We start from the raw sequence: 112,891 nt of genomic DNA on the forward strand, positions 1-112,891 counted from the left end.
TTGGACAGTTGGTTATGCTTAAGTGGGTAAGACATAGGAGTAGCTCTCTTCCATCCTCTCTTGTTAACTAGGGGTGAGCGGTTCCGGGTACCTTGTATTTTCCGAGGGAACCGGAACCGTACAGTACAGGTTCCCAAAAAAAGGAACCGGAACCAAAACTGTACAATGCAGGTTCTTCAATTCAAGGAACCGGAACCTAAAATGTAGGTTCCGGTTCCTTTCCCGGTACCCTGTAAAAAATCAATTACCCCCTATTAGTTTAAAAAATAACAAAAATACCTTAAAAGTTTACAAATACACCCCTAACAAATTTTGATTATTCATTCATTTGTGTTCAATGTAACTCATAACATGTAATCTCTAAGCAACACTTGAATTCAATCAATTCATCACAATTCACATAAAATTTGTCAATCAAAACCAAAACACAAACAATTATTCATCACAATTCACATCAAATAACTTCACCAAAATCATTCAATTTGAGAATGGAGAAGAACTAGAAAAGTAGACAACACAGAGAAGAAGACGGCAGAGTCGCAGAGAGAATGGAGAAGGAGAGAATTTGTCAATTTGAGATACCCTAATCGAATTGGGTATTTTGCTTTGATTGTAAATGTAAAATTACAAGATATCACATTATTTATACTAATTTCTAACATTGCCAGGCGACTATTTGATAAATTAATAAATTATTAATGTTTATAAATTTTATTAATTTAATGTTATAATTGGCCAATTGGGTATTTATAATATACTAAATATAATTTAATAAATTTAATATTATAAATTAGAAATGTTTATAATGTAATATAATAATGTGGTAATTAATTAAATGATCATACTATAATGTAATATTATAAATACTTATAATTATTTAAGTAGTTATTTAACAATAATGTAATGTTATAATCAATTAAATTTCTAATAATTTAATTAATTACTTATGTTTAATGTTTATAATGTAATGTCATAATTAATTAAGTAAATAAGTAATCATTTAATTGTGTAATGTTATAATTAATTAAGTGATCATACTACAATGTAAATTGTAATGTTATAATTAATTAAGTAATATACTATTTAATTATAATATAATATTATAATTAATTAAATTGTTAATCATTTAATTACGTATTGTAATATTGTTTATAATATAATGTTATAATTAATTAAGTAATCATACCATAAGTTTATAAGATAATGTTATAATTAATAAAATTCTAATCATTTAATTAAGTATTGTGTAAATTAGTAAATTACTAATGTTTATAATATAATATCATAATCAATTAAGTAATCATTTAATTATATAATGTTATATTAATTATATGATCATATTATAATAATATAATGTAATGTTATAATGAATTAAGTAATCGTACTATAAAGTTTTAATTTAATATTATAATTAATTAAATTTCTAATTATTTAATTAATATACTAATGTTTATAATAGAATGTTATAATTGATTAAGTAATCATATTATAAATATATAAGGTAATGTTATGATTAATTAAATTTTTAATCGTTTAATTAAGTAATGTAATAATATAGTAAATTACTAATGTTTATAATGTAATATTATAAATTCATAACTAATTATGTAATCATTTGATTATGTAATATTATAATTAATTAAGTAATCATAATATAATGTAAAAATAATAATATTATAATTTAATTGAATACTTATTTAACTAGAATATAATGCTTAATTAATGTTTATAATAAAATGTTAATAAGGTAATGTTATAATTAATTAAATTTCTAATCATTTAATTAAGTATTGTGCTAATGTTTATGTAGTAAATTAGTAATTACTAATGTTTAAAATATAATATCATAACTTATAATCAATTAAGTAATTATTTAATTATGTAATATTATAATTAATTATGTAATTAACTAATCATACTATAATGAAATATTAAAATGTTACAATGAATTAAGTAATCATACTATAAGTCATTAATATAATATTATAATTAATTAAGTAATCATTTAATTATAATATAATGTTACAATTAACCCTAGTTAGTAAAAACGCGTATTATACGCGAATTGTACGGACAGCCGTATAATTCGCGTATAAAACGCCCGTATACGTATTTTCCAAAATCTGCCGAATTATACGCGTATTTTAAGCCCTCCCGAATTATTCGCGAATTATTGAAAAAAAAAAACAAAAAGGTCACCCCCAAAACGACGTCGTTTTGTGGGTTTTTTTACTAAAAATTAAAGCAGATCTCGGTCTTCAGTTCTTCACTTCTTCTTCGTTCTTCCTTACTTCAGCTCTTCTTCCTCAAATCTTCACGTTTTCAGCTTTTCTTCTCCTCTTGTTCTCTTTCCAAGCTTCAACTTCAAGTTCGGGACTTCAAGGTACACACTTAACACTTGTTCTCTTCTCTTTGGTGGATTGATGGATTTGTTATGGTAATGGATTGCTGGATTTGTTTGAAATGTGGTTCTTCTTGTTGAGGAGTATTGGTGTTTGATATTTCTGTTATTTTTTAACTGAACTTTTTCTATTTGGATTGTTTCCTTTACTGGGTAGTTAACCGTTTTTTGGGTATTGTATTTCTGGTATGATATGTTTTGCCGTTTGATGATTTGCTTATAATCCTACATATTTTTTTGGGTATTGTATTTCTTGTATGATTCTGAATTCATAAATACAAGTCTTTGGGATTTTGTCTTCTCTGTTTTGCTCTGTTTGTAAGTAACCATCAGTTGTGAGAGGTTTTGTTTCTGCGTATTGGTTTTTGTCATGAATTCTGCACTATTTGAGTGATTCCTTTGTTGGGGATCTTCCAAAGATTATTGGGTATAAGTTACTGAACCGTGGAGAACAAGTGTGCAATCAAGAAAGATGTTACTGAACCAAGTTATAAAATTTAGAGAAAAATATTTCATTCTATATAGCAGAGTACCCTGGAAAATTTGGGAAGTTATATTGTTAAAAAAGAAGTGACTGATAATTAATGCTATACTGGAAATTGTATCCCATCAGAAAAAGTAGTCCCAACAGTTCATTTGATTTTGGCTGTATAAAGAAAGAGTTCTGAAAGATTTTCCGGACATATATATCTAATCTGATCCTTGAAAATGCTTTAGTTCCTTGAGAAAAAAGATTATTAGATTGCAGAAAAGCCAGTGTTTGAGATATGCTATTGCAGACCATATGGTAAATGAGATCTTAAACGCAGTGCATTTGATCTAATGTTGTAGCAAAAATAATGATAAGTTGCATCTGTATACAAGACTGTAAACTCTTCTGATTCATCTTCACTTGCTGTTTTTGATTAAGCATAGAATTGGATTATTTCTTCAAGAAAATCTGATAGCCACATTATTCATGTTTGCATTTTCGCAGCCTTGTTTTGAGAGAATAGAAGAATCAAAATTTTAGTTTTTATTTTTAGTAATATAATATATAGGAATATTGAAGTGTGTTGGGTTTCAAACTTTCATGTAGTGCATAATTGGATATATGGCTGGAAAAGCAAGAATATATCAGTACCAAACATCAAGTGGGGTCTGCCTCATAATTATTCAAAGTAGAGAAATTAAGATGATTAGATGGAAAAGCAAGAATATATCAGTACCCTCTGTATTATTCATGTTATGTAGACATTGTCGATACATAAACCCTTGCCCCTCTCATTTTTTTCTGATTGCCTCATCTGCCTTATTTGTAAAAATCCATTAAAATCAAGAAGACTTGGAATCAATTAAGCAACTTTATTTATGTGAAGGGGACTATTTTTGTTTGTTCATGCATGTGAGAGGAAAAAATCGCTTAGCACTTTGTTTTTCTTTCACTCATAACAGCATCCTTATCTTTCCCATAAATTCTATCACTTATAGATGAATGGCTAGCTGGTGAATATTGTATTGGGAGAAATAATTGCAACCATCACAAGCTGTATGATCAGATAATGCTCATTAATTTGTAGTGTGGGGATAGAGCTAAGGTCACTAGAAGTTGAAATTTTTATGCGCCTTTAGATGAGAAAGATATTGCGGATATAGCTGTATGTTTTTACTTATTTTTGTCTCTTATGCGCATGAACCAAATCATACTTTGTGGAAAATGTAATAGCTTTTATTGCAAATTATTCTGAATAATGATATATTGAAAGTTGATTCTAATTTCTAAATTAAGATGATTATTCTAAATACAATCATAGGAAATAAAAAGATTACATGCTATATGTGTAGGAAAGAAAAAAGATTATATGCTAACTTTTTTTCTTTGTATTTGATGATGTTCTCTTTTTGTTCTTGTAAATACAGACCAAATCAATATGGTACGAAAAAAAGATAAAATTTGGGACATGTTGAGGAGCTCCAAGGGAATAAATGGAAAGTAAATTTTGTCAAAAAGTATTTGTGGTGGGGCTTGTAGAATTAAAGCACACTTGTCGGGAATTACTGGCCATGATGTTGAGATTTTGTAGTAAAGTCAATCATGACACAAGCATGTGCATTCTTAGCTATGTCTGGAAGTGGAAGTAACAAAAAATTAAAAAGTTCAGCCGGTTTTTCTACTGCTTTAAACTCTAATGATCATGAGGAGGAAACATTCACCATTTTCACTACTTTCTAAGGGTAGCCAAAGACGTCAAAGTCAAGCATCTTTACTAGAAATGAATAAGAAAAAAGACAAGGAGTTTGTTGATAAAATGCTTGCTAAGTGTTTTGTGGTGAACAATATTGCTTTTATGTTGTTCAAACTGGTGCTTTTGGAGAATTTGTCAAGGCAGTGGCTGAATATGGTGCAAGATACAAGCTTCCATCTTATTCAACTCTTCGAACTAAGTTAATTCCAGAATCTAGAAAAGGTGTTGATGAGTATGTTGCTATGGTGAAGCATTCTTGGGACACATCTGGATCTGGTTGCACTATAATGTTTGAATAATGGACTGATATAAGGCATCGATCTTTTATTAATCTTGGGCATATTCACCTGGTGGTGCAGTGTTTATAAATCATTGGATGTTTCTCGAGAAAGAAAAACTGGGATTTATCTAAAGAAATTGTTGTTTCTGTTATTGAATCAATTGGACAAGATCTTTTGTGCAATTCATAACTGATATGGTAGCAATTTCACATCTGCTGGTGACATGCTCATTGGATTGTATCCTCGAATGTATAAGACGAGGTGTGCTGCTCATGGAATTCAGCTTCTTTTGAAAACATATATGAAGAAGTTAATTGGGTAAAAGTTGCCACAGATGAAGCAAGAATAATAGTTATGTTCATGACACGGTACACAGTTCTTCATGCAGCAATGAAAGAGTTCACCAAAGATAGACATTGAGACAACCTTGTGCCACAAGATTTGCTTCAAATTTTTTAATGCTTCAATCTGTGTTGGATTTGGAGAATGAACTTCGACTCTTTGTTGCTCATCTGAATGGAGGGGTTTTGATTATTGTAAGACCATCAGGTAAAGGGTCACTGAAATTGTTCAGAGTGATTTTTGGGCTAGAGGAAGGGAGGTTATAAAAACCATTGAGCCTTGGTTCGAGTTCTTCGTTTGGTTGATGGTGATGGATCTACTGCTGGTTACTTATATGAAGCAATGACGAGGGCAAAAGTTCAATCAAAGAAAGATGTAATAGTGAGGCAAGCAAGTATGAGAATTTGGGAATTGTTTGAGAATCATCGGGTCAACAACATCATTCATCCTATACATGCTGCAGCTGCCTTTCTCAATCCAGCTTACTTTTGCTCACAAAATTTTAGAGAGGATAGGGAGATGAAAGATGGCATCATATTCATTCATGAAAACCTGCTTCTAAGAGAAGAAAAGCATCCATTTATGAGAGAGGTTAGTTTATCGTAGTAGCCAGCACCTTATTTACTGCAACGGCAAAAACGATGTTACAAACAAGTCATCCTCGTAAGTGTTTTAAAAAATTTCAATATCTTTTATGTACATTGATTTTCTCTTTATATCAAGAAAGTTTTTATGTCATTTTCAGGAATATGGTGGGATTACAATGGGAATGATCTTCCTTGGCTCAAGAAGTATGCCATTCGAATTCTGAGTCAACCTTGTAGCGCTTCACATGCGAGAGAAATTGGAGTGCCTTTGAAGCTGCTCAAACAAAAAAAAGGAATAGGTTGTCACATGAAAGTCTAGACACACTTGTGTATGTGAGGATGAACACGATGATGATGGATAAATTCACTTCCACGATGAGTCGTGACTTGGAACCTATAGATCTTGAGAAATTGGGAGAGCTTCCAGACTATGAATATGAAGAAATTCATATGGACGAAGATGCTAATTCCACAACAGTTGAGGGTTACATGGATGACTTAATGGATAATGAGACATTGCTTGGTTGGACGATGCCCTTTTGAGTTGTTATTGACTTATTGTTGTTATGTACTTTGTGAGTTTTGTTACAAACTATAATTTGAATCTTTGTTGTATTATTTGTGTATTTTATTTGTTTGGAGCTCTTATTTGACTTTGAATTTGATTTTGTTATGACTTATGTGTTTATTTGAACTATAGTTGAATCTTGGCTAAATATGTGTTTGAGTCTGGAGACTATAATTTGAATTCAGTTATGTATTATGATTTTGTGTTATTGGTTAATTGAATACTTTGCATTTGAAATGTTATGTTGATTTAACAGGTTCCAAAAAGTGTTAAAACTAAGATTGATATTGCCGTATTTTTCAAAACGTATTATTGACATGCACCTTATTAAACCCGTATATACCCGTACCGTATTTTTCCCGTATCCGAATTTTATGGCCGAATTTTTATAACGTATTTTTACGTTTGCCGTATATACCCGTATAATTCCCGTACCGTTTTTTTGCCGTACCCGTATTTACTACTAGGCAATTAACTACGTAATCGTACTATAAATTTATAATGTAATATTGTGATTAGTTAATTCTAATCATTTAATTAAGTAATATGCTAATGTTTATGTAGTAAATTAGTATTACTAATATTTATAATATAATGTCATAATCAATTAAGTAATCATTTAATTATGTAATGTTATAATTAATTATGTAATCATACTATAATGTAATATTATGTGAATTAACTATTAACTAATCGTACTATAAATCTTTAATGTAATATTATATTAATTAATTTTTAATCATTTAATTAAGTTTGTACTAATGTTTATAATGAAATGTTATAATTGATTAAGTAATTATATTATAAATCTATATTAATACTATAATAATTAAATTTCTGATTATTTAATTAGTAATATACAATGTTATAACTTATAAGTCAATTAATTAAGTAGTAATCAATTAATGTAATGTTACAATTAATTTATCTATAAATCATTTAGTAATGCTATAAAATTATAATTAATTAAGTAATCATTTAACTATAATGTAATGTTATAATTGATTAAGTTGAAGATTTTAACTAGTAATTAAATTTATTAATGTTTATCAATTTATCATATATAATTAATTAATTACTAATTTATTATAGATATACTTAGAACTTGATAATTGAAATAAATAACTAAATGTATTATTATTCAATCAAATATACTATTTTATTCAAAAATAATTCTTTTAACAACATTAAAAATGTAAAACACTTTTAATTGGATCATGATTCTAATTATTCACTTAATTAATCAAAACTTTAATATTAATGTATTATAATATATTGAAGTTTTTAATATGTTGTAATTTATATGTAATAAATATAATTGTATTAATATATTTATTTAATTAGATTATTCTAAAAATTTAAGTTTTTTCTATTTTAAATTTTTTTATATGTAAAATAATAGAAACCTCCCATTATTAACATTTCACAAATATTTCATTGCAGTCCAGGTTCCAAAATAAGTTCCAAAACAGGTTCCAAAACAGGTTTCAAAACAGGTTCCAAACAAGTTCCAAAAATCGGTTCCAAACTGGGTACCCCCTACAGGTTCCAAACTGGATACCCTTTTTATAGGTTCCGGTTCCGGTTCTGGTTCTGGTTCTGGTTCCTCCACACACAAGAATCAGAACCGCACAGTGTCGGTTCCAAAAAATTGGAACCGGAACCTAGCCGCACAGTGCCGGTTCCGGGTAGGTTTCGGTTCCGGTTCCGGTTCTTACCCCAGGTTCTGGTACTATCCGCTACCCGTGCTCACACCTATTGTTAACCTTTGCAAACTCGGCAAATCTCTAAGATTGAGGTTCTCCAAACACGGGAATCTTCTCATCATTACACCATCTTGAAGACTACGGTCAATGTAAAACACATGAGTCATCCCAATTATTTCAAGATATCCAAGGCATGGAAGTTGCCCTAAGAGTGGAAGTTGACAATAGTTCCTACACCTTGTAAGGTCAATAGAAACAACATTTCTAAGAATTTGCTCTCATCCAAAGAGGAAATTTTTGTTAGAACTAGGATAGTAACTACCAACTTCAAGGCGTGTATCAATGCCACTTTACTAAAGGAAATTTCGCCCTTTTATAATGCAAATAGGATTAGCAAATTTCTTTAGGATATAATAAAGAACTTGCTTATGTTATACACAAAACAGAAACAAACTTGATAGAGTTTTGATTATACTAGAATTATAATCTTATTTGTTGTGTACTTTTACAGAAAATCTTACTTTTATATATGATTGTTGGTACATTTTAAAGAGAATGTACCTTTTGGAAAACACTTTGAGATATGGGCACAACCTTTTAAGGTTACATAATCTTTTGAAGGTACATGACCTTTTGATAATAGACATGCCCAATTAGAAAAATGTCTCACAATCCCCCGCCATTTTTCTAGTTTGGTAATACATGCTAGATCCAACAACAATTCTATAAGTAATATGTATAAGCAATGGTGTTTTGCAATTTGAACCATTACATAGTGAAAGTTTATTACAACAACTCTGAATAATATGGTAGACAAGCTTTGAACCATACATTCTTGTTTACAAGTTGTATAAAAGTTCACACATATCACTTTGATACCAAAACAACTCAATTGTGGTTGACACGTAAAAGGCCATGTGTCCATATCATTCGTGAGAGATTTTAGAGCCAAGCCTTTGAGCTCCTAAAAGCGGCTCCACTTCACTCTCATATCAGTAGACTATATCAGAAGGGCCCCTGCTATTTTAGCACTTCAATGAAAAACCATCAATACGTCTATAAAAAGTAAATACTCAACCTTCCTTTTACGACTACGGGAACCAAATACTATTCTTTGCTTTGGGATGTTAGAGAAAATTTATAGTACTTCTAACCACACTAATAATGTACTTTGACTCATTGAACCCAAGACTTGACATTGTATCAAGCGCTAAGTTGAGTTTTCATTATTGGTGATTATATTCAATAGGCTTGAGACCCATCCCCGTTGATGTTTTATTTATTAAGTCTCTTGCTAAACCCTTTGTTAAAGGATCGACTAAATTCTAACTTGACTTGACTTGATATAGTTAATTGTGATTGTTCTATTTGAGATTAATCACTTATAGTATCTCCAAATGACTCTTTATATGACCCAAACTCTTTATTATAAAGAGTTTATGTATAAAAACAAAAGTCCAACAGACTCTGTATCTTTAAAATATAAATTAGAGAGTAAGTTTTGCTCTCCATATTTAGAGAGTTAAATTTCACTCTCTATCTTAATTTTAATTAATAAATTACAAGTTTCTATGCATTTTATTTATTAATTCTCTCTCTCATTAAGTCTCTTTCTTAAAAATAAAGAGCATCTCCATTAAATTTAAAGAGTCTATTGGATTTGAATAAAAATTGTGTTATTTATATTTTAAAATTAATGAAGATTCTCTTTATTTATATGAAAGATACTCTTCAAAATAAAGAACACAATTGGAGATGCTCTTACATAACTATGTCTAAGTCTAATGTATCTTGATTTTACATTATATATATGATTATAAGCTCTTGACAACTTAGTTTCACTATCACAATGTATATAAATTGGTGCTGTTGATTTTGGCCACAATGGTACCTTAGTAATATTTTAACACCGTGCTAGTGTAAATTACTTGCATAACTGGTGTATGTACTTAGATTTTGTTCTTTTAATATGTGGTTCTAATCTAACCATGTCATGCAATCTTCTAAAATTCACATGTCCAAGTCTATAATGCTTGGAGACTTCAGGAGACAAAGATAAAAATGGTTGTGGGGCTTCACTGTTACCACTTTCTTGGAGAGTTGGGCTGTTGTGGGTTCGGTCTAAATGGAGATAGATGGGGAGCCAAGCGATTCTGTTGATGATTTGAACTTAGAGTTACTTTCTTCAACTGGTTGTGCAGAAGAGTGGTGTTGTGTCTGATGTTCAAGTGTCAATATTTTCTCAACCTCTCCGACTGCCGAGACGGTGGCTGCATTGTTTGTTTGAAAATCAGGGGTGTCACTCTATGCAAATAAAAATTTACACCAGTAAACCGACTCCCCTGTCCATCCTCTTTGGTGAAAGCTACAAGAGGCTTTTGTGTTTTGTCCCCTGTCCTCAACAGTTTGATTGAAAAAGAGCAAATATGAGCAGTGACCGTGATGGAAGCTCCGTCTGTCACCGTCACGCTCGTTACTATTCTAACAATTTTTATAGCTTTCTTTTCTAGTTTAAACGAAGATTAAATATAATTAGTCATGGAGATGAATAGTGAGCAAGCTCCGTCTGCAATGCTGGACTATGGACAAAAACTGGACTCATCTTGAGAAGGCCAACCCATTAATGAATTTGATATTGCAAATAAGACCTTGCTCTGTTGTTCATGAACAAAAGCGTCAGCCATTTTCAATATAATTACATCGACAATTTTTTCTTATAAACTTTCTTTCACAATTTTAATTGGGCAGCTCACAATTATTCTTTTGACATAGTAACTCATAATTGGTCAGTCGTGATTTATCAGATGGGTCTCATTACGAGTTGATCAATTACGAATTGTCACGTCGATGTTGTGAGAGAAAATTTGTAAGAAAATATTATAAGTGTAATATTACTCTTTTCAATTGCAAGTTTGAAAATCCAAAGCTCTGAGAAAGATTTCCAAAAGGATACTACATCTGGAGTTCATCCAAAGTCAATAAATTTGATTTAAAATTTGAATTTATATCCTTTTCTTTATGCAGTATAAGAATCTACAAACTTTTTCAGTATATTATTAAAACTGATTTCATATTATACTTAAAAACAGTTTAATATTTGTTTACAGTATTTGATCAAAATATATAACATTATTTTTTAGATTCCAAAAATATTTAAAGATTGTTTTACAAAAAAAAAATAATAATAATAATAAAAATTAGCATTTTCATTTTCTTGCTGAAAAATTTTAAATTACATGGAAATACTTGAGAAAGTTTTTAGAAAAAATAATTAATAAGTCCCTTTAAAAATATATGTATTCAAATATGTTTCCCTCAATATATATATATCTATATATATATATATATATATATATATATATAGAGAGAGAGAGAGAGAGAGAGAGAGAGAGAGAGTAGCGGATCCATAAATTTTTGTTAAGATGGACCAAAATGAAAACTAATTACATATTAATATTTTTGTTAGGGTGGGCCAAAATCCAGAAATTATATATATTAGTATTTTTTAAAATAAAATTGAGGGTGGACCAAAAGTATGCTAGATCCGCCCCTATATATATATATATATACTCAATGATTATTTAACAAAAATAAAAATAAAAACCCTAAAAGCATTATAGATAATCTTCAATAAATTGCATCGAATTTAATTTAAGTTGCCCAAGGTTTAAGGGTTGAACTGTCACCTTCTTTAATTGTTAAATTTAAATAACTCTTCCTTCAAAGCAAAGCCAACTCTAATATACCGGTCAAATTCCATAATATATTCGCAAACAATCAAACAAAACGTTAGATACAAATGAATACTAAAAACCAGAATGTAGCAATTTAGCCTTTTCATGGTTTTTGGTTTTATACTTCAAGCAGAAATATGCTGTATACATATACTATTACATGAAAGTTTCACATTAATTAATAATTATGCAATAAGCATCAACTAACAGTTCATACCTTCACGGCATTCCTGCAGCATCACTAGCTCTTCATACCTGCAATAAATCAAAATAAAATCTATGTTTATGGGGACAAAATGTTAATACCTAAGCAATTGAAGAAATTGAAAAGTGACACATGACATACCTCCCAACTTGATGCAACTAGTAATTATTTAGTGTAAGGTTTCTACACAATAACGTTTGGAACATGTGCTATCTTGTACCAGTCTTCTCCTGTTTCCTTCTCACATCTCTTCACCAGTTCAGGGCATTCGAAAATGAACAATTTTTGTAGATTGGTAAGGCTCTGGATGCTGGCAGGAAGAGATGACAACTTTGGGCATTCATAGATATGCAAAGACTGAAGAGATGTTAGGTCTCCCAGCCAGTGAGGCAATGATGCTAATTCGGGGTACCTATGTATGCTCAGTGTTTGCAATGCAGGGACATACCTTATGGACTCAGGCAAGACTGTCAACTTTGGACAATTACTGTCACAAAAATATAATGAGGGTTTGCCATATATGCCCAACTTCCAGAGGGAAGTAAGATATTTGATACCATTCGGAAAAGTCACTAGCTCTGGGCAGCCATTAAGATTCAAGATTTCAAGGGCGGAGAGATGACGTAAGCCCTCTGACAAATTTGAAAACTTTATGCACATTCCTACAGTCAACTCTTGAAGAGAGTTTAGGCCTTCCAGTACTTGCTCCGGAAAAGTCTCAAGCTCAGGGCATTGAGAAATTGTTAACGATTTAAGACCACTGAGACTAACTCGATCTGTGGCAAACCCTTTAAGCTTTTTGAAACTTTTAATAGACATTTCACGAAGAGAGGAGAGATTTTGCAAAATCCCATGAGGAAGGTAAACTAAATCGCAATTTGTATGAAGATGTAGGTAAGTAAGGCTTCTGAAATGTGAGATTGATTTTAGAAGTTCCCCATTGCAAGAATAAATCCGTAAACTTTTTGCTAAAGGAAGGCATGGCAGGGTTAATTCAGGACAGTCGTAAATTTCTAGCTTCGTAAGACATGGGAATAACTCGCTTCCATCCTGTATTGACAACCTCTGCAATCTCATACATATATGAATAATGAGTTCCTCCAAAGACGGGAATTTTCTCTCACTTTGGAAACTTGTATCAATGTACTCCAGGTTAATCAAATTTATAATTGTAAGATATCGAAGCCGAGGAAGTTGCCACAAGGGAGGTAGTTGTCGACAATTCTCACAGTGAGAGAACGTGATAGAAACAACATTACTCAGAATTTGATAATCCATCCAAACTGGAAATTTGGCACCTTTGTAACCTTTAACCATCAAAATTTCAAGGTTTGGGTGAGGCTGGAGGGCTTCAAATACTTTTTCAACCATTTCCCGGGATTCCAATTCACTATCAAGTTCCCAAGATAATTCCAAGCGACGTAGATTCGGTTTTTCGACCAAATTGGCTTTTGGGCATCCATCAGATTGCCCACTCTATTAAGATGTGTGACACATAATTCTTGTCCAAGATTTAAACCTTTCAATTCAGCCAAGTGGCAACCTCTCCTCTCACCCACGATGAAGAGAGTTAAAGTTTTTAAGCAACTGATCTGTCCAATATGTGGAGGCATTTGAGAGAACTTGTGACATTCATTCAGATAAAGATGTCGAAGATTTTTCAAGCATCTCATGCGCTTAGGTAGCTTCCGAAGTCGATAACATTTATTCAGATTCAAAGTCTGCAAATTAAACAAGCTACAAAGTGATTCAGGAAGCAATTCGATATAGGTGTGAGAAAAGTCTAGGTACCTTAGATGCTTTAAATAGCGAATTGAAGATGACAACGACACTCCAATGTCAGGCACACAGAGAACTCTCAACGAGATTAATCTTGAGATGTCACAAAAAGATCCCCAGACATTAGTTGTACAAAAAGCTGGAGCCATGATTATTGTCCTTAAGGTTTCAACTCCATACAAAGCTTCAGAACCTTTATATGATGATTGGAAAGAATCAACATCTATTCTGACATGAATAGTGCTTTTTGAGATATTATTTGAACCTTGGGCCTCCATGACAGCAAATTCATCCTTCACAATAAATTGTGCAAGATCATGGACAAGATCATGCATTTTAAATAATAAATTATTCCCAAACTCATCTTTTTTCGCATCTTGAAAAAAGGATCGCCAATACAGTTCATTGCATATCTCAATGCCAATATCTTTTGGCTCAAAATTTTGACTGCCCTGAATAAACCCATTGGCAATCCAAAGATGAATCAACTCTTGTCTCTCAATTTCGGAATCCTTTGGGAAGACAACACAAAAGGCAAAACATCTTTTTATTTCCGATGGCAAATGGGAGTAACTCAATCTTAAGGCTGGTAAGATGGAATTTTCATCTTGTGGCAAATTCCAGAGCTCACTTTCCTTGATAGAAAGCCACTCATTTTCCTCACTTTTATAACGCATCAAGCTTCCAAGAGACTTCACAGCCAGAGGCACACTGCTACACTTCTTCACTATCTCTTTCCCTATTAAAACAAGGTTTGGATGTTCTTCTTTCTCTTGTCCAAATGCCTGTTCTTTAAACAACAACCAGCATTCATCTTCTGATAATCCTGACAAATGATGCATGGGAAGCGTTCCCATAATGGATGCAACCTTTCTGCTTCGAGTAGTGTTGAGGATAAAAACCAGTAATCCTCCAAGAGAGTTCAACACAATCAAGATTATCAAGAAGAACACAGCAAAAACAGAGAAAAGGGGGGAACAACAAAGAAAAGAAGAATGCACACGGTGTTTACTTGGTTCGGATTTTAACTCAAGAATCCTACTCCAAGGCAGGGTTTGTAAGGCCCTAGTTCGTCCACTATATTGAAGTCAGATACAATCACTAATATGAGAATTACAATACTGAAAGCTTAACTCTCTCGTCTCTCTCTCTCTGTTTTTCGTTATATACAGAAGGTACAGTCCACCTTCTTTATACATGAGCCTAAGGGAAGGTTTAATGGTTATCACAGCCATGTGAGCTTAGAGAGGTTAGTTAGAAAATAACTAACGTAACAAACGCTAGCCATGCAGCTGAATAACCGTCTCATCCTCTTAACAAAATGAGAGGCATTATCCAACAATCTCCACCTTGACTCTTATTTTCCATGGTGAACGAAATAGGTACCCTGCATGCCCTTCCAAAACTACTAAGTTTTCTGAACTCCAAGGATTTCCAAAGCTGAGTGAAGCTTGCTGGTTGGAACTCCTTTCGTCAGTATGTCAGCTGGGTTTGTTAACGTAGAAATCTTTTTCATTTCTACCAGTCCTTTGTCAATTATGTCCCTGATAAAGTGCAGCTTGACGTCTATGTGTTTGGTCCTTTCGTGATACATGCTATTTTTGGTCAGGTGAATGGCACTTTGAGAATCGCAGTGAACCTGGATACATTCCTGTTGCAAGCCCAGTTCATTGATTATTCCTTTCAACCAGAGAGCTTCCTTCACTGCTTCTGTTATGGCTATATACTCAACTTCTATGGTAGAGAGAGTAACCACGCGCTGAAGAGAAGATTTCCAGCTCACCAGATTTCCTCCAATCGTGAACACATAGCTTGTTAGGGATCTTCTTTTGGTTAAGTCACCTACATAGTCTGAGTCACAATATCCTTCTACTTCAACCTTGGAGTAGTCTGACCCAGTGTACTTCAACCCAACGTCAATGGTACCCTTTGGATACCTTAGAATCCATTTAGTAGCTTCCCAGTGAGCCTTCTCTGGTTTGCTCATGAATCGACTCACCAAGCTTACTCCATATGCAATATCAGCTCTAGTACACACCAAAGAAGGTCCTTTTGAGATAGAGTTAGGACCTTCTTTGGTCTGTCCCTATTGATATCAATCCCAAGGATCCTGTTAGCTCTCCCTAGATCCTTCATTTCAAACTCAGATTTGAGCTTCTCTTTCAACACTTGGATCTCTGTTTTATCATGGCAGGCAATGAGCATATCGTCTACATACAAGAGGAGATAGATGTAGCTGTTGTCCTCTAACTTTTGGAAGTAAACACAGCAGTCATGGTAGCTTCGTTTGAACCTTTGCTTAAGCATGAATTCATCAAACCTTTTGTACCATTGGCGGGGACACTGCTTCAGACCATAGAGTGACCTCTTCAACAGACACACTTTGTTTTCTTCCCCTTTCTTGATGAAGCCTTCGGGTTGAGACATGAGAATTTTCTCCTCCAGATTCCCATGTAAGAAGGCAGTTTTTACGTCAAGTTGTTCAAGTTCCAGGTCCCTTATGGCAGTGATGGCAAGGATGATTCTTATTGAGGTGTGCTTAACAACCGGTGAGAACACATCATGGTAATCGACTCCTTCAACTTGGGAGTAACCTTTTGCCACGACTCTAGCTTTAAATCTGGCTTTCTCCCCCCCTGGAATTTCTGGTTTTCTCTTGAAAATCCATTTGCAGCCAATGACTTTCTGATTCTCTTCCTTTTCCACAAGAGTCCAAGTCTCATTTTTTGTGAGAGAGTTCATTTCCTCAACCATGGCTGCTTTCCAGTGTAGCCAATCTTTGCTCTTACTGGCTTCGAAAAAATTTCTTGGCTCTTCTATATCAAGGGAGTCAGCCACGTTCAAAGCGTAAGCTATTAGCTCTGCATGGCCAAAGGTATTTGGGGGGGCTATGGTTTGAGCATATCTAGCAGGTCTGATCACTTCCCTTCTTACTCGATCTCTGGCCAGCTGATAGTTCATAATGTCACTGTTTTCTGCTACAGCTCCACCTGCTTCTTCTGGTTAATGGATGTCACTCACGTCTGCTGATGTATCCTCTTCATTCCCTTCATTTTCAAGGTCATCTTCTCGTAAGGGTGTTTCGAATTCAGTCAGCTCCACCTCAATCTGAGTAGATGCTGTTGTATTTTCTTTTGATTCCTGCATGTTAGTCTTATACGGTACTAGCTCATTGAAAGTAACATCTCTGCTTATTATGGTTTTATTTTAAGAGATTATCCATACTTTATACCCTTTGACACCTTGAGGATATCCTAAGAAAATGCACCTTTTAGCTCTTGGATCTAACTTTCCTAGCTTAGAGTGAACAAAGGCAGTGCAACCAAATATTTTGAGGTGCTGGTAACTTGGGGATTTCCTAGACCATTTTCCTTCAGGGGTTGTGAAACCTATAACTGAACTAGGTGACCTATTAATCAGATAACAAGCAGTGTTTGCTGCTTCAGCCCAAAATCTTTTCGGCAAGCCAGAGTCAACTAACATGCATCTTACTTTGTCCAATATTGTCATGTTCATTCTCTCAGCAATACCATTTTGCTGAGGGGTATAGGTGCATGTCTTATGTCTAGTGATCCCATTAGCCACACACAAGTCATCAAATTCCTTATTGCAATATTCCAATCCATTATCAGTCCTTAATGTCTTAATTTTCTTTCCAGTTTCAGTTTCAACTAAATTTTTCCATTCAATGAATTTACTAAGGGCTTCACTTTTGTGTTTAAGAAAGTATATCCAGACTTTTCTAGTAAAGTCATCAATGAAGCTAATGAAGTATTGATTCCCAGATAAAGACAGAGGTATTTGGGGTGAACCCCACAAATCAGAGTGGACATATTCAAGCACATCACATGATTTATAAGAAGCATTAGGGAATTTGAGTCTATGGGCTTTACCAAACGTGCAGCTTTCACAGAAGCCAAGATCCTTTACTTTCACTGCTTTAATCAGACTTTGTTTGCACAATTCTTGAAGACCTTTTGAGCTGATATGTCCCATTCTCCTATGCCAGGTTGTCATCTCATCTTGTTCTATGGTGGTCACGGCAGCTTTCCCAGTTAGGACAGTCCCTTGCAGAATGTACAGACCCTGCTTCATAGTCCCCTTCATCACCATCTCTTTATCCTTGAAGACCTTGAGAGTACCTCCACCTGAAGCATACGTCAACCCCTTTGCATCAAGCAAACTCAAAGAGACCAGATTTCTTTTCAAGTCTGGAACATATCTCACTTCCTGGAGGTTCTTTAAACTGCCATCCCACATCCTGAACTGGATTGAACCGATACCAGAAACTTGACATGTCATGTCATTTCCCATAAGTACTTTACCTCCATTTAGGGACTTATACGTGTAGAACCAGTCCCTCCTAGGTGTCATGTGATAGGTACAGGCTGAATCCAGTATCCAGTCTTTTTTATCATCAATGGAGGACACCATTAGAGTAGTGGCAACCTCACTTTCTGCAACAGCAGCAATGACCTCTGAGTCTCCATTTTCTTTCAGTTTCTTGAGCCTTGATTTGCAAAATCTTCTGATATGACCTTCTTTGTTGCAAAAGTAACAGATCACTTTCTTGTTAGACTGCGATTCTTGCTTGGTTTTGTGACAGTGCTTGCCCTTCTTGTTATACTTCTTCTCTGATCTTGCGTTAACGTAGAGACCATCTCCATTCCCCTTTCTTTCAGTCCTTATCTCAAGATCTCTTATCCTGAGGGCAGCGATCACATCATCTAGAGATACATTTTCTCTGCCATATTTAATGGCATTCTTGACATCTTTGTAAGAATCGGGTAAGGAGTTTAACAAGAGAATAGCTTGAGTATTGTCACCCAGTTCTTCACCACTGTCAGTAAGATCAATTACCAGTTTTTGAAAATCATCAAGATTATCTTCCAAAGATTTTGCAGAGTTCATTCTAAAACCGAAGAGTTGTTCCTTTATATATGCAATTCCAGGAACCGATTGGGACATATATAAAGATTCAAGTTTAAGCCAGACCTTGGCAGCTGTGTCTTCGTTTCTGACTTTTCTCATCACGTTATCAGAGAGGTTTAAGATGATTGTACTGTACGCAAGTTCCATCATATCTTCCTTTTCCATTTTAGTCAAACTTGGAGGCATGTTCTTCTCTCCACCGAGGGCACGATGGCATTTCTGTTGCACAAGAATGGCCTTCATTTTCTGTCTCCAAAGGACAAAATCCATCTTCCCGTCAAATTTCTCAACTTCAACCTTTGTACCACCCATTTCTGAAATCTCTTCTTCCCTTTGCAGAACAACTCTTACTCTTCAGGAAGCAATCAACCTAAAGCTCTGATACCAATCTGTTGAGGATATAAACCAGAAATCCTCCAAGAGAGTTCAAACACGATCAAGATTATCAAGAAGAACACAGCAAAAACAGAGACAGGGAGGAATGACAAAGAAAGGAAGAATACACACGGTGTTTACTTGGTTCGGATTTTAACTCAAGAATCCTACTCCAAGGCAGGGTTTGTAAGGCCCTAGTTCGTCCACTATATTGAAGTCAGATACAAAAACTAATCTGAGAATTACAATTCTGAAAGCTTAACTCTCACGTCTTTCTCACTCTGTTTTTCGTTATTTCCAGAAGGTACAGTCCACCTTCTTTATACATGATCCTAAGAGAAGGTTTGACGGTTATCACAACCATGTGAGCTTAGAGAGGTTAGTTAGAAAATAACTAACGTAACAAACGCTAGCCATGCAGCTGAATAACCGTCTCATCCTCTTAACAAAATGAGAGGCATTATCCAACAAGTAGTGACAATAATCGAAGCACCTTTCGATCCACATGCCAACACACACTTTAATGTATCCCATTTCTCTTCATCTTCACTCCATACATCATCTAGCACAAGCAAATACCTTTTCCTGTTCAATATATCTTGAAGGCGTCTCTGCAAAGGGTCTAAGTCTAGATCTGCACAGGCAGTTCCAGTTGCAGATTCAATTATAGCTTTTATGATCTTCTTCACACTGAAGTCCTCTGAAATGCAAACCCAAATTCTTAGCTCAAAATGCATGCTCACTCTCTCATCATTGTAGACCACCTGAGCAAGCGTTGTCTTCCCAAGCCCCCCAATACCAACAATAGGGTAGACGGAAATGTCATCACAACAAGCTACATGATTCACCAAATTTTCAACAATTATTTCCTTGTCTTCATCTCTACCATATCTGTGAGATTGAGTAATGATGGAGCCAGTTTGGCGTTCTTCTCTGACTTCAGCTCCCCTATGTGAAACTATCTCATTCAAATGAAACTTTGTCCTCTCCTCTGCAATTTCATCTAACCTCTCTCTAATCTCTCTCATCCTAATGCCAATCTTGCGACAAAATAAAATAGTGTCTGGACGAAGTTTCTTTAAGAGAGAAGTGTTTACCTTGTTGATACATCTTGAATTTTGGTCTTTAGACTCTAATCGAGAGACTTCTGTTGCACAATCATCCAAGATGTCATCTAACTTATAAGCTGCTTCTTTTAGCTTCTGCAGCCAATTCTGAAGCGCCTTGTCTTGCACTTCCTTCTCCTCAGCATCTTCCAGCACAGCTTGAATAGTTGAGAGCAAGCTGGAAAGTTTTTTCATGTTTTTGTCAACACCCCAAAGCAACCCTACCTCCTTTCGGATGAGTGATTTCAAATTCTCCAGCAAAATTTGAACAAAAGCATCAGCCATTTGCAATTGCAAGTTGGAAAATCCAAAGCTCTGTGAGAGATTTGTTATGGGAAGCGGATAGAGGTGGCCTGCGTAGATGAGTAAATGGAAGTGGAAGGCTTGATGGTGTTTGGAAGTCAATATTTGTGGGTCCTGACTTGGAAATTTGAGTCATGTGGCATGCTACGCTTAAGATATTTACAGATTAATAATGAAGACAAAAGAAATAGAAGGCTTTTCGAAGGGCTACCTTTCTCTGTCTGTCTATGGAATTTTCAAGGAAGATGAAGATGGAAATGCAATTTATTCTCAGACTAAAAATATGTGTAGAATGATTAAATGATAAGATTGAAACAGTAATGGTGACAAATGCCTTACCGACAGAACTCACTAACTTCAGATTGATGATTGAGGAGAAAAATGAAACGAAAGCTTCTACAAAAACTTACTTTTTCTGTTATAGTGTGGCCCAGTCATACTCCTAGTTAGCCGGTCCCTAAAGATGATAAGATTACTGTTAATGGAATTTGATCAGCCATTAAGAATTCATCTTTAGTTAAAATCCACATTCATCACCATCTAAAGCAAAAGCAGCTTTGTCCATAAGCAAATAAGCCAACCTCAGAGGCTCCTCATCTTTGCAACGTCCCAAAAAGTGTTTAATGCTCCATTCCTTCTCACACTTGGGTCCCTTAACTCCAACAGTCTTTTCATAAAACCCCACCTTCACATTCACAACAATTGCCAATACCACCCCTGTCTTCCTCTTTTTCTTTTCTTTCTTCAAAATGATCGGATATACCCAGTTGCTCTTCTGTTCTTTCTTTATCCGTTTGAGAAGCCCATTTTTCAAACCCCAACCCATTAATGAATTTGATATTGCAAATAAGGCACGAAAGAATTACTATTTGCACTCCTTTTTACGGTCATTTCAACATGTTACCGCAGCATCATGTCAAGTTTTTAAATTATTCAGCGTGAATAATTTGATTTTATGCAGAAAAAGATTATGTAAACATGGTTATAATGGCTAATAGTAACTTTAGCTCTCTCTCTGGGTGATTAAATGATTTGATAGAAACTCTTGGGTGTATTATTAAATGGATCCTGAATTCGAGTCTTTCCTCAATTGTTAATAGGGTAAGAAATAACTACTTGAACTCTTATCCGATTGGTAGTTTTATCATCCAGAGAAATTAGTTAAAATACACGTAAACTAATCCGAATACATTTGATTAAAAAAAAAAAAAAAAAAGACTAATAATAACTTCAATAAACTTATGGAACTATACAATGTGAATCTTCAGACTTAAACCCATTGCAGAATCGCCTTCAGAACTTAATGAAAAGAGAAATGTTTTTGCTTGTGTTGGATGGATTATGTGTGGAATGAAGACGAAGAGAAACGGGATAGATAAAGGTGTGTGTAGCATGTGGGGCGAAAGGTGATTCAACATTGTAACCACTCGAAATAAAAAGGCTGCATCCATTATGGGAACGCTCCCGCCATATCACTTGTCATGTTTATCGAAGGATGAATGCTGGTCATTATTCAAAGAACGTGCATTTGGACAAGAAAAAGAATAACCTCCAAACCTTGTAGCGTTTGGGAAAGAGATAGTGAAGAAATGTAAAGGTGTGCCTCTAGCTGTGAATTCTCTAGGAAGGTTGATGCGCTATAAAACAAAGGAAAATCAGTGGCGTTCTGTTTAAAAAATAAGACCATATTCTGAAATTTGGGCAATGGCTTTATTTCAACAAGTGCAAATGCTGGGCTATCAACAAAAACTGGACTCATCTTGAGAAGCCCAACCCATTAATGAATTTGATATTGCAAATAAAAAACCCTGAATTGGCACGAGAGGACTACTATTTACCCTGAATTGGAAACACATAGGCAATGTTTGTAGAAGGGAAGACTCATAATTACAATTCGGCCCTTCGACTGGCACGATAAATTGACAGGAAGGAACAATCCCCCAACACTTGCACAGCATCAACTGTTCATCATCATATCTGCAGTTGTTGAAGACATGAGGTTTATGAGTGGATAATGTTAAATTTAAGCAGAATATGAACTTAAGAGTGCACATACCTCTCAAATTCATGCAACAATTAGTTGTTTGTGAAATCTATCTTGTCAAAATTGAGAGGACACAAGAAGTAATTGAATAGAGTCAGAGTATGTCTGAGAGATATCTTTGAGAGGACTTAAGAGACAATTGAAAAAAGTCGGAGGGTCAAAGTATATTCGAGAGATATCTTTAAGAGAGAAGATTGTACTCAATTGAATTGAATTATTTGTATTGAGTTGTTGTGAATACACAATCTATTTATACAAACATACAATAACTATGTAAAGAAACATAATATTATCTTAATAAGTAAAGAAATGAAATATCTCATAATAATGTTCGTAATCTTTCCGGGTAAAGAAATAGAATATCGATATTCTATATTTGCATATCAACACTCCCCTTAAACTTGTGGTTTGTATAAGTTATAAACTTCAAGATTGCATAGTAGATGAGAATGTTGTCTGTCATTAGATGTGGGATAAGTAGTACTCAAGGAGTGGTTATCTAACCCATGTGTCTATGTGTCTTGAGGCTGAAGTAGAATTTAAGCCTAAAGTGGGCTGATTAGCGGTAGCTTGATTAAGACGACGAAAACTTTGAAATAACTCAATAACCCAAGATAGTAGTAAGTGCTAAAAATGATTTAATATGCATTAGGAAAATTCCTAGGAAACATTGGAGGGTCATAAACGGTCCCACTTAAAACCCAACCTTCTTAGACATTTATCTTCTTGTTGGCAAAATTTTCCTAGACATGCATATAACCATATAAATAGCTATCCACGGTCATAATCTCATGTTATAAATAGCTACTCATTATCCTATTCCTAGGCTCTAATACAATGTCAGAATTATGAGCGGTGAAGATTTATCAGAACCTAGGATTAGGATAGTGAAAGATAGATAAAGGAGATTCAAAGAGATAATTTAGTGAATTCGATTATTATTGAATTATTTGCATTGAGTTGTTGTGAATTGTATGTGAATATACAACCTATTTATACAAAAGTACAATAACTATGTAAGGAAACATAATATTGCTACAATAAGTAAGGAACTAGAATATCTCATAATAGTGCTTGTAATGTTCCTGGGTAAGAAAACAGAATATCAACCTTCCATGTTTGCATGTCAACATCTTATTCCATTTTCAATTTAACATCAGAAATATGAGCTATATTATACCAATCCTCTTCTGTTTCCTTCTCACATCGCTTAACCAATACAAGGCAAACTGAAAATATACAAACTTTTTAGATTGCTAAGACTGTGAATGCTGGTGGGAAGAGATGACAAACTTTGTGTTGAAATCACAGTCAAACACACTCAATAAAATAAAATAGAAAAGTAAATAGAACACTTGATTTACTTTGATTCGTTCCAATTTATAAGGAATTATGTCCAACATTCAAAGAGAGGTTTTGTATTAAGTTTCGGAGCTCTACAGCAATTACAATCTATGGTGACGGTAGCTCACTCTCTCTATCTTTTTTCAACCTTGGTTTCTCACTATTACATCATAAATATCTAATAGAAAACCATACCCCCGGGATGCATCTATGTAGGGGTCTTCAAGCCCACGCAAAATATGAACCATATCCAACAAACTTAGGACAATATAAAATGTACAAAGACTGTAGAGATGTAAGGTCTCCCAACCGCTGAGGCAATGATGCTAGATCAGGGTAGCCGGATATACACAAAGGAGCAGGGATATGCCTTAAGGCCTCTGGCAAGATTGCCAACTTAGCCTGGGAACCTGCACTTGACTAAATTATGAATTTATTAAAGCTAGAGGGATTTGTTGGCAACAAATTTTTTATAATGTAACACCGGTGTCTTCACCAGATATGGTTAAATGCTGGAAGGAGCAAAGATGTTTAATACCATCTGGCAAAGCCACCAGCTCTGGCAATCAAAATGAATTAAACCCAGAGACTAGAAGGATGTGCTATTTTGTAACAATCCTCTGCTGTTTGTTTCTCGCATCGGTTCACCAGTTAAGGGCAATGAGAAATCCCCAATTTTTGTAGACTGCTGAGACTCTGAATGCTGACTAAAAGATACTAGCGGTGGAGTCACCATTACTATAGCCCTTTTGTCGATCAGTCAATTCAGTACAGGAGAAAATGCATTGCCATCTTCGGGACCAGGATAGCTCACTCCTGGAATGTGATTGCCCAACCATATAAAACAAGACAACCCTTCAAGGGCTCTTATTACTTCTATTTGTTTTCTGAGTCGGTTTATAATTTTCTTAGCCGGCAATCGGAATTCTAGATAACTACAAGCATAAGAAGTCAAATTTCCAAGTCTTTTTTTATGTCCTAGATCTTATTTTCATCGACTTCTAAGAACACAAAAGGCCAGTTCTATCTTTTTGCAATTACAAAATTCTCTCATAGCGTTGGATTTCCATATTGAAAGTGAAAATGATTGACGCTGTCATTCAAATGTTGCTGGAGAATTTGAATTCACTCATCCGAAAGGAGGTTGGGTTGCTCTGGGGTGTTAATAACGAAATGAAAAAACTTTCCAGCTTGCTCTCAACTATTCAAGCTGTGCTTGAAGATGCTGAGGACGTGCAACTAAAAGGTAAGGCAGTTCAGAATTGGCTGCGGAAGCTCAAAGAAGCAGCTTATAAGGTAGATGACATCTTGGGTGATTGCGCAACGGAAGCTTCCTGGTTAAAGTCTAAGGCCAAAATTCAAGGTTCATCAGCAAGGTAACCCACTACTATTTTATTTTGTCACGAGATTGGCAATAGAATGAGAGAGATTATTGAGAGGTTAGATGAAACTGTTGAAGAAAGGATTAAGTTTTATTTAAGTGAGTGTAGACGGTAAAAGCTATAGTTACAGAATGGATTGATCCTGTAAAGTTGAGGTCATTGACGATCTGTTGGACCTGCATACACAAAGAAAATAAGCGAGAAGCTCACGGGTGACACCAGTGTGATGTCTACTGTAAGCACTCTGACACTCAAGTCAATAATGCTGAAATAGGTATTTAGTGAGAGCTTAGGAGAGGAAAGGTTACCGGAGTCTTGTCAGAGACTAGAATTATGGCAAAAGCGACGGTAGTTGTTAGGAGCAAAAACTTTAGGAGCTAGTAAGTGGTATTGAATATTGAATACCACGTAGGCAAGCTGAAGTCACAGAGGGACGCCAAACTGGCTCTATCAATACTCAGTCTCACATATACGGTAGAGATGAAGATAAGGACATAATTGTTGAAAATTTGGTGAAGCATGTAGCCTGTTGGGATGACATTTCTGTCTACCCTATTGTTGGGATTGGGGGAGTAGGGAAAACGACTCTTGCTCAAGTGGTCTACAGTGATGAGAGAGTGAGAAGGCATTTTGAGCTAAGAATTTGGGTTTGCATTTCTCAGGAATTCAGTGTAAATAGGACAATAAAAGCTATAATAGAATCTGCAACTTGAACAACATGTGTATCTTTAGACTTAGACCCGTTGCATAATCGCCTTCAGAACTTAATAAAAAGAAAAAGGTTTTTGCTTTGTTTCAGAGGATTCTGAAATTTGACCAATGGCTTTATTTCAATAAGTGGAAATTCGAAGACAGAAGATATTGGTAATGACATGACCTTGTTCATGAACAAAAGCGTCGGCCATTTTCAATTGTAAGTTTGAAATTCCAAAGATCTGATAAAGATTTCTAAACGATACTGCATGTGGAATTCATCCAACGTGAATAAATTTGAAATTCTTTTAATTATAAGAATCTGCAAAACTTTTAGGTATACTGTATTATTAAAACTTATTTCACATTGTAATTACAAACGGTTAAATATTTGTTTACAACTTTTGATCAAAATATATAAGATATATTTTTTTAAATTCCAAAAATATTTTAAGAATTTAAAAAAAAAAAATTAGCATTTTTTTACTGAAAATTTTGTATATTACATTGAAATACTTGAGAAAGTTTTTGAAAAATAATTAATAATCCCTTTAAAAATATAAGTATTAAATATGTTTCCCTAATATATATATAATATATATATAATTATATATATATATATATATATATATATATATATACACATACCAGTCACCTCTGTTATACCAGTCAAATTCCATAAGAATTCGCAAATAATCAACAAAAATTTAAATACAAATGAATACTAAAACCAGTATGTAGCAATTTAGTATCATTCTCCCCACAAGGAAAAAGCATAAACAATTGAAATTGGTAACAGAGCCTTTTCATCGTTTTTGGTTATATACTTCAAGCATAAACAAAGTTTCACATTAATTAATAATTATGCTAAGCATCAACTAACGTCCATACCTTCGCGGCATTCCAGCAGTATCACTAGTTCTTCATACCTGCAATAAATCAAAATAAATCTCTGTTTCGGGGACAAAATGTTAATCTAAGCAATTGAAGAAATTGAAACGGGCACATTGATTGACATACCTCCCAACTTGACGCAACTATAATTATTCGTTTAAGGTTTCTTCACAATAACGTCCTGAATATGTGCTATCTTGTACCAATCTTCTCCTGTTTCCTTCTCACATCGCTTCACCAGTTCAGGGCATTCGGAATGTACAAATATTGTAGATTGGTGAGGCTCTGGATGCTGGCTGGAAGAGATGACAACTTTGGGCATTCATGAATATGCAAAGACTGAAGAGATGTTAGGTCTCCCAGCCAATGAGGCAATGACGCTAGTTCAGGGATCGACATATGGTCAATGTTTGCAATGCAGGGACTACCTTAGGACTCAGGCAAGACTGTCAACGTTGGACAATTTTCAAGGAAAAACAGTTATAATTCTCATTGATTTTTCTGTCACCAAAAAATCCTGCGGGTTTGCCACATATGGTCAACTCCCGAGGAACCAAGGTATTTGATACCATTCGGAAAAGTCACCAGCTCGGGCAGCCATTAAGCCTCAACTTTCAAGGGCGGAGAGATGTTGTAACCCTTGAAAAAATTTGAAAACTTTATGCACATTTCTAAAGTCAAATGCTGAAGAGAGTTTAGGCTTTCCAGTACTTCCTCCAGAAAAGCCTTAAGCTCAGGGCAATGAAAAATATATAACGATTTAAGACCACTAAGCTAACTAGATCTGTGTCAAACCCTTTAAGCTTTTCAAAATTTCGATATACATTTTGCGAAGGGAGGAGAGATTTTGCAGAATCCCATGAGTAAGGTAAACTAAATTGCGAATTCTATCAACATAATGTAAATTAGGCTTCTGAAATGTGAGATTGATTTTAAAAGTTCCCCATTACAGAACGAATCGTAAACTTTTTGCTGAAGGAAGACATGGTAGCGTTATTTAGGACAGTCGTAAATTTCTAGCTTCATAAGACATGGGAATAACTCGCTTCTATCATGTCTTGACAACCTCTGCAATCTCGCAATTTATGAATATGAGTTCCTCCAAAGACGGAAACTTTCTCATCTTTTTCGCATTGGAAACTAGGTCAAAATACTTCAGGTGAATCAAATTCAAATTGAAAGAATAATTGCCACAAGAGAGGAAGTTGTCGACAATTCTCTTAGTGAGAGAGCGTGAGAAACAACATTACTCAAATTTGATAATCCATCCAAACTGGAAATTTGGCACTTTTATAACCTCAATCATCAAAATTTCAAGGTTTGGGTAGGCTGAGGGCTTCAAATACTTTTTCAACCTTTTTCTGGGATTCCAATTCACTATCAAGTTCCCAAGATAGTTCCAAGCGGCGTAGGTTCGGTTTTTCAACCAAATTGGCTTATTGGGCATCCATAGATTGCCCACTCTATTAAGATGCTGACACTACTTCTTCTCCAAGATTTAAATCTTTCAATTCAGCCATGGGACAACCTGTCATCCTACCCACATGAAGAGAGTTAAAGTTTTTAAGCAAGTGTCTGTCCAATATCTAGAGGCATTTGAGATAAGTCGTAACAGTTATTCAGATAAAGATGTCGAAGATTTTTCAAGGATCACATGTGCTTAGGTAGCTTCCGATTTAAACAATTTTTTAGATTCAAAGTCTGCAAATTAAGCAAGCTGCAAAGTGATTAGAAAGTTGTTTATATATGTGAGAAAGTCCAGGTATCTTAGATGCTTAAAATGCCGAATTGAAGATGACAACGACACTCCAATTGCAGGCATACGGAGAACTCTCAATGAGATTAATCTCGAGATGTCACAAAATCCCGAGGCTGGAGCCATGATTAATGTCCTTAAGGTTTCAACTCCATACAAAGCTTCAAACTTGTACATGAAGATTGCAACAAGTCAAGATTTTTCTTGCATGAAAAGTGCCTTTTGAGAAATATTTGAACCTTTGGCCTCCATAAAAACAAATTCATCCTTCACAATAACTTGTGCAAGATCATGCATTTTAATAATAAATTATTCCCAAAATCGTCTTTTTTTGCATCTGGAAAAAGGATCGTCATAAGTTCATTGCATATCTCAATGCCAATATCTTCTGGCTCAAAATTTTGACCTGCCCTGAATAAAGCCACTGGCAATCCAAAGATGAATCAACTTCTGTCTCCAATTTCAGAATCCTGGGAAGACAGCACAAAAGGCAAAACATCTTTTTATTTTGATGCAAATGGGAGTAACTCAATCTTAAGGCTGGTAAGATGGAATTTTTATCTTGTGGCAAATTCCAGAGCTCACTTTCTTTGACAGAAAGCCACTCATTTGCTCACTTTTATAACGCATCAAGCTTCCAAGAGACTTCACAGCCAGAGGCACACCGCTACACTTCTTCACTATCTCTTTCCCTATTGCAACAAGGTTTGGACGTTCTTCTTTCTCTTGTCCAAATGTCCGTTCTTTAAACAACAACGAGCATTCATCTTCTGATAATCTTGACAATGATGCATGGGAAGCGTTCCCATAATGGATGCAACCTTTCTACGTCGAGCTGTGACATTATCGAAGCACCTTTCAATCCACTGCCACACCACACTTAATCTATCCCATTTCTCTTCATCTTCACTCCATACATCATCTAGCTCAGGCAAATACCTTTTCCTGTTCAATATACTTTGAATTCGTCTCTGCAAAGGGTCTACTCTAGATCTTCACAAACAGTTCCTGTTCAATATACTTTGAAGGCTTTTATGATCTTCTTCACACTGAAACCTCTGAAATGCAAACCCAAATTCTCAGCTCAAAGTGCATGCTCACTCTCTCATCATTGTAGACCCCCTGAGCAAGCGTTGTCTTCCCAAGCCCCCCTACTAATAGCAGGGTAGATAGAAAATGTCTCAAAACAAGTTGTTGGAGATCCCATATCGACTAGGCACGCTCAAGCTAATGAGTTTATAAGAGTGGTAATCCTCCTACTCAATAAGGATTTGGGTGAGGAGTTAGGCCCAACTCCAACAAGTGTATCAGAGCCAACCCCATATGAGTTGAATAATTGACCAGCAGTGGTTGTCAAACTACCTCCATTCATAGGCAATGGGACCATATGGGCTTGACTGTAAGAGGAGTGTTGAAGATTTTATATCGACTTGACACGCTCAAGCCAATGAGTTTATAAAAGTGGGCAATTCTCCTATTCAATAAAGCCTATTGGGTGAGGAGTTAGGCCCAACTCCAACACAAGCTCATGATTAACCAAATTTTCAACGTTATTTCTTTTCTTTATCTTTATCTTATCTCCATACACTTAGATTGAGTAATGATGGAGCCTTTGGCGTTCTTCTCCGACTTCAGCTCCCTTCTGTGAAACTGCCTCAGTCAAATGAAACTTTGTCCTCTCCTCTGCAATTTCATCTAACCTCTCGCTAATCTCCTCATCCTAATGCCAATCTGTGACAAAATAAATATATCTGACGAAGGTCATTTAAGAGGAGTTTACCTTGTTATACACCATGAATTTTGGTCTTTAGACTCTAATCGAGAGACTTCTGTTGCACAATCATCCAGATGTCATCTACCTTATAAGCTGCTTCTTTTAGCTTCTGCAGCCAATTCTGAAGCGCCTTGTCTTGCGCTTCCTTCTCCTCGACATCTTCCAGCACAGCTTGAGAGTTGAGAGCAAGCTGGAAAGTTTTTTCATGTCTTTGTCAACACCCACAGCAACCCAAACTCCTTTCGGATGAGTGAGTTCAAATTCTCCCGCAAAACTTGAATAATGTTGGAGTTGTCGAATACTTCAGCATTAATGGGTAACGGAGACGCACTCGGGGTCCTTTTTGGGTTGGGTTTAGGAATAGGAATCCTTGTAAAACTAGGTTTAATCTCTTAAACCTAGTATATAATCATACTTTTCTCTTGTTATGTGTGTGAGAGCATTCATTCATTGTAACGAGAGAGGTGAGGCATATTGCAATATATTGACTCAACTGGACATAGCCTACATTGGGTGAACCAGGATAAATCACGCGTATTATTTTCTTTGTTTACTGTTGATTTGTTTTACTATATATTTGTTCCTGTTGTTGTCTCATTTCGTTCAAATAAAAGGGTCAGCCATTTGCAATTGCAAGTTTAGAATCCAATGCACAGAGAAAAATTTGTTATGGGAAGGAGATAGAGGTGGCCTGAGTAAATGGAATTGGAAGACTTGCGTGTAGCTTGAAAGTCAATATTGTAAGGAAGAATTTATGGCAGAAAACCTGACTCGGAAATTTGAGTCATGTGCTGGCCGTTAAGAAAAGAACAGATTACCAACTAATCTAAGAAGGGCAAAGTATTTGTTACTTTTACTTTAAGCTGCTTCTCCTCTGTATCTTCAAGCACAACCTGAATAGTTGAGACCAAGCCAAAAGTTCTTCATTTCTTTGTCAACACCCCAAAGCAACCCAACTTTCTTTAGAATGAGTGAGTTCAAATTCTCCTGAAAAATTTGACAGAAGCCCGTTTGAAATGCAAGTTCAAAATTCCAAACTCAGAGAGAAATTGTGATTGCAAGAACTAGCAAATAATATAGAAACGTTTGTGTGCTGATAAACAACACTATGGACAAGCAACAGTTTTTCTCTTACTCTTAGCTAGGGTTTCAAGAATTGATTGCATTGACAGAATCAAACAAATCATTCAAACATCAACCATGTCGTTTTACATTATTCCATATCTACAAAAGGGAATCACAGAATAATTGTAAAACGTTGAAAAAAAAAAAAAAAAAAGTCTTTGGTATACACCACATAAGGACGAGCAGAACACATTTATTTACAATACAAAGATATTCAAACATAACTGCTACCTCAATATATACATTACATCCTCATTAAAACAAAAAACCAAAAAAATAATAATACTTGTTACATGAAATTTCCGCCTTGGCTGGCGTAATGTTGGAATTAACTGCCCACAAACACCTGAGTGGCTGTGATAGAGCGGCCCTAGCTCATCATGTCGCAACGGATCCATATAATGTTTATAGTGAGAACAAAATTTTGAACTTATGATAAGCATAAGAAGAAAGCTTGGAAAGGCCCCATACCTATCACTTAATGCAACTTAGTCTTTTATGTTTCCGTTTACCGCAGGGGTTCCACGTCATGTTTGGAACATGTGCTATCTTGTACCAGTCATCCCCTCCCCTGTTTCCTTCTCGCATTGCTTCACCAGTTTCAGGCATTCTGAAATGCCCAAGTTTTGTAGATTGGTGAAGCTCTGAAAACTTGCTGGAAGAGATGGCAACTTTGGGCAATCAAATATTCGCAAAGACCGAAGAGATGTAAGGTCTCCCAACCAGTGAGGCAATGATGCTAGATTAGGGTAGCAGCTTATGCTCAATTCTTTCAGTGCCAGGGCATGTCGTAAGGACTCAGGCAAGGCAACCAATTTAGGACGAAAATCAGATTCTTCAGGACTGTCCTTCATAACTATCAACCTATGAAAACCATTTTCTTGGGCTATAACGGGCATCAAAACCTGTGAATTTACCAGATATGGTTAGGTGCTGGAGCAAACTAAGGTATTTAATACCATCTGGCAAAGCCACCAGCTCTGGCAGCCTTACGATTCAGCCTCTCAAGGTAGAAGGCGTTCTAACCCCTCTGACAAAGATGAAAACCTTCTGCAGTTGATTAAATCCAAATGCTGAAGACAATTGAGGCCTTCCAGTCCTTGCTCCGGAAAAGACTCAAGCTCATGGCATGTCCTAATACACAATGTTCTAACAGCACCAAGCTGACTAGTTCTGTGGGAAAACTCTTAAGCTTGCTGAAATTTTCAATGGCCAGTGACTGAAGAAGGTGAAGTTTTGCAGCATCCCCTGTGGAACTCTGTTTAATGTTGAAGAAAGGTACGTAAGGCTTCTGAGACTGAAGATTGATTTTAGGAAACACCTCACTACAGCCCCTCACTTTCAAGTCTTTCACTGAAGGAAGACATGGCAAGCTCAACTTTGGGCAGTTGGTTATACTTAAAGCGGGTAAGACATGGGAGTAGCTCTCTTCCATCTCTCTTGATAACCTTTGCAAACTCGGCAAATCTCTAAGATCGAGGTTCTTCAAACATGGGAATCTTCTCATCATTACACCATCTTGAAGACTATGGTCAATGTACAAACATGAGTCATCCCAATTATTGTAAGATATCGAAGGCGGAAGTTGCCCTAAGAGTGGTAGTTGGCAACAGTTCCTACATCTTGTAAGGTTGATAGAAACAACTTTCTAAGAATTAGCTCTCTCATCCAGAGTGAAAATTTTGTGCCTTTGTAATCCTCTTTGACTAAAATTTAAGGTGTGGGTTAGGCTCAAGGGTTTCAAGAACCCTTTCAGCTTTTCCTGCTGTTCAATCTCATTATCAAGTTCCCAAGACAAGTACAAGCCGTGGAGACTTTGCTTTCCGGACAAATTTGCTTCTTTGGCATGCATTGGATTGCTCACTCTGTCAAGATGTTTATATGTAGCTTTCCTAGTTTTAGTCCTTTCAGTTCAGCTATGAGAGAACCTTTTGTATTACCCACAATGAAAAGAGTTAAAGTCTTTAAGGCAATGATTTGCCCATTTTTGGCGGCATATGACATAATGAGACACAATTACTTAGGTAAAATGTCGAAGATTTTTCAGTCGTCTCATGTGTTTAGGTAGTTCCTGAAGAACACACAGCTTTCCAGCTTCAAAGTCTGCAAATTAAGCAAGCCACAGATTGATCTAGGAAGCATTTCATACAGGTTGAAGAAGGTCCAGATATCCTCGGACCTGCAGGCAAAGATGACAAAGTAAAATCAGGGACTCTAAACCATCACTTCAGCCTTTATCTAGCCAAGAAAAAGTAAAACCTAAGGGTTCAGAATGTACTTCTACATACCAAATAAAAATGCATTTACGCATAGAGGAATACAATTCCCAGGTCCTTGCAAAGAACCTAGATGGAAAGATTTGATAATCAGTGATTATAAGATTTAAGAAAATGCTTAAGTAACATTGCAATAACTACAACAGAACACAAGAGGTAAAGGTCAAAGCTAATACCACTTGTGGTCTATTCTAATCATTAGCCACAGTGCATGAGCATAGCAAGTAAAGTTGTCCAACAGAGCTATATATGATGACCAACTTCCCTGCTTCTGTAGATCTGCATGACTGTGCAGAGGATCCTTGACTACATTCTGAGATAAACAAAAGCCAATTAAATGAAAAAGACTTAAATTAGTAAATGCATGATTTGGAAGAAAAGACAACCATACCATAATCAGGTGCAATACATGTGATGCAACTTTTAAGTGAAATGAATGGCATTTATGTATCCATTTAACATCATCCAGATAACAGAAAAAAAATTCTCTTGATTCCACCATTCACATGTTAATTTAGACATTACACAATAAGATTCGTAATATCATGCATCCAAAAAAGGCAGAGTGTGTGCAACTTGATGACTGATATCAGTTATTTGCATATACAGTATATGTAAATAGAGAGCAACACATAAAGAGAACTTCTAAACGACCACCTATATAACAGATGGTATACAATGTTTCAAGGAGTTCCATACCAAAGCTTGGAGTCACTAACTTGGAACTTTTGTTTTCCTTCAGAAATCCCCTAAAACCAGTAAGCAAACTCACTTTAAATCAGTCCCCACAACTCAATCTAAAAATTCTATTCGGACTACTCCCTAACCATTTAGGGGTTCTAGCATCATGCTAAATCATTTGTTTTCTGATGAGCCACTTGGGAGGTTGGTCTACAGTAGAAGCGTAGAGGTGAAAGAGAGGAATATTTGTTATGCATGAGTGTTAGGAGTTGTTTTTGGGAGGACAGGTGGCTTAATGAGATTGGAAGGATGAAGAATTTGGTTATGAGCAAAAGGTGTCAGGGAATAAAAGTGACGGACAGAGGGATTGAGGGATATTCGAAGGAAGGTTAAGGTTTAGAAGGGAGGTGACTGACCCTTGAAGTTCAGTCTCTATCTTTGTTTTTGCTGAACTTAGAATTGTTCCATTTTGCTGCTAGATTGCGTGTAGATGACAGAACATGATCTTCTGGATGTACTGTTCTGTTTTAACATCATATATAGAGTTTATTTCCTTTTCTTTTTTGTGCAATTAGGGATAAAAACGCACAATTTAATAACAGAATATACCTTATGAACCAAAGAATCCTCAAAAACGCGAGCCTTTTGAAGACTCATATTATCAATGGCAACAGCAATGTAAAAGCGCGGCGCAAACCTGTCCATTTGCAGTACCGATAAGAGATTCTCATCTCCGCCGTGTGTCCGCCTTCACAAATTCAATTGACAATAATCTGATGAATTATAATAATAAAAGAACAGCAATTTGATTGGTTTAATTAATCAAATAGACTCACTTGAACCTAAAAACACGAGCGTTGAGAGTGGCTAGTTTTCCCGTTAAATAAGAATGTAAAGAAGACGAATTATGAAAATTGTAACGCTAATGGCAACGAATGCCATTAGGACCGGCAACAGTCTTCAGTTTCTCCATCGCCGGAATTTAATTTAAGTTGACCCAAAGTTTAAGTTCTTGAGGCTTGAAACTGTCACCTTCTTCAATTGTTAAATTTAATTGCAAATTTAAATAACTCTTCCTTCCAAGCAAACCGCTAACCTTTGTCATACCAGTTGAATTCCATAAGAATTTCGCAAACAATCAAACAAAAATTTAGATACAAATGAATATGAAAAACCAGTATGTGGCAATTTAGTTTAGTTCTCTCCATACAAGGAGAAAAGCATAACCAATGAAATTGGTCACAGAGCCTTTTCATGGTTTTAGGTTATATACTAAAGCAGAAACATGTATATACATATACTATTACATGAAAGTTTCACATTAATTAATAATTATCAATAAGCATCAACTAACAGTTCATACCTTCACGGCATTCCTGCAATATCAGTAGCTCTTCATACCTGCAACAAAACAAATATAATCTATGTTTATGGAGACAAAATGTTAAGCAATTGAAGAAATTGAAAAGGGACACACTGATTGCCATACCTCCCAACTTGACGCAACTAGTAATTATTTAGTATACTCACAATAACGTTCGCAACATGTGCTATCTTGTACCAATCTTCTCCTGTTTCCTTCTCACATCGCTTCACTAGTTCAGGGCATTCGGATATGAACAAATTTTGTAGATTGGTCAAGCTCTGGATGCTGGCTGGAAGAGATGACAACTTTGGGCATTCATAAATATTCAAAGACTGAAGAGATGTTAGGTCTCCTGGCCAGTGAGGCAATGATGCTAGTTCAGGGTACCGGCATATGCTCAATTTTTGCAGTGCAGGGACATACCTCATGGACTCAGGCAGCACTGTCAACTTTGGACAATTAATGTGTTCTTTGCCACATTCTGTTGCAAAGGTCAAGCCACAAATCCCATCGCGAAATGATCGGGTTCGCCACACATTGTCACTCACGGAGGGAACTAAGGTATTTGACACTATTCGGAAAAGTCACCAACTCAGGGCAACCATTAAGTGTCAAGCTTTCCAAGGGCGGAGAGATGTCGTAACCCCTCTGACAAATTTGAGAACTTTATGCACATTTCTAAAGTCAAATGCTGAAGAGAGTTTAGGCCTTCCAGTACTTGCTCCGGAAAAGCCTCAAGCTCAGGGCATTCAGAAATTGTTAACGATTTAAGACCACTAGAGCTAGCTTGATCTGTGGCAAACCCTTTAAGCTTTTTGAATCTTATAATAGACATTTCGCGAAGAGAGGAGAGATTTTGCAGAATCCCATGAGGAAGGTAAACTAAATCGCAATTTGTATCAAGTTTTAGGTAAGTAAGGCTTCTGAAATGTGAGATTGATTTTAGAAGTTCCCCATTGCAGGAATAAATCTGTAAACTTTTTGCTGAAGGAAGGCATGGCAGGGTTAATTCAGGACAGTAGTAAATTTCTAGCTCCGTAAGACATGAGAATAACTCGCTTCCATCCTGTCTTGACAACCTTTGCAATCTCAGACATCTATGAATAATGAGTTCCTCCAAAGACAGGAATTTTCTTTCACCTTGGAAACTTGCAACAATGTACTCTAGGTTAATCAAATTTTCAATTGTAAGATATCGAAGCCGAGGAAGTTGCCACAAGGGAGGAAGTTGTCGACAATTCTCACAATCAGAGAGCGTGATAGAAACAACATTACTCAGAATTTGATAATCCATCCAAACTGGAAATTTGGCACCTTTATAACCTTGAATTTTCAAAATTTCAAGGTTTGAGTGAGGCTGGAGAGTTTCAAATACTTTTTCAACCTTTTCCTGAGATTCCGATTCACTATCAAGTTCCCAAGATAATTCCAAGCGGCGTAGATTCTTTTTTTCAACCAAATTGGCTTCTTGGGCATCCATCAGATTGCCCACTCTATTAAGATGCGTGACACATAATTCTTCTCCAAGATTTAAACCTTTCAATTCAGCCAAGTGGCAACCTCTCCTCTCACCCACGATGAAGAGAGTTAAAGTTTTTAAGCAAGTGATCTGTCCAATATGTGGAGGCATTTGAGATAACTTGGTACAACCATTCAGATAAAGATGTCGAAGATTTTTCAAGCATCTCATGCGCTTAGGTAGCTTCCGAAGTCGATGACATTGATTCAGATTCAAAGTCTGCAAATTAAGCAAGCTACAAAGTGATTCCGGAAGCAGTTTGATATAGGTGCGAGAAAAGTCTAGGTACCTTAGATGCTTTAAATAGCGAATTGAAGATGACAACGACACTCCAATGTTAGGCACACAGAGAACTCTCAACGAGATTAATCTTGAGATGTCACAAAAAGATCCCCAGACATTACATGTTCTAAAAGCTGGAGCCATGATTATTGTCCTTAAGGTTTCAACTCCGTACAAAGCTTCACAACCTTTATATGATGATTGGCCCAAATCAACATCTATTCTGACATGAAGAGTGCTTTTTGAGATATTAGTTGAACCTTCGGCCTCCATGACAGCAAATTCATCCTTCACAATAAATTGTGCAAGATCATGAACAAGATCATGCATTTTAAATAATAAATTATTCCCAAACTTATCTTTTTTTGCATCTTGAAAAAAGGATCGCCAATATAGTTCATTGCATATCTCAATGCCAACATCTTCAGGCTCAAAATTTTGACTGCCCTGAATAAAGCCATTGGCCATCCAAAGATGAATCAACTTTTGTCTCTCAATTTCAGAATCCTTTGGGAAGACAGCACAAAAGGCAAAACATCTTTTTATTTTCGATGGCAAATGGGAGTAACTCAATCTTAAGGCTGGTAAGATGGAATTTTTATCTTGTGGCAAATTCCAGAGCTCACTTTCCTTGATAGAAAGCCACTCATTTTCCTCACTTTTATAACGCATCAAGCTTCCAAGAGACTTCACAGCCAGAGGCACACCGCTACACTTCTTCACTATCTCTTTCCCTATTGCAACAAGGTTTGGACGTTCTTCTTTCTCTTGTCCAAATGCCCGTTCTTTAAACAACAACGAGCATTCATCTTCTGATAATCTTGACAAATGATGCATGGGAAGCGTTCCCATAATGGATGCAACCTTTCTACTTCGAGCTGTGACAATAATCGAAGCACCTTTCAATCCACATGCCAACACACACTTTAATCTATCCCATTTCTCTTCATCTTCACTCCATACATCATTTAGCTCAGGCAAATACCTTTTCCTGTTCAATATACTTTGAAGGCGTCTCTGCAAAGGGTCTAACTCTAGATCTTCACAAACAGTTCCTGTTCAATATACTTTGAAGGCTTTTATGATCTTCTTCACACTGAAATCCTCTGAAATGCAAACCCAAATTCTCAGCTCAAAGTGCATGCTCACTCTCTCATCATTGTAGACCACCTGAGCAAGCGTTGTCTTCCCAAGCCCCCCACTACTAATAGCAGGGTAGATAGAAATGTCATCAAAACAAGTTGTTGGAGATCCCATATCGACTAGGCACGCTCAAGCTAATGAGTTTATAAGAGTGGGTAATCCTCCTACTCAATAAGGCATTTTGGGTGAGGAGTTAGGCCCAACTCCAACAAGTAGTATCAGAGCCAACCCCATATGAGTTGAATAATTGACCAGCAGTGGGTTGTCAAACTACCTCCATTCATAGGCAAGTGGACCATATGGGCTTGACTGTAAGAGGGAGTGTTGAAGATTTTATATCGACTTGACACGCTCAAGCCAATGAGTTTATAAAAGTGGGCAATTCTCCTATTCAATAAAGCCTATTGGGTGAGGAGTTAGGCCCAACTCCAACACAAGCTACATGATTAACCAAATTTTCAACGTTTATTTCTTTATCTTTATCTCTACCATACACTTGAGATTGAGTAATGATGGAGCCAGTTTGGCGTTCTTCTCCGACTTCAGCTCCCTTCTGTGAAACTGCCTCAGTCAAATGAAACTTTGTCCTCTCCTCTGCAATTTCATCTAACCTCTCGCTAATCTCTCTCATCCTAATGCCAATCTTGTGACAAAATAAAATAGTATCTGGACGAAGGTCATTTAAGAGAGGAGTGTTTACCTTGTTGATACACCATGAATTTTGGTCTTTAGACTCTAATCGAGAGACTTCTGTTGCACAATCATCCAAGATGTCATCTACCTTATAAGCTGCTTCTTTTAGCTTCTGCAGCCAATTCTGAAGCGCCTTGTCTTGCGCTTCCTTCTCCTCAGCATCTTCCAGCACAGCTTGAGGAGTTGAGAGCAAGCTGGAAAGTTTTTTCATGTCTTTGTCAACACCCCACAGCAACCCAAACTCCTTTCGGATGAGTGAGTTCAAATTCTCCCGCAAAACTTGAATAATGTTGGAGTTGTCGAATACTTCAGCATTAATGGGTAACGGAGACGCACTCGGGGGTCCTTTTTGGGTTGGGTTTAGGAATAGGAATCCTTGTAAAACTAGGTTTAATCTCTTAAACCTAGTATATAATCATACTTTTCTCTTGTTATGTGTGTGAGAGCAATTCATTCATTGTAAACGAGAGAGGTGAGGCATATTGCAATAATATTGACTCAACTGGACATAGCCTACATTGGGTGAACCAGGATAAATCACGCGTATTATTTTCTTTGTTTACTGTTTGATTTGTTTTACTATTATATTTTGTTCCTGTTGTTGTCTCTATTTCGTTCAAATAAAAGGGTCAGCCATTTGCAATGGCAATTTTGAGAATCCAATGCACAGAGAAAAAAATGTTATGGGAAGGAGATAAGGTGGCCTGAGTAAATGGAATGGAGACTTGCGTGTAGAGAAAGTCAATATTGTAAGGAAGAATTTATGGCAGAAAACTGACTCGGAAATTTGAGTCATGTGCTGGCCAGTTAAGAAAGAACAGATTACCAACTAATCTAAGAAGGGACAAGTATTTGTTACTTTTACTTTAGCTGCTTCTCCTCGTATCTTCAGCACAACCTGAATAGTTGAGACCAAGCCAAAAAGTTTCTTCATTTCTTTGTCAACCCCCCCAAGCAACCCAACTTTCTTTAGAATGAGTGAGTTCAAATTCTCCTGAAAAATTTGAACAGAAGCCCGTTTGAAATGCAAGTTCAAAATCCAAAGCTCAGAGAGAGAATTGTGATTGCAAGTACTAGCAAATAATATAGAAACGTTTGTGTGTGAAAACAACACTAGGACAAGCAACAGTTTTTCTCTTATCTTAGCTAGGGTTTCAAGAATTGATTGCATTGACAGAATCAAATCAAATCATCAAACATCAAACCATGTCGTTTTACATTATTCCATATCTACAAAAGGAGAATCACAGAATAATTGTAAAACGTTGAAAAAAAAAAAAAAAAAAGTCTTTGGTATACACACATAAGGACGAGCAGAACACATTTATTTACAATACAAGTATTCAAACATAACTGCTACCTCAATATACATTACAATCCTCATTAAAACAAAAACCAAAAAAAAATAATAATACGTGTTACATGAAATTTCCGCCTTGGCTGGCGTAATGTTGGAATAACTGCCCACAAACACCTGAGTGGCTGTGATAGAGCGGCCCTAGCTCATCATGTCTGCAACGGATCCAAATATAATGTTTATAGTGAGAACAAAATTTTGAACTTATGATAAGCATAAGAAGAAAGCTTGGAAAGGCCCATACTCTCAGCTTAATGCAACAATTAGTCTTTTATGTTTCCGTTTACCGCAGGGGTTCCACGTCTATGTTTGGAACATGTGCTATCTTGTACCAGTCATCCCCTCCCTGTTTCCTTCTCGCATTGCTCACCAGTTCAGGGCATTCGAAATGCCCAAGTTTTGTAGATTGGTGAAGCTCTGAAAACTTGCTGGAAGAGATGGCAACTTTGGGCAATCAAATATTCGCAAAGACCGAAGAGATGTAAGGTCTCCCAACCAGTGGGCAATGATGCTAGATAGGGTGCAGCTTATGCTCAATTCTTTCAGTGCCAGGGCATGTCAGGACCCGGCAAGGCAACCAATTTAGGACGAAAATCAGATTCTTCGGACTGTCCTTCATAACTATCAACCTATGAAAACCAGGATTTCTTGGGCTATAACGGGCATCAAAACCTGTGAATTTACCAGATGTGGTAGGTGCTGGAGCAAACTAAGGTATTTAATACCATCTGGCAAAGCACAGCTCTGGGCAGCCATTACGATTCAGCCTCTCAAGGTAGAAGAGGCGTTCTAACCCCTCTGACAAGATGAAAACCTTCTGCAGTTGATTAAATCCAAATGCTGAAGACAATTGAGGCCTTCCAGTCCTTGCTCCGGAAAAGACTCAAGCTCATGGCATGTCCTAATACACAATGTTCTAACAGCACCAAGGCTGACTAGTTCTGTGGGAAAACTCTTAAGTGCTGAAATTCAATGGCCAGTGACTGAAGAGAGGTGAAGTTTTGCAGCATCCCCTGTGGAAATCATTGTTAATGTGTAAGAAAGGTACGTAAGGCTTCTGAGACTGAGATTGATTTTAGGAACACCTCACTACAGCCCCTCACTTTCAAGTTTTCACTGAAGGAAGACATGGCAAGCTCAACTTTGGGCAGTTGGTTAACTTAAAGCGGGTAAGACATGGGAGTAGCTCTCTTCATCCTCTCTTGATAACTTGCAAACTCGGCAAATCTCTAAGATCGAGGTTCTTCAAACATGGGAATCTTCTCATCATTACACCATCTTGAAGACCTAGGTCAATGTACAACACATGAGTCATCCCAATTATTGTAAGATACGAAGGCATGGAAGGTGCCCTAAGAGTGGTAGTTGGCAACAGTTCCTACATCTTGTAGGTGATAGAAACAACATTTCTAAGAATTAGCTCTCTCATCCAGAGTGAAAATTTTGTGCCTTTGTAATCCTCTTTGACTAAAATTTCAAGGTGTGGGTTAGGCTCAAGGGTTCAAGAACCCTTTCAGCATTTTCCTGCTGTTCAATCTCATTATCAAGTTCCCAAGACAAGTACAAGCCGTGGAGACTTTGCTTTCCGGACAAATTGCTTCTTTGGCATGCATTGGATTGCTCACTCTGTCAAGATGTTTAATATGTAGCTTTCTAGGAGATTTAGTCCTTTCAGTTCAGCTTAGGAAACCTTTTGTAACCCCAATGAAAAGAGTAAAGTCTTTAAGGCAAGTGATTTGCCCAATTTTTGGCGGCATATGACATAATGAGACACAATTACTTAGGTAAAAATGTCGAAGATTTTTCAGTCGTCTCATGTGTTTAGGTAGTTCCTGAAGAAACACACAGCTTTCCAGCTTCAAAGTCTGCAAATTAAGCAAGCCACAGATCTAGGAAGCATTTGCATACAGGTTGAAGAAGGTCCAGATATTCTCATGACCTGCAGGCAAGTGACAAAGTAAAATCAGGGACTCTTAAGACCATCATTCAGCCTTTATCTAGCCAAGAAAAAAGTAAAACCTAAGGTTCAGAAGTACTTCTACATACCTAAAATAAAAAGCATTTACGCATAGAGGAATACAATTCCCAGGTCCATTGCAAAGAACCTAGATGGAAAGGAATTTGATAATCAGTGATTATAAGATTTAAGAAATGTTAAGTAACATTGCAATAACTACACAGAACACAAGAGGTAAAAGGTCAAAGCTAATACCACTTGTGGTTGATTCTAATCATTAGCCACAGTGCTGAGCAATAGCAAGTAAAGTTGTCCAAACAGCTTATATATGATTGACCAACTTCCCTGCTTCTGTAGATCTGCATGAACTGTAGAGGATCCCTTGACTACATTCTGAAGATAAACAAAAGCCAATTAAATGAAAAAGACTTAAATTAGAATGCATGATTTGGAAGAAAAGACAGCAATACCATAATCAGGTGCATACATGTGATGCAACTTTTAAGTGAAATGAATGCATTTATGTATCCATTAACATCATCCAGATAACAGAAAAAAAATTTTCTTGATTCCACCATCACATGTTAATTAGACATTACACAATAGAAGTTCGTAATATCATGCATCCAAAAAAGGCAGAGTGTGACAACTTGATGACTGATATCAGTTATTTGCATATACAGTATATGTAAATAGAGAGCAACACATAAAGAGAACTTCTAAACGACCACCTATATAACAGATGGTATACAATGTTTCAAGGAGTTCCTACCAAAGCTTGAGTCACTAACTTGGAACTTTTGTTTTCCTTCAGAAATCCCCTAAAACCAGTAAGCAAACTCACCTAAATCAGTCCCACAAACTCAATCTAAAAATTCTATCGGACTACTCCCTAACCAATTTAGGGGTTCTAGCATCATGCTAAATCATTTGTTTTCTGATGAGCCACTTGGGAGGTTGGTCTACAGTAGGAAGCGTAGAGGTGAGAAGTAGAGGAATATTTGTTATGCATGAGTGTTAGGAGTTGTTTTTGGGAGGACAGGTGGCTTAATGAGATTGGAAGGATGAAGAATTGGTTATGAGCAAAAGGTGTCGGAATAAAAGTGACGGACAGAGGGAATTGAGGGATATTCAGAAGGAAGGTTAAGGTTTAGAAGGGGAGGTGACTGCCCTTGAAGTTCAGTCTCTATCTTTGTTTTTGCTGAACTTAGAATTGTTCCATTTTGCTGCTAGATTGCTGGGTAGATGACAGAACATGATCTTCTGGATGTACTGTTGTTTTAACATCATATAGAGTTTATTTCCTTTTTCTTTTTGTGCAATTATGGGATAAAAACGCACAATTTAATAACAGAATATACCTTATGAACCAAGAATCCTCAAAACGCGAGCCTTTTGAAGACTCATATTATCAATGGCAACAGCAATGTAAAAGCGCGGCGCAAACCTGTCCATTGCAGTACCGATAAGAGATTATCATCTCCGCGTGTGTCCGCCTTCACAAATTCAATTGACAATAGAATCTGATGAATATAATAATAAAAAAGAACAGCAATTTGATTGGTTTTAATTATATCAAATAGACTCACTTAACCTAAAACAACGAGCGTTGAGAGTGGCTAGGTTTTCCCGTTAAATAAAGAATGTAAAGAAGACGAATTATGAAAATTGTAACGCTAATGGCAACGAATGCCATTATGGACCGGCAACAGTCGTTCAGTTTCTCCATCGCCGGAATTTAATTTAAGTTGACAAAGGTTTAAGTCTTTGAGGTTGAAACTGTCACCTTCTTCAATTGTTAAATTAATTGCAAATTTAAATAACTCTTCCTTCCAAGCAAACCGCTAACTTTGTATAACAGTTGAATTCCATAAGAATTTCGCAAACAATCAAACAAAAATTTAGAACAAATGAATATGAAAAACCAGTATGTGGCAATTAGTTTAGTTCTCTCCATACAAGGAGAAAAGCATAACCAAAATGAAATTGGTCACAGAGCCTTTTCATGGTTTTAGGTTAATACTAAAGCAGAAACATGTATATACATATACATTACATGAAAGTTTCACATTAATTAATAATTATACAATAAGCATCAACTAACATTCATACCTTCCGGCATTCTGCAATATCAGGAGCTCTTATACCTGCAACAAAACAAATATAATCTATGTTTATGGAGACAAAATGTTAAGCAATTGAAGAAATTGAAAAGGGACACACTGTGCCAACCTCCCAACTTGACGCAACTAGTAATTATTTAGTATAACTTCACAATAACGTTCGCAACATGTGCTATCTTGTACCAATCTTCTCCTGTTTCCTTCTCACATCGCTTCACTAGTTCAGGGCATTCGGATATGAACAAATTTGTAGATTGGTCAAGCTCTGGATGCTGGCTGGAAGAGATGACAACTTTGGGCATTCATAAATATTCAAGACTGAAGAGATGTTAGGTCTCCTGGCCAGTGAGGCAATGATGCTAGTTCAGGGTACCGGCATATGCTCAATTTTTGCAGTGCAGGGACATACCTCATGGACAGGCAGCACTGTCAACTTTGGACAATTAATGTGTTCTTTGCCACATTCTGTTGCAAGGTCAAGCCACAAATCCCATCGCGAATGATGCGGGTTCGCCACCATTGTCAACTCACGGAGGGAACTAAGGTATTTGACACTATCGGAAAAGTCACCAACTCAGGGCAACCATTAAGTGTCAAGCTTTCAAGGGCGGAGGATGTCGTAACCCCTCTGACAAATTTGAGAACTTTATGCACATTCTAAAGTCAAATGCTGAAGAGAGTTTAGGCCTTCAGTACTTGCTCCGGAAAAGCCTCAAGCTCAGGGCATTCAGAAATTGTTAACGATTTAAGACCACTAGAGCTAGCTTGATCTGTGGCAAACCCTTAAGCTTTTTGAATCTTATAATAGACATTCGCGAAGAGAGGAGAGATTTTGCAGAATCCATGGGAAGGTAAACTAAATCGCAATTTGTATCAAGTTTTAGGTAAGTAAGGCTTCTGAAAGTGAGATTGATTTTAGAAGTTCCCCATTGCAGGAATAATCTGTAAACTTTTTGCTGAAGGAAGGCATGGCAGGGTTAATTCAGGGCTAGTAAATTTCTAGCTCCGTAAGACATGAGAATAACTCGTTCCATCCTGTCTTGACAACCTTTGCAATCTCAGACATCTATGATAATGAGTTCCTCCAAAGACAGGAATTTTCTTTCACCTTGGAAACTTGCAACAATGTACTCTAGGTTAATCAATTTTCAATTGTAAGATATCGAAGCCGAGGAAGTTGCCACAAGGGAGGAAGTTGTCGACAATTCTCACAATCAGAGAGCGTGATAGAACAACATTACTCAGAATTGATAATCCATCCAAACTGAAATTTGGCACCTTATAACCTTGAATTTTCAAAATTTCAAGGTTTGAGTGAGGCTGGAGAGTTTCAAATACTTTCAACCTTTTCCTGAGATTCCGATTCACTATCAAGTTCCCAAGATAATTCCAGGTGGCGTAGATTCGGTTTTCGACAAATTGGCTTCTTGGGCATCCATCAGATTGCCCACTCATTAAGATGCGTGACACATAATTCTTCTCCAAGATTAAACCTTTCAATTCAGCCAAGTGGCAACCTCTCCTCTCACCCACGATGAAGAGAGTTAAAGTTTTTAAGCAAGTGATGTCCAATATGTGGAGGCATTTTAGATAAATTGGTACAACCATTCAGATAAAGAGTCGAAGATTTTTCAAGCATACTGCGCTTAGGTAGCTTCCGAAGTCGATGACATTGATTCAGATTCAAAGTCTGCAAATTAAGCAAGCTACAAAGTGATTCCGGAAGCAGTTTGATATAGGTGCGAGAAAAGTCTAGGTACTAGAGCTTTAAATAGCGAATTGAAGATGACAACGACACTCCAATGTTAGGCACACAGAGAACTCTCAACGAGATTACTTGAGATGTCAAAAAGATCCCCAGACTACATGTTCTAAAAGCTGAGGCCATGATTATTGTCCTTAAGGTTTCAACTCCGTACAAAGCTTCACAACCTTATATGATGATTGGCCCAATCAACATCTATCTGACATGAAGAGTGCTTTTTGAGATATTAGTTGAACCTTCGGCCTCCATGACAGCAAATCATCCTTCACAATAAATTGTGCAAGATCATGAACAAGATCATGCATTTTAAATAATAAATTATTCCAAAATTATCTTTTTTGCATCTTGAAAAAAGGATCGCCATATAGTTCATTGCATATCTCAATGCCAACATCTTCAGGCTCAAAATTTTGACTGCCTGAATAAAGCCATGGCCATCCAAAGATGAATCAACTTTTGTCTCCATTTCAGAATCTTTGGGAAGACAGCACAAAAGGCAAAACATCTTTTATTTTCGATGGCAAATGGGAGTAACTCAATCTTAAGGCTGGTAAGATGGAATTTTATCTTGTGGAAATTCCAGAGCTCACTTTCCTTGATAGAAAGCACTCATTTTCCTCACTTTTAAACGCATCAAGCTTCCAGAGGACTTCACGCCAGAGGACACACGCTACACTTCTTCACTATCTCTTTCCCTATTGCAACAAGGTTTGGATGTTCTTCTTTCTCTTGTCCAAATGCCCGTTCTTTAAACAACAACCAGCATTCATTTCTGATAATCCTGACAAATGATGCATGGGAGCGTTCCCAAATGGATGCAACCTTTCTGTCGAGTAGTGACAATGATCGAAGCACCTTCGATCCAACAGCAACACACACTTAATCTATCCCATTTCTCTTCATCTTCACTCCATAAATCATCTAGCACAAGCAAAAACCTTTTCCTGTTCATATATCTTGAAGGCATCTCTGCAAAGGGTCTAAGTCTAGATCTGCACAGCGTTCCAGTGCAGATTCAATTATAGCTTTTAGATCTTCTTCACACTGAAGTCCTCTGAATGCAAACCCAAATTCTTAGCTCAAAACGCATGCTCACTCTCATCATTGTAGACCACCTGAGCAAGCGTTGTCTTCCCAAGCCCCCCAATACCAACAATAGGGTAGACGGAAATGTCATCACAACTGGCTACATGATTCACCAAATTTTCAACAATTATTGCTTTATCTTCATCTCTACCATACACGTGAGGTTGAGTAATGATGGAGCCAGTTTGGCGTTCTTCTCCGACTACAGCTCCTCTCTGTGAAACTACCTCATTCAAATGAAACTGTATCCTCTCCTCTGCAATTTCATCTAACCTCTCTCTAATCTCTTTCATCCTAATGCCAATCTTGCGACGAAATAAAATAGTATTTGGACGAAGTTTATTTAAGAGAGAAGTGTTTACCTTGTTGATACACCTTGAATTTTTGTATTTAGACTCTAATCGAGAGACTTCTGTTGCACAATCATCCAAGATGTCATCCACCTTATAAGCTGCTTCTTTTAGCTTCTGCAGCCAATTCTGAAGCGCCTTGTCATGCACTTCCTTCTTCTCAGCATCTTCCAGCACAGCTTGAATAGTTGAGAGCAAGCTGGAAAGTTTTCTCATGTCTTTGTCAACATCCCAAAGCAACCCAACCTCCTTTCGGATAAGTGAGATCAAATTCTCCAGCAAAATTTGAACAAAAGCATCAGCCATTTGCAATTGCAAGTTGGAAAATCCAAAGTTCTGTGAGAGATTTGTTATGGGAAGGGGATAGAGGTGGCCTGAGTAGATGAGTAAATGGAATTGGAAGACTTGAAGGTGTTTGGAAGTCAATATTTGTGGGTCCTGACATGGAAATTTGAGTCATGTGGGATGCTGCTAAGAAATTTACAGATTAACAATTAAGAGAAAAGAAATAGAAGGCTTTTTGAAAAGTCTAGCTTTCTCTGTCTATGGAATTTTCAAGGAAGATGGATATGTGTAGAATGATTACTATTCAATGACTGGAAAAAAAAATAAAAAATCAACAGAAAATCAAGTAAACATTATGAACCCCACCGACAAACAAGTGAAAAAATTGATAAATTTATTACATTTTACAACTATTTATTCAGATTCCACAAAAGCAGCAATGAATAACAGCTAATCGGTCACACCTAGTACAAGTTAATTCCATCAAGTATAGCTTTTACTCTTTTGGTGGATCATTCCTTAAGGATTCATCTATATTAGAAGGAAACTCCAAGCCACCAAATCCACATTCATCACCATCTAAAGCAAAAGCAGCTTTGCCCATAAGCAAATAAGCCAACCTCAAAGGCTCCTCATCTTTGCAACTTCCCAAAACAAAAAAAAAGAAGACATTAAAAGACAACCAAAACTTTAACTTCAAAAAAGCAAGCACCATGAAGTTGAATTGTTGGAATGGTGGAGCCAAGACTTTAAAGCCAAAGTTGCAGATAGTTCTTGGGTTCCCTCCTTTATGAGTTCACTGTCCATTTTCCATTTTACTTTTTCTTTATCTTTCATAATAAACACTTGACTCTTGGATGTCCATTTTCCATTTTATTACTGTTGAGTGAAAACGGAAGAAACCTCTCAAACTTTTTATTTTTGATATCGAAATTGGTAACTATATGCATTTCTAACACTGGCCTAAAATTATTCAGACATTGAGCAATTTGATAGTTTATCCATGTATTGATGATATTAAATTATGTATGAGTTTAAGAAAAAGTCAAGGGAGGTCAGCTGAATTTGTATTATGTTTTAACTTTTCCCTCCTTTCAATGTCTCCTCTTGCTTCTTTTTCATTTTGAACACTTGACTCTAGGAAGTCACTGTCGAATATCAGCTTAAAATATTTACTACTAGATGAATTTGTTCAGCATCTACCGGAGTTTTGTTAAACTAACCAAGTCATCAGTTTTAATCAATTATTGATTTGAATTTCATTGGTTTTATCTCTTCTGTGAAACTTGTAGGCTAGTAGAATGACTTGGGCTGGTGCTTGGAAATTCACTAAAACAAACACTATTATGACCACTAATAAGGAACCTCTCAAACTTTCCATTTTCTAAGTCTCTTCATCTCCCAAACTCTGCCTAGCTCTTTATTTATTCTCCTATTTTCTGATCACAAATTAATTCACCCAACCGAATGCAAAATATGTATTATTTTCGTGATTAGGATAACAATATTAATTCTGAAATTTTCTGAAACGCAATTAGGACTCTTGGGTTGCTTCAGATCCTCCCCCCTTTTCTTCCTTGTCCTTTTGTTATGCTTTTGACTCTTATCTCTTCTTTAAACAATTATGTCTCTTAATTTCTCCTGTACTATGATTATGATTTTATCAAAGCGTTTGGAAAATTTCTATGGGCGGTGCATGGTGGTGCCCACACGGTCTGATAAAGAGAATAGGAAAAAGAAACAAGTTGTTTGTAGTTTTCTGCAATACTGGTAGACATTACAGAGACTATGCATGAGGGATGAGTTTTGATGATTCTGAGATGCTTGCCTATGAATTGCCGTTCCCGGAGTTCTTCCTGAGGAAAAAGTTGTGGGAATGTTGTATTGTAACTTATATTTGTCTATTTCTTTATTAAGAACAATATTGTCTTTTCATTTTGCAACCTTCTGCATATATTGTCATTTGTCTTTGTATTTGTAAGTGGAGTTAAAAAATACAAATTGTAGAGAAAAATACAAATGAAGCTGCATTAATACTCTAATGTCATCAACATCATTATATTCTTGATCATCGGTCGTTGTTGGGGTTATCCGCAGAGGGCTTTGTTGGGTTAAAGGTGGAAATTCAGGAGACAGAGATAAAAATGCTTGTGGGGCTTCACTGTTCCCACTTTCTTGGAGAGTTGGGCTGTTGTGGGTTTGGTCTAATTGGAGATATATAGGGGAGCCAAGCAATTCTGTTGATGATTTAAACTTCTTGTAGTGGTGGTGTAGAAGAGGGGTGTTGTGTCTGATGTTCAAAGGGTAATTCTTTTCTCAACCTGTCCACAAATTAAAAAATAAATAAATAAATAATGAGCGTGCTTGATAGAGAATTAAATTGAGAACTGGAGCACTGGAGATACCTGCTTGACGGAGGAGAAGAAACTGGACTGCCGAGATGGTGGCTGCATTGTTTGTATGAAAATCAGGGCTGTCACTCTGTTTATCCAAATAAAAATTTACACCATTAAACTGACTCCCCTGTCCTCTTTGGTGAAAGCTACAAGAGGCTTTTGGATCTCATTAGTATAACTTGTGTACAACTTAACTTGAGAATCAACTATAGAGCAATTGCAATAACTTTAAAACTGTAGATTGGCACAGCAAAAACTTGAAGAAATGTTGCAGTACCGTGTCAGCAGGAATTCAATCAAACTACATGAGAAAGCCAACATAATGAGCTCGAGGATACTTTCTCTGTAATTGTGGCCATTGCACAAAGAACTGATCAGCTATGCGTAACTTTTAAAGAAGCAAGCCGCTTAAAGAAAGGCTTTTTACTCTTGCTATCCTCTCAACATAGAAAATTTAAGAAAATGCTTAAGTAGCATTGCAATAACTACAACAGAACACAAGAGGTAAAAGGTCAAAGCTAATACCAATTGTGGTCTGATTCTAATATTAGCCACAGTGCATGAGCAATGGCAAGTAAAGTTGTCCAAACAGAGGTTACATATGATTGACCAACTTCCCTGCTTCTGTAGATCTGCATGAACTGTCCGGAGGATCCCTTGACTCCATTTTGAAGATAAACAAATGGCAATTAAATGAAAAGGACTTAAATTAGTAAATGTATGATTTAGAAGAAAAGACAAGCAATACCATTATCAGGTGAAATAAATATGATGCAACTTTTAAGTGAAATGAATGGCATTTGTGTATCCATTTAACATCATCCAGATAAAAAAAATATATATATATATACTCAATAATTATTTAACCAAAAAAAAATCCTAAAAGCATTATAGATAATCTTTAATTAATTGCATTTAATTTAATTTAAGTTGACCCAAAGGTTTAAGTCTTTGAGACTTGAAATCACCTTCTTCTGTTCTTCAATTGTTAAATATAAATAACTCTTCCTTTCAAGCAAACTGCCAACTCTATTATACCAGTTAAATTCTGTAAGAAATTCACAAATAATAAACAAAAATTTAAATACAAATGAATACGAAAAACCAATAGGTAGTAATTTTGTCACAGAACAGATTATCAATATTAAGTATCGTTCTCTCTACACAAGAAGAAAAGCATAATCAAAATGAAATTGGTCACAGAGGTTTTTCATGGTTTTTTGTACATGAAAGTTTCACATTAGCTATGCAATAAGCATGAACTAACAGTTCTTCATACCTTCACGCCATTTCTACAGTATCACTAGCTCATGATACCTACAATAAATCAAAATATAATCTATGTTTATGGGGACAAAATGTTAACACTCAAAGCAATTGAAGAAAATAAAAGGGGCTCCATTGATTGACATACCTCCCAACTTGATGCAACTAGTAATTATTTAGTTTTCTCCACAATAACGTCCGGAACATGTGCTATCTTGTACCAATCTTCTCCTGTTTCCTTCTCACATCGCTTCACTAGTTCAGGGCATTCGGAAATGAACAAATTTTGTAGATTAGTGAGGCTCTGCATGCTGGCTGGAAGAGATGACAACTTTGGGCATTCATGAATATGCAAAGACTGAAGAGATGTTAGGTTTCCCAGCCAGTGAGGCAATGATGCTAGTTCAGGGTACCGACATATGCTCAATGTTTGCAGTGCTGGGACATACCTTAAGGACTCAGGCAAGACTCTCAACTTTGGACAATTACTGTCGTCATAGTTACTGTCGTCACAGTTACTGTCTTCTCCAACAACTACAACCAAACACAAGCTAAAAATCACGTTGATTTTTCTGTCACCAAAAAATGTTGCGGCTTTGCCACATATGGTCAACACCCGGAGGGAACTAAGGTATTTGATACCATTCGGAAAAGTCACCAGCTCTGGGCAGCCATTAAGTGTCAAGCTTTCAAGGGCAGAGAGATGTCGTAACCCCTCTGACAAATTTGAGAACTTTATGCACCTTTCTAAAGTCAAATGCTGAAGAGAGTTTAGGCCTTCCAGTACTTGCTCCGGAAAAGCCTCGAGCTTAGGGCATTGACAAATTATCAATGATTTAAGACCACTAAGGCTAACTAGATATGTGGCAAACCCTTTAAGCTTTTTGAAATTTCGAATATACATTTCACGAAGAAAGGAGAGATTTTGCAGAATCTCATGAGGGGAGTATAAACTAAATCGCAATTTGTATGAAGACGTAGGTAAGTAAGGCTTCTGAAATGTGAGATTGATTTTAAAAGTTCCCCATTGCAATAATCAATCTTTAAACTTTTTGCTGAAGGAAGACATGGCAGGGTTAATTCAGGACAGTCGTCAATTTCTAGCCTTGTAAGAGATGGGAATAACTTGCTTCCATCCTGTCTCGAAAACCTCTGCAATCTCGGACAATTATGAATAATGAGTTCCTCCAAAGACGGAAATTTTCTCTTGCCTTGGGAACTTGTATCAATCTCCTCCAGGTTAATCAAATTTGTAATTGTAAGACATCGAAGCCGAGGAAGTTGCCACAAGGGAGGAAGTTGTTGACAATTCTCTAAGTCAGAGAGCGTGATAGAAAAAACATTACTTAGAATTTGATAATCCATCCAAACTGGAAATTTGATACCTTTATAACCTTCAATCTTCAAAATTTCAAGGTTTGGGTGAGGCTGGAGGGCTTCAAATACTTTTTCAACCATTTCCTGGGATTCCGATTCACTATCAAGTTCCCAAGATAGTTCCAAGCGGCGTAGATTCGATTTTCTGACCAAATTGGCTTCTTGGGCATCCATCAGATTGCCCACTCTATTAAGATGCGTGACACGTAATTCTTCTCCAAAATTTAAACTTTTCAATTCAGCCAAGTGGCAACCTCTCCTCTCACCCACGATGAAGAGAGTTAAAGTTTTTAAGCAAGTGATATGTCCAATACGTGGAGGCATTTGAGATAACTTGTGACAGTCATTCAGATAAAGATGTCGAAGATTCTTCAAGCATCTCATGCGCTTAGGTAGCTTCCGAAGTCGATAACAAGCTACAAAATGATTCAGGAAGCAGTTCGATATAGGAGCCAGAAAGGTTCAAGTACCTTAGATGCTTTAAATGACGAATTGAAGATGACAATAACATTCCATTTCTAGGCACACAGAGAACTCTCAACAAGCTTAATCTCGAGATGTCACAAAAAGATCCCCAGACATTAGGTGTACAAAAAGCTGGAGCCACGATTATTGTCCGTAAGGATTCAACTCCATACAAAGCTTCATAACCTTTATATGATGATTGGCTCAAATCAACATTTATTCTGAGATGAAGAGTGCTTTTTGAGATATTATTTGAACCTTTGGCCTCCATAACACCAAATTCATCCTTCGCAATAAACTGTGCAAGATCATGTACAAGATCATGCATATTAAATGAAAAATTATTCCCAAACTCATCTTTTTTTGCATCTTGAAAAAAGGATCGCAAATATAATTCATTGCATATCTCAATGCCAATATCTGCTGGCTCAAAAATTTGATTGGCCTGAATAAAGCCATTGGCAATCCAAATATGAATCAACTTTTGTCTCTCAATTTCAAAGCCCTTTGGAACGACAGCACAAAAGGCAAAACATCTTTTTATTTTTGATGGCAAATGGGAGTAACTCAATCTTAAGGCCGGTAAGATGGAATTTTTATCTTGTGGCAACTTCCAGATGTCACTTTCCTTGATTGAAAGCCACTCATTTTCCTCACTTTTATAACGCATCAAGCTTCCAAGAGACTTCACAGCTAGAGGCACACCCCTACATTTCTTCACTATCTCTTTCCCTGTTGCAACAAGGTTTGGGCGTTCTTCTTTCTCTTGTCCAAGGCAACCAGCATTCATCTTCTGACAGTCCTGACAAATGATGCATGGGAAATGTTCCCATAATGGATGCAACCTTTCTACTTTGAGTAGTGACAATAATCGAAGCACCTGTCGATCCACATGCCAACACACACTTTAATCTATCCCACTTCTCTTCATCTTCACTCCATACATCATCTAGCACAAGCAAATACCTTTTCCTGTTCAATATATCTTGAAGGCGTCTCTGCAAAGGGTATAAATCTAGATCTTCACAAGCAGTTCCAGTTGCAGATCCAATTATAGCTTTTATGATCTTCTTCACACTGAAATCCTCTGAAATGCAAACCCAAATTCTTAGCTCAAAATGCATGCACACTCTCTCATCATTGTAGACCATCTGAGCAAGTGTTGTCTTCCCAAGCCCCCCAATACCAACAATAGGGTAGACGAAAATATCATCACAACAAGCTACAGGATTCACCAAATTTTCAACAATTATTTCTTTATCTTCATCTCTACCGTATACGTGAGATTGAGTAATGATGGAGCCAGTTTGGCGTTCTTCTCCGACTTCAGCTCCACTCTGTGGAACTACCTCATTCAAATGAAACTGTGTCCTCTCCTCTGCAATTTCATCTAACCTCTCTCTAATCTCTTTCATCCTAATGCCAATCTTGCGACGAAATAAAATAGTATCTGGACGAAGTTTATTTAAGAGAGAAGTGTTTACCTTGTTGATACACCTTGAATTTTTGTGTTTAGACTCTAATCGAAAGACTTCTGTTGCACAATCATACAAGATGTCATCTGCCTTATAAGCTGCTTCTTTTAGCTTCTGCAGCCAATTCTGAAGCGCCTTGTCATGCACTTCCTTCTCCTCAGCATCTTCCAGCACAGCTTGAATAGTTGAGAGCAAGCTGGAAAGTTTTTTCATGTCTTTGTCAACACCCCAAAGCAGCCCAACCTCCTTTTGGATGAGTGAGTTCAAGTTCTCCAGCAAGGTTTGAACAAAAGCGTCAGCCATTTGCAATTGCAAGTTGGAAAATCCAATGCTCTGTGAGAGATTTGTGATTGGAAGTAAATTGAGGTGGCCTGAATAAATTACTAAATGGAATTGGAAGACTTGAATGTGTTTGGAAGTCAATATTTGTGGGTCCTGAATTGAAAATTTGACTCAGGTGGCATGCAATTTCTAGTCTAGCTTTCTCTGTCTATGGAATTTTCAAGGAAGATGAAGATGGAAATGTGTTGAAGTATTGATAATTTGCTGGAAATTCAGTTAAAGTTAGTTTGTCTTGAATGAGTTTTTGGTGCCAAATTACTGCAGCATTCCCACTTGTCTGCCGAGATTGAAGCTGCTGAAGTTGTTGGTTTTGTGACATGATTTGGTGTAATCAACTCAAACTAAGGATGTATTAAGTTGCCAACTATGTTTTTTAAATTTAAAACTCTGAATGGTTGTTGTAGTTGGTAAAACAGTAAGATTGTTTTGTATATATTTGCAACTTGCAGTGTAATGAAAAAAGGTTGTTCAGTCTTTCCATTTTATCTCCTTATCTTTCTTAGAATTCACCGGCTCTAAACCAACAAAATGCAATTTCTACTCTAATTTATTATCAGACTAAAATTATGTTTAGAATGATTTAAGTGATAAGATTGAAACAGTAATGATGACAAATGCCTTCTAATTGATGATTGAGATTATAAAGAATAAAAGATTGATGATTGAGGAGAAAAAAAGAAATGAAAGCTTCTACAAAAGCTTACTTTTTCTGTGATAGCGTTGCCCAATCATACTCCTAGTTAGCCGCTCCCTAAAGGTGATAAGAATACTTTTAATGGAATTTGATCAGCCATTATAATCAATGAGTTACACATTGTATCAAGTACAAGTTCATATTTCACATTTTTATCACCATCAATTATTCAATGACTGAAAAATAAAAAAAAATGAATTAGTTAACAAATAAATCAACTGAAAATCAAATATTATGAACACCAGCAACAAACAAGTGAAAAAATTGATAAATTTATTCAGATTTCACAAAAGCAGCAATGAATAACAACTAACTAGTCACACTTAGTACAAGTTAATTCCATGAAGTATAGCCAGTATACGAAGTGTGCTTTTACTCTTTGGGTGGATCGTTCTTTAAGAATCCATAAATGGTGGAAGGAAACTCCAAGCCACCAAATCCACATCCATCACCATCTAAAGCAAAAGCAGCTTTGCCTATAAGCAAATAAACCAACCTCAAAAGCTACTCACCTTTGCAACTTCCCAAAAAGTACTAATCGATCCCTCCATTCTCTCCAGTTCCTTCTCACAACCTGGTCCCTTAACTCCAACAATCTTTTCGTAAAAACCCTCTTCACATTTACAACAGTTACCAACACCATCCCTTTCTTCCTCTTTTTCGTTTCTCTATTTAAAATGATCTGATATACCTAGAAGCCGCATTAACATTTTAATGTCATCAACATCACTAGATTCTTGATTACTGGTTGTTGTGGGGTTCATCTGAGAAGGGTTTAGTTGGGTTGGAGGTGGCAATTAAGAGACAAAGATTAAAATGCTTGTGGGGCTTTACTGTTGCTGCTTTCTTGGAAAGTTGAGCTTTATGAGTTTGGTCTAATTGAAGATATATTGGGAAGCCAAGCGATTCTGTTGATGATGTGAAGTTAGAGTCAGTTTATTGAACTGGTTGTGATTCACTTTGGTATTTGTACATAATACTTTGAAACATATAGAAAATTGGCACCAACTACGCATAAAACCTCTTATTGCTCAGAGTCCTCTGTTGAATTCTTGACAATCAAAATGGATCTTGCACTAGATATTTGGCACATATCCATGCTCACAAAGACGAGCTGTCAATGACAGCAATCCAGCATATATAGACTTTGCTTCAGGATGGGACTGATCACAGGTAATAAAAGTATGCACGCCATTCTTGAGTTCAATCCAGCTACACCCTGGTGTCTTCTTTACATTTTGCTGCCTCATTGTATGCCTAACATCTAATACTTCTTCATACCGACCAGCTGCCACATAGACATTTGACATCAATACATAATTTCCACAATGCCCAGGTTCAAGCTGAAAAACCCGCTGTGCAGCAATCTCAGCAAGATCTGTATTCCCATGGAGCCGACATGCTGCCAATAAAGTCCTCCATACAACTGGGTTTGCCTCAATAGGCATTGTTAGTGCCAATTCATAAGCCTCTTTAAGCTTCCCAGCTCGACCGAGCATGTCAATCACACAAGTATAATGCTCAATTGTGGGAACTACACCATATTTTGATTCCATTTGCTCCAGGAACTCATGGCCCTGTCTCAGAAAGCCTGAATGGCTGCAGGCTGACAAAACGCCCACAAATGTTACATCATCAGGCTGAAGCTTTGCCTCACACATGCGTAAAAACATATCCAATGCCTCCTTGCCATAACCATCCATTCCGTAGCCCGCGATTATAATGTTCCATGATGCCACATCCTTATTACTCATCTTATTGAAAACCATGCGAGCATCTCTCATACTGCCACATTTAGAATACATGTCCATGAGGGAGTTGTTCATCAACACGTCATCAATATCCTCACAGTGACCATCCTTTGCCAACCCATTAACAATCATATATGCATGAATTTCTCTACCATGCATCAGTGCCGCCAAGTGAGAACAAGCAGGAAGCACAGTAGTGACCGTTACCAGATCAGGCTGAATCCCAGCATGTAACATCCTATCAAAAAGCTTCAAAGTGCCATCATGATAACCACATTGTTCGTAAACAGTCATAATCGAGTTCCACGAAAATAAATCCTTCTCCTGCATCATTTCAAAAATCTCCAATGCATCACCAATACACTTGCATTTTCCATACATATCAATCAAAGCATTCATCACCGCAACACCAGAATCATACCCCATTTTCATCACAAATCCATGAACCCCTCTCCCATTGTTGAAATCTCCTCTTACACTAAAAACCGATAGAACCCCAGTAACGGTGAACCTACTCATCAAAACCCCTTCTTCACTCATCCTCCTAAAAACCCCCAAAGCTTCATCCCATTTCCCAATTTGTGCGTACCCATTAATCATTGCGTTCCAAAGAACAACATCTCTAACAGTCAATTCCTCAAACACCTTTTGCGCCTCCTCCATTAATTGCAACTTCAAGTATGTATTAACCAAAGCACTACCTATAAACACATCAAAACCCAAGCCAAGTTTACAACTCAATCCATGGATCTTTTTGACCTCCAAAACCTCCTTAAGATCACAACAACACTTGATCAAACTCGGAAAGGTAAACTTATCAGGCAAAACACCAAATTCTCTCATATCTTTATAAAAATCCAACCCTTTTGAAGCAAACCCATTTGATAAAAATCCAGAAATCATTGCATTATAGGTATATACATTAGCTTCACAACTCATATTATTAAAAACTAAAAGTGCATCCCTCATTCGGTTGCATTTAGAGTACATGTTAATAAGGCTAGTTACAGATAAAGGGGAGTCGATAAGGCCACTTTTGAGCATGTAAGAGTGGATTTCTAGGCCTTTTTCGAGGCTCTTTAGGTGGGCACATGATTGCAGAGAAGAAATGCAGGTGGTGAGATTTAAGGGGTGGTTAAAAGTTTGTTCTATTGATGGTGAAGTAGAGAATTTCAAACACAGACAAGATGTTCGAGGGATTGAGATTCTGGAGAAATTTTTTATTGATGTTTTGCTCATTTAACAGGATTTGGATGATGTGATTGAATTCTTTAACAAATCAAAACAGAGTTTCCTGACGCAACAGAGTAACAGTATTTTGAATCATGCTTAGCGGATTTTATTTTTACTTTTTTAGAATAGTTCATGAACCCCTAAGATTTTGGTTGATTAAAAAACCCAAATAGTTTTGAAATAGACGGTAACGTCCCCTTGACTGCGTGAATTGACGGTGAAAATTACTTCGTTTTTTGATTTTCGCTAATTTGGTCCCTAAAAATATAAGACATATCCTACCTTTACTAAACTTTTAAAAGTGTGGGCGAAGTACTGACTTATGTAATTTGAAGTAAACCACTATTCTTCAGCCTGACGATAAGACTTTAACCATTTGGATGGATTATTTAGAGAACATGTGTTCGAGTCCTACAAAGTCGACATTTATTACATTTATTACTTATTTGTCTTATTAAGCTTGTAGAGTGTTTAATGGACATTGAGATTAGTTGAGATGTATACAAACTGATACTCCGATTATAAATTAAAAAAAAAACATTAGACCTGTAGAGTATTCAATGGATCTCGAGATTAGTTGAAATGTGCACAAACTGTCGAGACACCTCGATTATAAAAAAAAAAATTAAAATAACCATGACATTTATTATTAATATGGAAAATTGAAAAACATTATTATATTTTAATTATTTTTATTTTTATTTAGGAAAATAAATTTTTTTTTAATTATTGGAGTGAGACATAGAGATAAACGCTTGGCGGATATATCGACCCCACGACACGCTTACTATGTGGCAGGAAATCAAATCCACTTGATTTACGTTTACATTTTAAACTTTAACCATTAACCTAAACATTTGGATTAATTTTCTCTTCAAACAAGCCTCTGCTCCTCCTCCTCCTCCTCCTCCTCTTACAATTCTTGCTTCAAATTTGGGAAAATGTTGGCACTTAATCAGATCTTATTTTAATTCAATCAGACGACGCTAAACAACTTTAGTCTGATCCACTTTTGCTAAGCCGTTCGATCGGGATAATTATGACACGTGTCTGACGTCTACGTTCTCTTTACATACACCTTCATGTAGTCTCACATTATTCTCGCGAAAAGATCCGAAATCTCATGAGTACGTAGATATTTTAAGCACTTTTTTTTTTTTGAAAACCGTCGTACCGAAGAAACCGTTTTGTTCTCTCTTTAACTTTTTGACACAGACAAAGCTCAGCTTCTCGTTCCTGATAGAGTCAATCAATTCATGGCTTCAAAGCTATCAACTTCCTTCTTGAATCCGTTCTTCGTTAATTTCAACTCTAATAACAGTAACAGTATCAGTAATAAGCACTTAAATGTTAGTTTGTTTCTCTCTTCTCATCGGTTCACTCCAGCTTCTTGTAAAATGCGACAGCGGAGCTTCAGGTACTTGTTTGTTGTTTCTTTGTCCATGGATAGATTAAATGTTTTCGATTTTTTGGATTTTTTTTTGTCTTTTTGAAATAGTTTGAATTCGATTAGTATTGAAGTGGAAAATGATGCAGTTCCCAGCAAAAGAGACAAAACGTGAAGAAAAACTCACCTCAGCAGCCTCCGGTGGTTGCAGGTTCTGTGCCAAGTGTTGACGTTGACAGTGACATCGAGGGGGACGGTGACGGTGACTCTGAATCTGGAAATGATTTGACCGATGCTGACGTAAGCTTAAATCAAGAAATTGTAGATGATGTTGTGAACAATCATGTAGCTGTTGAAGATACAAATGACAAAGACTTGGAAACTGTAATTGTGCCAGAGCTGAAGAAAACTTTGGTACTTTCTTATAATGAGATCATAATCTGTTAGATTTTAGTGCTTGGAAGTTTATTTATTTGTTTGTTTATTCCTTATTTGTGTTTAAACTTTGTTTTATTAAAAGAATAGCAATTGAATAAGATCAAACTAGATTGCAGGGATCAAGTGTATTTATTTAGGTGTAATCTTTAGTTTTAAATATAAGGATCTTTTTTCTTTCTTTCCTCTTTTTTTTTTTTTTTTTTTTTTTGGAGGCCAGTCAAAGTGAGATAGTTTTTCTTCTGTATTTGGCTGATATGTGCTACTACATTTGGGTGCTAATGCAGATAATAGTTAGAATATACACATATTTAATTACCCAATATTTTGAGAAAAAATTTAACTGTCTTTTTATTGTGTAATGAAACATTTTTAGCATTTGTAGCTTAATCTGGTTTTGGTGGTGATATATATATATATTCTTCTCATATCTCCTTTTAATTAGGAAAACTGAAGATAAATGCTGAAACATTCAATGGACTTTCTTTCTCACAGGTTTTAAATGGAGAAGGTGAAGACCAGGTGTCAAGTTCTCAACTTCATTATCTGATGAACATGATAAGAAATGCAGAGAAAAGTAATCATTTCTTTGAAATATACTCTTTAGTTTGATGTATTTCTCTTTGGTTTGTTGTATTATTACCGATTTATAGAAAATATATGTTTATATAATTGTGCATCATATTATTGACAGATGTCCTTCTTCTCAACCAAGCACGGGTTCAAGCTCTTGAAGAGCTTCAGAAGATTCTCAGTGAGAAGGAGTCTTTGCAAGGAGAAATTAATGTTTTGGAGATGAGATTGGCTGAAACTGATGCACGGATTCAAGTTGCTACCCAAGAGAAGATACATGCAGAACTCTTGGAAGATCAGTTACAAAAGCTACAGAATGAATTGGCTCTCAGTGGTGCTTCCGAAAATAGCGAGCTAGAAATGCAGAAAAGTCAAAACAATGTACTGAATAGTAGTAGTATTCATTCTCTTAGCCAGGAGCTTGATTCTTTGAGGACAGAGAATGTGTCCTTGAAGGAGGATATAGAAAAACTTAAAACAGAGCTAAACAATGTCAAGAATACAGATGAGCGTGTGGAAATGCTGGAAAAGGAACGCTCACTCTTGCAGTCATCTTTGAAAGAACTAGAATCTAAATTTTCAATATCTCAAGAAGACGTTTCAAAACTTTCTACTCTGAAAGTTGAATGCAAGGACTTGTATAAGAAGGTAGAAAATCTGCAGGGACTGCTGGATAAGTCGACTAAACAGGCAGATCAAGCTATTTTAGTGTTACAGCAAAACCAGGAACTGCGAAAGAAGGTTGATAAGTTGGAAGAATCTCTTGATGAAGCTAATGCCTACAAGTTATCATCAGAAAAAATGCAGCAATACAATGAGCTAATGCAACAAAAGATAAGACTATTGGAAGAGCGTCTTCAGAGGTCTGATGAAGAGATACATTCCTATGTTCAATTATATCAAAAATCTGTGAAGGAATTTCAAGACACCCTTGATATTTTGAAGGAAGAAAGCAAGAAAAGGGCACTAGATGAGCCTGTGGATGATATGCCTTGGGAATTTTGGAGTCATTTGTTGCTTATGATTGATGGGTGGTTGCTTGAAAAGAATATATCAACCAGTGAAGCAAAGCTATTGAGAGAAATGGTGTGGAAGAGAGACAGACGTATTCATGATGCATACATGGCAGGCAAGGAGAAAAATGAACATGAAGCTGTCTCTACATTTCTCAGGCTGATATCATCAACAACTAGGTATGAATATATATATATAATCTCAGTGAATAATTCTTGTTGTTTAATTTGTTGCTTGGTTGAATTTTAGTTCAGGGTTGCATATCATTCATATTGCAGCAGAGATGGCACCAGTAGCTAAGGTACACTTTTACTCCGCTTGGTACTTCCTTTATGAGTTTATATTATTTTGACAGTCTTGGAAAAGTTTCCGTTTAAGACTTTTTGTTTCAAAGAAATATAGCTCAGGGAGACATCTTGAGGATTTGGCATATAAGTGTTTTCATTGTTGTCTGCAGCTCATCTGAAGCCTGTTGGATGATATGCTAGATAGCACTTACCTGTCCAATATGTAGTCTGGTTTTGGCTTTATTGTATTCCCCTTTTGTTTCTGTAAATTGTAGTTTGTTATTTCTGTTGATATATAGATGGATTTAACTGTTACAGGAGGCATCTATGATTCAAATATTGAGAGGTTATTAGTAGTTTAGTTCTCAGAAGATTTTTATATTAATTAGAAATGATAGTTTCTCTCTCTTTTCAGGTTGGTGGTTTGGGGGATGTTGTTACTGGTCTTTGTAAAGCACTGCAAAAGAGAGGTCACCTTGTAGAGATTGTTCTTCCAAAGTATGATTGCATGCAATATGATCGTGTTGTCAACATGAGGGTACGTGACAAGTTACTGATTTAGAAGCATGGAATTACAAAAGTTCTGGATAATTTATTTACTTGCACAGGCCTTAGATGTGGTGGTGGAGTCATACTTTGATGGAAGACTATTTAAAAACAAAATATGGGTCGGCACAGTGGAAGGTTAGCCATTTAAGTATTGTTGCTTGCCTAAGATATTTTAGCATTGATTCTGATTGCTACTGTGATTATGCAGGTCTTCCTGTTTATTTTGTTGAGCCTCTTCATCCTGATAAGTTCTTTTGGAGAAGACAATTTTATGGAGAACATGATGATTTCAAACGTTTTTCATTTTTCAGCCGTGCAGCACTTGAATTACTCCTTCAAGCGGGCAAAAAACCAGATATCATCCATTGCCATGATTGGCAGACAGCTTTTGTTGTATGGTCAATTTAAAATTTAGCTATTGACTAATGTTTTCATTTAGCAACTGAATAATTGTTTAATTACAGTAAAAAAAAATTTATTGCATCTCTAGGCACCACTCTATTGGGATTTATATGCCCCAAAAGGATTGAATTCAGCTAGAATATGTTTTACTTGCCACAACTTTGAGTACCAAGGGACTGCACCTGCTTCAGCATTGGCTTCTTGTGGTCTTGATGTTCAGCAGCTAAACAGACCAGACAGGATGCAGGACAATTCATCACATGATAGGGTCAATCCTATTAAAGTAAATTATTGAATCCAATGATGGTTTTTCTCATTCCTCACTGAAAAGATTTCTCCTTTCCTCTCAATTTTTTTCCTTTTTTGGTCTTTTTCCAGGGTGCAGTCGTGTTCTCTAATATTGTGACAACAGTATCACCCTCCTATGCACAGGAAGTGCGTACAGCCGAGGTATTTTTTTTTTGTGGCTATATATATATATATAATTTTTTCAACTTACATTTACGGTGCATGCTGGATTTAATACCAACCATCTAAATTGGTTTTATCCAATGGTGTCAAACAGTGAAAAAAAATTGTATAAAAGATGAGGCACGATGACACTAATATCAGCATTTTTGTGAAATCCGGACTTCATGCTCTCTATGTAAAGAATTGTTAAAAGAAAAAATCTTGCTAGAAGTTTTTGCATAGACAGTTTACACTTATGTAAATTGATCTTAGCACATTTTATCTTATGGCAATTCATTATATAGAGAGGTAGGAATCTGAAGTTTACAAAGATGCAGACATCTATAGGAGAGATTTATTCACACAATTGAACTGTTGAAGATAATATGGAGCATCTGGCAAGAAATGTTCATTATCTCTCTCTCTCTCTCCCCCTCTCTCTTCCATTTTAGTAAAAAGATTTGCTAGTAAAACATGATTCTCTTCCTATCTTTCATGGTTTGTAGGGAGATTTATTCCATATTTAGTCCATAGTTAAAATCAACCTTTTTGTCATCTAATAGCATCTTGTTATTGATATCACGCTCCCTTGTTTTAAGCATTAACTGAAGTCTTTGTTTAATGCATGTTTACAGGGTGGACGAGGCCTCCATTCAACTCTTAATTTCCACTCTAAAAAGTTCGTTGGGATTCTAAATGGAATTGATACTGATGCATGGAATCCTGCCACTGATACCACCCTTGAAGTGCAGTACAATGCTAATAATCTTCAAGGGAAAGCAGAAAATAAGTTAGCCTTAAGAAGGCATCTTGGACTTTCTTCTGCTGATACAAGGCAACCATTGGTAATTTTATTTTCCCAGAGAGCTGAAAAATATGTATTACATTCCTGTTTTTCTACTTTTTAAAAAGAAAAAATATTATTTTAAGGTTGCAACTTTGGTGAATCTTATATACTATTAGAATATGTGTGCAGCACATCATGTTCCATATATAATCCTTAAAAAATATGAAATAAAATATTATGACACAAGACATCTGGGAAGAAGATATGTGTCAGCCATTGAAATGTTATCTCCTGGAAATTTTTCTTTACTTTAGGACGTTTATTTTAAGTCTTTTGGCCTACAGAAATAAAGGTCTTATCTTTCATCTCTTAGAATTTGATAGGATGGAACTTTAAGAATGTGCTTGCACTCATCTGTCTTGATGTAATGATACTAGGGTTTGCTTATGTTTGATCATGCTAATAATAGGACTGAACAGGATATATATTGCTAGTTGCAGACACCTAAAGATTATACTGTCAGCAAATCTTTTAATATGATTTGTTTTTTCCTAACTAAATTCTTCTTTAACACCCTGAGCTCTCTGCTCATAAAATTTCAATTTTAGATGTTATTCTTGTTTTCTTCTCACCTACTTTTTCCATAAATTTTATCATGTTGATTTAAGCAAATGCACTTTTGGTCTCCATGTTTGGAATTAGATTTGCTGTATATAATTGATCTCTATGCTTGTTTTTGATAGATAGATCAAGCTGTAATATTGTACTGCTACCGTATTGCAGACCTTATATATTTTTAGGAATGACTAAGATATTGTTATATTGCTTTATAGGTTTTGAGCATGTAACTTATACAACGTCATCATTTTTTTGGGGTTCTATACAAGGGGATAGCTTCTGGAGTTAATGAAATATTATAATCAACTATTGTTGTCTTTATCCAATTGTAATTGGTGATTGACGAACCTCTTTCTCATTCTGCCGAAAATTGATTTTCTGCTATGGAAGCTTTACCTACCCCTCTAAAGCTCTGTGATAGTGCCCGAATTTTACTTGCGACTCTTTCCTTTATTTTTGAATAGGTTGGATGCATAACAAGATTGGTGCCACAGAAAGGTGTTCATCTTATTAGACACGCAATTTATCGAACATTAGAACTAGGGGGACAGTTTGTACTTCTTGGTTCAAGCCCAGTGCCACATATCCAGGTACTATTCATTTTCTTTTTCCCCACTTAATGAGTAAAGATAAGAAAGGAACAGAAACTTTTCTAAACAAAAATGTATGTTTTAGCTGTGGAGTCATATGTTGGTGTTACTGTTTTTTCTCTTTCTTTTCTTCTTTTCCCTTTAACATTCATGTTGTGTCTAAAATTTAAGGTCTTGGCTTAGTAAGATGCCGTCTTCCAGACAATGGAGTGTTGGAGAATTGTAAATCTCAAAGATATTAAATTAGAAGTAGGGAACTTCCTAATAAGTTAATACAGGCATTAGTGTGCATACTCACAATGATGTAGATAGCATATTGGAAGTTCAAAAGAACTGGAGGAAGGAACATATAAGACCTGGCCATCATTATATTACTTGTAAAGATATGGTTAATCATTATGCATTGATTAGCAAACTGCTAGGAATGGGATAAAATTGTTATATTGATTATGTATAACTATTAATCTTCTGCTTCTGCATGAGATTAATTACTTGAATCTATTTATTGTGTTTTCAGATACTGGTGTGTAATTGCTGCTTACGTATTTGTAGTTGTGCCTACTGGTTCCGTCTGTTTAAAGTTGAACTCAAGCCTTTCAGATACTATTTAGACTATCTATTTACTTGTTTGTATATTTATATCATTTTAGAGTGAGTTCGAGGGTATTGCCAACCAGTTTCAGTATCATGATCACATTCGGCTGATATTGAAGTATGATGAGTCTCTTTCCCATTCCATTTATGCTGCATCAGACATGTTCATAATCCCATCTATCTTCGAGCCTTGTGGCCTTACACAGGTACATTATCGACTCTTGACTAAGCAAATATTCTTGAACAGCAACTGAATTGTACCATATGGGAAATCATTGAAAGATGACAGCCAATACCTCCTTTTGAGTACTGAAACCTGGAAAAGGTAGGTTATTTGTGAAATGACCCTTTTATAATTCTTTTCAGATGATAGCAATGAGATATGGTTCTATACCCATTACAAGAAAAACTGGTGGTCTAAATGACAGGTAAACTTTTGGTGCCTGTATTGCATATAATTTTACTTCATCTGATAAGAAGTTTTACTGGTTGGTGAATTCTAACTCAACTCACAATATTCTTTTGTAGTGTATTTGATGTTGATGATGACACAATACCATTCCAGTATCGAAATGGATATACATTTTTGTATCCTGATGAACAGGTAAATGGAATTTTTACGTGTATATATATAGTACTGGAATTTATTCTTTATTATTACATACCATATTTCTTCTAGCATTGCATATAAAGAACCTTTCTCTTTGTTCCGTCCTCTCTGGATTTTGTCCAACGCTACTTATCATTTTTTTGGGCTGTTTCTCATCTGATTTTTCCCGATAATTTGAAACTTTACAGGGAGTAAACAGGGCATTAGAACGGGCATTTAGCCACTACAGAAACAACCCTGAGAGTTGGCATCAGCTTGTATACAAGGTCATGAATATGGATTGGAGTTGGGAAACTTCAGCATTACAGTACGAGGAACTTTATGCAAACTCTGTGGCCAGAGCACGGTCCTCTGCAAGTCGATCTTAAGCCTAGTTTGGTTGTCTCGTTCCCCTACATATTCGCATAACAGCTTTTCCATGAAAATTTGCTCGTGGATCATTACTGGATTGGTTAATACATAGCAGGTGAAATTGTGCCAAATTTTGCTTTGCGAAAAATCCAGTTTGCGGTTTTGTTGAGAGGTAAAACTGCTGCATGGCAGGTTTGATAATTTTTTTAACTGCGAATAATCGCACCGTTCATATTTTCATGAACTGAAACCTGTCTGTTACAGTTGACCCCGTTTGTAAATTAAGTGGGTGAAGTTTTAAGTTAGACTATACTAAAGATTGATCAATGTAAAACTATGTACAGGTTACAACACTTCATCCCAAACATGAATGAGATATGGCAATGTATACTGCTGGATGATTATATTTGTAAATGTATCATCTTCTTATGAATACTGTTCAACTCGGAGGCTTGGATTTTCACCATCTTGTTGTAACCAGTGTTTTAAAACCTGGGGTCCTGGCTCATCCGGTTAAACTGGTTTAATCAAGACTCGGGACCTTCACCGGGTGGGGTTAACAATTTCCCTATTCACCCAAAACCTTAGAATTTGAGATGGTGATTGGCGAACAATTAAAGGACGGGATTTTGGGTCTTTTGAAGAGAAAGTGTCTATAGGACATGGGTGCAATGGTGGCGACGGAATTGATTTCCGGTGAGTTAATCGATCGACATTCGAAAAAAAGGGCAACGGCAACAGTTGGCTTTTGTCGGCGATTGGCGAGGTGAGCGAGGGTGGGGTGAAATGGGTTTTAGTGATAAGGCTTAAAAGAGTATTTTCATAGTGATGGAAAGGGATGTCAATGTCGATGATAGTGAGATCTGGCCAAAATTGGTTGACGCTGACATTTGACTAAATCTTGGATAGATTTTTTAATGTAGGGGCTTAAGGGATGATTGAGATTGTATTTAGTATATCGTTGCTGCCAACTAGTGGACGGCTAATTTGTATTTAGGGTATGCTTACTAAATTTTAAACATATAGGAATTTCACTATAATTTCTAATGGTGTATTTGTAGAATTTTAAAATTTTTGACATCCGGCTGGTCAAACTGGTCAACCTAGATCCGACAACTTCGCCGAGTTTCTCCTGCCAGTCCCGGTTGATTATTAAAACATTGCTTATAACAACAGTACTCTTGGTTTTCATACAAAAATTTCCCAAACTTATTAGTTTTTCGACAATATAATTCAAGGCATTTAGGAGCATCCATGGTTTCACTTCTCAAGTTTTTGTTTGAGGAGAGTAGTTTTACATGGCCGATGATATAAAGGTAATAAAGGGAGAGGGTAAATATGAATAATGAAAGAGAAACAGAGAGAAGATACGGAAGGCATTTCACAGGAATCAACGTTCAAAATAAGCTTCCCATTAATTTAATTTACATCACATCAAACAAACAGAACAAACTAAAATCCACTCTCTGTGACTCTATGCTCACTTTCCGGGGACGAAGTTGGTGGCGTATGCCCAGGCATTGTTGTTGACGGGGTCAGCAAGGTGGTCAGCCAAGTTCTCCAATGGTCCCTTTCCGGTAACAATGGCCTGAACGAAGAAACCGAACATGGAGAACATAGCCAACCTACCGTTCTTGATTTCCTTAACCTTGAGCTCAGCGAAAGCCTCTGGGTCATCAGCCAAACCCAATGGGTCAAAGCTTCCACCTGGGTACAATGGGTCGGTCACTTCTCCGAGTGGCCCACCGGCAATTCTGTAACCCTCGACGGCACCCATCAAGATCACTTGGCATGCCCAGATGGCCAAGATGCTCTGAGCGTGGATCAAGCTTGGGTTGCCCAAGTAGTCAAGTCCACCCTCGCTGAAGATCTGGGCTCCAGCCTTGAACCACACGGCCTCACCGAATTTGACACCGTTGCGGGCCAAAAGCTCAGGGAAAACACATCCTAGAGCACCCAACATGGCCCATCTGCAGTGGATGACCTCAAGCTCACGGTTCTTGGCAAAGGTTTCTGGGTCAGCTGAAAGCCCAGCAGTGTCCCAACCGTAGTCACCGGGGAACTCTCCGGTCAAGTAGCTCGGGGGCTCACCGGAGAATGGGCCCAAGTACTTAACTCTGTCTGGGCCGTACCATGGGCTTCCAGATGGACCAGGCTTGACAGTTTTACGCATGGAGACACGGCCGTTGCCCATGAGCTCAGGGGCTGAGGGGCTGAGTTTCACCGCCTTTCCGGCGAGAGAGGGGGAGGAAAGAGCCATGGTTGAGGCTGCCATTGTGTAAAGGAAGCTGTTTTCTAGCTGGGTTTCTGTGGTTGTAAGTTATAGTAGTGTTTGAACACATTAACTAGGTGGGTTTATAAAGGGCTTCAGGAATTAGATTTCTTATCTCTGTGCTATCTAATCCTGTTATTTCATTGGGAGTTGAAGATTTTGGGTCTGATTTTTTGTATCCCACGTGGCATCTTCTAGACCACCAAGTTCTTAGATTCATTTATTGGTGTGTAACCAATGTGGGTTCTCCACGTATATGATATGGATTACATTCACTTCTTCCCAACGAGTTAAAATCTGATACGTGATAATGTTAGCAAGATCAATTATCTTGAATTGAACAGAACTATCTTTTTATGACGTACTTCACATGGCGGGAAAGCTCAACAACTCTGATGCTTGATGGCCACAAATTAATATATATGTTTTGACATAATTTTCAGTTCATAAACAAACAAAAAGCTTCTCAAATTTTATACAAATGCATTATGTAAATGTCGCTTTGCATGGACAAAGGGAAAAGAAAACGAATGGTGATATGAACCGCAGAAAGATTAATGGAATCTGCAGCAATTTAATGACAATATAATACAAATTGTATAGTTTTCGTAGATGGAAAAGGGTATACGTGCATTTTCATAATATCTGCAGAAGAAAATGTATAAAGGCATCAGCATCATGGACAAACTGTGAAAAGGTTGTTTACTAATTATCAGAATTCTTATTTTATATGAAACAACACTTCATATGAAAGAAAGAGAACACATGAGTAACTATTGGATGGTTTGATAGTAAAAGAATAAAAAGAAATTTCATGAGTTTTTGGGTTTGAGTTCCTCTAAATGGTGATGGATTCAGGATTTTTGTCTCAGGGGAGACTATGCGGCTTTGCTATTATTTGCCAAATAAATAGTGAAAACTTTAAAAAATCAACAAACTATAAGCAAAGAAAATAATACGAAAAGAATGCAATAATATAATACATTTCTACTTGAATAAATCTATGAGAAGCAAAATTTTGAGTAAATGTGTTAAGTAAACTTTGAGCAAAACTTTCTTTTAATTTTTTTGGCTTACAAAGATTATAATATAAAATTTCATGACTTTGATTAGACATACCTTAAGCTAAAGTCACCCAAAACTTAAATCTAAGTCAATGTTGTATTGGCTTTTAATATGAATTAATAAAAAAAAAAAAAAAGGAATTTTCTTGATATAAACATAGATAGTAACTCAATTTTTTTAATAATTTTGAGCAACTAAATAATAACGTTTTAAAAGTAGGAAAGTGGTTGATGAAGGGTAAAGAATAACGTCCTTTAAAATATAGTTAAAGTTTTAATTTAGGAAAACAGGTTCATTCTTTGAAAAACAATAAATAAACTCACAAGATCCATGTCTTTTTCTTTCAAATTAGAATAAAAAACCTTCAAAAAAAAAAAAAAAAGCATGATTCAACCTAAAATAAACTAAATTGAAATGAGCAATGTAAATACTTAAAACTGATAAAACAGAAAGCGGATCCAATTGTGACATTTTGAGTAATAAAAGCTTTAATAATTTTAGTTTTCAAAAGTTTTAAGAACAAATAGTATGAGAAAGAGAATGAGAGAGTAGCAAATTTTGAGAATAAAATCATAAAAAGTATGTGAAGCCGTGGAGAAAAAGAATGAAGAGAGTTTTAAACTTTTAATATAATGTGGGCTTGAAATATATATATATATAAGTTTTTTGTGGGCTAAATAATGTACAATAATTCTCATTTTAAAAAAATTTGAGAATGGGCCTAGATATATATATATTAATAATAATTTTTTGTCAGCTTATATATTAAATCTTAGGGTAAACCTAGGCTCACCCTCAAAGGGGTTGAATTTGCCCTTGCCTCTATACACTAATAAGGGTATCTATTGTCACTCTTACTCGACCAGTCAAACACCCCTGAAGAAAAAAAAAGAAAAAAAAAAAAAAAAGATACATAGATGATGATATATCCCTCCTCACGTTGAGTGTGAATATGTTATATCGTGCTTACTAATCTACCAGGGAGGTTCAGAATGTATATATGTACATGGCAACTGAACTCTTAAGGAATAGATTTCTTCTTGCTAAACTAACCATTGCTGGATTCCTGTATGTTCTGAAATAAAACACATCAATTTGATTTGCATTGTTAGATGTAATACTATCTCCTCAAAATGATACTGCACCATTCTTTGCTTACAACTTCACTTTGTGTTATCTTGCTCTTTTTTTTCCTAGCTAAGCTGTTAGTAATCAAGATTTTAATCTCGTATGTGAAAACTATAGAAGACAAGATTACAACAATGAGTTGATGGATCTGTAACTTTTTTTTTTTTTTTTTCAATGCGTATCAGCTCTGTAACTTTTTCAGAGCTAACCGTAATATAACATGATCTTATAAGTTCGAATTTTAGTTCCCACAACTCCTAATGTATCTAACATAGTCTTTTGAGTTCGAGTCTTCACAACTCCTNGGAAAGCTCAACAACTCTGATGCTTGATGGCCACAAATTAACATATATGTTTTGACATAATTTTCAGTTCATAAACAAACAAAAAGCTTCTCAAATTTTATACAAATGCATTATGTAAATGTCGCTTTGCATGGACAAAGGGAAAAGAAAACGAATGGTGATATGAACCGCAGAAAGATTAATGGAATCTGCAGCAATTTAATGACAATATAATACAAATTGTATAGTTTTCGTAGATGGAAAAGGGTATACGTGCATTTTCATAATATCTGCAGAAGAAAATGTATAAAGGCATCAGCATCATGGACAAACTGTGAAAAGGTTGTTTACTAATTATCAGAATTCTTATTTTATATGAAACAACACTTCATATGAAAGAAAGAGAACACATGAGTAACTATTGGATGGTTTGATAGTAAAAGAATAAAAAGAAATTTCATGAGTTTTTGGGTTTGAGTTCCTCTAAATGGTGATGGATTCAGGATTTTTGTCTCAGGGGAGACTATGCGGCTTTGCTATTATTTGTCAAATAAATAGTGAAAACTTTAAAAAATCAACAAATTATAAGCAAAGAAAATAATACGAAAAGAATGCAATAATATAATACTTTCCTACTTGAATAAATTTATGAGAAGCAAAATTTTGAGTAAGTGTTTAAGTAAACTTTGAGTAAAACCTTCTTTTAATTTTTTTGGCTTACAAATATTATAATACAAAATTTTATGACTTTGATCAGACATACTTTAAGCTAAAGTCACCCAAAACTTAAATCTAAGAAAATATTGTATTGGCTTTTAATATGAATTAATAAAAAAAAAATGGGGAATTTTCTTAATATAAACATAGATAGTAACTCAATTTTTTTAATAATTTTGAGCAACTAAACAATAACGTTTTAAAAGTAGAAAAGTGGTTGATGAAGAGTAAAGAATAACGTCCTTTAAAATATAATTAAGGTTTTAATTTGGGAAAACAGGTTCATTATTTGAAAAACAGTGAATAAACTCACAAGATACATATCTTTTTCTTTCAAATTAGAAAAAAAAACCTCCAAAAAAAAAAAAAAACAAAAAAAAGCATGAGTCAACCTAAATAAACTAATTGAAATGACAATGTAAATACTTAAAACTGATAAAACAGAAAGCGGATCTCTTGTGGCATTTTGAGTAATAAAAGCTTTAACAATTTTTAGTTTCAAAAGTTTTAAGAACAAATAGTATGAAAAGAGAATGAGAAGTAGCAAATTTGAAAATAAAATCATAAAAAGTATGTGAAGCCGTGGGAAAAGAATGAAGAAATTTTAAACTTTTAATATAATGTGGGTTTGAAATATATATATATATATATAAGTTTTTGTGGCTAAATAATGTACATAATTCTCATTTAAAAAAATTTGAGGATGGCCATAATATATTATAATAATTTTTTTGTGAGCTTATATATTAAATCTTAGGTGTAACCTAGGCTCCCCTCAAGGGTTGAATTTTGCCCTTGCCTCTATACTAATAAGGTATCTATTGTCACTGTTACTCGACAGTCAACACACTCCTGAAGAAAAAAAAGAAAAAAAGATACATATATGATATTATCCCTCCTCACGTTGAGTGTGAAATTGTTTAATCTACCACGGAGGTTCAGAATGTATAATGTACATGGCACCTGAACTCTTAAGAATAGATTTCTTCTTGCTAACAACCATTGCTGATTCCTGTATGTTCGAAATAAACACATTAATTTGATTTGCAGTTAGATGTAATACTATCTCCTCAAAATGAACTGCACCATTCTTGCTTAACTTCACTTGTGTTATCTTGCTCTTTTTTTTCCTAGCTAAGCTGTTAGTAATCAAGATTTTAATCTCGTATGTGAAAACTATAAAGACAAGATTACAACAATGAGTTGATGGATCTGTAAGTTGTAACCATCCTTTTTTTTTTTTTTTTTTTGTCAATGCCATCAGTTCGCCTGTAACTTTTTCAGAGTCAACCGCAATATAACATGTCTATATATTTTGAATTTTAGTCTTCACAACTTCTAATGTATCTAATATGTTTTTTGAGTTCGGTTCTCACAACTTCAATAAGGGTATTATAAACCTTACAGATTGATAGTTCAAATCCTAAAAAATTATTGAGGTACGTACACCTGAAAAAAAAAAAAAAAATTTTACAGCAAATTTTGCAAAAATAGTTACTCCAAAGTAGATAGTGCTATCCAGTAGCACAAGTGGCAACAGATAATTGGAGAGGAAATAAAATCCATGTCGAATGAGATTCGGTACTATTGTTGTGGCTCAAAAATAATCCAAAGTTTAGTATGTGTACTGAGAGCGCCAAGTAGACTCACAAATCAAACTTCCAAAAGGTCTGCAGCCAATAGGAATTCAGATATAGATATCTATGATTCATATCTGATTCTTTCTTTGTAACCCCTATTTATAAGCCCACAAAGCCCACTTCAACCATCAATCAACTTCTCTTCAACTATTGTTTCTTCTCCTACTACCACTCCAATTCTCACAATGGCAGCCTCAACCTGGCCCTCTCCTCCCCCTCATTTGCCGGCAAGGCCGTGAAACTCAGTCCCTCAGCCCTGACTCATGGGCAATGGCCGTGTCTCCATGCGTAAAACTGCTAGGCCTACTCCATCTGGAAGCCCATGGTACGGCCCAGACAGAGTTAAGTACTTGGGCCCATTCTCTGTGGAGCCCCCAACTACTTGACCGGAGAGTTCCCTGGTGACTACGGTTGGGACACTGCTGGCTTTCAGCTGACCCTGAAACCTTGCCAAGAACCGTGAGCTTGAGGTCATCCACTGCAATGGGCTATGTTGGGTGCTCTAGGATGTGTTTTTCCCCTGAGCTTTTGGCCCGCAACGGTGTCAAATTCGGTGAGGCCGTGTGGTTCAAGGCTGGAGCCCAGATCTTCAGCGAGGGTGGACTTGACTACTTGGGCAACCCAAGCTTGATCCACGCTCAGAGCATCTTGGCCATCTGGGCATGCCAAGTGATCTTGATGGGCGCCGTCGAGGGTTACAGAATTGCCGGTGGGCCACTCGGAGAAGTGACCGACCCATTGTACCCAGGTGGAAGCTTTGACCCATTGGGTTTGGCTGATGACCCAGAAGCTTTCGCTGAGCTCAAGGTTAAGGAAATCAAGAACGGTAGGTTGGCTATGTTCTCCATGTTCGGTTTCTTCGTTCAAGCCATTGTTACAGGAAAGGGTCCATTGGAAAACTTGGCTGACCACCTTGCTGACCCCGTCAACAACAACGCCTGGGCATATGCCACCAACTTTGTTCCCGGAAAGTGAGTTCAGAAATGATGTAAAAAAATGGAGAAGTTTTTCCTTCGATTTGAGTGTGGAATTGAGAGTGATTGTTCATTGTTGTGAACCAAGTGTGCACCAATTGTGAATCACATGTATCATTAATCAGAGTGGATCTTCCTGGTTTTGTTCAATATCCATTATTTCAACTTTTATTCTTCTTCTTCTCAATTGCAATGGCACCTTGCCCACTAGTATACAAGAAAATAATAAATCGGTCCACATAAAAAGAAATATTAAAAAAATAAAAATAAAAGTAATTTACTTTATTTATCCATCCATCATCCCAATTCCCAAATCGGGTTTAGCCTAAACATAAGCAATGCAGCCACCATCTCGGCACTCCAGTTTCTTCTCCTCACTCAAGCAGGTATCTCCAGTGCTCCAGTTCTCAATTTAATTCTCTCAAGCACGCTCATTTTCTATCAAATTCTTTTTTGTTTTCAATTCATTTGCGGACAGGTTGAGAAACGATTGAAACTTGAAGAACAGACACAACACCCCTCCTCTTCACAACCAGTTCAAGAAAGCGACTCTAAATTCACATCATCAACAGAATCGCTTGGCTCCCCGATATATCTCCAGTTTGACCAAACCCACAACAACTCAACTCTCCAAGAAAGCGGCAACAGTGAAGCCCCACAAGCATTTTTATCTTTGTCTCCTGAATTTCCACGTTCAACCCAACAAAGCCCTCCTCAGATAAACCCCACAACGACCCAAGATCAAGAATCTAATGATGTTGATGACATTAAAATGTTAATGCAGCTTCTGGGTATATCCGATCATTTTGAAGAGAGAAATGAAAAAGAGGAAGATAGGGGTGGTGTTGGTAATTGTTGTGAATGTGAAGGGGGGTTTTATGAAAAGATTATTGGAGTTAAGGGACCCAAGTGTGAGAAGGAAGTGGAGAGACTGGAGGGATGGATTAAGTACTTTTTGGGAAGTTGCAAAGGTGAGGAGCCTTTGAGGTTGGCTTATTTGCTAATGGGCAAAGCTGCTTTTGCTTTAGATCGTGATGAATGTGGATTTGGTGGCTTGGAGTTTCCTTCCACCATAGATGGATTCTTAAAGAACGATCCACCCAAAGAGTAAAAGCACACTTCGTATGCTGGCTATACTTCATGGAATTAACTTGTACTAAGTGTGACTAGTTAGTTGTTATTCATTGTTGCTTTTGTGAAATCTGAATAAATTTATCAATTTTTTCACTTGTTTGTTGCTGGTGTTCATATATTTTACTTGCTTTTCGTTGATTTATTTGTAACTAATTCATTTTTATTTTTTATTTTTCAGTCATTGAATAATTGATGGTGATAAAATGTGAAGTATGAACTTGTACTTGATACAATGTGTTAACTCATTGATTATAATGGCTGATCAAATTCCATTAACAGTATCTTATCACCTTTAGGGAGCGGCTAACTAGGAGTATGATTGGGCAACGCTATCACAGAAAAAGTAGCTTTTGTAGAGCTTTCATTTCTTTTTTTCCTCCTCAATCATCAATCTTTTATTCTTTATAACTCAATCATCAATTAGAAGGCATTTGTCATCATTACTGTTTCAGTCTTATCACTTAATCATCCAACATAATTTAGTCTGATAAAAATTGGAGTAGAAATTGCATTTCCATCTTCATTTTCCTTGAAAATTCCATAGACAGAGAAGACTAGACTAAAATTGCATGCCACGAGTCAAATTTTCAATTCAAGACCCACAATATTGACTTCCAAACACATTCAAGTCTTCCAATTCCATTTAGTCATTTATTCAGGCCACCTCAATTTACTTCCAATCACAAATCTCTCACAAGCATTGTTTTTTCCAACTTGCAATTGCAAATGGCTGTCGCTTTTTTCAAACCTTGCTGGAGAACTTGAACTCACTCATCCAACGGAGGTGTGCGTTGCTTTTGGGGTGTTGACAAAGACATAAAAAAACTTCCAGCTTGCTCTCAACCATTCAAGCTGTGCTGGAAGACGCTGAGGGAGAGGAAGTGCAAGACAAGTGCTTCGAATTGGCTGCGAAAGCTAAAGAAGCACACTTCGTATACTGGCTATACTTCATGGAATTAACTTGTACTAGGTGAGACTGATTAGTGTTATTCATTGTTGCTTTTGTGATCTGATAAATTTATCAATTTTTCCACTTTGTTTGTTGGTGGTGTTCATAATGTTACTTGACTTTCAGTTGAATTATTTGTTAACTAATTCTGTTTTTTTTTTTTTCAGTCATTGAATAATTGATAGTGATATAATGTGAAGTATGAACTTGTATCTGATACAATTTGTAACTCATTGACGCAATCTTATCACCTTTAGGGACCAGCTAACTGGAGTATGATTGGGAAACGCTATCATAGAAAAAGTAAGCTTTTCTAGAAGCTCTCATTTCTTTTTTCTCCTCAGTCATCATTAATGAGTACTGTGTGAAGGCATTTGTCAACATTACAGTAGAAATTGCTTTTCATCTCCCTGAAAATTCCAGAGACACAGAAAGCTAGCCTTCTCCAAAGCCTTCTATTTCTTTTCTCTTACTCTGTAAATTTCTTAGCACAACGCCACATAACTCAAATTTTCAAGTCAGACCCACAATATGGACTTCGAACCACATTCAAGTCTTCTAATTCCATTTAGTCATTTCTCAGGCCAACTCGATCTCCTTCCCAATCACAAGTCTCTCTCAGAGCATTGGATTTTCGAACTTGCAATTCCTAATGGCTGACGCTTTTGTTCAATTTTGCTGGAGAATTTGAACTCACTCATCCGAAAGGAGGTTGGGTTGTGCTTTGGGGTGTTGACAAAGCATGAAAAAACTTTCCAGCTTGCTCTCAACTATTCAAGCGGTGCTGGAAGATGCTGAGGAGAGAGCAGTGACAGACAAGGCGCTTCAGAATTGGCTGCAGAAGCTAAAAGAAGCAGCTTATAAGGTAGATGACATCTTGGATGATTGTGCAACAGAATCTCTCGATTAGAGTCTAAAGACCAAATTCAAGGTGTATCAACAAGGTAACACCTTCTCTTTTAAATAAATTTCGTCCAGATACTATTTTATTTTGTCGCAAGATTGGCATTCGGATGAGAGAGATTAGAGAGAGGTTAATGAATTGCAGAGGAGAGGATTAATTTCATTTGAAGTGAGCATTTCATATAGGAGCCGAGTCAGAGAAGAACGCCAAACTGCCTCCATTATTACTCAATCTCACGTCTATGGTAGAGATGAAGATAAAGAATAATTGTTGAAAAATTGGTGAATCATGTACTTGTTGTGAACATTTCCGTCTACCCTATTGTTGGTATTGGGGGGCTTGGGAAGACAACACTTGCACAGGTGGTCTACAATGATGAGAGAGTGAGCATGCATTTTGAGCTAAGAATTTGGTTTGCATTTCAGAGGATTTCAGTGTGAAGAAGATCATAAAACTCTATAATTGGATCTGCAACTGGAACTGCTTGTGAAGTCTAGACTTAAACCCTTTGCAGAGACGCCTTCAAGACATATTGAACGGAAAAGGTATTTGCTTGTGCTAGATGATGTATGGAGTGAGATGAAAGAAGTGGGATAGATTAAAGTGTGTTTGGCATGTGGATGGAAAGGTGCTTCGATTATTGTCACTACTCGAAGTAGAAAGGTTGCATCCATGACGGGACGCTTCCCATGCATCATTTGTTAGGACTATCAAAGATGAATGCTGGTTATTGTTTAAAGAACGGGCATTTACAAGAGAAAGAAGAACGTCCAAACCTTGTTGCGATAGGGAAAGAGATATGGAAGAAGTGTGGGTGTACCTCACTGTGAAGTCTCTTGGAAGCTTGATGCGTTATAAAAGTGGGAAAATGAGTGGCATTCTATCAAAGAAAGTGAGCTGTGGATTTGCCACAAGATAAGAATTCCATCTTACCAGCCTTAAGACTGAGTTACTCTCCCATTTGCCATCAAAAACAAAAAGATGTTTTGCCTTTTGTGCTGTCTCCCAAAGGATTCCGAATTGAGAGACAAAAGTTGATTCAACTTGGATTGCTAATGGCTTTATTCAGGTCAATCAAAATTTTGAGCCAGAAATATTGGCATTGAGATATGCAATGATTATATTGGCGATCCTTTTTTCAAGATGCAAAAAAAGATGGTTTGGCAATAATTTATTATTTAAAATGCATGATCTTGTCCATGATCTTGCACAATTTATTGTGAACGATGATTTATGTGTGGAGGCCAAAGGTTCATAATATCTCAAAAGCACTCTTCATGTCAGAATAGATCTTAATTTGTTGCAATCATCATGTACAGGTTCTGAAGCTTTGTGTGGAGTTGAAACCTTAAGGACATTAATCATGGCTCCAGCCTCAGATTTTTCTTGTGACATCCGACATTAATCTCATTGAAGTTCTCTGTATGCCTACAATTGGAAGTTGGTGTCATCTTCATTCGCCATTTAAAGCATCTAAGGTACTTGGACCTTTCTCACAGTGGTATCAAACTGCTTCCTAATCACTTTGTAGCTTGCTTAATTTGCAGACTTTGAATCTGAAAAATTGTTTTGCACTTCGAAGCTACCTAACCGCATGAGATGCTTGAAAATCTTCGACATCTTTATCTGAACAACTGTATCATGCTATCTCAAATGCCTCCGGATATTGGACAGATTAGTTGCTTAAAAACTTTAAGTCTCTTCATCGTGGGTAAGATGAGAGGTTGTCATTGGCTGAATTGAGTTTAAATCTTGGAGAAGAATTACGTGTCACACATCTTAATAGAGTGGGCAATTTGATGTGCCCAAGAAGCCATTTGGTCGAAAACCGAATCTACGCCGCTTGGAAGTATCTTGGGATTTGATAGTGAATTGGAATCCCAGGAAAAGGTTAAAAAGTATTCGAAGCCCTCCAACCTCACCCGAACCTTGAAATTTTGATATTGAAGGTTATAAGGTGCCAAATTTCCCGTTTGGATGAATTATCAAATTCTGAGTAATGTTGTTTTATCACACTCTCGGCTGTGACAATTGTCGACAACTTCCTCCCTTGTGGCAAATTCCTCGGCTTCGATCTTAAAATAAAAAAGTTGATTCACCTGAAGTATATTGACCCTAGTTTCCAAGGCGATAAAGTGATTAGAAAATTTCCGTCTTTGGAGGAACTCATTATTCATAATTTGTTGAGATTGCAAAGTTGTCAAGACGGATGGAAGCGAGTTATTCCCATGTCTTCAACGCTAGAATTTATGATTGTCCTGAATTAACTCTACCATGTCTTCCTTCAGCAAAAAGTTTACGGATTCGTTCTTGTGATGGGGAGTTTTTAAAATCAATCTCACATTTCAAAGCCTTACTTACCTAATGTTGTGAATTCTGATTAGTTACCTTCCTCATGGGATTCTACAAATCTCTCCTCTCTTCTCGCCAAATGTATATTGGAGATTTCAAGAGCTAAAGGGTTTGCCACGGATCTAGTCAGCCTCAGAGGTCTAAATCGTTATATATTTCTCAATGCCCTGAGCTTGAGGCTTTTCCTGAGCAAGCACTGGAAGGCCTAAACTCTCTTCAGCATTGACTTTACAAATGTGCATAAAGTTCTCAAATTTGTCAGAGGGTTACGACATCTCTCCGCCCTTGAAAGCTGACGCTTAATGGCTGCCCAGGGCTAGTGACGTTATCCAAATGGTATCAAATACCTTAGTTCCCTCCGGGAGTTGACCATTTGTGGCAAGCCCGCAGCATTTTTCGCTGATAGAAAAATCAATGAGATTTGTGACTTGGTCTTTCTCACAGAATGTGGCAGGGAAGACAGTAAGTTGACAGTGTTGCCTGAGTCCATAAGGTATGTCCCTGCACTGCAAACATTGAGCATATGCCGGTACCCTGAACTAGCATCATTGCCTCACTGGCTGGGAGACCTAACATCTCTTCAGTCTTTGCATATTTATGAATGCCCAAAGTTGTCATCTCTTCCAGCCAGCATACAGAGCCTCACCAATCTACAAAATTTGTTCATTTCCAAATGCCCTGAACTGGTGAAGCGATGTGAGAAGGAAACGGGAGAAGATTGGTACAAGATAGCTCATGTTCCGTTCCGAACGTTATTATGAAGAAACCTTAAACTGAATAATTACTAGTTGCATCAAGTTGGGAGGTATGATGAGGTAGTGATACTGCAGGAATCCCGTGAAGGTATGAACCGTTAGTTCATGCTTATTGCATAATTAATGTGAGACTTTCATGTAATAGTATTTGTATATAACATATTTCTGCTTAAGTATATAACCAAAAACTATGAAAAAGCTCTGTGACCAGTTTTATTTTGGTTCTACTTTTCTCTTTGTATAGAAAGAACGATACTGAATACTAATAATCTGTTCTGTAACAAAATTACTACCTACTGGTTTTACATATTAATTTCTATCTTAAATTTTGTTTGATTATTTGCAAATTTCTTATGGAATCTGACTGGTATAATAGAGTTGGTGGTTTCTTGGAAGGCAAATTTATTTAAATTTGGAATTAAATTAAACCTTTGGGTCAACTTAAATTAAATTAAATGCAAATAATTGAAGATTATCTTTAATACAATTAAATTAACTTATGCGGGATCTATGGTAGAGTTAAACTATGGGCAAGGGCGTAGCTAAATTATATTCAGGAGGGTCACTTGACCCACTGAAATTATGAAATTATTAAAAATATATATATATTTTATAATAATTAACAATTTTGACTTCACTAAAATTTATATTGGCCCCATTAAAATTACTTATATTTTATTGACTTAATTAAGGTATTAAATATTTTATTGACTTAATTAAGGTATTAAATATTTTATTGATCTTGGGATTAAAAAATACTCATATTTTTTTCACGTTAACTCTCATCCTCAGTTCCTCTCTTCTTTTCTCATACTTTCTTGTTCTTTTAGTTGGATTAATCAAGAAAGGATACTCTTTTAGAGGTCATAAGATAAGATAATGCTTATTTTTTGTTATTTTACTTATTTCTTCTTTGTATATTTTATTATAAATTTATTAACTTAAATCTTTTAACCCCACTGACTAGAAATCCTCTGACTACGAGTGTTCTTTTAAAGAGAGTCAAATTATGGGGGTTCTTCTTAGTAACGTCAAGCTATGGGGATTCTTCTGAAATAAGATTAAGAATTTGAGGTTTTCATGATGGAGTTAAACTATGGTGTTTTCTATAGAAAGTCAAACTAGGGTGTTCTTTGGAAAGTCAAAATTTGGATGTTCTGGTATAGAGAGAATATGGGTTATTTATTTATTATTTTTTTTGTAAGAGAGTTATACTAATGGGGGTTTTATAAAGCATCAAACTATAGTGGGTTTGCTTGAACCCTTACCTAATTCAATCCAAGATACACTATCCCATTCTGGTATTTGATGGACTCAAGAGTGTAACACAGGTGCGACTATTAGTTATTATTCAGGGATGATTATTTAAGTTTTGATATCCAATTGTTAGTTGCTGGCGATCTACTTCTACTGGAAATGCCCCTCTAAGGTGCTTCTGGTAAATAATTCTTTTTTATATTTTATGTGTTTATGACTTGATTAGTTAATGCCTCAATGAAAATGAGATGAATATATGTTGAAGACATTTTATTTTCAGTTTATATAACGACTGTTCCTTCTTTTTTGAACTTTTAGAACAGTTTTCCTCTTCTAAACAGAATCTTAACCACCAGAATGTATGTAAACAGTTAGAATCATCAGTTATTGAATCACTTATAGTAGATAATTCTGTCAAATATGAACTTGTATTTATTATTATGTGAAACTCTATGAGTATAATTGCTGATAACGTTTACAGGATTTTAACTTTTTTTTCCCCATTTATCTATTTGAAGCAGCAGAAGCTTTTCGAGGAAAAAAGAACATCAATCTAAACAGAATTGAACGGTGCTGATATATCTATACCCGCAAGCTAATTAGTGCTTAGCCTCTGTAGTCTGGTAGTCCTTCCCACCTTAAAATCTTCCGTGAGGTTCTGATTTTCTGATTTGTTAATCCTCTTCAGAAGTCTTTTCAAACATGATTAATGATTTTCATTGGCTTTCCTTCATTAGCTTCATAAGGTAAGACAACACTTCATTCGTATCAGGTCGATCCTCAGGGTTGGGGTTGGTGCAAATCAAGGCTAGCTTAAATAGTTCTTCCAGCACTTTCACCTGCTTTTCAGAGATATTCATAGCTAGTGTAGGGTCTGTGATTCGAAGAATCCCATTGATTCTGTCTGCCATCGCCTTCTCCACAAGTTGACACAAACTGATTGGCATCCCATCCTCTTCGTTGAGTCCCGTTGGCCTTCGTTTAGTTAGAAACTCAATCACTATTATACCAAAGCTGAATACATCTACTTTAGTAGTCACTTTCCTCATATATGCAAACTCTGATGAGAACACAAACATAATTTAGTAAACTGAGAAACTGTATGAATCAGATAGATTGATTCAAATCTGATTTTGTTTGCTTAGATGAAAATTGAAATAATAGAATTGATACTTATAATCATGACATATGAGAAGTGATGATATGAGATTTATACAGGAGTGAAGAAAGATTACCTGGTGCCATGTAGCCAATAGTGCCTTCAAAAGCTGATGAGGAAATGCTACTTTCTCCCTGCAGATGAACACCCAACATTCGAGCTGTTCCGAAATCACTCACGTGGGCCTCCCACTCTGCGTCTAAAAGAACGTTTGAAGGCTTCAAGTCACAATGAACAATTGGGAAATCATAACCAGAGTGCAAGTAATCCAATGCAGTTGCAATGGAAATAAAAACATCAATTCTTTTTGACATCGTCCACCTTGATTTATCCACCCCAGTCTCATGTATTATGCTCTCCAAGTTTCCATTTTCCATGTATTCCAGGACCAAAGCCTTCAGTTTTCCACTCTCCCAAGCATATCCCAGTACCTTCACCAGATTCCTATGCTTCAACTTCCTCAAGGTTTTGGCTTCTCGGTAGAACAACTTATCAGACTCAGCCGACAACTGATGCAAATTTAGTCTTTTTACTGCTATGATCTGCCCATCTTCTAGTTGACCCCTGTACACAGTACTCAAACTGCTAGTTCCAAGAATATTATTTTCACCGAAGGAACCAGTAGCATTTTCTAGTTCACTTCGGTCAAACCTCTTTAGTGTTAATGCCGAAGTGAGGTCTGGTTCTGGATCCTTAACCCTTTCTTCTTTACGCTTTTTTGTATATCGATAGAGTATTGAAATCACAAATACCAAAACTAGAAGAATTGAAACAGAGCCAAGTACCAGGAGAATCAACTTCGTCTTGTTGGATAGCTGGTGTGAGCTTCTCATGCTGCATGATTTGAAAAACTTTGTTCCACAGAGTGCTGGATTTCCCTGCAAATCAGATGCGTTTATGCTTCTAAATATGCCCGTCTCAGGAATGTGGCCTTCAAGGTGATTGAAGGAAAGATTCAGGGTTTTCAGGGTGGAAAGGTTGGCAAAGCTTTCGGGGATGATGCCCACCAAGTTGTTCTGAGAAAGGTCTAGTGAGCTAAGATTCTTCAGATTTGCTAGCTCTTCAGGGATTTCCCCATCTAAATTATTTCTCGAAAGGTTCAAGCTTGTAAGCACATCCATTCCTCTAAAAACTTCAACAGGGATTTCACCAGAAAGTTTGTTTCCTGACACATCAAGAGAGAACAAGTTTCTGCACCCCTTGAGCATTTTAGGAATGTTCCCTGAAAAATTATTATTTGAAATGTCAATGGCTTGTGCCATTTCCAGCATACCAAGCTCAACTGGTATACTTCCCTCCAAGTAATTGTATGACAAGTTCAAATATATCTGTATATTCTTCAAACTTGCTACCACTGATCCAGAAACCGATCCTGTTAGATGGTTGTGAGAGAGATCCAAGGACATAAGTCGGTCAAGACGCTCCAAGCTTCTCGGAATGGATCCGTTAAGCTTGTTGCCTTGGAGGTTCAAGTATGAAAGCGACTCAAGTTTTGAGATAGAATTTGAAATTGAACCAGTAAACTTGTTGAGCTGCAAATAAAGAAATGTTAGATACTTGAGATCAAATAATTTCTCAGGTATCATACCCTCGAGGCCATTGTCACGTAGAGAGAGTCCTTGAAGGAGAGAAAGCTTGGATAATTCCGGTGGAAGAAGTCCTGTGAAGCTATTTTCTGGAAGAGATAAGGACATGAGGCGACTTAAATTGCCAATCTCCGGTGGGATTGGCCCGACAAATGAATTCATGCCAGTTCCCAAAATCTTGAGATTATAGAGATTCCCAATACCTGGTTTTAGTAATCCACTAAAATTGTTCTCACTCAAGGATAGAGTTTGAAGATTTGAGCAATTGAAAAGGTCATCAGGAAGTTCTCCTGACATCCTGTTTGTCCCCAGGGATAGGAATGTTAGGTTTCGCAATTGTCCCAAACTGTTGGGAATTTTCCCCGTTATCCTATTAAAGGCTAAACCTATAACTTCAAGATGGGTACAATTGGTGATACTGACTGGAATGGATCCTTCAAGAAGATTGTTATTCATGGTCAGGTTTTTCAAGTTATATAGCAATCCAATGTTTGATGGAAGCTCCCCGGTGAGGGTGTTAAAGCTCATTGACAAGTATGTTAAATTTGTCAAGTTTGTTATGGAAGAAGGAATCTCTCCACTAAACTTATTGGAATGCAGGGTCAATACTTGTAATGACCTCAAAGAACCTATCTCATGAGGCACTGTGCCAGTTAACTCATTTTCTGAAAGTCCTAAACGTGTTAATGATTTCAACTGGAACAAGGCAAGTGGGATTGTGGAATTCAACCTATTGTCATAGACACGCAATTTTTCCAAGTGAACTAAATTTCCAAGCTCAGATGGAATGCTTCCAGTGAACTGATTGCTATATAGTTCAAGACTGAGAAGCTTTTGACAACGACCTAGTTCAGGTGGGATTTTTCCCCCAATTGAATTTTCAAACAGCAAAAGATTTTGTAAGTTTGACAGATTTCCTATCTCTGGAGGTATTGTTCCTGACAACATGTTTTGACTCAAGTCTAAATCCTGCAAAGCTTCCAGTCTACCTATAGAAGCTGGTATTGAACCTACTAGCTTGTTGGTGTAAAGATACAACATTTGAAGACTAATCAAATTTCCTATGTTTTGAGGGATTGTGCCAGTAAGATTGTTCAATATGAGAGCAACTGCTAACAAAGATGTGCAGTTGCAAATGCTTTCAGGTATAGTTCCATTCAGGTGATTATTACTTAAATCTACTAACTGTAGTTTTTGAAGGTCTCCTATTTCTGCTGGAATTTGACCAGAAAGATAATTAGAGACTAGAACTAACTGAGAAAGCTGGGAACATTGCCCCAGCTGAGCTGGAATACTCCCGGAGAAAAAGTTCAAAGTTAAATCAAGAACCTGGAGAGCTGAAAGGTTTCCAAGGAAAGGAGATATCTGGCCTTCAAGCTGCTTGTCCACAAGCGATATCGAAACGGCAAGATTGGAGGAAGGATCACAAGCGATGCCAGTCCAGTTGCAAAGATGGTTTGTGTCGGTCCAATTTGCAAGTGCTCCTAAAGGGTCATCAGTGATGGCATTCTTGAAGGCCTTCAAGGCTTCACTTTCGACTTCTAAGCTTGGCTTTGCCTGCAAACAACTGACAAACAGAGAGCAAAATAGGACAATGATCAAGCTTACACTTGGAGACACCATTGCCAGAGAAATTATGAAACTGCTATGTAGGTCTGGTACAAAGTTACAAGTTTATATAGAGAACTCATTCACATTAATGGTCCCATAATCTTCAGTGTATAAAAGAAATCTAACGTCCGAAGTTCAGTCAAGTCAAGAAAATACGATACTTTGAACCTTGAACTGAATTTTTGTAATATCTTTCGTGAATTATGCAAAAGTCTACTGGTTTTCATATACTGATAAAGTCATATATATCTATAGAATCCCAAGTATAACTTATTCAAAACCTAAACAAAAATCTTAAACCCCACCAATAAGATAATGTCACAATCAAAGCAAATCCTGGTGACCAATTAATTTATTCAATAAACAAGTACTTATTTGATTGATCAGTGAAGTCTGATATAGTGGCTTAACGCGCAGTGATGGCAGTATTTGACCCTGCGCCACTAATATGCAAGTGGCAAATAAAAGGCCAAAAATCGTATGGGTACTCTCAGAAAGGGAAAGGACAGAGATGAGAGCACCTTTTTTATTTTGCCATGTATATTATTCATTGATTTTGTTTCTGATAAATTTCACTCTTTTGTATTTAATATATTTGAAACTATGGGCAGTACCTGGAGTAGTAGTTATACCAGTACCAAAACAATGTCCTTTCTAGAGCTTATCAAAGGGGTGCCTGTGAGGCTGTGACTGTGAGCCTCTCAAGCTTAATGAGACATGGTTTGTCTAAGATTCTCTTCTGTATTTTAACTCTTATGATTAAGCTTGACCAAAGCTAAGAGTAAACTAAGACAAGTGTTTACCGAATATAAATTCTATTAGTTTAATGATTGAAGTAACCATTTGAATTGCTTGGAAGCTGCTAGGAAGTCATTGAGTGTTTGACTGTGCAGAATGTGTTGTTGCCAGTCTGCCAACCTTTTGCAAGTTGGATATATAAAACATGCTTATGTGGTTGGATGAGTAAGGCAAAAGATAGAGATGAAAGAGAGGATTTGCCGATTCTGTCGACGTGTTTGGGGCCCCATAATCTGTGTCCTATATTACTATTTATTGAAGAGTTGCGTCGGTGTGAGGGGAAGTATTTTGTTTTTCCTAAATTTCAGATTTGAATTTGCTACCTTATTCGAAACTCTTTCTGGTTATTTGAGATTTATTGAAAATTTTGCTGAAGTTTTACCGACAAATGGATTGATCATTCAGAAATTCTAGGGAAATTTGTCATACAAGAGATCTATGTGCTGTAATATGCATCGTCCTAGCTTGGATGACAAGTTTCAATATATCTGTATTTCTTCAAACTTTCTCCACAAGACCCAAACTGATCCTGTTAGTGGTTTGTGAGAGATCCAAGGACATAAGTCGGTCAAGACGCTCCAAGCTTCTCGAATGGATCCGTAAGCTTGTTGCCTTGGAGGTTCAGTATGAAAGGACTCAAGTTTTGAGATAGAATTTGAAATTGGACCAGTCAACTTGTTGTGCTGCAAATAAAGAATGTTAGATACTTGAGATTCAAATAATTTCTCAGGTATCATACCCTCGGCCATTGTCACGTAGAGAGAGTCCTTGAAGGAGAGAAAGCTTGGATATTCCGGTGGAAGAAGTCCTGAAGCTATTTTCTGGAAGAGATAAGGACATGAGGCGACTTAAATTGCCATCTCCGGTGGGATGGCCCGACAAAATGAATTCATGCCAGTTTCCCCAAATTTGAGATTATAGAGATTCCCAATACCTGGTTTTAGTAATCCCTAAATTGTTCTCACTCAAGAGAGTTTGAAGATTTGAGCAATTGAAAGGTCATCAGGAAGTTCTCCTGACATCCTGTTTGCCCCCAGGATAGGAATGTTAGGTTTCGCAATTGTCCCAACTGTTGGGAATTTTTCCCCGTTATCCTATTAAAGCTAAACCGATCGGGTTTTATAAAGCATCAAACTATAGTGGGTTTGCTTGAACCCTTACCTAATTCAATCCAAGATAAACTATCCCATTCTGGTATTTGATGGACTCAAGAGTGTAACACAGGTGCGACTATTAGTTATTATTCAGGGATGATTATTTAAGTTTTGATATCCAATTGTTAGTTGCTGGCGATCTACTTCTACTGGAAATGCCCCTCTAAGGTGCTTCTGGTAAATAATTCTTTTTTATATTTTATGTGTTTATGACTTGATTAGTTAATGCCTCAATGAAAATGAGATGAATATATGTTGAAGACATTTTATTTTCAGTTTATATAACGACTGTTCCTTCTTTTTTGAACTTTTAGAACAGTTTTCCTCTTCTAAACAGAATCTTAACCACCAGAATGTATGTAAACAGTTAGAATCATCAGTTATTGAATCACTTATAGTAGATAATTCTGTCAAATATGAACTTGTATTTATTATTATGTGAAACTCTATGAGTATAATTGCTGATAACGTTTACAGGATTTTAACTTTTTTTTCCCCATTTATCTATTTGAAGCAGCAGAAGCTTTTCGAGGAAAAAAGAACATCAATCTAAACAGAATTGAACGGTGCTGATATATCTATACCCGCAAGCTAATTAGTGCTTAGCCTCTGTAGTCTGGTAGTCCTTCCCACCTTAAAATCTTCCGTGAGGTTCTGATTTTCTGATTTGTTAATCCTCTTCAGAAGTCTTTTCAAACATGATTAATGATTTTCATTGGCTTTCCTTCATTAGCTTCATAAGGTAAGACAACACTTCATTCGTATCAGGTCGATCCTCAGGGTTGGGGTTGGTGCAAATCAAGGCTAGCTTAAATAGTTCTTCCAGCACTTTCACCTGCTTTTCAGAGATATTCATAGCTAGTGTAGGGTCTGTGATTCGAAGAATCCCATTGATTCTGTCTGCCATCGCCTTCTCCACAAGTTGACACAAACTGATTGGCATCCCATCCTCTTCGTTGAGTCCCGTTGGCCTTCGTTTAGTTAGAAACTCAATCACTATTATACCAAAGCTGAATACATCTACTTTAGTAGTCACTTTCCTCATATATGCAAACTCTGATGAGAACACAAACATAATTTAGTAAACTGAGAAACTGTATGAATCAGATAGATTGATTCAAATCTGATTTTGTTTGCTTAGATGAAAATTGAAATAATAGAATTGATACTTATAATCATGACATATGAGAAGTGATGATATGAGATTTATACAGGAGTGAAGAAAGATTACCTGGTGCCATGTAGCCAATAGTGCCTTCAAAAGCTGATGAGGAAATGCTACTTTCTCCCTGCAGATGAACACCCAACATTCGAGCTGTTCCGAAATCACTCACGTGGGCCTCCCACTCTGCGTCTAAAAGAACGTTTGAAGGCTTCAAGTCACAATGAACAATTGGGAAATCATAACCAGAGTGCAAGTAATCCAATGCAGTTGCAATGGAAATAAAAACATCAATTCTTTTTGACATCGTCCACCTTGATTTATCCACCCCAGTCTCATGTATTATGCTCTCCAAGTTTCCATTTTCCATGTATTCCAGGACCAAAGCCTTCAGTTTTCCACTCTCCCAAGCATATCCCAGTACCTTCACCAGATTCCTATGCTTCAACTTCCTCAAGGTTTTGGCTTCTCGGTAGAACAACTTATCAGACTCAGCCGACAACTGATGCAAATTTAGTCTTTTTACTGCTATGATCTGCCCATCTTCTAGTTGACCCCTGTACACAGTACTCAAACTGCTAGTTCCAAGAATATTATTTTCACCGAAGGAACCAGTAGCATTTTCTAGTTCACTTCGGTCAAACCTCTTTAGTGTTAATGCCGAAGTGAGGTCTGGTTCTGGATCCTTAACCCTTTCTTCTTTACGCTTTTTTGTATATCGATAGAGTATTGAAATCACAAATACCAAAACTAGAAGAATTGAAACAGAGCCAAGTACCAGGAGAATCAACTTCGTCTTGTTGGATAGCTGGTGTGAGCTTCTCATGCTGCATGATTTGAAAAACTTTGTTCCACAGAGTGCTGGATTTCCCTGCAAATCAGATGCGTTTATGCTTCTAAATATGCCCGTCTCAGGAATGTGGCCTTCAAGGTGATTGAAGGAAAGATTCAGGGTTTTCAGGGTGGAAAGGTTGGCAAAGCTTTCGGGGATGATGCCCACCAAGTTGTTCTGAGAAAGGTCTAGTGAGCTAAGATTCTTCAGATTTGCTAGCTCTTCAGGGATTTCCCCATCTAAATTATTTCTCGAAAGGTTCAAGCTTGTAAGCACATCCATTCCTCTAAAAACTTCAACAGGGATTTCACCAGAAAGTTTGTTTCCTGACACATCAAGAGAGAACAAGTTTCTGCACCCCTTGAGCATTTTAGGAATGTTCCCTGAAAAATTATTATTTGAAATGTCAATGGCTTGTGCCATTTCCAGCATACCAAGCTCAACTGGTATACTTCCCTCCAAGTAATTGTATGACAAGTTCAAATATATCTGTATATTCTTCAAACTTGCTACCACAGACCCAGAAACTGATCCTGTTAGATGGTTGTGAGAGAGATCCAAGGACATAAGTCGGTCAAGACGCTCCAAGCTTCTCGGAATGGATCCGTAAAGCTTGTTGCCTTGGAGGTTCAAGTATGAAAGTGACTCAAGTTTTGAGATAGAATTTGAAATTGAACCAGTAAACTTGTTGTGCTGCAAATAAAGAATTGTTAGATACTTGAGATCAAATAATTTCTCAGGTATCATACCCTCGAGGCCATTGTCATGTAGAGAGAGTCCTTGAAGGAGAGAAAGCTTGGATAATTCCGGTGGAAGAAGTCCTGTGAAGCTATTTTCTGGAAGAGATAAGGACATGAGGCGACTTAAATTGCCAATCTCTGGTGGGATTGGCCCGACAAATGAATTCATGCCAGTTCCCAAAATCTTGAGATTATAGAGATTCCCAATACCTGGTTTTAGTAATCCACTAAAATTGTTCTCACTCAATGATAGAGTTTGAAGATTTGAGCAATTGAAAAGGTCATCAGGAAGTTCTCCTGACATCCTGTTTGTCCCCAGGGATAGGAATGTTAGGTTTCGCAATTGTCCCAAACTGTTGGGAATTTTCCCCGTTATCCTATTAAAGGCTAAACCTATAACTTCAAGATGGGTACAATTGGTGATACTGACTGGAATGGATCCTTCAAGAAGATTGTTATTCATGGTCAGGTTTTTCAAGTTATATAGCAATCCAATGTTTGATGGAAGCTCCCCGGTGAGGGTGTTAAAGCTCATTGACAAGTATGTTAAATTTGTCAAGTTTGTTATGGAAGAAGGAATCTCTCCACTAAACTTATTGGAATGCAGGGTCAATACTTGTAATGACCTCAAAGAACCTATCTCATGAGGCACTGTGCCAGTTAACTCATTTTCTGAAAGTCCTAAACGTGTTAATGATTTCAACTGGAACAAGGCAAGTGGGATTGTGGAATTCAACCTATTGTCATAGACACGCAATTTTTCCAAGTGAACTAAATTTCCAAGCTCAGATGGAATGCTTCCAGTGAACTGATTGCTATATAGTTCAAGACTGAGAAGCTTTTGACAACGACCTAGTTCAGGTGGGATTTTTCCCCCAATTGAATTTTCAAACAGCAAAAGATTTTGTAAGTTTGACAGATTTCCTATCTCTGGAGGTATTGTTCCTGACAACATGTTTTGACTCAAGTCTAAATCCTGCAAAGCTTCCAGTCTACCTATAGAAGCTGGTATTGAACCTACTAGCTTGTTGGTGTAAAGATACAACATTTGAAGACTAATCAAATTTCCTATGTTTTGAGGGATTGTGCCAGTAAGATTGTTCAATATGAGAGCAACTGCTAACAAAGATGTGCAGTTGCAAATGCTTTCAGGTATAGTTCCATTCAGGTGATTATTACTTAAATCTACTAACTGTAGTTTTTGAAGGTCTCCTATTTCTGCTGGAATTTGACCAGAAAGATAATTAGAGACTAGAACTAACTGAGAAAGCTGGGAACATTGCCCCAGCTGAGCTGGAATACTCCCGGAGAAAAAGTTCAAAGTTAAATCAAGAACCTGGAGAGCTGAAAGGTTTCCAAGGAAAGGAGATATCTGGCCTTCAAGCTGCTTGTCCACAAGCGATATCGAAACGGCAAGATTGGAGGAAGGATCACAAGCGATGCCAGTCCAGTTGCAAAGATGGTTTGTGTCGGTCCAATTTGCAAGTGCTCCTAAAGGGTCATCAGTGATGGCATTCTTGAAGGCCTTCAAGGCTTCACTTTCGACTTCTAAGCTTGGCTTTGCCTGCAAACAACTGACAAACAGAGAGCAAAATAGGACAATGATCAAGCTTACACTTGGAGACACCATTGCCAGAGAAATTATGAAACTGCTATGTAGGTCTGGTACAAAGTTACAAGTTTATATAGAGAACTCATTCACATTAATGGTCCCATAATCTTCAGTGTATAAAAGAAATCTAACGTCCGAAGTTCAGTCAAGTCAAGAAAATACGATACTTTGAACCTTGAACTGAATTTTTGTAATATCTTTCGTGAATTATGCAAAAGTCTACTGGTTTTCATATACTGATAAAGTCATATATATCTATAGAATCCCAAGTATAACTTATTCAAAACCTAAACAAAAATCTTAAACCCCACCAATAAGATAATGTCACAATCAAAGCAAATCCTGGTGACCAATTAATTTATTCAATAAACAAGTACTTATTTGATTGATCAGTGAAGTCTGATATAGTGGCTTAACGCGCAGTGATGGCAGTATTTGACCCTGCGCCACTAATATGCAAGTGGCAAATAAAAGGCCAAAAATCGTATGGGTACTCTCAGAAAGGGAAAGGACAGAGATGAGAGCACCTTTTTTATTTTGCCATGTATATTATTCATTGATTTTGTTTCTGATAAATTTCACTCTTTTGTATTTAATATATTTGAAACTATGGGCAGTACCTGGAGTAGTAGTTATACCAGTACCAAAACAATGTCCTTTCTAGAGCTTATCAAAGGGGTGCCTGTGAGGCTGTGACTGTGAGCCTCTCAAGCTTAATGAGACATGGTTTGTCTAAGATTCTCTTCTGTATTTTAACTCTTATGATTAAGCTTGACCAAAGCTAAGAGTAAACTAAGACAAGTGTTTACCGAATATAAATTCTATTAGTTTAATGATTGAAGTAACCATTTGAATTGCTTGGAAGCTGCTAGGAAGTCATTGAGTGTTTGACTGTGCAGAATGTGTTGTTGCCAGTCTGCCAACCTTTTGCAAGTTGGATATATAAAACATGCTTATGTGGTTGGATGAGTAAGGCAAAAGATAGAGATGAAAGAGAGGATTTGCCGATTCTGTCGACGTGTTTGGGGCCCCATAATCTGTGTCCTATATTACTATTTATTGAAGAGTTGCGTCGGTGTGAGGGGAAGTATTTTGTTTTTCCTAAATTTCAGATTTGAATTTGCTACCTTATTCGAAACTCTTTCTGGTTATTTGAGATTTATTGAAAATTTTGCTGAAGTTTTACCGACAAATGGATTGATCATTCAGAAATTCTAGGGAAATTTGTCATACAAGAGATCTATGTGCTGTAATATGCATCGTCCTAGCCCCAGTCTCATGTTTATGCTCTCCAAGTTTCCATTTTCCATGTATTCCAGACCAAAGCCTTCAGTTTTCCACTCTCCCAAGCATATCCCAGTACCTTCACCAGATTCCTATGCTTCAACTTCCTCAAGTTTGGCTTCTCGGTAGAACAACTTATCAGACTCAGCCGACAACTGATGCAAATTAGTCTTTTACTGCTATGATCTGCCCATCTCTAGTTGACCCCTGTACACAGTACTCAAACTGCTAGTTCCAAGAATATTATTTTCACCGAAGGAACCAGTAGCATTTTCTAGTTCACTTCGGTCAAACCTCTTTAGTGTTAATGCGAAGTGAGGTCTGTTCTGGATCCTTAACCCTTTCTTCTTTACGCTTTTTTGTATATCGATAGAGTATGAAATCACAAATACCAACTAGAAGAATTGAAACAGAGCCAAGTACCAGAGAATCAACTTCGTCTTGTTGGATAACTGGTGTGAGCTTCTCATGCTGCATGATTTGAAAAACTTTGTTCCACAGAGTGCTGGATTTCCCTGCAAATCAGATGCGTTTATGCTTCTAAATATGCCCGTCTCGGAATGTGGCCTTCAAGGTGATTGAAAGAAAGATTCAGGGTTTTCAGGGTGGAAAGGTTGGCAAAGCTTTCGGGGATGATGCCCACCAAGTTTTCTGAGAAGGTCTAGTGAGCTAAGATTCTTCAGATTTGCTAGCTCTTCAGGGATTTCCCCATCTAAATTATTTCTCGAAAGGTTCAAGCTTGTAAGCACATCCATTCCTCTAAAAACTTCAACAGGATTTCACCAGAAAGTTTGTTTCCTGACAGATCAAGAGAGAACAAGTTTCTGCACCCCTTGAGCATTTTAGGAATGTTCCCTGAAAAATTATTATTTGAATGTCAATGGCTTGTGCCTTCCAGCATACCAAGCTCAACTGGTATACTTCCCTCCAAGTAATTGTATGACAAGTTCAAATTATCTGTATATCTTCAAACTTGCTACCACAGACCCAGAAACGATCCTGTTAGATGGTTGTGAGAGAGATCCAAGGACATAAGTCGGTCAAGACGCTCCAAGCTTCTCGGAATGGATCCGTAAAGCTTGTTGCCTTGGAGTTCAAGTATGAAAGTGACTCAAGTTTTGATAGAATTTGAAATTGAACCGTAAACTTGTTGTGCTGCAAATAAGAATGTTAGATACTTGAGATCAAATAATTTCTCAGGTATCATACCCTCGAGGCCATTGTCATGTAGAGAGAGTCCTTGAAGAGAAGCTTGGATAATTCCGTGGAAGAAGTCCTGTGAAGCTATTTTCTGGAAGAGATAAGGACATGAGGCGACTTAAAGCCAATCTCTGGTGGGATTGGCCCGACAAATGAATTCTGCCAGTTCCCAAAATCTTGAGATTATAGAGATTCCAATCCTGGTTTTAGTAATCCACTAAAATTGTTCTCACTCAATGATAGAGTTTGAAGATTTGAGCAATTGAAAAGGTCATCAGGAAGTTCTCCTGACATCCTGTTTGTCCCCGGATAGGAATGTTAGGTTTCGCAATTGTCCCAACTGTTGGAATTTTCCCCGTTATCCGAAAAAAAAAAAAAAAATATACAAAATCTAAGAAGAAAAAGAACAGAAAAAAAAAAAAAAAAAAAAAAAAAAAAAAAAAAAAAAAAAACCAATAATGGGATCTAAAAACCTGATAAAAGCAATACAAGTATTTAAAAAAAAAAAATATTTAAGTAGGAAAGAAAAAAAAAAAAAAAAAAAAAAAAAAAAAAAAAAAAAAAAAAAAAAAAAAAAAAAAAAAAAAAAAAAAAAAAAAAAAGAAAAAAAAAAAAAAAAAAAAAAAATATTCTGTAACAAAATTACTACCTACTGGTTTTTCATATTAATTTATATCTTAAATTTTGTTTGATTATTTGCGAATTTCTTATGGAATCTGACTGGTACAACAGAGTTGGCGGTTTTCTTGGAAGGCAAAGTTATTTAAATTTGCAATTAAATTAAACCTTTGGGTCAACTTAAATTAAATTAAATGCAATTAATTGAAGATGATCTATAATGCAATTAAATTAACTTATGCGGGATCTATGGTAGTGTTAAACTATGGGCAAGGGCGTAGCTAAACTATATTCAGGAGGGTCACTTGACCCAATGGAATTATGAAATTATTAAAAGTAGGTATATATTTTATAATAATTATCAATTTTGACTTCACTAAAATTTATAATGATCCCATTAAAAATACCTATATTTTATTGACATTATTAAGATATTTATATATTTTATTGATCCCGAGATTAAAAAATGCACATATTTTTTTCATGTTTTCTCTTTTCTTCGGTTCTTCTCCTCTTTTCTTATACTTTATTCTTCCTTTAGTTAGATTAATCAAGAAAATGTACTCTTTTAGAGGTCATAAGGTAAGTTAAGATGATGCTCATTTTTTTTATTTTGCTTATTTCTTCGGTGTATATTTTATTGTAAATTTATCAACTTAAATCTTTTGACCCCACTGAATAAGAAATCCTGACTACACCCCCGGTAATGAGTGTTCTTTTAAAGAGAGTCAAATTATGGGGACTCTTCCTAGTAACGTCAAGCTATGGGGATTCTTCTGAAATAAGATTAAGAATTTGAGGTTTTCAGATAGAGTTAAACTATGGTGTTTTCTATAGAAAGTCAAACTATGGGGGTTATTTGATAGAGAGTCAAACTATGGGTGTTCTTTGGAAAGTCAAAATTTGGATGTTCTGCTATAGAGAGTCAGACTATGGGTTATTTATTTATTTATTTATTTTTGCAAGAGAGTTATGCTAATAGGGGTTTTATAAAGCATCAAACTATAGGGGGTTTGCTTGAACCCTTACCTAATTCAATCCAAGATAAACTATCCCATTCTGGTATTTGATGGACTCAAGAGTGTAACACAGGTGCGACTATTAGTTATTATTCAGGGATGATTATTTAAGTTTTGATATCCAATTGTTAGTTGCTGGCGATCTACTTCTACTGGAAATGCCCCTCTAAGGTGCTTCTGGTAAATAATTCTTTTTTATATTTTATGTGTTTATGACTTGATTAGTTAATGCCTCAATGAAAATGAGATGAATATATGTTGAAGACATTTTATTTTCAGTTTATATAACGACTGTTCCTTCTTTTTTGAACTTTTAGAACAGTTTTCCTCTTCTAAACAGAATCTTAACCACCAGAATGTATGTAAACAGTTAGAATCATCAGTTATTGAATCACTTATAGTAGATAATTCTGTCAAATATGAACTTGTATTTATTATTATGTGAAACTCTATGAGTATAATTGCTGATAACGTTTACAGGATTTTAACTTTTTTTTCCCCATTTATCTATTTGAAGCAGCAGAAGCTTTTCGAGGAAAAAAGAACATCAATCTAAACAGAATTGAACGGTGCTGATATATCTATACCCGCAAGCTAATTAGTGCTTAGCCTCTGTAGTCTGGTAGTCCTTCCCACCTTAAAATCTTCCGTGAGGTTCTGATTTTCTGATTTGTTAATCCTCTTCAGAAGTCTTTTCAAACATGATTAATGATTTTCATTGGCTTTCCTTCATTAGCTTCATAAGGTAAGACAACACTTCATTCGTATCAGGTCGATCCTCAGGGTTGGGGTTGGTGCAAATCAAGGCTAGCTTAAATAGTTCTTCCAGCACTTTCACCTGCTTTTCAGAGATATTCATAGCTAGTGTAGGGTCTGTGATTCGAAGAATCCCATTGATTCTGTCTGCCATCGCCTTCTCCACAAGTTGACACAAACTGATTGGCATCCCATCCTCTTCGTTGAGTCCCGTTGGCCTTCGTTTAGTTAGAAACTCAATCACTATTATACCAAAGCTGAATACATCTACTTTAGTAGTCACTTTCCTCATATATGCAAACTCTGATGAGAACACAAACATAATTTAGTAAACTGAGAAACTGTATGAATCAGATAGATTGATTCAAATCTGATTTTGTTTGCTTAGATGAAAATTGAAATAATAGAATTGATACTTATAATCATGACATATGAGAAGTGATGATATGAGATTTATACAGGAGTGAAGAAAGATTACCTGGTGCCATGTAGCCAATAGTGCCTTCAAAAGCTGATGAGGAAATGCTACTTTCTCCCTGCAGATGAACACCCAACATTCGAGCTGTTCCGAAATCACTCACGTGGGCCTCCCACTCTGCGTCTAAAAGAACGTTTGAAGGCTTCAAGTCACAATGAACAATTGGGAAATCATAACCAGAGTGCAAGTAATCCAATGCAGTTGCAATGGAAATAAAAACATCAATTCTTTTTGACATCGTCCACCTTGATTTATCCACCCCAGTCTCATGTATTATGCTCTCCAAGTTTCCATTTTCCATGTATTCCAGGACCAAAGCCTTCAGTTTTCCACTCTCCCAAGCATATCCCAGTACCTTCACCAGATTCCTATGCTTCAACTTCCTCAAGGTTTTGGCTTCTCGGTAGAACAACTTATCAGACTCAGCCGACAACTGATGCAAATTTAGTCTTTTTACTGCTATGATCTGCCCATCTTCTAGTTGACCCCTGTACACAGTACTCAAACTGCTAGTTCCAAGAATATTATTTTCACCGAAGGAACCAGTAGCATTTTCTAGTTCACTTCGGTCAAACCTCTTTAGTGTTAATGCCGAAGTGAGGTCTGGTTCTGGATCCTTAACCCTTTCTTCTTTACGCTTTTTTGTATATCGATAGAGTATTGAAATCACAAATACCAAAACTAGAAGAATTGAAACAGAGCCAAGTACCAGGAGAATCAACTTCGTCTTGTTGGATAGCTGGTGTGAGCTTCTCATGCTGCATGATTTGAAAAACTTTGTTCCACAGAGTGCTGGATTTCCCTGCAAATCAGATGCGTTTATGCTTCTAAATATGCCCGTCTCAGGAATGTGGCCTTCAAGGTGATTGAAGGAAAGATTCAGGGTTTTCAGGGTGGAAAGGTTGGCAAAGCTTTCGGGGATGATGCCCACCAAGTTGTTCTGAGAAAGGTCTAGTGAGCTAAGATTCTTCAGATTTGCTAGCTCTTCAGGGATTTCCCCATCTAAATTATTTCTCGAAAGGTTCAAGCTTGTAAGCACATCCATTCCTCTAAAAACTTCAACAGGGATTTCACCAGAAAGTTTGTTTCCTGACACATCAAGAGAGAACAAGTTTCTGCACCCCTTAAGCATTTTAGGAATGTTCCCTGAAAAATTATTATTTGAAATGTCAATGGCTTGTGCCATTTCCAGCATACCAAGCTCAACTGGTATACTTCCCTCCAAGTAATTGTATGACAAGTTCAAATATATCTGTATATTCTTCAAACTTGCTACCACTGATCCAGAAACCGATCCTGTTAGATGGTTGTGAGAGAGATCCAAGGACATAAGTCGGTCAAGACGCTCCAAGCTTCTCGGAATGGATCCGTTAAGCTTGTTGCCTTGGAGGTTCAAGTATGAAAGCGACTCAAGTTTTGAGATAGAATTTGAAATTGGACCAGTCAACTTGTTGCGCTGCAAATAAAGAACTGTTAGATACTTGAGTTCAAATAATTTCTCAGGTATCATACCCTCGAGGCCATTGTCACGTAGAGAGAGTCCTTGAAGGAGAGAAAGCTTGGATAATTCCGGTGGAAGAAGTCCTGTGAAGCTATTTTCTGGAAGAGATAAGGACATGAGGCGACTTAAATTGCCAATCTCCGGTGGGATTGGCCCGACAAATGAATTCATGCCAGTTCCCAAAATCTTGAGATTATAGAGATTCCCAATACCTGGTTTTAGTAATCCACTAAAATTGTTCTCACTCAATGATAGAGTTTGAAGATTTGAGCAATTGAAAAGGTCATCAGGAAGTTCTCCTGACATCCTGTTTGTCCCCAGGGATAGGAATGTTAGGTTTCGCAATTGTCCCAAACTGTTGGGAATTTTCCCCGTTATCCTATTAAAGGCTAAACCTATAACTTCAAGATGGGTACAATTGGTGATACTGACTGGAATGGATCCTTCAAGAAGATTGTTATTCATGGTCAGGTTTTTCAAGTTATATAGCAATCCAATGTTTGATGGAAGCTCCCCGGTGAGGGTGTTAAAGCTCATTGACAAGTATGTTAAATTTGTCAAGTTTGTTATGGAAGAAGGAATCTCTCCACTAAACTTATTGGAATGCAGGGTCAATACTTGTAATGACCTCAAAGAACCTATCTCATGAGGCACTGTGCCAGTTAACTCATTTTCTGAAAGTCCTAAACGTGTTAATGATTTCAACTGGAACAAGGCAAGTGGGATTGTGGAATTCAACCTATTGTCATAGACACGCAATTTTTCCAAGTGAACTAAATTTCCAAGCTCAGATGGAATGCTTCCAGTGAACTGATTGCTATATAGTTCAAGACTGAGAAGCTTTTGACAACGACCTAGTTCAGGTGGGATTTTTCCCCCAATTGAATTTTCAAACAGCAAAAGATTTTGTAAGTTTGACAGATTTCCTATCTCTGGAGGTATTGTTCCTGACAACATGTTTTGACTCAAGTCTAAATCCTGCAAAGCTTCCAGTCTACCTATAGAAGCTGGTATTGAACCTACTAGCTTGTTGGTGTAAAGATACAACATTTGAAGACTAATCAAATTTCCTATGTTTTGAGGGATTGTGCCAGTAAGATTGTTCAATATGAGAGCAACTGCTAACAAAGATGTGCAGTTGCAAATGCTTTCAGGTATAGTTCCATTCAGGTGATTATTACTTAAATCTACTAACTGTAGTTTTTGAAGGTCTCCTATTTCTGCTGGAATTTGACCAGAAAGATAATTAGAGACTAGAACTAACTGAGAAAGCTGGGAACATTGCCCCAGCTGAGCTGGAATACTCCCGGAGAAAAAGTTCAAAGTTAAATCAAGAACCTGGAGAGCTGAAAGGTTTCCAAGGAAAGGAGATATCTGGCCTTCAAGCTGCTTGTCCACAAGCGATATCGAAACGGCAAGATTGGAGGAAGGATCACAAGCGATGCCAGTCCAGTTGCAAAGATGGTTTGTGTCGGTCCAATTTGCAAGTGCTCCTAAAGGGTCATCAGTGATGGCATTCTTGAAGGCCTTCAAGGCTTCACTTTCGACTTCTAAGCTTGGCTTTGCCTGCAAACAACTGACAAACAGAGAGCAAAATAGGACAATGATCAAGCTTACACTTGGAGACACCATTGCCAGAGAAATTATGAAACTGCTATGTAGGTCTGGTACAAAGTTACAAGTTTATATAGAGAACTCATTCACATTAATGGTCCCATAATCTTCAGTGTATAAAAGAAATCTAACGTCCGAAGTTCAGTCAAGTCAAGAAAATACGATACTTTGAACCTTGAACTGAATTTTTGTAATATCTTTCGTGAATTATGCAAAAGTCTACTGGTTTTCATATACTGATAAAGTCATATATATCTATAGAATCCCAAGTATAACTTATTCAAAACCTAAACAAAAATCTTAAACCCCACCAATAAGATAATGTCACAATCAAAGCAAATCCTGGTGACCAATTAATTTATTCAATAAACAAGTACTTATTTGATTGATCAGTGAAGTCTGATATAGTGGCTTAACGCGCAGTGATGGCAGTATTTGACCCTGCGCCACTAATATGCAAGTGGCAAATAAAAGGCCAAAAATCGTATGGGTACTCTCAGAAAGGGAAAGGACAGAGATGAGAGCACCTTTTTTATTTTGCCATGTATATTATTCATTGATTTTGTTTCTGATAAATTTCACTCTTTTGTATTTAATATATTTGAAACTATGGGCAGTACCTGGAGTAGTAGTTATACCAGTACCAAAACAATGTCCTTTCTAGAGCTTATCAAAGGGGTGCCTGTGAGGCTGTGACTGTGAGCCTCTCAAGCTTAATGAGACATGGTTTGTCTAAGATTCTCTTCTGTATTTTAACTCTTATGATTAAGCTTGACCAAAGCTAAGAGTAAACTAAGACAAGTGTTTACCGAATATAAATTCTATTAGTTTAATGATTGAAGTAACCATTTGAATTGCTTGGAAGCTGCTAGGAAGTCATTGAGTGTTTGACTGTGCAGAATGTGTTGTTGCCAGTCTGCCAACCTTTTGCAAGTTGGATATATAAAACATGCTTATGTGGTTGGATGAGTAAGGCAAAAGATAGAGATGAAAGAGAGGATTTGCCGATTCTGTCGGCGTGTTTGGGGCCCCATAATCTGTGTCCTATATTACTATTTATTGAAGAGTTGCGTCGGTGTGAGGGGAAGTATTTTGTTTTTCCTAAATTTCAGATTTGAATTTGCTACCTTATTCGAAACTCTTTCTGGTTATTTGAGATTTATTGAAAATTTTGCTGAAGTTTTACCGACAAATGGATTGATCATTCAGAAATTCTAGGGAAATTTGTCATACAAGAGATCTATGTGCTGTAATATGCATCGTCCTAGACCTAAGTGGTTGGCCTCGTGGTCAAGTCGCTCCATTTGTGGTTTATCTTGGAACATTGGGCTTATAGAGCCTACCATATTTGTGGTTTACTTTAGAACATCAGGTTTTTAAGATGTTCAATGAGTCTTGACTCCTGAGGATTAGTTTATCTTAAAACATTGAGCTCGTATGGTGTTCAATGAGTCATAGAGATTAGTTGAAATACAGATAAGCTAGCTTGGACGATCCAATCTTCAAAATATATATATTGTTATGCCTGAAAAGGTAGGGCTGACGTGGAGTCTTGTTAGTAAAGGATGGTCAGAGCTCAGAGAGGTTCTGTGCCGTCCAAGTGCGGCCACGTCGTAGCGCAAGTGGTATGACTCCTGTCAGTATAGCAGATGCGTGCCATGCCAGTTAGCGGCCGGGGATCGTCCACGTGTCCAATCCCTGCATAAGTCGAGGAAATCACTTGGGCAAGTGAGCAATGGGACGCAGAGAAGGATTTGCACGGTACCTACCCACTTGCAGATTTAGTAATCATTACCTTAGTTTATCCCACTATAAATAGAGGTATTCGCTCTCATTTGCAGGGATTAGCTAATTTTACTCCAGAATAGCTTACTTACTTACTCTCTCTCTCTTGTATTCTTTAAGCTGTAACTTAGCTCGTTGAACGCGACCTGATCTTACTTTCATTAATACAATATCAGTGGATGTAGAATTCACTTTTGGGCATCTGAATCACTTTAAACATTACCTTTCACCCGTTATTAAATTCAATACTCTTATATCACGTGTGACTTCTAATTCTCTTTAACATTTCTCACGTGCGAATAGTTGGTGTCAAAATCAAGCATCAACATATGTAGTGAGCCACTGGTTCATGAAATACTTGAGAGCTTTGCATTTGTTGTTTGTTTTCTGGGTTGATGGAATATTTATTTTTGTATTAATTATATATATTTAAAACTATGGGCTCTTGGAGACATTGAAATACAAATTAATAAAACAATGTTCTCTCTAGTGCTTACCTGAAGAGTGGATATGAGATGGGCCTCTCTAGAAAGGCTTAATTAAGACATGTTTTTTCTAGTAAGTTTGATATGCAAATTTGTTGGTATTAACATATATACAATTGCAGCAAGTGACAGAAAATGTAATTTTGAATTATTTTAGGAATTAAAGATAAGTGGTTAAGATAAGATGGCAATTATAGGAGGAATTACATTAATAGCGTTATTTTGAGGCCTGAGTTGAAAATTAACACTTTTTAGAAAGTCTCTCACAATATAGCACAATTCTATTTATATAGACGAAAATGCCCCTTTCGACAAATTGTTAAACCCAAACTCATTTTCCTTACCTTGAAATTCCAAGTCAATATTTGTTTTTGTGATCTTAAGGAGCTATTTTTGAACGGGTTTGTTGATATATTGGGTTATTATTAAACCTTAAACCAAAACTCATTCTTCAACCCTTAAAACCCATATGACTCATTCTCCATATTACAATCATTACTAAATTGAATATGTATGTAGATGAGTGGTTAATGTTGGTTGTTTGGATTAATTTTTAGATGGGGATGTTGAAAATTAAAGTATCTTGATATTTATGATGAAACTTGGAACTGCATGTCGGCCAAATTCGGATACTTTTCGTAGCCCAAGGTTGAAGACAACAAAAAGTGGTCGAAACCGGCTGATAATGGGTATCAAACACTTTTTATACCTATGGGGGTGTCTGTAATTTTCACAAAGGATAATTTAATATTGTTCGAATGAGTTACCGAACAATAGAGGGTTATTTTAATTTTACCTAACAAATAGGGATATTTGTAATTTTACTTGGCTGATAACCCCATTCGAAAAATTTCAAAATTATCTTCTATGAAAATTACAGATACTCTAATAGGTATGAAAAATTTATGTACCCTTTATCGGCTGATTTTGGCCATTTTTCATCATTTTCAACCTCGGTTCTGTCCAAATGGCCAAATTCGGCTGAATACCTAAGTGTCAGCCAAAAATTGACTTCATCTTCTCCAAATGACTTGCATTTTTTGGTCGAATCTAGCCAAAACCTCTTGATGCGGCCAAAAAAATGACTTCATCTTCTCTAAATGACTTGCGTTTTTTGGCTGAATCTAGTCAAAACCCATTTATTGGCCAATTATCCGGGCATTTTTACAACTTACTCAGCAATGCTTCAACCATTTCTCCCAATCTTAACCCTAAAATCCCACCAAAAACCCTAAATCACAATCTTAGGATTGAAGAAGATGGGTGAATAGTGTAAGTTTTTCATTATATATGGAGGTAATTTCGTCCAAAAATATTGTGTGAATAGGGATTATGCTATCTCTTGAGACACTTTTCAAATCAAGGCTTCAAATAATGTCATTTAATATAATTTCCCTAATTATAGACATGTATTCCCAATGAGCTTTAATAACTTGGATATTGGCGATTAACAAATCTTCAAATATTATATGAATAATGCAATCTCACTTGTATATACTATATATAAATCGAATAGACCAATTTTGTCCATGAGAAAACTTATTTGATAATTAATGTATAAAAGATGCAGAGAGTTACAATGTTAGGACAACTTATTGAAAGAGATAAAAAATGAAACCAATAAATTACCTAAAATTCAAAGAGCTAAATAGAAGGGTCTAGCATTAAATGTGATTATCAATTCATCAAGCAACAATATTCATCTGTGGGAATGCATATATGCAGTTCCCAGAAATATGAACTACGAGCAAGCTTTTATATATATTGAACTGGGAAACATGTTGACACGAGGCTGTAGTAGAGCACTTTTCAATCACGAAAGAATTACATTTTGGCCCTAAAAGAGAAATTAATAACAATCAGTTCACATCTAAGTTAATTGCTACTAATAACATGCTTTCCAGTTTGATAATATGGTTGGGAGTCAAATGAGAACAAGAATGAAATGCTTTAACCACCACTGGGTGGTCGAGTAGTCAACTAGGACTCTTGGATGTATTACTCAAGAAGTTTTAAATTCGATTCACTTATATTGCTAATAGAGGTGGTCATTAGAGGATCCTGGAGGTTTAGTTGAGGTGTGTGTAAGTTGGCCCAGGGCTAGGAAGGAACACGACACAAACACTCCTTTTCTAATTGAAGTTGAAATTATATACAACTATGGCACAAAAATACGAATACATAATCACAGTCTAAAGTGAGCATGCATGTTTTGATTTCAGAAGACAAGGACGTACGTGTAGAGAACCATATATATATTTATATATATATATATAGTCAACAATAACGAAGTTACCATTGCCACGTGTCATGGGTTGAGAGTTTTACACCGAAAAGGCTAACATATTAGGTGTAGGGACTCCCCCCATTTATAAGTCTAAGACCTCTCCAATACGCTTCCGATGTGGGATTCGTTATATTCTCCCCTAGCCAATCTTGTGATGCCCTCTTCACAGGTGAGGCCCCCTGCCTACCCGTCCACCTCACTTTCATGTGGACCCACAATCACACGTGGACGCTCGCTTGGCGGGATATCAAAAGACGGATCGGGTCTACTTTGATACCACTTGTCACGAGCTAAGAGTTTCACACCCAAAATGCTAACCTAGTAGGTGGAGGGACTCCCCCCATGTATAAGCCCAAGACCTCCCCAATATGCTTCCGATGTGGGATTCGTTACACACGGCACCCTTCACCATGCACTGCCACCATCAAAAGAATACATATATTCTTATTTGTAGCATTCTCTGCTCGTAAAATTACCAAGTTTTACATATGATCTTCTCCATTATCATCACAACTCCCTTTCATGGCCTCACAATTAATGGAACCTCATCACATCACCAACATGATACATCACAATATGCCACACCGCTATAGCAGCATTCAGTTGCTTCATTCAAATTCAGGAAAGAGACGACTATAACAAACAGTTACCTATCAACAAATCAACCCAATTCTATATGCATGTCACTAATTTTGGCATTGCCACTCGTTTCTAAATTCCCTTAAATGACAATTCCTCTTTACAGTGTAATAGCGACTGATTCAATAAAAAATACAATGAAAACCTGAAACGTTACTATGAATTGATGTGATACATCACGTTCATTTTTTCATACATGATTAACCGATCAGTTTGCAAAAACATTACCCTAATACTGGGTACACCAGATTATAACATGGAGTTAACGACTTTTTCCCACCCAAATAATGGCTTAACGACATTTTTTCACGCAAAAACTCTTACAATATAATTTTGTTATCCAAATTTATATTTTAGCGATGAACAAATAGTAAACTTGGTATAAATTGTTGGGGATTCTGAAGATGGGAGGCTGATGAGTCTTTTGGTGGTAGAATGTTGGATTTTGGTGGTTGGGATTAATTAGAATTTGACTTGGGAGGGGCAATTGCATAAACCCTAATTATTCAATTGCCCGCGATTGGCGGGATCGGCAGGAGTAGTGTTTGATGGATTTTGGTAAGTGATGATCGAAGAAGATAATGATGATGATGTGGAGTCGCAACGATGTCGGAATCAGAAACAGAATATAAATTTGGATATTAAACTGGTATTATAAAACCCTATAGCCTGTAGGTAGGAAAATGTTATTAAGCCATTATTTGGGTGGGAAACAGTCGTTTACTCTTATAATATGGGCTGTAAATTTCGTTTCATCTTCTACCGCTACAAATTCCCCCACCACATCTCTTATTAAACATAGCCGTTGATTATGACAAACCCTTCCGTTACATAAATTGTAACATATTGCAATGAATTTTTTTGGCTGTTTCCAGGCATTTGTCACCTTTAATGACCAATGAATGGATTAATCTGTCTAGCTATAGTATGTAACAAAGCCATCATGCTCTGGTGAAAGCATTGTCTATAAATATGAACCTGCCTCTTAATATCTTCTGTCACATAACAACTAAATTTTTCCTTCACACTACAGAAACAATGGCTAAAGCAACAATTTCCCTTCCTATTCACCCACTTGTTTTTCTGTTTTTGTTCTTCAATTCAGGTCTTTTGTTTCTATTATGGTTTTTTCATGTTGTTCAATCTTAAAAGTGGATTATTATCATATATAACATATGGCTGATGATTTTCTTGATTGTGTAAAATTTGTGCAACAGGAATTCTGAAGCTTGCCAATGCACAGGTAAATTCAAGACTAATTACGTTTTCTATATTCTGCAACATGAAAAACTAGATAAAAGAAGTTGATCTTAATTTTGCTGCTGTTAATTCCAGGGTACAACCTGGTGCGTAGCAAAGCCATCATCAAGCGATGCTGAATTGGCTGCAAACATTGAATATGCTTGTAGCAACATCAATGGTGATGGGTGCAATATCATAAAAAAAGGCGGCCCTTGCTACTTACCCAATACTCTCATTAACCATGCATCAGTGGCCATGAATCTCTACTACCAATTCAATGGCAGAAACGCCTGGAACTGTGATTACAAGGGTTCTGCTCTCACCACTACGACCAATCCAAGTAAGACCTTTAATTTCCTCTATTTACTTTTAGTCATCAACTGTTATCGCAACATTTGGATTTTAAATTAGTTCTGCTAATTTTTTTCACTATTTCTGTTAACTATGTGCAGGCTATGGCACTTGCCAGTATGCATAGCGCCTGCAGAGTGTGCAAGATGTTGAAGCGGCTTTCTGGATTTGTTCTTGTTCGGCAAGTCTTGCACTCTTTCCATGATAAATGTCGGGCTTTGTGGTCTGTGGTAATTTACTGTAAATAATAAATGTGGAAGAGTTCTTTGAATTTCTCTCTTTTTTTTATTGTGATATCTTTTGATGGAAAAAAGTCATTCATTTCTACTTAATAATTCATGAACATGTGACACTAAAACTGATTCCAGACCGTATTAAATAAATACACAATTGAACCAAAGTTTCTTCTGATATTGGAAGATGCTGCCATGTAGGACAAGTAATGGAGACCATCAACAAAATCAACAAATACTAAAGAAAACTACCTTCAAGCGATCGAGTGGTTAGATCGAAACTTTTAGATATATTACTTAAAAGGTCTTGAGTTTGACTTCTTCATTGGTTATTAATAGAGGTAGCCACTAGAGCTTTTATCTGGCTAGTAGTTTCAGGGTTCCAGGAGAATAATTGAGATGCGCATAAACTAATACATACACCCTTGATCATAAAAATTAAAAAAAAAAATTGTCCAACCGAAATGCCATGTAAATTATATGTCTGGATAATGTAAAATATATAAGATGTTAGTGGTAGTGTAAGTCTCAGAAGAATTGTGGATTGACCTTAAATATCGACATGGGACCCAAAAAAAGGGGAAAAAAAAAAAAAACAAAATATTGCAAGACCATTTATTTGCACAAGGGATACTAATTACTTGGTGAGAGCTAAATATGGATTGCTTTTATACATGTTTTTTAATAGTATTTTCAACACAAAAGCTCAATGAAAACCACAAAAATTTCCACAAATTCAGTTAAATATTATGTTGCCAGGAATTTTTCTTGGCTGCTTCAACGGGTTTGTCACCGTTTTGGACCATTGAGCCTGCATATAAGTTTCTTCTGTATCATAACAATTATGAATCAACATTGTTCCTTCGCTGTCTTTGGTTTTTCATACCTAGTACATAAAGCAATGGCTAAAGCAACATTTTCTCTTGCTTTTCTCCCACTTCTTGTTATGTTTTTGTTCTTCAATTCAGGTATTTTCTGCATTTTGTATATCAGCAATTAATATAATCTTGTTTGGGAGCAGTTGGCCGATGATGATTTTCTTGTGTAAACATTTTGTGCATTAGGAATTCAGAAGCAGGCAAATGCAGCAGATGCGGTAATTTCAAGAGCAATATAGTTTCTATATTCTACATGAAAATTTATAAAGACTAAAAGTTTCCTGAAAACATGTGGCGTATTCTTGCAGGTAAAAACCTGGTGCGTGGCAAAACCATCTGCAAATGAAACACAATTAGGCTCAAACCTTGAATTTGCTTGTAGCCAAATGAAAGACGGGTGCAAGGAGATAGAATTTAACGGTCCTTGCTACATGCCTAATACTACCATTAGTCGGGCATCATATGCCATGAATCTCTACTACGCATTAAATGGCAGAAACCCCTGGAACTGTGACTTTTCAGGCACTGGTCTGGTCACTACAACCGATCCAGGTAAAGTCATTTTCTTTGATTTTCATCATAAACACTGCTAGATTTGATTTTCATGAAATGGTTTCTGATGGTAATTAATACTGCTAACGATTCTTACTACTACTTGTGTTTATCTATGTGCAGGCTATGGCCCTTGCGTTTATGCTTAGGCTGCGACAGAGACCTGACACCGTTTAGATGATTTTCATTTTTCCATAAATATATTTTTTAATTTCACTGTACAGTATCAGAGTCTCTGTTTATATTTTTTCTGTAATAAGCATAGAAGAGTTTTTTGAACATGTAATTCCATTTATATGATATCTTATAATGAAAATAGTGATCAATTATGCTCTTCTCTTTATCCAAGCTTTTGTTTTCAATTTGCATAATAATTCTCCGCCATGTGATGTAACAATTACAAAAGTTATTCCTCATGGTGCTGAAAAATTGTCATATTCATGTTGAGGGAACTTGAAAGTTTAAAACTCGCCTCTCAATACACCTCAGAGAAAATTTTGGGTTGACCCTAAATACTGATTAAAAAAAAAAAAAATTATGGCCTGGATTATTAGTTGGATCATTCAGTGGTAACGCATTCACTTGTCCTCTTTTCTTTTCCCCTGATTTTCAGATTCCAGAAGAGACAAATGGTTGACAAAAGATCTGATTCATACATTCAAAGTAAGAGTAAATAATTTTCCCACCCAAGGTTTGCCTATGACATTTCCCACCTGAAAAGTTTCCAAAAACCACTTTCCCACCCAAAGTAAATATTCCGTTACTATCCAAAGTCGATTTCGATGGCAAAAATTCTCTCGGTCACCATCATTTGAACTTCTAGTCTTATTTTTACAAAACCCCTCTCACTATGACACCTAATTTTTTGCTGATTGTCGATTACCGCAAAGCTAAGGTTTTATGTTCTTAGCTGATTTTCGGCTAATTCCAATAGTAAATATTCAATCTGTCACCCACATTTGATCCATTGGCATCCACTCTACAAAACCCCTCTTATCCTAGCTCTTGGTAACTTGTCAAACGCTAGCTGAAAAAGTAAAGTGTATTTTGGGTATTGACGGAATATAAACTTTGGGTGGGAAAGTAGAATTTTGAAACTTTTTGGGTAGGAAAGTAATATTTACGACAAACCTTGGGAGAAAAAGTTACAGCAAAATTTGAAGAGTCAGTTGAGCAGCTTTAATTGCTCTTTGAATAACTTGGGCTCTGGAGACTGGAATTACATAGCCAGTTTGCATTTTGAATTAGTTAGTTATATTTTTAGTATCAAAACAATTTTCAGGGCCAATCAGTCAGAAGTAAAAGGCTTGAAATAAATATCCTGCTATATATATGGGGCAGTCCAGATTTCTATGTCTGAGTTGTATATTATTGGTTTTTGTTATGAAGTTCAATGTACACACAAGATAACAAAGAAGAATATGTGTACACGTCCATATCTCCAAGTATGACGAAAACTACATATTAATTTGTTGCCTTAAAAGAAAAGACTGTAATTTATTGTTTGCATTAATACTATTTGGCAGAAAATTCATTAATCTCACATGTAACTATGTAAGTCTTCTTTTAAGGACCTGAAATATATAATGTCCTGGAGCAGGTCCACTCCTTGTTTCACAACAGTTTCTTCTCCTTCACTCTCCTGTAAAACCCTCAATTTCTCTTCTTGGATTACACAGCAGATTATCGTCACAGCTTCGTAGTAGCATCCAATGGCTAATTATGCCCCATCTGCATCTTTTCCTCTTCTATCAATCTTGCTTTTAACCTTCTATTCTGGTACATATTTCTCAAATGGC

General features: G+C 36.4%; 15 protein-coding genes and 2 pseudogenes across 16 annotated transcripts; 5 read left to right on the forward strand and 12 right to left on the reverse strand.

The window, feature by feature from the left end:
* Positions 1 to 32,101: 32,101 nt before the first annotated feature.
* On the reverse strand, positions 32,102 to 36,307 carry LOC116137934 (putative disease resistance protein RGA4). Its single transcript, XM_031423627.1, has 10 exons — positions 36,075 to 36,307; positions 35,877 to 35,914; positions 35,350 to 35,380; positions 35,123 to 35,261; positions 34,009 to 34,145; positions 33,845 to 33,901; positions 33,641 to 33,735; positions 33,421 to 33,484; positions 32,638 to 33,082; positions 32,102 to 32,461 (listed from the first exon to the last, which is right to left on the reverse strand). The coding sequence occupies exons 1-10, from the start codon at positions 36,305 to 36,307 to the stop codon at positions 32,102 to 32,104; spliced, it is 1,599 nt and encodes a 532-aa protein (XP_031279487.1).
* A 176-nt stretch (positions 36,308 to 36,483) lies between these two features.
* On the reverse strand, positions 36,484 to 38,937 carry LOC116137935 (putative disease resistance protein RGA3). The gene is made up of 2 exons (XM_031423628.1): positions 38,749 to 38,937; positions 36,484 to 38,697 (listed from the first exon to the last, which is right to left on the reverse strand). Exons 1-2 carry the CDS (start codon positions 38,935 to 38,937, stop codon positions 36,484 to 36,486), a joined length of 2,403 nt encoding a protein of 800 aa, XP_031279488.1.
* A 3,794-nt stretch (positions 38,938 to 42,731) lies between these two features.
* LOC116137936 lies at positions 42,732 to 44,285 on the reverse strand (annotated as a pseudogene).
* Positions 44,286 to 47,797: 3,512 nt separating this feature from the next.
* On the reverse strand, positions 47,798 to 48,460 carry LOC116137937 (putative disease resistance protein RGA3). The gene has a single exon (XM_031423629.1). It carries the CDS (start codon positions 48,458 to 48,460, stop codon positions 47,798 to 47,800), a length of 663 nt encoding a protein of 220 aa, XP_031279489.1.
* A 3,646-nt stretch (positions 48,461 to 52,106) lies between these two features.
* Positions 52,107 to 53,013, reverse strand: LOC116137991 (disease resistance protein RGA2-like). The gene is made up of 2 exons (XM_031423687.1): positions 52,250 to 53,013; positions 52,107 to 52,152 (listed from the first exon to the last, which is right to left on the reverse strand). The coding sequence occupies exon 1, from the start codon at positions 53,003 to 53,005 to the stop codon at positions 52,274 to 52,276; it is 732 nt and encodes a 243-aa protein (XP_031279547.1). The 5' UTR covers positions 53,006 to 53,013; the 3' UTR covers positions 52,107 to 52,152; positions 52,250 to 52,273.
* A 181-nt stretch (positions 53,014 to 53,194) lies between these two features.
* Positions 53,195 to 54,613, reverse strand: LOC116137938 (putative disease resistance protein RGA3). Its single transcript, XM_031423630.1, has 3 exons — positions 54,007 to 54,613; positions 53,487 to 53,894; positions 53,195 to 53,253 (listed from the first exon to the last, which is right to left on the reverse strand). The coding sequence occupies exons 1-3, from the start codon at positions 54,611 to 54,613 to the stop codon at positions 53,195 to 53,197; spliced, it is 1,074 nt and encodes a 357-aa protein (XP_031279490.1).
* Positions 54,614 to 54,650: 37 nt separating this feature from the next.
* Positions 54,651 to 55,456, reverse strand: LOC116137939 (putative disease resistance protein RGA3). Its single transcript, XM_031423631.1, has one exon. It carries the CDS (start codon positions 55,356 to 55,358, stop codon positions 54,651 to 54,653), a length of 708 nt encoding a protein of 235 aa, XP_031279491.1. The 5' UTR covers positions 55,359 to 55,456.
* Positions 55,457 to 56,778: 1,322 nt separating this feature from the next.
* LOC116138107 (pentatricopeptide repeat-containing protein At3g14730) lies at positions 56,779 to 59,492 on the reverse strand. Its single transcript, XM_031423844.1, has one exon. The coding sequence runs from the start codon at positions 59,442 to 59,444 to the stop codon at positions 57,531 to 57,533; it is 1,914 nt and encodes a 637-aa protein (XP_031279704.1). The 5' UTR covers positions 59,445 to 59,492; the 3' UTR covers positions 56,779 to 57,530.
* Positions 59,493 to 60,580: 1,088 nt separating this feature from the next.
* Positions 60,581 to 68,501, forward strand: LOC116138025 (probable starch synthase 4, chloroplastic/amyloplastic). 2 transcript variants are annotated; one of them, XM_031423726.1, is made up of 16 exons: positions 60,584 to 60,855; positions 60,975 to 61,239; positions 61,756 to 61,837; positions 61,955 to 63,026; positions 63,097 to 63,148; positions 63,550 to 63,672; positions 63,743 to 63,818; positions 63,892 to 64,076; positions 64,174 to 64,368; positions 64,464 to 64,535; positions 65,171 to 65,380; positions 66,405 to 66,530; positions 67,181 to 67,330; positions 67,491 to 67,552; positions 67,653 to 67,728; positions 67,923 to 68,501. In XM_031423726.1, exons 1-16 carry the CDS (start codon positions 60,695 to 60,697, stop codon positions 68,100 to 68,102), a joined length of 3,087 nt encoding a protein of 1,028 aa, XP_031279586.1. In that variant the 5' UTR covers positions 60,584 to 60,694; the 3' UTR covers positions 68,103 to 68,501. The 2 variants fall into 2 exon arrangements, with proteins under 2 accessions (XP_031279587.1, XP_031279586.1); XM_031423727.1 differs by lacking the exons at positions 67,181 to 67,330; positions 67,491 to 67,552; positions 67,653 to 67,728; positions 67,923 to 68,501 and adding an exon at positions 66,702 to 67,136 and having other exon boundaries at positions 60,581 to 60,855.
* Positions 68,502 to 69,464: 963 nt separating this feature from the next.
* LOC116138027 (chlorophyll a-b binding protein of LHCII type 1) lies at positions 69,465 to 70,429 on the reverse strand. Its single transcript, XM_031423733.1, has one exon. It carries the CDS (start codon positions 70,358 to 70,360, stop codon positions 69,566 to 69,568), a length of 795 nt encoding a protein of 264 aa, XP_031279593.1. The 5' UTR covers positions 70,361 to 70,429; the 3' UTR covers positions 69,465 to 69,565.
* Positions 70,430 to 75,327: 4,898 nt separating this feature from the next.
* On the forward strand, positions 75,328 to 76,315 carry LOC116138101 (annotated as a pseudogene).
* Positions 76,316 to 76,412: 97 nt separating this feature from the next.
* On the forward strand, positions 76,413 to 77,401 carry LOC116138102. Its single transcript, XM_031423832.1, has 2 exons — positions 76,413 to 76,551; positions 76,644 to 77,401. The coding sequence occupies exons 1-2, from the start codon at positions 76,504 to 76,506 to the stop codon at positions 77,274 to 77,276; spliced, it is 681 nt and encodes a 226-aa protein (XP_031279692.1). The 5' UTR covers positions 76,413 to 76,503; the 3' UTR covers positions 77,277 to 77,401.
* Positions 77,402 to 83,935: 6,534 nt separating this feature from the next.
* LOC116137949 (LRR receptor-like serine/threonine-protein kinase FLS2) lies at positions 83,936 to 88,065 on the reverse strand. Its single transcript, XM_031423640.1, has 2 exons — positions 84,752 to 88,065; positions 83,936 to 84,576 (listed from the first exon to the last, which is right to left on the reverse strand). The coding sequence occupies exons 1-2, from the start codon at positions 87,882 to 87,884 to the stop codon at positions 84,233 to 84,235; spliced, it is 3,477 nt and encodes a 1,158-aa protein (XP_031279500.1). The 5' UTR covers positions 87,885 to 88,065; the 3' UTR covers positions 83,936 to 84,232.
* Positions 88,066 to 90,239: 2,174 nt separating this feature from the next.
* LOC116138166 (LRR receptor-like serine/threonine-protein kinase FLS2) lies at positions 90,240 to 94,369 on the reverse strand. The gene is made up of 2 exons (XM_031423903.1): positions 91,056 to 94,369; positions 90,240 to 90,880 (listed from the first exon to the last, which is right to left on the reverse strand). Exons 1-2 carry the CDS (start codon positions 94,186 to 94,188, stop codon positions 90,537 to 90,539), a joined length of 3,477 nt encoding a protein of 1,158 aa, XP_031279763.1. The 5' UTR covers positions 94,189 to 94,369; the 3' UTR covers positions 90,240 to 90,536.
* Positions 94,370 to 98,709: 4,340 nt separating this feature from the next.
* Positions 98,710 to 102,839, reverse strand: LOC116138194 (LRR receptor-like serine/threonine-protein kinase FLS2). The gene is made up of 2 exons (XM_031423921.1): positions 99,526 to 102,839; positions 98,710 to 99,350 (listed from the first exon to the last, which is right to left on the reverse strand). The coding sequence occupies exons 1-2, from the start codon at positions 102,656 to 102,658 to the stop codon at positions 99,007 to 99,009; spliced, it is 3,477 nt and encodes a 1,158-aa protein (XP_031279781.1). The 5' UTR covers positions 102,659 to 102,839; the 3' UTR covers positions 98,710 to 99,006.
* A 6,035-nt stretch (positions 102,840 to 108,874) lies between these two features.
* Positions 108,875 to 109,556, forward strand: LOC116137940 (glucan endo-1,3-beta-D-glucosidase-like). Its single transcript, XM_031423632.1, has 4 exons — positions 108,875 to 108,941; positions 109,054 to 109,079; positions 109,172 to 109,418; positions 109,531 to 109,556. The coding sequence occupies exons 1-4, from the start codon at positions 108,875 to 108,877 to the stop codon at positions 109,554 to 109,556; spliced, it is 366 nt and encodes a 121-aa protein (XP_031279492.1).
* A 1,007-nt stretch (positions 109,557 to 110,563) lies between these two features.
* LOC116137941 (major pollen allergen Ole e 10-like) lies at positions 110,564 to 111,241 on the forward strand. The gene is made up of 4 exons (XM_031423633.1): positions 110,564 to 110,630; positions 110,727 to 110,758; positions 110,849 to 111,092; positions 111,216 to 111,241. Exons 1-4 carry the CDS (start codon positions 110,564 to 110,566, stop codon positions 111,239 to 111,241), a joined length of 369 nt encoding a protein of 122 aa, XP_031279493.1.
* Positions 111,242 to 112,891: the final 1,650 nt, after the last annotated feature.

Source organism: Pistacia vera, unplaced genomic scaffold (assembly GCF_008641045.1).
Source record: "Pistacia vera cultivar Batoury unplaced genomic scaffold, PisVer_v2 Contig338, whole genome shotgun sequence".
Classification (NCBI taxonomy): domain Eukaryota; kingdom Viridiplantae; phylum Streptophyta; class Magnoliopsida; order Sapindales; family Anacardiaceae; genus Pistacia; species Pistacia vera.

What these genes read in the sequence shown, in the direction of transcription:
- LOC116137934 (XM_031423627.1), bottom strand. Translation starts at nt 36,307, where the DNA reads ATGAGGTATGTCCCTGCACTGCAAAAATTGAGCATATGCCGGTACCCT. An exon ending in AAGGAAACAGGAGAAGATTG is followed by an intron (nt 35,915 to 36,074) that starts GTACAAGATAGC and finishes GTTTTGTTGCAG; the next exon opens with GTATGAAGAGCTACTGATAT. An exon ending in ATTAGAATAGACCACAAGTG is followed by an intron (nt 33,902 to 34,008) that starts GTATTAGCTTTG and finishes CTTTCCATCTAG; the next exon opens with GTTCTTTGCAAGGACCTGGG.
- LOC116137935 (XM_031423628.1), bottom strand. Translation starts at nt 38,937, where the DNA reads ATGGGATCTCCAACAACTTGTTTTGATGACATTTCTATCTACCCTGCT. An exon ending in AGATCATAAAAGCCTTCAAA is followed by an intron (nt 38,698 to 38,748) that starts GTATATTGAACA and finishes GACCCTTTGCAG; the next exon opens with AGACGCCTTCAAAGTATATT.
- LOC116137937 (XM_031423629.1), bottom strand. Translation starts at nt 48,460, where the DNA reads ATGGCTGATGCTTTTGTTCAAATTTTGCTGGAGAATTTGATCTCACTT.
- LOC116137991 (XM_031423687.1), bottom strand. Translation starts at nt 53,005, where the DNA reads ATGTATATTCGAAATTTCAAAAAGCTTAAAGGGTTTGCCACATATCTA.
- LOC116137938 (XM_031423630.1), bottom strand. Translation starts at nt 54,613, where the DNA reads ATGCGTTATAAAAGTGAGGAAAATGAGTGGCTTTCAATCAAGGAAAGT. An exon ending in AAGCTTGTTGAGAGTTCTCT is followed by an intron (nt 53,895 to 54,006) that starts GTGTGCCTAGAA and finishes ATCATTTTGTAG; the next exon opens with CTTGTTATCGACTTCGGAAG. An exon ending in GAAGATTGAAGGTTATAAAG is followed by an intron (nt 53,254 to 53,486) that starts GTATCAAATTTC and finishes CCGAGATTGCAG; the next exon opens with AGGTTTTCGAGACAGGATGG.
- LOC116137939 (XM_031423631.1), bottom strand. Translation starts at nt 55,358, where the DNA reads ATGAAAGAGATTAGAGAGAGGTTAGATGAAATTGCAGAGGAGAGGACA.
- LOC116138107 (XM_031423844.1), bottom strand. Translation starts at nt 59,444, where the DNA reads ATGAGCAAAACATCAATAAAAAATTTCTCCAGAATCTCAATCCCTCGA.
- LOC116138025 (XM_031423726.1), top strand. Translation starts at nt 60,695, where the DNA reads ATGGCTTCAAAGCTATCAACTTCCTTCTTGAATCCGTTCTTCGTTAAT. An exon ending in CTGATATCATCAACAACTAG is followed by an intron (nt 63,027 to 63,096) that starts GTATGAATATAT and finishes GTTGAATTTTAG; the next exon opens with TTCAGGGTTGCATATCATTC. An exon ending in AGCCTTGTGGCCTTACACAG is followed by an intron (nt 67,331 to 67,490) that starts GTACATTATCGA and finishes AATTCTTTTCAG; the next exon opens with ATGATAGCAATGAGATATGG.
- LOC116138027 (XM_031423733.1), bottom strand. Translation starts at nt 70,360, where the DNA reads ATGGCAGCCTCAACCATGGCTCTTTCCTCCCCCTCTCTCGCCGGAAAG.
- LOC116138102 (XM_031423832.1), top strand. Translation starts at nt 76,504, where the DNA reads ATGCAGCCACCATCTCGGCACTCCAGTTTCTTCTCCTCACTCAAGCAG. An exon ending in TCTTCTCCTCACTCAAGCAG is followed by an intron (nt 76,552 to 76,643) that starts GTATCTCCAGTG and finishes ATTTGCGGACAG; the next exon opens with GTTGAGAAACGATTGAAACT.
- LOC116137949 (XM_031423640.1), bottom strand. Translation starts at nt 87,884, where the DNA reads ATGGTGTCTCCAAGTGTAAGCTTGATCATTGTCCTATTTTGCTCTCTG. An exon ending in TATTGGCTACATGGCACCAG is followed by an intron (nt 84,577 to 84,751) that starts GTAATCTTTCTT and finishes TGTTCTCATCAG; the next exon opens with AGTTTGCATATATGAGGAAA.
- LOC116138166 (XM_031423903.1), bottom strand. Translation starts at nt 94,188, where the DNA reads ATGGTGTCTCCAAGTGTAAGCTTGATCATTGTCCTATTTTGCTCTCTG. An exon ending in TATTGGCTACATGGCACCAG is followed by an intron (nt 90,881 to 91,055) that starts GTAATCTTTCTT and finishes TGTTCTCATCAG; the next exon opens with AGTTTGCATATATGAGGAAA.
- LOC116138194 (XM_031423921.1), bottom strand. Translation starts at nt 102,658, where the DNA reads ATGGTGTCTCCAAGTGTAAGCTTGATCATTGTCCTATTTTGCTCTCTG. An exon ending in TATTGGCTACATGGCACCAG is followed by an intron (nt 99,351 to 99,525) that starts GTAATCTTTCTT and finishes TGTTCTCATCAG; the next exon opens with AGTTTGCATATATGAGGAAA.
- LOC116137940 (XM_031423632.1), top strand. Translation starts at nt 108,875, where the DNA reads ATGGCTAAAGCAACAATTTCCCTTCCTATTCACCCACTTGTTTTTCTG. An exon ending in GTTTTTGTTCTTCAATTCAG is followed by an intron (nt 108,942 to 109,053) that starts GTCTTTTGTTTC and finishes TTTGTGCAACAG; the next exon opens with GAATTCTGAAGCTTGCCAAT. An exon ending in TGAAGCTTGCCAATGCACAG is followed by an intron (nt 109,080 to 109,171) that starts GTAAATTCAAGA and finishes TGTTAATTCCAG; the next exon opens with GGTACAACCTGGTGCGTAGC.
- LOC116137941 (XM_031423633.1), top strand. Translation starts at nt 110,564, where the DNA reads ATGGCTAAAGCAACATTTTCTCTTGCTTTTCTCCCACTTCTTGTTATG. An exon ending in AGGCAAATGCAGCAGATGCG is followed by an intron (nt 110,759 to 110,848) that starts GTAATTTCAAGA and finishes GTATTCTTGCAG; the next exon opens with GTAAAAACCTGGTGCGTGGC. An exon ending in GGTCACTACAACCGATCCAG is followed by an intron (nt 111,093 to 111,215) that starts GTAAAGTCATTT and finishes ATCTATGTGCAG; the next exon opens with GCTATGGCCCTTGCGTTTAT.